Source organism: Mugil cephalus, chromosome 18, assembly GCF_022458985.1.
Source record: "Mugil cephalus isolate CIBA_MC_2020 chromosome 18, CIBA_Mcephalus_1.1, whole genome shotgun sequence".
NCBI classification, from domain to species: domain Eukaryota; kingdom Metazoa; phylum Chordata; class Actinopteri; order Mugiliformes; family Mugilidae; genus Mugil; species Mugil cephalus.
In genome coordinates, this window is record NC_061787.1 from 7775388 (window position 1) to 7919566 (window position 144179).

Here is a 144179-nt window from a genome sequence, read left to right on the forward strand (position 1 = left end):
TCAGTTGATTTTGTGTACAGCCAAATGTCTGTGCCTGATTGATGGACTATCCAATAGCATGCAGAAGTTTTTTTTTTTTTTTATGTGTATTGATTGGAACATGCCCCATAGTGAAATCCTAATGGCGTGTTACCTGACTCAGTTCTCATCACAATTTGTGTCTCTTAACATAGTATGAACGTATTGATTGTTAGGAAACAAATCAATGCCAGGCTGGTTTGTGGGTTTGTTATTGGGACTAGGGAATTCATTGCAACTTGTTTCTTGAGTAGATTCCATTTCGATTCGTAAGGCGCTGATGTGATTTGATTCAACATCGATTCATTTGGACATGTTTCAGTTCTGAAACAATTTGGATGGATGGATGGATGGATGGATGGATGGATGGATGGATGGATGGATGGATGGATGGATGGATGGATGGATGGTCTCCATCTGAACCTCTATTTAAAAACCTTAACATATTGTCAATTTATGTCATTAATACACTTCAGTCCTGCCTATTTATTTCTAAATACGTTTGCTTTCTAAATCTTTCAGTGAATTCTTAACTGTTAACTCTTTAAACACAAGACATTAAGCCGTTAAACTTCATCCTTCTTTTTGCCGTACCTCACAAAATCAATTTTCTTTTACTTTAAGAGGTTCGTTACTTTGGTTCATACTTTCATTTACCAAAAACATCTACTTAATTAGTGAATTTTCAGTCCAGACTGAAGTCCCTTTTTATACACTAAGGCTCACAATAGCCTCCCTTTACACATATTCATTTTACCCACATTTTTACACTGTGTTTGAGTTATATTAAGGCCTTTACCTTTGTTGTTAATGTTGTTGTTTGTTGTTGCTGGTGGAACATGTCCAGCAGCCTCTGGCAGATGTTAAACCACCTCCCTCCTGAGGAAATAGAGTCCTTTTTGTATATTTTATTTTTATTTTTACAAAATAAATTTGTTAAAAATGTTGACCCAAAATTCTACCACACATCAGTTCATTGCATTGGCTCAACACATAATTAAAATAAACAGCGGTAGACTAGCTATGTGTACAATAGAAACAGAGCAGAAGTATGTGGCGTGGTGGTTGCAATTACTCGTTCAGTTATTTTAGCAGCATGCAGAGTACAGTATAACATACATGGACTAAGTTCGGTGTGCCGCAGGTTTCGCAAGACTTGTCTCACAAAACGAGTCTTCTGAGGCTGCAGAGAGATCGTGAGAAAATGTAGTAAATATGATATGGGATCTGTCAAATATATATAGTTTTGAACTGGAAAATCATTGGTTAAATGGACCCAAATAATTCTTCAAAGGCTGTATGTTGCGTTCATTGGCACAAAAGAGAAATAACAGTCTCTGTTCATGGTGTGTTAGTATTTCATCCTTCTCCATTATTCACAGCAGAGTTGTGCGAGTGGTTGCTTACCTCGAATAAATGTTAGTATCACATAGCTAACACGACTAGCCTGCACGGACCTACACAGTAGGGTGGCTGCTGTACAGTGTTTATTCAGCCTTTGCAAACATGCATTTCCATTGTAATTTGATTAGCGAGAGTGGACTGAAAGCGTTAGCGCTAGCCATAAATTGAATCTGTTTAGGAACCGATAAGCAGAATTGGATTGAAAATGTTTGGAAGCAGACTTTTGGTTCTCGATGTCCAAACCTATTCAGGTGTGTTATGATCTTGATCAGAGATGGGGAGAGGGCGGCAGGAGTCTTGCTAATTTGCTTCTTTAATTCCACATATTTAGAGATTTTTTTTTTTAATCCATTTTCCAACATGTAGTCTAATGGTTCTCCCCATGACATGTAAACAGACTTTGATGTGTAAATTCAGTGGATTTTCACTTATTTATTTTCCTTCATGAATTTTACATTGGAATAGCTAATGACCATAGTGAGTGGACGATGCGGAAACAGTTGTTAACCCAAATGTTCCAATATCTGTAAGTTAAAAGAACTGGATAGTAATTTTTATTTTTTTACAGTGTATGTAAGCAAATTTAGTGCCTGTTTCACTTCATCTTGAAGTTTTATTCCATAAACACTTTGAGAACAAAATGGCACGGAAACACTTACTTAATTTAAATTTTTCCAACATATGGAGTTGCTGTTCTTGTAGCGAGGTCATCATCCATCCATATCCAAAACATAATGCATCCATATGTTCATGTGCATGTGTTGCCATGCTATTCCAGTGCATCTCCGTGTCAGTTTGCCCTCATGTTTAATGCACCTAATTGATTTCAGATACGTGCGCTAAGACCTAAACCAAGCTTTCTTATGACATTTAACACAAACACACAAACATGATGCTATCTCTTGCACCCCCCACCACGTGTGTTACTCCTAAGTGTGAGCGGGATTTGTCTAATTAGCCTGTTTGCAGGCTTGGAGCATCACTTTTAATGAGGTATCAGGTCCTCAAGGTCATTTCCGCTTTTCCAGCCTGTGTGTACGTCTCTACGTGCATGTGCGAGTGTGTGTTTTCTCTTCCCCTCTGTTTGTTTGTATTCTCTTTTTTAATTGAAAATGTTGACTCAGGTTGTCTCCATCTGTTAAGTGAGGAGCAGCATGACCGCAAATAATTATGACCTTTGCAGTCTGTCTTCTCCCAGAATGCCGTTCTTTCATGGAGAGCAACGCTTGCAAAGGACAAAAAAACTGTTGTTGCACTTTCCTTATGAATACAAATATATTACCTGAGGATATTTGCTATTGTGCAATCATTTAGAGAATTGAGTCGGAATGTGTAAGGACTCATTTCCTTTCCTTCCATTGTCATACCACTACATGTTTGTCTGTAATTCATATTTGCTCTCTCCCTTCACCCTCTTTTTCCATTTCTAGCTGCAGGGGTCAAAGATAACGCACTCGGTTGACGTTAGTCAACAATAGCTTTTTGGTCATGGCTCACAACGTCCACACTTTGCCTCTAAAGACAAGGGTCGTCAATTTTATTGTTTAAAAGTCATTCTGCCTAACCTCTATGACTCCATTTTCTTTCATTTCTTGACCTAACTACCCGTTCAGTTCTCGTCTCTCTCCTCACTTGATGGCTCCGGTGCGTATGTATTCACCACACAAGAGCTCTCTCATTTCCAGCCTTCCCTTCATTCTCGTCTCATTCTTCATGGACAGTTCTATTTCTGTAATGGTGCATGGTCAACCATTATCTCTCTATCACACAATTGTCTGTCTAGGGCATTTGCCCATATACAGAATGAGCTTTTCACCTTGGTGTCACCTAGGCTTGCCTTGCCGGGAGCATATGTATCTGTCTGGAACCTAAAATCAAGCCAGGGCTTATGGAGTTAGCACAGCTAGCCGAGCTCTACTGCCACCCACATAAATACCTGTGATTCAATGGGAGGAAGCATGCCCACAGTGGAAATGATAACAGTGGAACTGGTCTAGGCCTATATAGCCAGGGGAGTGCTAGTGTCCCTCCTCTGTCAAAGTAAAAACAGTGAGGTGCTAAACACCTTCCATCCCAGCAGTGGCGGGGGGCTCACAATGCCATTAGAAAAAGTGTGGAGAAACACTCGGAGTGTCGATTCCTCAGGCTGGTTATACTGCAAGACTTTGTGTGTCCGGAGATGTTACAGTCACGCCAGTAGGACAGAGTGACAGGGGGTGGGTGCTCTAGGAATTACATATGGAGGATCAAGGGGGAAGGAGGAGGTAGAGGCGGGATGTGAAGGATGCACTGTGTTACTGTATATGTGGCCTGACACCAAAATGCCATTTAACTTCTTACCGGCACATGTGGCGTTCTGAAGAGACTGGTGCTAATGACTGTGTATACATTAACATACATAAAGACGTGTGCAGTGATGGAAACATGCACTGTCACACACACACACACACGCACAGTTGCATGCGATCGCAGAGAAAAGTAGACTGGGCCTTGATGGGTTAAATGGCCATGTCCCCCCTGTGTTGAGGGGGAATGTGCTCCTGTGCTGTGAGCGATCGCTTCCTCTCTCAGGGGCTCCAGCATGGGGCCAGACTGGTGGCTGTTAGCTGGAGATGGATGACTTCTCATCCTGCCTCTTCCGACAAGTAGAGAGCACAGGCAGAAAACAACACACACAACCAAACATGCAGCCAGGAGTAACACTCCCATATAAACAGGAGACAGTGCAGTCTGCAGCAGGAATTTTATTTAAAAAAAAAAAAAATGAAACGTAAAAGCACAAGTACACAAAATAGTGACCAAATGACAGTATTGAGTCGTAATGTAATTTTACTTCAAAGACATATACAATTTTGTGTGTATTCTTAAGGCTGGATTCAAACGTGTGTGTGTGTGTGTGTGTGTGTGTGTGTGTGTGTATACATACACATATACTGTGCACCTCATTACCCTCTCCGTAAACTACACTGTTGTCATTTTCTTTGCCTGAGCAAAATTGAGAAAACTGGCAAGCTGTGCTTAAGGTATAGTCATCACATGAAACCATCTGAGGAATAACACGTCAAAGTATTTTGTATTTGACTCAACGGATGACATTGAACAGTCATTACTGAGTAATCGAATACACTGCGAATGAGCACAGTTTAAGCTTAGCCAGTGTGGAGTTGGTTAAAATGGTTAAAAAAAAAAGCTACATCTCTGGGTGGTCTTGTCATGTAGCTCATGCACAGTCAAAGAGTTGTTGTGATTTGAAAAGAGGGAAAACTTATTCCCATTCTCCTCGGCCCATGTGCGTGACCACATGAGCTACTGCACTTCATATTTACTCTACATGGTCCAGGAATGGAGGTCACCCTCAAAGCCCAGTACAAAGAGTGGACCGATCCTGCCGTGTTGACTTTAACATAATGTCCTGCCTCCCCTCGGCAGTGTTCAGAGAGGCCTGAACAATGTATCTGAAGTGAAGTTCTCTCAGCAGGTGGAGGTTCAAACGGGTCCCAAACCAGAGGCACCTCGGGAGGGATCGGATGGCTGCTGCCTTTAGGCCTGGCCAAAGTTTGACCCGTACTAAAAAACAGGCCTGTTCCAGACCATTGCTGCTCCCCCCCCCACCTCCTGCTAAAACAACACTGGAGAAAGTGTGCGTCAATATAGGTATAGATTTGGGTTTAAATGGTGTGTGTGTGTGTGTGTGTGTGTGTGTGTGTGTGTGTGTGTGTGTATAAGTGGTGAAAGAAGGGCATGTAAAGGTGTATGTGCACCTGAAAACACTGACCCAGACTTGGGTAAACACACAAACGACAACCTCATGGGTTTCCTTCTTTGAACTCCAGTGACGTCCAGCTCAATGTATCAGTGCACGAACATATGACCCATGTGTGCGAAACATTCTTCATGTGAGGTCAAATGTGTGTGTATTTATATGGGCCTACATCAAAGGCTATGCATGCGTTGTCTTTTAAATTTTCCTCATAATGTGTTTTTCGAGAAATTTATCCTAATTTATTATTCACCAATTCTCTTTTATGACCCCAAACATAGGAGCCTCTTACTCGCTACTTAAGGATATTTTTTTACTTATTCATTCCTTATTATTACTTTAAGACATAAAATATGACAAGTATCTGTAAACCACTGAGAATAGGTCAGACATGTGATAGGGCCGGGACGACCGGCCGTCTTAACGGCCGTTGATGGCCACCAGCTGCTAGGCCCCGCCCTTTGGTCAGTGACTGATGGGCCAAACTTGACCTTCTCTCTGAGCAGCAAGAGCTATGGGGCTGAGGGATTGAAAACATCCTCTCGGAGTGATGGCTGTTTCAGGCGTCGGAGACACGGGAAACATGGCCTGCCAGTCACACACTCTCCGTGGTATCAAAAAGAGGCGGCAGTGGCATGCCAGACATGTCACCCATGCGCCAGGCAGACTTCGCAGGGCAAGCTGAGCCAGCAGGATGCCACTGGTCAGTAACTTTACCAGACGGAGAGGTCGTGTTTACAAAGAGGCAGCGGCAACGTGAGCTTTCCATATATGAACATATGCCCGTACGCACTGTAGCCTGGAAGGTTGGAGCAATCGAGGCGCTGGATGTCTCCAGTATTCTATAGATATACACTGACGGAAATATCGCAGCCTGGTGAGCGACAAAATGAAAAATATGCATATTTTATACATATGTGTGGGTGTCCACAAATAAAGGAATGCACCGTCTCTCTTTACCTTTTCTTTTTATGTAACGCTACTATTTTTACAACCGGTGCGGTCCTCAATTGTCCGAGCAGTAATGGAAAACTTCATAAAAAATCTGAATGCAAAATACACAAGCCTCATAATGGCTGCCTCTATCGGTGATTTCAACATTCTTATTTTACTAAGAGATCTGTCTTGATTAAATGCAGACGTTAATCGATTAATGTAGCTAGCACAGTAATTTTAATATAGTAGTACATCGGTTGGAACATATTAGATCTCTCTATACCCTTAGACTAAAGCCATAATAGGGACCCCATACCTACTATATGTGTTCTATGTTAAACTCTGGCTAATCCTATTTATGAATACACATTATTATTATCATTTTGCATTCTATATTGCTATTCAAATAATAATAACAGGTCCAAAAATCAATTTTTGATTTCAAATGTGTGCATCAGTAGGGAAATAAGAAGAAATAGAAATAAAAAGATATATACAAAAAATGTCTCGTCAACCAAAGATTTTACGACCTCCGCTGCAGTACCTCCGCGGATCCCCTAGGGGTCGCGGGCCCCCTGTTGGAGACCTATGATGTCCATGGCAGAACACACAAACTGATCAGTGGGTTTGTCTATATGTGTAGCTACAGGAAGATCAGCGTAATTAGGGCTACATCCTTCCTCGCACAGTAGAGAGGACACAGTTAAGCATCACTGTTTTCACAAAGGAGATTATTGGTTCTGGCCTTTATTAAATCACCATGGAGCTCGTAACATCCCCCTCACATCCAAACACACGCAAATAAAGCTTTTCCCAGCGCAGGGATTTCTGTTGGGAATCCAGTGTACACACCATTCTATGATTTTGGGAACATGGAAAAAAAGAAACGCAGAGAGAAGGGGGAGACAACAGTGAGTGCCTTTGATTGTAATTGACAAAAAGGCCATTTTGGGGATATGGGGGCGGGTTATGTGTGGGCTGGATGTTTGATTTGCCGTTGATTTGTAGAGTCCTGCAATTTAAATCAGCAACATGAACTCTAAAACGAACAGAGGTGATTTTGCCTTTTATTTTTTAAATTTCTTTAGAGGGCCGCGTCTGGGCCAGAAAGAAAGGGAATTAAAAAAATATAAAAATTCTGGACTCATATTTGGGCATAATGATTTAATATATTTGAAGGGCTGCTACGGCACCTGCAACCTTATGAAGTCATTCCGGCTTCTCCCCTTAGGTTTCAGGCATTAATGGGGAGCTAAACTGATCAACCTACGGCTAAGCTTGGTGGTGACCTAGCAGGCAACGCGACACAGAGCTCTGAGGTCCGGCCACAGTGTGGAACAGAGCGAGCGCGTGAGAGTCTGGCTGAACGAAGACAGCTGTACGTGACTTGGGGACCGGGTTGAGGTAGCCTCATGTAACGTTAAAGGGGACATCTACTGATAGTCATGCTTGAGAAAGCGGCATGAGAAAACGATGCGCACCCAGGTGGTCAAATGCTCTTTTTGTCTCTCAGCAGACAACCAGCGCTGCTTTTGTTGCTGTTCATCACTTTGAAGGAGGACCCATGGTGGGTGTTTACGGTTCCTCGCTTCCTCTTGGTTCTGCATGCTTCCATGCTCCCCTCGCCAAACGACCGGGAGCTTTTGTTGTAGGAGGGGAAGTGAAAACTTGTAAGAGCTTATAATATATGGTGTGAATATATGGGGTGTGAGTAATAAACCATGCCATCCATTCAAGTCAAGCTACATGGTGGCGAGACACCTTCATATTCTACGTGCCTCTCGTGAGGGACCCCATATTGGCGCCCATTGAATCTAACAAAAAGAACACTTAATTCATTTTACGCCATATTTTCTATACATACGCATATCGTCGGGCACACAAGCTGGAACATATTGTTGCCCGTCATTAGGCCCAGATTAATACTTGAATACATATACATAAAACGCAACAGAATGATATTTCTCTGAGTTGGCATCCATAAATTGCGGAGATATAGTGTCGCCAGATAGAAGGCATATGGCCGTGGTAGGACACTGCTCCTTTTAATTGAGCGGCAGAGCAAGCAGTCCATAAAGATGCCAAGACATAGTTAAATATTTATGTAGATGAATGGAGTAATAAATAAATGGTTAAATGAATAATGGCTCGACTAACGCGATCGCAATAGATAAGTCATGTTTTATTCAGCACCTCTAACCCGTTTAGAGAGGAAGGAAGACGTTATTCTAATGAGTCGTTTGTTTAATTTCCCTCTGAGTAACCGTAAGGCGGTGGTATTTTGACAAAGCTGGATTCTCAGTGTCCAGTTTAATAATCTTGCGCTCGTAATAAAATCATACGGCGGCTCTTTTATGCAGGGTTAGAGGGCAAAGTTGAGGTAGTTTTTCATCATTTTGAATCGAATAAGCTGCAAAAAAGCTTCTATTGTAAGATCAAAGTTAATCAGCTCTGGAATATTACTCATTCACTGTCTAACAAAATCATTTCGTCCCTTTATGGATGGATAAAAGTCACCCTATGCTTTTCTCCTGTTGGGGATATTGTATGTGTATGGACTCCCCACTGGGCTACACCAGATTCCTGTTTTGGCATGCCCTCTACAGGACAAACCCGGAACTGAGACCACAGTCAAGTGGAAAACTGTCCCCTGTGATTGTCGTTTTTAAAACCACCATGAGGGGACAGGCATTGATAATTATGGGAACGCATTCGTCTACTTTCAAAATGAACACGCTCTATTCCCAAAATGTAAACTCTCCTCTGTTCTGATGCCAATCCACCAATATCAAAATACTGAAATACATTGTTTTGGTTCGTGTCGTTGCTTCACTGCACTCTTTGAGATAGTTTCTTGAGTGGACACAAGGGAACAACTGTCAACAGCATGGACACAGTTTCCCACTGTGAAGTCAGGACCACATCAGACATGAAGCTGTCCACAGCATGCCATCGGGATTTCACTCTTTGTCCTTCAAATCATTTGCTTTTCTCCCCCCAGTTGAAAAACTACGCAATTATGCTGTTTCACAGGCTTGAATACAGTTACAACGTCAGTCCAGAGTAACGGGAAAAGCTTTTCTTAACACCGTTTATTTATATTTAATTATTCTTGCGAAAAGAGGATGTAAAGATGTGAATATAACACATTTAATAAATGCATTGATAGTTCAATAAAAACAAATTTTAATGAGTAATTTAATTAGATGAGTTAATTAGATGAGTTCAAGCTAAAGATGAGTTTTTTAGCTTGTTGCCAGTGACCATCTCAGATGTCCCCGGGGCCCTGGGTTTCACCTAGACATTGAAAGGCACCTCTTTTAAAACTGTCACTGAAACAAGAAAACCAGTGAGCAAACACATTTGCAAAGACGTTTTTGTTACTTTCAAAAACCAGGAAAAGTCCGTTTTTAGAGAAATTAAGCAGAAGAAAAAGGGCAAACGCAGCGTGACTCCACAGTTTGTCTGCAGGAGCTGCGCAATAGTTTGCTGTACAAAATCATTTTCAGAGCACGTCGTTGTTTTTGTTCATGTTCTTGTTTGCCTTTGTGTTCGCGAAGCGTGTGTATTTGTCTGCATATGAGTAAATGTGTGTATTTGTGTAGCCTTTGAAGGCACTGCCTTCCCCTGTGTGTCTTTATTGTGGGGCAGCTGAGGCCCTGCCTGTAGCTCCGTCCAGCACCGAGACTCAGACACCAGCTGCATTCACCGTCACAGACCTCTGCTGGCCTTTGATGTCTCTTATGCTGCCCAGCCCCTGACCACAGAGACACCGTGTATCCACCAACCCACTCGAGTGAAAAAAAAAGAAAAAAAAAATATGAAAAGAAAAAAAAAGAAAGACAGAACCACCTCACTCCTATTTACATGTTTTTACTATCTAACGGGAGAGGAGAAGTTGTTTGATATCCGTGGACAAAAAACAAGCTGTTCGGGTCTGGGCACTCTGGGGTGTCGGACTGATTGACTGCATGGGCAAAGTTCCCAGGGTCTGTCTTTGTGTCCGACTGCTTTTCAAACAGCCCCAGGCTTGAGAGAGTTTTGCCTCAGGCAGAAAAATGATAAATTAGAATTACATTTTACCAAATCAGAGTGTCTAGGTTCGGACTGGAAAGATGCAAGGAGGAAATGAGATAGCCTTTTATCATGTGGAATGAAAGGACAATGGTGTTGACGTGAATGTAGTTGTCCTATGAATATGCAAAATAAAAAGACGGGGCCTCCCGCTGCTGTGTTGATGCAATTGATAGGACACTTTTGATTTGGTCTGTAGTTTACATTTTTGCACATTAGCATTGGAGCGCGCAAACCGAAGACACTGAGCTGATGCGTATTTGATGATGTGTAGTTTGTTTACCGGATTCAATTTCCATGAATAATAGCAATTATGCGTGTGTAGGTATTTTAATTAGAATAGATCTGATTTGACGTCGACTCAGGCTTCACACACACCTTTAGCGGCGAGCGCATGACATGTATGAAAATATTACTCAGATCAGTTTGAATTTGCTCGCCACACACTGCTGTCACTTTTCAAATTCAAGCGCTCACACTGAGACGTCCGTGCCTCCCTGTTTCTCCCTCCTTTCTGTAGTCGACTACGTGGAGTATAGACGGCTGTTCTTTAAGACGGCATCATGAAAGATGTGCCTAAGAGAAGAGAAAAACGAGAGAGCACTATGGCACCTATGTCTTGTTATCCTTTCATAACAGAGGCTTTACAGACAATGTCTGCATCATGACCTCTCAGAAATTCACCAGGTAATGACATTTCCATCAGAGGCTGCGCAGCGTCGCAGACGGATGACACAGGCATCCCTGTAAACCCCCGGATAGCGCCTCGTTGTTAGCCTTAAAGCCCTTGCGCAAGCAACTCACAAATGCCTAATGGTCTTTATCATAAATATCAGTGCTGCAAAGGTTATAGTTAGATAGATATGTCCCTGTGCTCCATTTAGTTGTGCAGCCGACACTTTTGACTGATGCTGCTTTCAAACTTGTAGAAGCACATTGATAGAGGAGGCTTAGAGCTAAATAACAAGCAGGTTACTCCCAGGCTAATCTTAATGCAGGTGAAATATCTGCTCTTGTGTAAAGGTTATCTCAATATAACTTCCGCATTGTTTTCTTAAATCTCAGCAACCTCCTCGGTTAAATTAATGGAAGGCCTTGTCGTTTTACAACAGCCTGACTTAGAGGCAGAACATGAACTTAGAAAAACCTGCGTCAACGAACAGCCCTCACAAAGAGTCTGCAGCCAGACCGTAGACACACTAGAAAAGCTATTTAAGACGTGACTAATGGTTTACTAGACTGAATTATAATCACATGATAATATCTATCGACTGTCATCGATTTGCTATTAGAGGACTAGTTTAACCTTGATTTATAGCGGCAGACCTGTCGAGTTCAAGGCCATAAAGGGATCATTGACAAGCAACAATAGCCCTTCTTAACATGCCCCTAAGGTCCCCTTCAGCTGCAGATCAATAGTTGACCTCTGTGGCCATTATTTACCGGCAATAGCATTTCAGCTTTTACTGGAAATGATACAGTATCTGTCTAAGAGGAAAAGGGACACATTGTTCTTAACCTTGTGCTAATAGGCTTTTGCACACCACAATAAGAAATGGAGACAGTGTAAAAATAATGCAATAAAGTTTTTTTCTTCACATGACGCACAGAGCGGGATAAGAATTGACATTATTGTGGGTTTAATCTACTCTACGGTACAATAACGCTTTATTATTAGTAGAGGGTGATAGCATCAATGTCACCTTTACAGTAAAGCCCAGAACTGTCTCCCATTTATGCAAGAGCAAGAGGTAAAAGTAAAAATCTTCTTTTATTGTCACTATAACATAAACACAACAAGAAGACATGCCACGATATCACAAAAGAGTTAAATGATGGAGAACATATTCTTAGATATTAAGACTTATTGTTCTGCACATAGAAGCTAAAAATAACTATAGTAATTAAGTTTCTGTTATTAGAAATGTCTCCAAATATGACTAAAAGCTTAGGACTTCAACAGTGGGTCCAGAGAGGTACTGCAGAGGGGTCACAAAATCTTTGGTTGATTAGACATTTTATTAATATATTTCTTTTATTATTTTACTTCAACAAATTTAAAGAGAGTCAATTCAGTCCCCAGGTGAAATCCAACGTATGTCAGGTGTGTTGCACGGCCACCATACTGTTGCACATGTTTGATAAATGAATGAATATTTGAACTTAGACATTATTTGAATAGCTTAATACTGAATGCAAAATGATAATAATAATGAATAGGTAGGGGCTCCATCATTCTGGGAGTCCGTGGCCTGAAAAACGTTGAAGACCTCTGGCTTAAAGAGATAAAGTTACATCTGTGGAAAGAAGTTTCTGATACATCATTAGACTTTTATCCTGATCCTGATCTCCCAAATCTACTTTAATGCTTCATGTTAATGCACATATGTGTGGACTATTAAATGTTGTGCACTTGCCTCGACTTAATACTGTGAACATGTGCAAAGCTTTGTTCATATTTTGTACATTCCTCCACAACTTTTTTTGTATTTTTTGTATCTTGGCTTTTTCTTTCTTTTCTCATTATGTTCTGTTATTGTTATGCACCAAAGACAAATGCCTTGTAGTATATGCATGAGCATATATTGGATATAAGGTAAATTGTCTCTCTGGTTTGATTAGAGCTGTTTCTAAATAAATTACACTTGGTAAAAGCTGAAAGGCACGGGCTCATGCATTAAATCCGGTTATGTGTACAGAGGTGATTCCTATTAGCGTGATCAATTTAATGTTGATTTTTTTTTTTTTTTCACTGCATTTATTGTAGAATAAGAAGAATACAGACAATCCGGTTAGTTGTCCTTTAATTGCAGAGACGTCCGCGCAGTTAGTTTAGAGTTATGCCATAATATCTAAGTCAGTAGAGTGCGTATAAAAGCTGCGGTGGCTCCCCATTACGAAGGACCTGGGGGGACAGAGTATCTCTCACCGAGTGACCTTTATTATGAACAGAACCAGTGGGTCATTGGATGTGACACATATGTATTAGGCTGATTAGGGGCGCAGCCCTGACCGGGGTCTGCAGGTGTCCAGCAGCGTGACACCAGCAGCCTCTCACTGTCCGAATTAAGAGTAAATGGCAGAGGCATGTGACCTTTTTAGTTCGGAAAAGAAAGTGACTTTACAAGCTATCCAGCCTGAAGACTGTTTAAGGTTGTTTCTTCCTGACAAAGTGTTTGTTTTTCCAAGAGTAAGTGATAACGCCGCTCGGATTGCACTTTATCGTACGATGACGATTTGATGAATTCGTTTTTCATTTTGTGTGATGCAAACCTCTTCAAAGGTTATGCACGTGCACGGAGCAGCTTGTGAGTGCATGATTACACGTCTGCATGCACGGTGTGCCTGTCGGTCAACAGAATCCACTCAGACAGGTGATGTGGGTGAGTAATCCATTAGAAGGATACAGAATCCCTTCCTCAGCAGCGCACAGTTTGAGTGCACTCAGCAAGACCTTGATGGGCCCCAGAGCCAAGGCCTGTCAAGCCAGGAGGCAGAGTGATGGAGAGCCCCCACCATGGTGCACTGGACCCTGGCTCTCACCCACGCACTGCCACTGAGGCTGCACACTCAGGGGCCTACGGTCACTGCAACACAATCCAGATGTACTCTACTGTGCGTGTTTCGGATGTGTGCAGATATGCGTGTGCTGGGCGTACGTGCACATGTTCTTCTCGCTGCGAGTGTGGGACCGTGCCAGCGAAGGGTCAATGCAGATTAAGATATTTCCTGCCAGTCGCTCGTCTGTCTGTCTCGGGGGTTTGGGATATTTCCATTATTGAGGGAAAATTCACTCAAATCCCTCAACCTTGTCAGGCAAAGACATGCAGTCCCAGAGGACGTCGGGCTTTAACTCTGAGGGACATTAATGAAAAGGCTAGCGGCTCCCCGAAGAAACACCCTGAATATCAGAGGTGTTGCTTGCGAGGAAAGTTTGCAAAAGTTGAAGTCATTGTTACTGACCTGATGCAAAAGCTATGACGTTCACTCAGTTTCTTGACAGACAAAGTGTTCTACGGAACGGGGGTGAAGATTTCGTTACTGTAAGCAGATTCCTGACAGGAAACCAATGCACCTCCCGTAGTCACCGCTGTAGTTGGCAGATCATTAATGATTAAACAGTTCGATTCAGTAAGTCGTGTGTGTGTGTGTGTTCTCCTCGCTTTGTGCACTTACAGCTGCCCTCAAGACTGTCTGTGTACATACCTGTGATGCGAAGGGTGCGTTTCGAGTGTTTGATAATACAGCAAAGGATTTCAAATTAGCAAAAAGCCAACACCACGGTGCACACAATGCAGTTCTTATTATAAATCAAGTCTCCCAGGACTTATTAACACAAAGGAAGAAGCCCCAACGTCACTAATTGGTGCTGTGGTTGTTTTAAATAAGTGCGTGTGATTTCTTCTTCACCAATTGCAGTGAATAAAGACACTCTGGGTTGTTATGAAACTGAATCAATAATGTACAGCACTGCTGTGTCTTTATTGCCTATCTGGGGAGCTGCAGATTCATATAAAAAGAAAACACATTACATTATGGGATTTGCTCGCCCAGGGGTTATTGAAAAAAAACCAAAAAAAAAACAACACATACCATCAAAGTCTTCTGTAAACATGTCTGTTAATTTATTGGTGCATGCATCTACAGTAATGGTTCATTAAAAAGTAAGAATGTGAAATTATTGGGAAGGGATTCTCAGTTTCTGACATGTTGCTAATCAAAGAGTTGTCTTCAGGAGCACTTATATTTGAATGGAGCAGCAAAGTGCTAAAAATTGAATGATTAGCGAAGCTGCGTTGAAGATCCCGTAATAACCAAATGTAATGATTGCTCTGGAAATACGTATTTTACATTAATAAATTGTAATCATAACACTGAGTCACAACGTGCATTTGTGTGTATTTGGGGAGGGGTGGGAGGAGGAGGGGAGGAGGGGTGCATGTGTGCGAAACCTGCCAGCCTGAAAATCAGTTTGGGCTGTGAAATCCCTGTCAGTGCCCAGGGCTTAGGCATTCTGATCTGCTTGGGAAAGCTGCTACTCTAATAAATGGCATTAACCCGGAACGGTCACATTGTCTCACTGTAGATGTTCTTTTCATTTTTCATTCTTCTGTGTGCAGCGGTCGTGCTATCCAAAATATGTTCTCCTCTTGAAATTACCAGCGACTAAATCAGATTAGTGAAATGAGAGTGAATACATTTTTTAAAAAACAGAAAAAAGAAGAAGAGCTTGTATGTTTGCTTCTCAGATGACAGGTCCAGCTAGTTAGCTTAGATAATAAAAATGTAAAGCATGAACTCTGCAATCATATTTACATTTTGTAATATAAATAAAAATAGTGAAATATTCCGTGTCGGATGAAACTGTGACCACGTTACTTTAAAGAGCTGAGAAGTGAAATCTTCAAACAACCAAAATACGGAAAAGAAATCAAAGTCAACCATTAAACTGACAAATATTTGTTGCATTACAGATCTAGTTTTGCTTCTCCTTTGACAGTACAGTACAGTAGGCGTGCTCACATTGTGCATATTTCTGATTTCAGCTTTATCTCCTTGTTTTGTCTTATTGTCTGGGCCTTATTCCTGTTCCATTTGTGATGTTGCTATATTTACAGATAACACAAAGACACCACAGGAATGTGATGTTGTCATAGGAATTACATTACATCAGTGACATGAAAGTAAAGAAGATAAAACTCATTTAAACAGTGCTCTGTTCTTTTTGAAAACCGTGTTTTTATCCAACGAAGAAGCCAAGAAAGAATCTGAATTTTAGATGTTCTAAAATGGCATGATTAAATTATTGATTAATATAGCTGTATTTGAAGCTGACTTGTATCTTCTTATTGTGTCTTAAGAGTGCCCAACCTTATATATTATTGTATATTTCAATGGAGAAAGTACTAGTAGTAGTAGTAGTAGTAGTTAGGCATCACTGAGTGCACCCCGCAGAACAAGGGCAAGAGAAAGAGGAGAATCATCAGAGGACTTAAGGAAGAAAATAATTGCCCAACATGTTCAAGGTAAGAGTAAAAGACCTTCTTCAATCAGTTTGGTGTTGGTGTGACCAAAGCTGCTAAGATTATATACGTAAAAAAAAGATTAAACAGAGGTAAAGGAACAAAGCGAACTGCAAAACTAAAAAAAGTTGACCAGTTGCACCTTACGATGCTTTCAAATAAAAGTGGGATCCATGGATGAAAACCCACCAGTCTGCACTTTTAAAAGTGAAACACATGGAAAAAAGAACCAAAAAAAAAAAAAAAATCAACGTCCAACTGGAGTTTGCTAAAATGCCTGTTGACAAGTCTCAGTGCTTCTGAGAGAATGTCCTTTGTACAGATGAAACTAAATTTCGGTAGGTCACATCAGTTCTGTGTTCTCGGGGGAAAAAAAAAAAGAAAAAAAAGATGACGCTTTCAAAGGAAAGAACATCATCCCCGCTGTGAAACACGGAGGAGGCTCAGTTGTATGACGGAGCCGTGCAGGACACAATGGAATCAAAAGATCATCAAGGCAGCCTGGAATGAAACATACTGCCCAGTGTCAGAGAGTCCGTATCAGGCGCAGGTCAGAGCTCTTCCAGCAGGATAATGACCTGCAACATAACTAAGTTCTGTTCCGAGTCCTGATCTCAATGCAACTGAACATCTACAGAAAGAGCTGAACCATAAAATGCAGCGGTCTGCTCGACGTGAGTCAAAGTACACGTCAAGAACAAAAAGTACCTATGTATTAACTCAAAAAGGCATGCTATGATATATAAGGTTAAGCCTCTCAGTATTTTTGTCCAATCATTTTTCATTTGTAGCAATATTCAGAATCTGTTGCATGAAAAATCAAAACCTATCCATTTATTTAAGATAGAATTGTGCTGTTGTTTTTTTTTTAGGTGGATGACTGCGAATAAATTATGCCACATCTGTAAAACGCCAGTTTTAATAAAATATCTTTTAATATGTACAGAAATCAACATGCAAACATCACATAACGGGGCCACGTACTATACAGAAATGCTGGCTCGTGGGGTTTGTTCATCTCCATCGCCGAGTGGGCGTACCGCAAACCTCACAGCCAAGTAACTGTCGATGTTTGGGCAATTATCTTTCTTTATGTTGTTTAAATGTATATTTGTCTGCACCAAAACAACATTTTCCTTAGGACTGCTGGTGGATCAGCAGCATTTCCAAAAATAATGAACTGTGCAAGCCCACACATGCACACGCTGTAGATTTTTACTATACCGAATATCTCGCACTCAAATATTTGTACAGCTGTATACTGATGGTTGCATAAGTTAACCAGCTTCCATCAAAAGATCATTAACAGTAATTGAAACTCTCCGTGGATCTCTGCCCTCTAGGTGCTAGGGCCGTCGGAGTTGGTTATGTAAAGGAGGACATGATGACAGTAGATCTGTGTGTGTGCTTTTGTGTGTGTGCGCTTTTGTGTGTGTGTGTGTGTGTGCGTACAAGCGTGTGCGAAAGGTGAGTGTTGTCTCGGTAGCTTGGCCAGTTCGCGACCCAGCGGGGACATTGGCGCTCCGGCTGGGTAGGTAATGACATCAGATGCCACGCTCGACAACAACAGGTGCCTTGGCAGTGGCACCTTCTACCTCCACGCTGAGTCAATGACATCAACACCAACCCACCGGTTAATTATAGATCACCATTCCCCTGCTCTTCACTGTCCTGCAATGACATGAGGCTATGGGGGGAGATGTTCTGCTGAGGTGGGTTGACAGGTTTGGTAAAGAACGTGGCGACAACAAGCCGAGTTTTTGCTCAGTCTGAGCTGTTTCTCAGCGACGGCGCAAGGGCTTCAGCTTTGATTCGTGTGAAGCATCGTATGTTGGAGTTTATTTATCGTCCTTCTTTCTTTTTTTATAAAGTGGTGCACATGTGATGACAGAGCATGGTTTTGTAAAGCATCTCATGAATATTTGCATTGCTATTGACTTTATATAAATGAAACTGAATATTATTTAACAGAAAAACAAGATAACATTAGAAATGGGAGTAGTACGCTACTATCTACTAATATCCTCATCCTTTCTTTCGCTTCTGCACTCTTTTTCCCCCGTTTTCTTCAGGGAGGACATATGATTTTTGTTGTCTTGTATCTCATATGCGCAGAAGCTCTTGTGACTAATTCAGTAGAAGTGCCTCAGCTCCGGGGTGGAGATTGGGAGCAGATTTAGGTGCAGCATTTGGATGACCATATGGAACTCTTTGTGGCGCCAAGAGACCATGCAGCTTGGAAACCTGATCACCATCTCCCTGGTGACAGCTGGAGCCTTTACACCATCAGAACATTTGTAGACTTCTAATTTGTCATAACCACCTCCTGTGGCAAAGAAATATGCTGCAAAAATTAGGTAAGCAAAGTTTGGAATTTCTGGGACAGAGCGAGGTTTTCGGGAGCGGGGCCAAATGAGAAACCGAGGCCAGGCGTGAAAACACAAAAGGGAGCCGTTGCATGTGTATGTGGGAATCTTATCTTCAGCTTACATGGCTGCCTTTATATAATTAACGGATGAACTGGTGAGGGTTTGTTTTTTTTGTTTTTTTAACCGCAGACAAGAGCAAAAAGAGCTTTTCCGAAATGTTTATGGTATTCTTAGAATACACACAGCTACTCTCGGTCTCCTCTAGAGGCATGAGAGGGGTCGCCCTCGCTCCTGTCCGGGTCATAATTTCACAAGTCCACATGTATGAGTGTGTTTCTGTGTCTGAGTTCGCAGGTCATGCACATGTACCCCTGCACCTATAGTGGTTGTCAGTCAAACACGAGCTCTCTCTTTCCCTCTCCTTGAAATCCCAGAGGAGAGGCGCCGGTTATAGTAGCTTGTCAGTAAATATATCCCATTAATATTTCATGGGTCTGTTTTCCCCCCCTTTTTTTTTTTTTTTTTTGTTGTTGTTGCAGCGTTCTCTCTGTGTTGTTTCTCTCCATTTGTCTGAATGGACCGTGTACCTTATACTCACCAGCCAGAAAAAGCCCCCTCTCCTCTCATTCCCCGTCTCCAGTGTGTAAAGTGTTTTCTGCCTGAAGGCACAATTCTCTTGTCATTGTTGTACACACAGGGCCTTGTTGCGGTGTGATGTAATTGTTTTGCTCAGAGACCTTTCACATTGCAAGCGTAAAAAAACAAAAACAAAACAAAACAAAGGACAGCGTCGTGATCCGCGCCGCTCTGAACCTCTTAAACTCGCAGTTAGAGCGCTTAAACCGTGATTGTTTGGGCTAACAAATTAATGACTCACACTGGCAGAACAGTAATTGCTCGAATACAACTCCTGTATCAGTGGTCAAATTGGCGTTGTGGGCCTGTAACGCCGGCAGGGAAAAAAAAAAAAGACTCAAACTCTCATTGCACTTACAAGAGCTCTGGGAAAGACTTGCAGGCCAGCATTTTCTAGTGGGAAATAGCTTGAGTGTTTTTTTGGTTGCACAGTGGTAATGCTCTTTAATGCTGATGGTTGACTCTCCGCAGGCAGTCCCACAATTCTCAGGTGGGCCTTCCTAAAGCACTAGCTGAATTAAGTGGATATGGCTGCGAGATTTTAAAAGTGCGTCACAGCGTACAGGCCGCTGGTCTACCGTGACATTAGTCGGTTGTTAAGTGTTCTTTAGCGGATTACAGCCGGCTTTGGCACGTTTCTGACAAAGCAGAATGGGGCTATCAAAATCCAGTTGGCCTGATTGTGGACCGAGAAGTGATAGATTCTGTTCCTGTTAATTTGGTTCAAGCTGGCACCTCTGGGAGGGGAGCAGACAGAAAAAATGTCCAAGTGGACATCGGGGATGGCTTTAAAAACAATAGATGGGAAGCCAGGCATTAGGAAGCGTTTGTGGTTTGAGATAGAAACTGTTGCGTGCGCAAAGCCCTGGGGTCCATTACTGTACATCTGTAAAGTGCATTTTGCCAAGAAGAGACAGCTGTATTTGTGTCTTACCGCAGTATGTAAAAATGTCTTTCTCCTACTAAAGATAATGAGCATCCGAAGCTATGCCCAGCCTCATGTTACATCATAATTCTCACTCTGAGATCTTTTTTTTTTCAGTAGGGTTAGGGTTGAAGTATTGGACTCATATCGGCGAGCAGCCCTGAGTTTTGATTTTGTCCAGCAGATGCTTTCAGCTCTAAGGTCAAACCTTTTTGTGAATATTTCTTGTGCGGTCATTGAAACACCTCCGAGTGTAAGCCAGGCGCTAAGCCGCAGCTGTTATTGTTACTTCTTTTATTTGTTCTCAGGTTTCTGAATAAAAACAAGCAAGTCATTTCCTGACAGGGGGAACAAAAAAAAAAAGAAAGAAAGAAAAAAAGAAAAGAAAAACATCTTGTTCCACGTTAGCAGCAGCCTGCCACAAAAGTCAGGGTGAGAATAAAGGGAAAGGAGGTGACTGGCTTTACAAATTCTCACTTCAGCGGAAAAGCTAACTGGACTGTAACTTAGATATGTAGTTTGGAGAGTGATAGAGAGAGAGAGGGAGAGAGAGAGAGAGAGAGAAAGAGAGAGAGGGGGCTATGGATTTTAATCCGTCAGTCGATAAAGGTCAGTGCTCGAAAGGGCTTTATTCCTCAGCTCCACATCAAAGTGTAAATCCGGTGATTGCAGGCCCTGAATGGGGAGACAACAAGGCTCCATTTGTGGTCTGTTTCTATGGCTCAGTGTGTGTAAGACCCCGCGTGCGCAGACCCATAATACAGGGGGTTTCTATCAGGGGCCCCCTAGATCAATGGGCCGCCTGACCTTTGCATTGTGCTGCCAGCTTGGCCCGTGATGTCATGCCATCTATCCGGTGCTCCACTTAAAGGGGCGAAAGAAAAGCAAGGCAAAGTCCCACACCTTCCTCCCACTGAGCCACAGAAAAGACAGCATGAAAGGCATCATCTGCAAATGTATCCACCTGAAACAGGATTTATTCCTCCCAAAACACACCTTAGCAGATTTGCCCTCGGACGGCGCGTCCGTGTTTGGAATGAGGCCGCCCGCTCTCTAAACGCCGACGACCGCAAGGCGCTCGTTCGGCCGCCGCGCAAATGCGTGTGTTTGCGGACGCTAACAAAAGTCTTGTTGGCTGATTCAGATGAGCCCTATCACTTCTGGAGTGTTGTTCAGCATTGATCTATGGCTGCTGAAATTAAACATGGTGCAGCAGAGACTCCGGGCCGAGAGAAAAGAGAAGCCGTCTCATTGTTCCCGAGTGAAAGGTCCTCTTTATAGTGAGGAGAGACGATGGCAGCTGGTAGGTTCTTCCCTCTATAGAAGATAGAGCACTTTCACAGAGTTGTGGAGTGCATTTGAATGGAAATCTAAAGAGGTAGGCGTGAACCATTTGTTTTGCTATGTTTGTGTTTGCTGTCAACATGTCTGTCTGTGTTGTGGGGCGGCTCCTTTCTATTGCACAAAGTGACTGACCCCCCCACCCCACCCAACACACACACACACACACACACACACACACACACACACACACACACACACACACGACCCCACCAACTCTGCATCGCCCCCTCCCTCCCTAAACCCAGACATAATCACGGGGGAGGAAGAGTTGCCCCAGAAGAGAGTGCAGGAGCCATCTTTGTGGGCAGCTTTGTCACCATGACAGATGTTGTAATTGCCAACTGATGGATCACTTGTCAAGGACGTCATTAGGGCTTCAGTGGCCGGGCCCTTTGGAAGAAGAGAAGGGGTTAAAAGAAGACGACGAAGAAGAAGAAGAAGTGGGGAAAAGACAGAGCCGACTGAGGCGGGAATAGGCGGCGAACCAGGTCACATATATTAGCCTTTTGACTGCAGCCATGGAGATTAATAACGTGATTGGCCACGCGTTAGAGGAGACACCGCCGAGAATAAAAGGGAGTCTCCGCTCCTGCCTTCTTGCGACGGCATGAAAAGTTTAAAAGATGGGGCGTATGAAACAAAACGCACCCTCAGTGGTTTTCTACAAAGCCCCATATTGTTAACCGCCGTTGTGCTCGAAGCTTCGGCCGCTAAATGACGAGCACGCGGACCTGCTCACACAAATGCTAAATAATTCTATAGGATCAAAAACAAATTAAAAGCTTACCTCTTCCTCCCAGTAGATAGGGGAGAGTGTTGCCTCAGCGTAAAAGATAGTGGGGCCCTCCCCGATGAGGCTTCAGAGGGGCCCAGTCCAGAGAGAGGGTCTATTCTCTGGTGGCACATTCAGGGTCATTTAAGCAAGTGTCCCCATGTTCTACAAAGTGTCACTCTACACCAAAGTAAATTGTCAGTTTGTTTATACTTCGCCATTCGATTGTGTAAGCCCCCCCCCCCCCCCCCCCCCTTCCTTTCCCTCCCCACCCCACCAGCCCCCCAGCCCCACCAATGCACACACCCACGCACACATACGCACACAGCAAAAGCTCCCCAGAGGTCAATTAGGACAGACAAGGGGCTTTCAAACAAAGGGTGCTAGTGGCCCAGAGCAGCCGAGGGAACCACATAATTAACAGTTATAAAGTACTTTACTCTGTTAATTTAATTAGTTAATCCTTTTATCTGTGATGCTTTGTTGAAGAGAGTCATTACAGGGTTCCTCTTCCAGTGTCAGGGCTGAACGGCTGGTAATGGAGCTTCACAAGTGATCATATCTGCGGTTGGAATGCGGACCCGTGCACTTGTTCCTTGAGGAAAAGTTCAATTTTCCTCATTGACCTGGAATCCTAACGACATGCTAGGATGCCAAATAAGACGAGTCAAATTTTTAGGTTTTAACGTGTTCGCGTCGACAATAACGGACAGGGATCAAATACGCTTCAGCGTATGAAATCACAGGCTTCTCGTCTGTGATTAAACGGGCATGTTTGAAGTCAAACGGCATTTTTCATGTGCCGCCAAGTCCCGTCTCCTTCCGTCCCCTTTGGAGCATCAACCCCTCTGCCCCCGAATCCCGTATCTCTCTTTGCACTCTGGGAAATTATTCAAATGAGCTGCGCCCGCCATTGCATTCATTTTAAAGCACCACTTGAAGCGTTAACAATAACGTGCATGTAATCCTATGTGATGTAGCTGCACACGGCGCCACCTTCTTTTCAGGTGGAGCACCTTTGAACATCAAATCATTTTTTTTTGAAAATGTTTTAATAATCAGCTCTGCCGGCCCCCCCGTCGGGCGGTGAACCCGGCACGCTGGGTTCAGGTGGAGCCACTAGACGGGCGCCCCCTGGCCCTCGCCTCGCTGTACTTACACAAGCATTTAACTCGCACCTAAGGATGGAAACACTGCAATTTAACTTCAGATCACTTCCTGAAATATGCACGGGGCGGGAAAAGAAAAAAAAAAAATCATCAACTGGCTCTGTGTGTGCTTTCGCCTCCCCCCCATTCTGTGTTAAAGTGGAACACACAGTCCTGCTGATTGCTACAAGCCTTACGGTCACATCATAACACATTACAGATGCATGTGCTGGGCTGAGGAGAGATTTCATAGCTACTGTATGTAAATATTCTGGCACTCAGTTTGAAACACCTTCATATTTTCCACACTACGTTTTTTATTGGTAAAACATAAGCAGGGAGTGTTGTAATTTTTTTTTTTTTTTTTTTTTGCTGTTGAATGGACCATTAAGTAGCAGCTATTTCTTTGAGGTACACGTTTGCAAAAGCTAACTTATTAACGGGACCACATAATTCACCTAATTCCAGCCAGAGATATTGCTTTTTGTTCAGTTTCTGTGTCAAGACTGTCTCTAATTGCTCGGGGATGTTTCAAGTGCAGCAGGCCAACGCCAAGAAAAGTGCTACGGAGTTTACAATCAAACAAAGGTCCTCATCTGACCAGATGGCTGATTGTTTACTTGTGCGGCGGGGAGAAAAAAAAAAAGAAAAGAAAAAAAAAAAGAAGAAGCATATCTCTGATTGCAATCATTCTCAGCCATCGCAGCTTCATTAGGCAGAGTTGGGAAATCATGACGACGCGAAAACACCTGTCAGTTACCGCTTTAATGTTAATCTGGACCGCGCGCATCTTCCCAACGTTTCGAGACTGAGGAGTCTGGAGACACGTCACTCCCCGCACCGGAGAATTAGCCCCTGGTTAATTAACTGCACCTGCTGGGGCATCCTCCTAATGCCCTGCAGCTCATCAGCCCCTTAACAAAATTGATGAACCTAAAATATATATATAAAAATTCAGCTTTCTTTCTGACAGTTTTCTCTTATATCAGCATCGCCGTGTTGTTTAAATAATACATAAACGTGACATAAACAAAAGGGGGCAGTGTTCTGAATTTTTAATGAGGCAGCACACACCTGAATAACGTGAACCCTGAGTGGCCTCATGTTTTATGTTTGCTCTGTGGGAAAAGAAGTTTCATTTGGCACACGCTTAGAAGTGAAAGTGTTGCTGAATAAAAGGAAACGTTAGAGGAGAGGGTTCGTACTTTCACTGTCAACATTCCTACAGTGAGCGAATTTACCCAGTTACTGTACTCAGGGTTAATTTAGTGTTACATTTGTGGTTATACTTCCATATTTTGCCTATATACAGTATCATAGGAAATGACTGCACTTTTTAAGTAGCTTTAGGCGTCACATGTTAAGATGTACATGATACATATTACTATATATTATATAATGCTGATGTGATGCAGATAAATTCATCAATACATAGCCACAAATGCTTTAGCTATTTTTTTTTTTTTTTACTGATATAATTTCTGAATTTAAGACACTGAATAAATAACTTGTCATTTCTTCTCTTGTATTTCAGCTTTTACCTGTAAAAGACCCGACTATTTCTTACACCACTATATCTATAACACCAACATAAAAGCTGTCCATATAGGCTGCATAACTATAGGCTATATATGATCAAGTTTACAAACTCCCCCCAACCATTAAAAGTCGCTCCTCTATAATTTCTGGCAGTCTTTGATGGGGATTTGTGCCCAAATGAAAATGCATTCGAAATGAGCAGCCCTCTGTGGCCCCCACAGTGCGCAAAGATGGCATACAGCAATAATCTTAAAAAAATGTAATTAAACACAGATAAGATTAATACAATCAGGGAGAGATGATTGAAAGATGCTGTTGTTGTGTAGGAGGGTGGTCAGGCCCCCGGGCCCCTGGGCCCCAATACGAGGCGGCTAGCTGTGGGGAAGGGGGCCCTTCGCACTGGGATTAGCTTAGCCAGGTGGGGGAGCTTCGTGGTTGGAGCATTTAAATTAGCGGTGAGATGACAACCCCCATTAGGAGGGATTAAAGGCCTGCTGGCAGGCAGAAATGCACTGGCACTGGCAGGGGCATCCGTCACACAAAACCCAAGGCGACGTGGCACAAGTCAGTCACTCGACAGCCGCCGTCGCTCTGTAACGCGGTTTTACAAATTAAACTTGCATCTTGTCCATGAGTGGTTTTTGTTTTGAAGTCTGCCTACCTGTTCCAAATAGTACAGGTGGTTACTCAGGGGCAGTTTATCACAGAGGTGACATCGAGCCAGAGTTATCTGATTATACAGCAATTTTGCTCTGGGAACTTGCTCATAGTTTAGTCCCGAAATTACTTTTCCTGCATGTTTTTTTTTTTTTTTTTTTTTCCCTCTCTCTCTCTGTTTTAAATGTGGAAACTATAGCAGCCCAACTATGCAGTCCCTCCTAAAGTTAATTCAAAAGGACAGCGCCCAGGTTGAGGGGTGAGACTGCACAGAAGCCCGATCACCACGGAGGTCCCCGCAGAGAATCTGTCTGTCGGTGGAATTGTGCTAACGTCAAAAAGCTGCAAGAGGAATTACTGGCTTACTGCCACCTGACAACGGCACTTTTTGTTCGCCGTGCATTCTCCAGTTCTGAAGGCAGAGGAAAACAAAGCAAAAAAAAAAAAGAAAAAAGAAAAACAGCAATCCGATTAAAACAATTTCCTTGTGCCCTCATTAGCATACATTTGCATGAGAATGGCCCTCCACGATCAAACAGTGGTAGGTGAGCGTGGCACCCTATGTGGTGTTATGGCCCCTCAGAAGGAAGCTCGCAACGCGCGCCACGACTGGGGAATCTTCCCCGCCTGGCTGTACCCGGGCTGTTTGGCCGGCGCTGCTCATCGTAAATGTGTCATCTCTCCCACGGCAGCTTACAAACAAGAACTTTTAAAGCCCACCACCTGCTGAACTAAGAACTGGGATCAGTGCGGGATGAGAGGATCGTATCTCTATGCAAACTGACCGATGACAAGTTCCAGATAGACATAATAACAGCTGAGGCTAGAAGTGTGAACATCAAGCAGAGTGGAACCTCCATTCAAATGTGTGTGTTTTTTTTTTTGTTTTCTTTTTAAAAAAACTGTAACATATGGTTTAGTATTTCACAATTTCTGGTATGTACAAGGAAAATACTAATATTCCCACATTATCAGCGAGGTAAGGACTGCAAAACAAACAATGACAGGCACCGCAAGGGTGTCAGTAACAGCTTGAGATGGCGTAGGGGGGGAAAAAAGGAGATGATAAAAAAGGAACAGTAGACAGACAACGTCAGATGTCACCGTTTGGTATTTCTACAAAGCTCCCGAGAGAAAGGCTAGCCTGGAGCCATCACAGTGTTCGAGACAAATGAAGTGAGGGTGTGCAAGCTCCTGTGCCAACCTGGGCCTTGTCGTTTCCTCTACAGTATGCCGAGCTCTCCAGCGGCAACAGGAAATCAAACAATTAGCAGGAGGGAAATAAAAGGTCCTTTTTCGCCCTCTGGCACTCGCAAGCACGGTAACGGTGTTTGGAAAATGCTGCCGTCATCGCGCAAAGTTCTGCGTCCCGCTGCATCTGGCTACACATCCCGAAAAAAGAAAAAAAGAAATTAACAAAAAAAAAAAAAAAACGCAGTGGTGCAATCAAAACAACATGGGATGTATATTACCCAAAAACAAAATTCACGTATTGTGAAAGAAATGTCACAGTGTACCTGAAATAATGAATTTAACCACAATTTTCACATCAGATTATTTGACAAAACAGAAATTAAAAATGTGAATGGAGAGAGTAGAGAGCATTCACTTCCAATGTTAAACAATTTCCATTATACCGCACACGTCAGTAATAACAGGAAATAAATATGATAATTAATAAACTGGCTTCTAGTGTACAAGAAATGTATTTGTTTGCATGCATTTAATGGATGATGTAATACTAAAATTAAATGATTACAACAATAAACAGGAAAGCAGCTTAACCTAAATTGTTTATTGTGCTTACAGTCGTCCAACTGGGCATTGGGGCTACATTTAGAGCTACACGAAGCAGCTTTAAAGAGTGGAACAAGAACACGAGTCTCCCCATATCGCGGCAGAGTTCAGCGTGCTCTCTAAGTGGAATTCTTAACTGTGGGACCCCTTCACAGCAAGGAGTTTCTGTTTACATAAAAGAGCCAACCAAGGTCTGGGACATTGCACTCGGGACCGGGGCCATCCCAGCCCTCTGTCTAAGTGGAATGGAGAAAACATGGACATTAATGTAAAAGCAGAAAACAAGGAACATGTGTTTTCTTTCCGGGGATGAAAGTTTCCAGACTGGTTTGTTTTAAGCGAACTGAGAGCTACTTGAATGTGGGACAGTGTGCCGGACCTGGTGTTTTTAATTTGTTTATGTGGATCTGTCATAACTTATTTTCATGCAATTTAGTTTATTTGTTCTTAATCCATGTTTTTCCTCTGACAGTGTTCTATCATTTAATTTATTACAGTAAAGCAGTGAGTGACATTTATGAATAATAACATCAACTTAAATGCAAAATAATATTTTTTTTTGTGTGTTAAAATCAATGTTAAAAAGCAGCTATAAAAATGATAGAAATAATTTTCCAGAGATGCCCTGGAAGTTAGTGTCTCTTTTTCTAAACACATGTATGTGTATATATATATATATAAAATATTTCCAGTTACTCTTGTCATTATAAACTACTATCCATCTTGCACATTACACAGAAATCCTCTCAATAAAAGTGCCGATAATAGACTTTCAAATAACTTTTTGCATTTCCAATTCCTCATTAATTTGTTTTAATAGACGCAGACTTTAAATCGGAATAAGAATTAACGTCTCATTTCAAATTAAAGTCACCAGATGCATATGAGGCTTGAATAATAGATGGAATATTGGAATAATGGATATTGGCACCACAACCTCACAGTTATTGAACTGTTATTGAACAACGGATTAGAGGGTGTACGTCCGGGCAAAAAAAGGTTACAAGTACATGTGACTTTTTTTTTTTTCCTTTTTCTGAAAGGCTTTTTTAAATGACAGTGTTGGTGTGCATTGACTGGCCCCGGATGAATAGTGCTGCTGACCTTAGATGTCCTTCCGCAAAATGAGTATTTGTTCTGAGGACGCAGAGTATAACTTTAAGATTAGGAAGGTTAGTGTGCTGTGAAAGTCTAACACATAATCTTTAAATTCAATCATGAGTATTTCATTCAGGATCTGGATCACATGTCTGGAAAAACGCACCATTTGTAGTTTAATAAGAAAAGGACTATACGTAGCGGGGACATTTATTTTAAAATATTAGCGTTGTTAAGAAATAACCTATTCAATTAAAACTGAAGAGGAATTGACCTTAATGTGCATCACTGATATCGGTTGTTTCCTCTCCTTGCTTACTTTTATTTCAGCCTGCCTCTTCATATGAAACAAGAGCACACATACGGCACAGAGTCCGAAGCCACTGGAGTCCAGTGTTGGCCTGACCTGTCCACGTTTTCCCCAGCCTGTCTCTGTGCTCCTAACATCCCTCTAAGTAGTGCTTTACACTCGGGCACCCTCTGGGGCTGCCGGGGCCACTTTGATAGAGATGGATGCGTTGGTGCTCTACTGCCCTCCAATGGCGGCTGCCGCGCACACACTCGGGCGCCGCTCCATTCCGCTCTGCCTGCCAGTGCTGGGCAGTTAGCGGGTCTGCACTGAGAGGACGGACCGGAGACCAGGAAACTGACCAAAGCCGGGGCCAAAAGGAGAAGGGCCTCCACTCAGGAAAACTAGTTCAAGCAGATGATGCCATGCAGGAGAGGCATGTAGTGGAAGGCTGTGAACAGGTGTAAAGAAGCATGCTCGCGTGATGGATGCTAAGACCTGCCACTGCTTCCTCCTGCACTCACAACTGGTGATGGTTATGGTTTGGAGAGCAATGCCGTATGCCTTATTACTTCTACTCTGCGCTTATATTTCTGTGCGAGCGAGTACACAAGACTGTATACAGCCATGCAAATGCACGCCAGCGCCCTCGCGCACATTAGCAGACGTGCACACGGAGCCACGTATAGTTCATAGAGATAAATGTGGACAGTGTGCTGAGGCCCAGATGGCTTAGTCACAATGGCGGTGCAGGGCAGCCTTTGATGGGTGTGAGTGATTGATTTCAGGCTTGACTGGCTCTGATAGAGTCACCTCAGGAGGCGCCTGGCAACCACAGGCCCACGGCAGAGCCTTTCGGCGAGAAACAAGATGGAGCTAAAATTCGCTGGATGCCCAGCAGCTTCATTCCCGTCCCCATAGAAGTCCAATACATTCTGGGTACTTACAACCACTGGAATTGGATAGATTTTGTCACTGGCTTCAGCTTTCAATGGCAAAGCGGTTTACAGTAGAGTAATTGGTCATTCAATATGTCACAGCATGTTACCCTCCACACAAAACGTGTCTATTTTCAAGTATTTCGTCCTCATTTCTGAACTTCTCTCCCTTTCATTCTCCCAAGTGCATAGACGTGTGAAGTCGTGATTAACTGCCAAATCTAGAGATGAAGTACAATTTCTGCCGCACAAGTCCCCGCGGAAAATAATTCTAGTTTATTTTTATATCCATATGGCTTTTCCTTTGTTACTTTATGCTCCGCTGAAACGCTGCAATTTGCCCTGCATGAAGATATTGAGCGATAGCTGTAATGGAATATGACTGTCATCTTGGGGTGACATTTTCAGCGCTGCCACTGTGCTGCGACTGACTCCGCTGAGCTCACTGGGCAGGAGGGCACCGTGTTCACGAGGACATATTTGCCCCGGAGTCATCTCAGTTACCCGCTACAGTATGACATGATTTGACAATCAATTAACCGTCCCCTAGCTAAACAAGACCTCTCGATTAGAGGCAGCACCATGACGTCAACGCTTTTCCTCCGCAGTCGGGCAAGTCAGGGGGGAAAAACGGGGAGTTCCGAAACTGAAAACAACAAAATGCGAGCGTCGTCGCTGTTGTGCTTGCGTGTTAGCTGCTAAACAATAGACACAACTGATCTTCAACGTATGTACTAATTTACATTTGTTCATTTGTGTTAAGTGGAAAAGCATTTCCCCTGCTAAAAATCTAAACAACTGTGATGCCCAAATGGAACTATTCACACAATTTTATAATGTTTCCATTATGTCAAAGGCTGCAAAAACTACAAAATTAAAACGACCCGTAAAACAGAATAATCAGTCTAAATTTCCAATTGTGTTTGTATTTGTAATCACAGCACCTAATTGCTCTAACTAAATAAATCACACTCTGGTTCACCATGGCAATAGCATCACCATGGTAATAATTACTGCTGTGATGACATTGACATCAGGCAGGTACACTTTAGCCTCATTTGAATAATTAACATCTTAAGACACAGTGCTCTTTCTCCTTTCTCCCTTCTCTCTTATTTTTTTTTTCCTCCTCCCGAGCCGTCCGCCATTTCTGCCTCTAATTGTGAGTTTATTAAGGAAGGAATTGATGAGGCCTATGCATAATTTACCAATTGCTTCTACACATTTTATAAAGTCGCGTCCTCAGACAAACACACGTCACGTTTATTTAAGATTAAAGTTTAATCCGTCTCGTTGCTCGTGACTGAGAAATTAATTTGTCGGAGAACGTCCTGCGGCTGCTCTGCGAGAATATAAATCATAGATCGGTTCATGGAGAGGCGAAGAAAGCTAAACAATGCGCAGTCTCCTTCGGGTTCACGGCGTTTTTGAAAATTCTGTTCGATGCATGTAAAGATGTGAATTGAGTTTTAGAACATTTAGCTATCACTGGCAAACCATTGACTTTTGTAGTTAATACTTTCTTGTAATAACATTTATTATGAATAAATAATGCTGTCAATGTAAAATAACACATGGAAGAATCCAAAAGATTAATATTCAAACCTTACTTGAGCTGAGACTGAGAGTTAAAAACCGTATTTGTGAGAAAACTAGAAGAGGTGTAGCATTGCCACTCATGCAGCACTGGCTCCAAACAGACATATATCTAACTGGAGACAGAGGGGCGGGCAGAGAGGTGACAGAGAGGGCAGGGCAGCTCTGCCCGCCTGGGGAGTTTGGCATGTGCCCTCCCCGGGCCTCCCGCGGACCTGGGGTCAAAGTAAATAAAGGGGCGATGTGGACCGCCTCCAGCAACCCCCTTACCAACCCCTTTTCCATCCTTCATCCTACACCCCAGTAACAGGAATCGCTCTCTTTATCCAGTGACCACGCCCTCCTGAAGCCATCCATACCTCCACTGCCACATGCCGCCTTTTCCACATTCTCCAGCTCCATGTCCAGACATGAGGCCAAGGCCCCTTCTCAACAGTTTGTAACAGTCCAACAGTGAAACACAGCCGGGTACCTGCAATATATAGGCTCTGGTGGTGGCGCAAAAATGCAATTTTCCATGTGTGTGCGCGTAACAACAGCCGCAAGTGCATGGGCTCCGTGAGACGTACACTGTTACAGCTATAAACTTACACGTGTACATGAGCGCTGCGCGCTGCCTTATCTTAAATAAAGCTTTAGAGCATGGCGACTGCTCCAACTTGCGCGCACAGATGCAAACATGCATAAACACAAACACATGTTCACGCGATACAGGCGAGTTTAATGAGATCCAGAGCCGCGTTACGCGGGAACATGGGGGGAGAAAGAAAATACAAATTCAGAATCAGGGGAGTGGTTGACAAAGAGTTCACGTTCCCCCTATAGATTCGGAAAGTGGAAAAATGCTTTACACGTAATAAAAAACAATAGGTAGCCATGGAGCTCGCGGAGCGCATAGCAGGGAACACAAGATTTGCAGCGTGAGCAGGGGCTAAGAGAGCTCAGCAGCCTTGAAACGTCATGCTCAATGTCTTTTAGTCTACGGTTGTCCCGGAGGTTAACTCACTAACACACTGTTGCCCAAACAAGTCAAATTAATGCACCACACTTCCATCCTCTGTGTCTCTCCCGTTTACATCTGAAATCACGCCTCAACAAGACACCAGCCACGTCCGATAAGGGGACGACACGCCGACATCCTCTCCAAAGCTAATGTCGGGGTAGAGCAGACACATGGAGACCGACTCTTTTTCCTCCTCCACTTCCATCCCTCCATCTCCCCATCCCTCCTGCTGCAGGAATTCCCAACCCTCTCTGCAGGTAGCCAGCCAGCCAAGACCAGCAGAACATGTGTTTTCCTCCCCTGGCCGGGTCAAAGCGGGGTCATTCATTCATTCCCAGTGATATAGCACGCCCGACCCGCCTGCTTGTATGCTTATCGTGCGCCGCGCCCTCACAACAGATGATGAATTCCACTCAGCCGATAGATAGATAGATAGAGGAAGGGCGCGGGATGAGGAGGAGAAAGATGGAGAGAGACCCCCCTCCGATGCCTCCAGACGCATCTCGTCCCAGCCAGTTTGCAACTCAATCAGTGACATGTGCGATTTTAAGAGGGAAAATGTATGTTATGCCACTTTTTTTCTTTCTTTCTTTCTTTTTTTTTTTTTTCTTTTCAGATGTTCCAGCCGGGGATGGTTTTGAACTTTGACCGCAAAGTTATGAATTTTCTTTTAAGGCTCAAAGGAACGTAAGGAAAACATTTTCGGGACAATGTACACAGGATATTCAGGTTTCAAAGCAAGTTTAGATTTCAATAACACTGGGTAGTCCGGCTTTTAACCATGCTGCTTCCACAAGTTTGCTTTGTTCATTCTTTAGAACATTCATAATATTGGTGCAAGGAGTTTAGGCAAACCAAATACAATATTATTCCACTGCTGATCATGGGGATGTTATTAGCTTATTTACTCAGAGACAGAGAGAAATTACAGTTGAAATCAGGAATTATTTCGACAAGAAAATCTCTAAAAGCAAATAAGAGAAGCAGATGCTTTTAGATTCTACTCACTTATTGTTGATTAGACAAGCTTGTCCGTACATAGTATGCTTACCTCAACCCCTTGGCTTGTGATCATGCCAGAGGCACCGACTCAGGGGGTGTGATAACTGCCAGGAGGAACAACGATGCTGGAAGGCGTTTTGTATGCCGAAGAAGTGCAGAGCATTATTAGCGGGGAAGGTGTTTAGGAAAAAAACAGAAGGCATTTTTAAATTTTCTTTGGGGGAGAAGAAGTAGATCTTCTTTCAGGTAATAGTTCACACTGATGAGGGTGTCCGTGAGTGTCAGAGTCAAGTTCACATTCCTGTAGCAATACAGTGGTGGCCCCCTTCCTGATTTCTTATTTTTTTTTTCATGAAAGGTTTCAGATCATTGAACAAATTTAAATATTAGACAAAAACAAGTAAAAACAAAATGCAGTTTTTAAATCAAGGTTTTTATTATTAAAGGAAAAAAATCCAAACGTACATGGCCCTGTGTGAAAAAGCGATTGTCCGCCCTGTTAAAACATAATTTAACTGTGGTTTATTTAAACTGAGTACGATTTCTCTAGCCACACCCAGGCCTGATTACTACACCAACACCTGTTCTCATTCAAGAAATCACTTAAATAGGACCTGCTTGACAAAGTGAAGTGGACCAAAGGATTCTCAAAAGCCAGACATCAAGGCAAAGAAATTCAAAGAAAGTAATTGAGATTTATCAGTCTGGAAAAGGTTATAAAGCCATTTCTAACTGTGGTTCTCCAGCGAACCACAGTGAGAGATATTATCCACAAATGGTGAAAACATGGAACAGTGGTGAACTTTCACAGCGGTGGCCGGCCGACCAAAATTACCCCAAGAGCACAATGACTCATCCAAGAGGTCACAAAAGACCCCACAACAACATCCAAAGAACTGCAGGCCTCACTTGCCTCAGTTAAGGTCAGTGTTCATGACTCCACCATAAAAAATGGCAAAAATGGCCTCCAAGATGAAAACCACTGCTGAACCACTTGATGACCTCCAAGACTTTGGGGAAAATACTCTGGACTGATGAGGCAAAAGTTGGACTTTTTTCGAAGGTGTGTGTCCTATCAAATCTGATGTAAAAGTAACACCTCATTTCAGAAGAAGAACACCATAGCAACAGTAAAATCTGGTGGTGGTAGTAGTGTGATGGTCTGCGGCTGTTTTGCTGCTTCAGGACTTGGAAGACTTACTTGATAAATGGAGCCATGAATTCTGCTGTCTACCAAAAATTCCTGGAGGAGAATGTCCTGCCATCTGTTGGTGACCTCAAGCTGAAGAGAACTTGGCCAAAACATATCAGCAAGTCAACCTCTGAATGGATGAAGAAAAAGTAAGTCTAAGACTTTGGCATGGCCTATTCATGGCATGACCTTAAAAAGGTGGTTCATACAGAAAAACTCCAATGTGGCTGAACAATTCTGACAAAGATCAGTGGGCCAAAATTCCTCCACAGAGCTGTAAAAGACTCATTACGAAAATGCTGATTGCAGTTTTTGCTGCTAAGAGTGGCCCAACCAGTTATTAGGTTTAGGGAGCAATCACTTTTTCACACATCAGGGCCATGTAGGTTTGGATTTAATTTTCCCTTAATAAGAACAACCTTAACTTTAAAACTGCATTTCGTGTTTACTTGCATTATCTTTGTCTAATATAGAATGTTTCCATGTTGCTAAAAGTCACAGGGCCCTCTCCCCAGGAGACCAGGTTTTGTGTCTTTTGTACCGACCATTATTTTTCCACTGAGTTTTGTTTTATATCTAGAGTTTTCGCTCATTGCCAGGTCAGGTTTAGGCACCACACTTTCTGAAAATTTCTCGTGTCCTGAAAAGTAGAGAAAAGAGTAAAACATTTGTCTACGGTCTCAGGTAAGTTCTTCCCTGCACCTACACTGAAGGACACCTTGTGAAAATTTCTGCAAAGTCAATGCCAATTTTGTCTCTGAATCAGTGCTTCATTACCATTTTAACATTAACGTTGCTAAAATATTTGTGCAAATCCACTTAAAAAGCAGGTTTTGAACAGTTATCCTGGCAATATTACTGACAAACCCCAGAATCCAGTTAAATCTAGAAAAAACAAAAGAAAGTGATTTTTCCCCCCTCTCCTGCTCCAGGGAAAGGTGTAAAGCATGTTATTCCCTTGCTTGTCTTACCGAACAACAGCTGCAGACAAGCCGAGGAGGCAGTAACACTAAGGAGACATAAAATGAATAAACAACGATAATAACACTTAGGTATCACAGCCTGTACTTAATGTTTATCAGGTGTCGTGGCGGCCATGACACCGTGCCGAGTAAGATTCTCTACAGGAGGCATCCTCTTGGCCCCGTCACCAGCATGGGGGCACCGACGGGAGCTGAAAAGGCGAGACAAGAGATTAAGGAGGCAAGAAGCTTTGTCTGTGCACCCTCCCTGCCTCAAACACAACCTACTCTCCATACACCCCTCCAACCCCCCGTAACACACATACTTTCTGCCTCCATTTTTTCTTATTACCGTAAGCACGAAGGGAAAAAAGGACAAAATAGTACTTACTAATGGACCAAAAATGTGCCCAACTCCCTACCTTTTCATTCTCCGAAAGCCAGAAAAACCACTCAACAAATCTGTTCTCAGTCCCACTGTTGAAGACCACATTTAGTCAATCATACAGTGCCCTCTAAGGAATGGATTTCGGGACATCTTGTGAGACTGGGTGAAATGCGAGTTAATGGGAAGAGAGTTGGTGGTTGAGCGAAGAAGCCAGGCAGAGTAGGTAGTTAAAGAGCAGAACAGTGCCTTAGGGGTACTCAGTGTATCCGGACTCACACTGGGAAAAGTGTATTTATCAACTTAATAGCAGGTGTCTGATTGAACACGACTATGATTACAGTAAGTTGTTCCTTCTTATGGCTCCTCTTCCTTCTCATCACGCTCCCCCTCTCCGCACTCTCCTGTTTTCCACCTCGCCATCCTCTGCCTCCTTTTCAAAAATACAGGAAGATGGTATGGCGGGCGTCATTGTCAACACAAAGTGGTTTAATCATTTTAGAGGAGCATAACGTATTAATACAACATTTAAAATTAAAATTGGAGGAGTATCAACAACTTGTATGAGCAGAAAAGTTCTCCATATGTGTTTCTATGCCTTTAATAATATGTTTTGCTATGGTCTTCATTGCAACGGTTAATAACTGAGGAGGTGTAGTTACGTTAACCCAGGCTGAAGGTGTAGAAACAGTGCTCTGAGACTGAAATGTGCAAATAAACAAGAAGTGGAATCCGACTTGTGGAATAGAGGGAGTGGGAGCCATTTAGCTGATAAGGCAGGGAAGGCCCTTCAGGTGTCTCCTGCTCCACTGCTGTGTAAATGAGCTCCAATTAAACAGGCGGCCCCTAGCTCCGGGTCTCCCCGCAGCCCTCCCCAGCCTCCTCAGCCTCCTCCATCCCCTAAGCTTCCCACAGCCCCTTGCTGCTCGCCGTAAGGCCCAACCCACCCCATGGCTCCTGCAGCTGCTCGCTCACTCCCACTCTCTGTTTTTCACTCACACTGCGTGACCCAAAGGCCTGCTCGAGTTGCGTGCGTACGCGCATTTGTCTGTTGATGTGTGCGCTCCTCCTCGTACGTCTGCGTGTTTGTTAGCCCTGCAGCATTTCAGCTTATTGTCAACTCTTGATAAGTGACAGCATGGTGGAAGTGCTGCATCCCAGTGTCGGGTTGATTTGTGTATATTTCAGTAATTGCTCTGAAAACTTATTCTCACAGTAGCAGTGTGAAATGGAAAAAAATTGGCTTTCCTCCACGCCGATACAAACTTCTTCTTGTTTTTTTTTTTTTTTCTTTCACAAACCTTGTACGTTCTCTACTGTTGGAAGTGGCGTGGTTGAACACTGACCAGTCACAACATTAACAGTTTGCAAACATCGTCCAGTTCCTCAGAAGGCTTTTGGAGGCAACGGGGGTTTGAGAACAGCAGGTGATTTGGCCAATTAGATGAGGTGGTGATTTAGGTGGCCAGATTGGGACAGTCACACTTGGCTGCCGGCCAGGACACCGGGGTTGCCACCCCTGATCTTGAAGAAGCGTCACCACAATTTCCTATAGGACAAAGGCAAGAGGACAGCTACCGCACTCCCGCTTGCAAAAGACTGGCTTTTTGGTGAAGCTGAAAGGAAGAAACTACCCGTTCTATTTATATTGGCTAATTATTCTCAAAACAAAGGCAATAAAATGGTTAAAAGGTGACCACTGTAATTTAATTTCGTTCAGCTACTTTACATCATAGGTATCTGTTACCCCTAGGGGTCCGCGGAGGTACTGCAGGGGGGTCGCAAAATCTTTGGTTGATTAGATATTTATATAAATATATATATATATATTTTAATTTTCCCCCACAAATTTAAAATTCTTTAAATTAAATTAACATCAATCCAACATATTCTAGTAAAGGGATAAATGCAAAGCAATATTTGTACCTGTGTATTATTTCAATAACTTAATATTGAATGCAAAATTATAATAATAACGTATATTTATAAATAGCGCTGGGTCGAGTTTAATATAGAGCACATACAGTAGGTAGGGGGTCCCTCTCTCCATCAGTTTGAGGGTCCTAGGCCTGAAAGACCTAAGGACATAAATGACACCTGTCTGTTGGAGGACACAGCAACATTGGCTAATGTTTAAATCCAGTGAATTCAGAATGAACATTCGCGCTGCATGTTAAAATGACTCATCCTTCCTCACATTGTGGTTTTGAGAATTCAGCTTGAATCGGCTTTGTTTACAACGGGCGGGCGAGAGCTACGAGTCAGTCCGTTCCACAGATCACCCCGTACCTACTACTCCGAGAGGAGAGCACAATTACTTGTTCTTGTCGAGGTGTACGGGCCCTGTCAGCAGCACCTCGTGCATAATACATACCTGACATTCTGCTAACGTTACCTGCCACATGTAACCAGTCACACTGTAAAAGGTGTTTGTCTGCTCCCCCACCACTCCAAATGCTAGATATTTAAAATTAATGGCTGTGATTAAGATACTTTTAAACCCGCAAATGGTATATTTAAATATTAAGTCACATGTAATTAAGCAGGGAGAAATATTCATCCCCGTTGTTAGGGCAATTATAACAATTTCCATCAAGGGATTTCTCAGCTTGACTTTTGTTCTGAGCTATAGTGATTAACATTATGGTTAATTGAAGTCATTTTCCAGGTCTTAGGGTATTTCTTATTCCCTGGTCTTAGCGTTAAAAAAAAAAAAAAAAAAAATGGCTGGACAGAGGAGCATAGGGAGCGGGTCTGAGTCTTAACAACATGATTTTCTCCTTTCTGGTTCCTTCCTGTGAGCATATTTAACTGTGCGTAGGGGGGTCGTCCCCAGGTGGCTGAGGAGGTCAGTCTCCCCTGTGGGAGCGGTGAATCAGTGGACAGTCGGAGATGAGGGCTCAGTGGGGAAACGCCGCTCGGGTTAGCAGCCATTTCCTTACATCACTTAGGGAAAAGAAAATGGACTGGATGGTGTGATGTCCACCTTGTCAGGCGATAACAGCTTGTTATAACGCAACATGCAATGTTTTTCTCCTCATCAGGCAATCCCGCCACAGCTCTATCACTAATCAAGCTATTAGCTGAGTGGTAGGTAAAATTACTATGTGAAAGGTTAAATATAACGCGGCGGTTGTAATGAGCGAAAGTCCACACGCAATCAAAATGTGTTTTGCTCGGACTCGGTTGTTTGACCGCGCAGAAGGAGAATGAAGGTTGTGTAGAGTTTGGCACATTGGCGTCTCACCTTTAATTCAACTTTAAGATGTGCATGCAGGAGTCTGCAACAACTAGCTTGGGAGCAAATAAACTTACACAAGAATCACGCGAAGGCTTAAAGCCGCCAGCGCGCCAACAATGCAGATGTGAGTCTTCGATCTTAAAGAACGCTCATAACATGACTTTGACATGATTTTTTATTACACTGCAAATCTATCAGCCCCTTTTCCTCGACTAGGAAAATACCACTTGCCATATCGCAAAAGTTTGCATGTGGTATTAATAACTGCCAGTGCTGAGATTAAGCTTTAATGGTGATGTGGTTCAGTAAATCATATAATGCGAAGCGAGAGCGAGTAAAGCTGACGCCGTCAATCAGACTAACAAATTGTTTGATTGAGTCCCTCATCTGTTCACCTCTGCCGTTTGTCATTTGCCAGAATTTCCATTTCGTCACTCCAAATCTGTTTACGCGACGATTTGACGGTGTGCCTCGGCGGCGGCTAATTGCTCTTCCATGGAAAGCGCGCAGTCAAACAGTGGCCCCTCTGATACGACGCTCAAATCAAGACATAATTGTCACCCGGCGTTCATGCCAGACAGTACAGCTCCATTTCCAAATCTGTCATAGTGTAAGCGATACGCCTGCATACTGTCATGAGTGACACGGGCCTCCACTCCGCAGCACCGTGACCCGTTTTAAAGATCAACGCCAACCCATGAGCACGCACCCAGCAGTTGTCCTCCCTCTGAATGTTATTACAGAGGGAGGCAAGGTCAGATTGCAGAGATGATGATACATGGGAAGCACTTTTGAAATAAGAAAGTCTTCTCTTTTCTTTTTTTTTTTTTCGCCGCTGTGTCGCATATTGACCTTGGCATTTCTGACAATAGCATCCATCACACACATGAAACCTTTCCAACAGGCAACACTGGTCTGCCTGAGCAGCCAAGTGAATCAGATTAAGGAATAACGCCAGTAGATGGATGCCTGACGTCAAAGCGGCGGAGGGATCAGCCTCCCGGTTCCTCGTGCACTCTGCTTCACTCACACAGTGCCTGGCCGGGTTAAGTTTCTCTGACTTTGACACGAATGATTAACGGCCGGAGGATTGCTGGGTTTTTTGATCGATACTGCAGCAGTATGGCGGTAATTAATTTAGTGCATTGAGAGTTTGTCGATTGAATCATCTGCTGACCGGAGTCCATCCGTTTATAAAAGTTGGAAGCTTGTGAGAGTAAAGTCTATTACTTGCGTATAACTCAATCATCCCCTCTGAACTTCTTGTTTGTTTTTTTGTTAAACATTGTTTTCATTGAAAGTTATTACAATTTACTATAATGTGAAAAGCCTGCCTTGTAATAAAGTGAACTTGAGTACCTTCATGGGCTCTCCAACTCATCACTGCAGGACATCCCTTGCAGAACTAATGAAATACCCATTCACCGCGCAAACCTTGTTTTCGAATATCTAGCATGTCTGGTTTCAATTTCCCTTGGACTTTAATGGTGGCATTATTGTAAAATAAAAATAAAAAAGGATCTCGCAGAGAAATTACTTATTTTACGATGATCCGAGAGTAAAATTCCAGGCTGGAGGCTGCTTTGCTCTGAGCAGTCAGAATTTGATCTCAGTAGCATGCTAGTTTAAACACGGAATAACCTCCGGCATCTGGTCCACACCAAGCTCTCCCAGAATGACATGATGACTTTATTTATTTATTTTTTTCCGAGATAAATAAAGGAATTTGGGTAATTTCTAGGAAGGGATGTTATTAATTATTTTACCATCAAGGTTGTTCATCTTAGCACAGACAGTCAGGTTCCATCTACTGTAAAAAAAAAAAAAAAAGCTTTTGCGAAACAGTTTCTGCTGATTATAGAATGAATGAGAAAAACATTCAGTTCGCGCTGGAGTTTTCGGAGAGAAACGCAGGCTACAACGGCGCTGCAGCTTTGCACGGGGTGCCAGCATGGAAAAAGACATTAACACAGTGCACAGTGCGTGGATGTGTGCGTGTGTGTGTGTGTTTCGGTGAAGGGCTGCACTGAAGTACTCAGCTGGGAGCATCCAGTCAGTGACCCCTGTCTCTCCAACTGTGTGGAGAGAACTCTTCGGCGTGCTCGCACGAGTGTGTGTGTGTTAGAGGGAGAGAGGGGAAGAGGAGTGTGTGCTTGCCGGACGGACAGAGAGGGGAGAGACGGAGGAGGCAGGGAGATAGAAGTGCAGCACAAAGAACAGAGGAGCATTGTGCAGCGCCGAGGCTCCTCCGGTCCACTCCGAGCACGTCGTCCACATGCTGCAGCTCACTGTGCACAGCCTGAAAAGTCCTGAACCGCGCCGGCCTTTGCACTTTGCACTGACAGTGACTCGCACGAGGTAGCCTCGCAGTGTCTGTCTGGCCCCGGCCAGGTTCAACACACTCCCCCCAAGCCGCGCAGAAACAGCACACTCACTTTACGCATGGACCTGATACCGTTGTTGTATGCTGCTTCATTCACTACGAACATCATCTTTAGAGCATTAATATACGTGAAAGAAAATGAAGAATCTGACCCGTGTGTTTTCAAAAATTTTGAAATTCAGACGTGGTCAAATGCATAAAGTAGCTGTTTGAAAAATAATAAATTCAAAATATCAGTTTTTACTTACTAAAAATAAAATTGGATTTGTAGACGCAAACTGGAGGGTAGACATGTTGCGTCGTTTTTTAGCTTCTGTGGTTACAAATATGGAATATTTTTCTTTTTTTTAAAAAAATCACTGTTTTAAGACACAATTTTTAGGCATTTCAATCACGATTGACAATAAAAGTCTAAACTACAATATACAGAAAAACGCAAAGTTTTCAAAAGAAAGAAAGTTATATTTATAAAAATGTATTGCTAAAAATATGGCCTTAGCCAATACTATAATAAAACTGGTAAAAATGATATGAAGCTCCTGCATTCTGTCTTGAATCGACGAGGGTTTAAAAAAACATAAGAAAAAAAAAATGTATTTGCAAAACAATTTCTTCTTTCTCCCTCTGCTGCTACAACCAAAATTTGAAAATAAAAACATCTCCTATATTTCCTTTTATCAGTCTCAGCGTGATGGTGTTTTCCACAATCAAGTTTTACGGTGTGCCAGCAGGACGGTGTGTCCGCAGGGACTCTCTGGAGAAAGAGGTGAGTACCAGGTGCTGCGAACCCTCTCATACTATTACCACCACACTGTCGCGGCTCTCTGTCCCATTTTACCTTGCGGACACCCTCCCCCAACCCATAAGACAACAGGATGGCACCACAACAGCTGCATGTTCTGCAGCTTTATCCATTTGCTGCATATTTCATAGTCTTCACGGACATTTTTTTTTTCCCCCCTTCCTTAGTTTTGTGAAATGGAGAATGCCGTGTAGCGCGGAACACAGAGGACTCATTTTGTGTAGGCAACTTGCGAGCATAAAGGCACAAAACTAAAATGGAGAGGGTGGTTTCATTTTTTTTTTTTTTTTTGGGGGGGGGGGGGGAGAGAGAAGGCGGTAGTATAGGTTTGCAGCGCGCCGAGCAAACCGCGAAACGTGGACTTGGAGCACCCTCTACCCATCGCAAGTCGAAATGCAGGCCCGCGCGGCCCCCGAGTCCTCCCAGTGCTACGTCTGTAATTGTCTGGGAGCCAGGCCTCGGCCCTGCTCTCCAGAATTTTAACAGAAACCATGAGAGGGGAGACTGCTTTAAAGGCTTCATCAACTGTGACCAACCGCCGTCAGCAGTAACCCATGTTATACAGGCCGCAGTTATGACACCCTCAAAGGGCTGCCCCTGAGGAGGCAGGCGACAGGGAGGGAGGGAGGGAGGGGGTGGGGTGGGGGTGGGGGGTACAAGGGGAACTGGGCCTCAGAAGTTTCCCACCTTCCCTTGAACCGCAGCCGTACACCCCCGGCAGGAGGTGGACAGGGCCGGCTTTGAAAAATAACACCTTTGTGATCCCCTGTGTTTGGGGATGGATCGTGGTCTGCAGATGGCTCCGGATACTCTCTGAGCGGATGGACGGGACAGATAGCAAGAAACAGAAAGAAAGAGACCAGGCTAAAGCCTCTGCTTCCATTCTGTTCCAGAGAAAAAGATGTTTTCAGAAGGTCTGCAGTTTCCATTTAAAATTAAAAATGCTTCCTCAATTAGTGACTAAGTTAGCGCTTAGCTATTCTACTTTGATTTTGAACCTTACATCCGGATACTAAAAAAAATCACTGAATAAAATACCAACTAAAATACACATCAAGCAAGGACATACCCACTGGATGCAGGTTTTCCTTCCCCAACACTGTCATCGCAATGAATACGGACCGCAATTAAGTTATACGAAAAAGCTGCCATCGCTCTGGAGGTTCACACGTGTCCTGCATGTGGCTAGCTAATGGCCGTGAGTGGAAAACTAAGAAGCAGACATAGGAACCGGGGAGCCAGCAGAGTTTTGTACAGGGGGGTATAAATTATTATAGCCCAAGCAATGGTGACAGCGTTTTCCCTTCAGTCTGGGGGAAGAAAACAGTGCGCTGAACTTCTAACCCCGGATTCTGAAATCATTTTTAGCTGCAGCTGACAGTCAGTAACCGGCACTTGACAGCGAGCTCACGAAAGGCTGGTGACACTTTCCTGTGGCTCAGCGGGGCCCTCCGATGGTCCAGCCCTCTTTAAAGGTGATCGGCTGTTGTGTTGTTTTTCTTTCCCTCGTCTTGGCTTTCTCCGTGGAATAGCCGGATCCCTTTCCAACTTGGTCTTCCATCTTTTTTTTTCTTATTTTTAGTCAGTTGCTGTCAGCGCCTGAGGATCAGGAAAACGAAGGTCCACTTTTTAGTGATCAGTTGAGGACGGATAATCAAAATATATTTTGGTAGCATTACTTGTTTTAAACTTTAAAAATCCACACGGGCCTCGCCTTGGAAGGGCTCCTACCCACAAATTTAATGTGATGATTGTGTTACAGTATTCATATAACAACTCGGCTTACAGAGTCAGCGTGAGCGCCAATCTGGGAGCTCAGCGCTGAAGACAGTGCCTCGTGAAGGCTTGTGTTGCTCCCAAACAGCTGTGGTGCCTCTTTTGTGTTATTTGGAGGGCCTGTTGCCCCTGCTCTATTCAGGGCTTTCACACCAGTCTCACTCACTTCTCACTCCCTGGGTTCCTCCTCACAGGTCATAAATTAAGCGGAGGGAAGGGAGGCTTGAGATCAGAGAAAAAAGATCAGTCAGGGCCTTATTTCAGGTCGTTTTTACCGCATATTCCGCGATATAAGAAAAGAATCAAACTTTCATGAGAAGCGGGGAAGCGAACCGGCCGCCTCGGCGGACAATCCTGAGACGCAAAGACGGGTGCGCTGATTTGCGAGTTAAGACGGAGAATTTTGGGCTCGTCCACACAGGGCCACGCCGCTGTTGACACTATATGTTATTTTAATGAGCGTTGCAAGCGTAGTGGTTAGTGTGGTGCTGCGTGGTGCTGCGAGGGCTGCGCCTGTGCATGAGACTGAAAGCTGGTAGGGGATAGGAGGGAGGAGGGGTGGGGGGGTCACAATATGGTTACGGTGACAAGCGCTGAGATAATTCATACTGCCTCTCCTGTCAAAACAAAGGCTACTCGAAGTGGATATTCTTCCTTTGTGTTTTCACCGTTCGTTTTCGCCATTCAATTTTTTAAAAAATATCATGATGGACACATTGCATTCACTAAGGTCAACATACTCCACGAAGCAGCGCATACTGTGACAATGACTTAATGACGGGAATAAGGGAAATATTGCACAGTTCATTGACTTGTATTGCACGCCATTATCCCTTTGTGATAGGGAAAGATCAAAATTATGAAATATCATGCGACACATGTGGGATCCATTCAGCGGTATCACAAAACTCCCATTGAAAAACGGTTAAATGGCTTCGCGTGAGGCTGTGTACGGAACCATATGGACGCCTCCACATCTCCTCATTTCATACATGTTTCTTTTGACATCAATAATGCCTCGGTATCCAGTCGCGTTTGGAACACATCCAAAACAATTATAAAGTTGCCGTGGAAACTGAGGTCCTGTGCCAGGGTGAGGCATACTGTCTCCGCTCAGATAACCACATGGAAAGTCACAGCAAACAAAGCACTTGACAGGGGTGCAGAAATGGGAGAAATGAAGAGAGGGAGGGAGGTGAGGGATGGGCAGAGGTGAAGAGACAGAGACGGAATAACAAAAGCTGTGTTCTTGGACATGAAAATGTACACAATAAATCTTTTTTTTTTTGTTTGTGTGTGTGAGACAGAGAGAGAGAGCATGAATTAAAGACACATCGTGCCAGAGAACCCTTGTGATGTGAACATTTCTAAGAGCAGTTCTCAGAGCGTCTCAAAAGTCCGATTTTGAGGAGCCCCGTTTCTGCCGGGGTTCAGTCAAAGGTTTAGCTGTGCGCCGCTGTTGTTATGTGCCTGAATGAACATTAGAACGGCAAACTAAACACACAGCCTCTTCGGTGACACGTGCAATTTTGTGTGCGGAACCCTGGGATCGGGAGTAATGTATTGTAACCTTATGCTAACCTAATGAACAAGAGGATGAAAGCGGTGTAATGGAGGCATTTTTACATTCATCTTTGGGCTCCTCATTATGCGGGGAATCTGACAAGCTCGTTAGGAGTGCACGAAAGATTACCCGTTCGGATAAAGAGCACCACCTCCGCGCGAAAAAAAAAAAAATACAAACACACAGAAGAATTGTAGAACAGGTAGGAATGTCAAGAGCAAGGGGTGCTCAATTGGTGCACACACAAGCATGCACAACATCCCCTGGTGGGAGTAACTGGGTTGCGGGAGTCGGAACAATCTAACTGGTTTTCAGAGAAACCTTGATTGTCCGGGATGTGTATTCAGATGAGAGCAAAGAACAGCATCTGACCCTTCATGCTACCGATAGTGGTGATTTATTTCACATGTCATGTAAAATGTTAATCCAGTACACACCTAAAAATGTTTTAAATAAAAAAAAAAGGAAATCAAATATTTATGCTTTATTAACAGATTTTGTCTGTACAGCAGGAAACCGAGCTTTCTAGGCTACACCGGGTCACTATAAGCAATTGCTGTAACATGAATCAATTAAAACCTGTTTGTCGATGTTTGTGCCTGAAGTGTCAGCAGATCTGCGCTCCAGTCATCATTTGTTCTCATTAGCGTTTCTCGGAGAAATCAGTAGCGCTTGAGGAAATCAGGTAATTTGTATTCGCAAATAAGGATACTCGACCCACCAACGTCACGCCATTTGTAACAGAGTAGCAAGTGTGTGTGTGTGTACTGTGTGTGTACTGTGTGCACTTCTGTATTGTGTTTTACAATGAAAAGGCAATTTCTGCATTAGTCTGAGTAATGGCTATGAGGCCGAGCATCATTAGCTCAACACTGCTCTCCAGTGGATGTAAAGTATCATGATGCACGTGGAAAGTTCAAGTGCACATTAGTTGTATGTGGAGGTTTTTCTGTTATAAGTGGAGTTGTGCAGCTTGGGATTTGTAACAGCATGAATAATTTAAACTCCATCTATCAATACAGTGCAGCATAGGATTGTATAAGTGAACTTAAAGTACTCTGGCTTTAGGTACTTCCTTTAGATCACTGCATTTCTCCGCACAGAAGGATATATTGAGTGTTATAGACTTTGAAACTAGCTGTTTGACCAAGCAAGTAGTATAAAAGATATTCCTGATCTCATGTGCAACTTAGTGGGAAGTGGATGTTAGAACAAACTTTTCAATGAGACACCAACATAGCTTTGGGAATGAAAACCATTTGCAAAGGTTCCATCACAGTCTTTTTATGATTGAGAACACTTATCATTTGAATAATTTATAACCAGTATATTTAACTTATGTGTGTTTTATAACATGGTTGGGGGTAAGTTGCATGGCTTCTTGCTGTACAGTATAGCTAGTGGTTCTCAAACTTGGGTGTGGGTGATTTATATAAGAGAAACCCAAACTAGAGTATAGAACTGACCTATTTCACTCATGTTCAACGTTGTGTGTGTGTGTCTGTGTGATCTTGTACTGCTGTTTTTATACCATCAGTATGAGGACATTTGTGCAAAGTGATCCTCATTTCTTTACAAGGCTGTTTGATTGTTAATACTCAGATTTAGGGTAAAGGTTACAATTTGGTCATGGTTGGGATTGGGGTAATGGTTAGGGTTATGGTTAAGCATTTAGTTAAGATGGTTAGTGTTGGAGAAAGGGGCTAGGGCATTATGCCAATGCATGTCCTCACAAAGATAACATTACCAAAGTGTGTTTGCGTGTGTGTGTTCTTGTACAGCAATCTTTCTGAGGACCTTCTTATAGTATTTTACTATTGGAGTGGGGACATTTGTGCAAAATGAGGACATTTTGGTCGGTCCCCATTAATTTAGGAGGCCTTTTGAAGAATGAGACTTGGTTTTATTGTGAAGCTTACAATTGGGTGGGGATTAGGGAAAGGGTTAGGCACCTAGTTGAGATGGTTAGGGTTAGAGTTGGGGGCTAGGGAATTCAGTGTGTCAATGAATGTCCTTACAGAGGTATCCATACAAACATGTGTGAGTTGAGGGCGTGATAAGAAGATAAGCGCAGTTAGACTAAATTTAATAGGTTGTGGTACTAAAGTTAAACATGAAGTTCATTTGACCTGTATGAAAATATATACATTAAATTGAGACTAAAGTGAGACTCCATTTACGATATTTGCAATACGGAAGGGTATCCTTATACACAAAATCAAAGGATCTAGCTAGATCTAGATCTAGTGATAAACTAATGAATTTCCAACTAAAACATAATACAGAGGCATTATCTTCAAAGAAATCAAGTTTGCTTTGTAATCCAGTCTTGGAGGTCTCTAATGTGGCTGCCATATCTTGACTAAAGGTCACTGTACCATTGGTGGAAATACTTGTCTCCTTTTTTAGACCCTATCTTATGAGGACTCTCAGCATCATAAAAGGTCCTCAAGAGCACTCCTTGCACTCTTGAGGTCCTTTTTTATGATTCTGTGGTGACACAGGCCATCTACTATGGAGTGGTGTGCTGGAGCAGCAGCAGCTGACAGAAGGAGACTGAGCAAACTAGCCAGAAAGGCCAGCGCTGTCCTCATTGCCCCCCTTGATTCACATGGAAGTGGTGGGAGAGGATAGTTATAATCCCTCGTGGAGAACATGTCCCACCACATGCACGGCACTTCTAACTTCACTGGGCAGTTCCTTCAGTGGCAGTCTGCTATACCTGTGGTGTGAAGGAGATGGACCACACACACCTGAACTGAAAGTTGTAGTTAAAGCCTATTTCTAACAATAGTCCCTCAATGGGTATCAACAAAACACAAACCAAATACAAACCATACAACTATTTCAGCCCACTTATTTCTGAAATTGAATTGAATGAAGTCAGGATAACTTTATTCAGAGAAGCTTATGCATTGGCACTAAATCATTCTTGGCCGTATGGCTTCTGGGACCTCCCAGCCATCCACGAGTTTACATGGGAAGCTCAAGACAAGGAGATCAGCAGCAGCAAAGAACAGTGCATTCCTCACAATGACAGACAGCCACAGCATAAGAAGTAACTGAGGTGGTGTTGGGTTGTAAAGTAAGCAGCTTGCTGAGAAACGGCAAAGCAGGTTAAAGCTACTTAAATAGGCACCTTGAATGAGATTTGCCAATGATGCTTTCAGCTGAGTGGTCAGCTGATATGGGCTGGTTTTTAGATTAACTATCAGCTTATGAACTGGTGGACTGAGCTTGACTCCTTGGCCTGCCTAACCTAATATTTCAGGTATTTCTGTATGTAGTATGTAGTATGTGTTACATACTACTGCTATTTAAACTTATTTACTACCTTTGAAGTTACAGGTATTATATTTTTTAACTGACTATGTGCTACTGCCCTATTGCTGCAGTCCTGATGATATAACACTGTAAATATCTCCACTGTGGGATCTTTTCTTTTCTTCATAACACCTCAATTTAGGAAGATGTACGAATACATTTTTGTATATTTCTTTATTGATCAGTTTTCCAGATTTACATTCATGTTTATGTACTAACTAATGTTGTTAGTGCCCTCACTAACAACATTAACAACCTATGGGTCCTATGGTTTGAGGGGAGGGGCCTCTGTGGAAGAAATCTTGTTCCAGTGCATCCCACCTCTCTAAAAACTGCTGGATTAAAAAATAACCCAACCATAAACCAAAGGTTGCTCATTTGACTCAACCCAATGAGTAAAAGTAACCCTATTCAGGGATTAAAAATAATAATAAAAGTTATCTCATTACATTGCTACTTTTATTATATTTATATTCATGCTTATATTTAAAAATCATAATGACATTACTTGTTTTAGTAATAATAAATGATGTGTATTTTATTGTGATTTGTAAAATCTCACTAAAATAAAGGCCACTGCTAACTTTCATTTAATGGCACTTTTAGTGAGAGTTTGGAAACAAACATGGTGTAAAATGACATTCAGAATCAAAGAAATAAAAAAATGCTAATAAAATATAAAATAAATAAACATAAATAAACAAAACACAAATATATTTGAGTTTAGATCAAAACAACATTTATCCACTGCATTCTCTTCTTTCTCCTACTCCACTCCAGCGTTTTACTTGTCATTGCTTATCATAGTGAAATGATATGACAAATGTAATATGATAGCCAGCGCTAGCTAACATGGACTGTAACATCAGTTCATCACTGCTGTTTAGGCTACATTAAAGTTATGAAGACACGTATGCGATTATGTGCAATGGAACAGTAAAGCAAAGTGATGACTACACCCTGAACCACCACACATTAATTGTAAAAATTCAAATAGTTATAAAAGAGTTTTATAGTTAAGTACAGAACCTTAGCTTAATTTAGTGAGTAATACAGTCGCTAACTTAAATAAATGTCAAAAAAATAAATAAATAAATAAGTTAGAAGCTATTGAAAAAGTAGTTTAACTATTCAATTTAACCTACCAAAAAAAAAAAAACTTCTGTCTGACACCCTCTTCACTCTCCTTCTGTCCAGTTACTCGGATCCAGATAAAACCAGATTCTGAATTAAATGAGCAGAGAAATGAATGAACCATGAGTTGGGTCAAATTAACCCAACCAGGTGTTCAACAGCTTTGACCCAATGCAAAACAACCCAGCAATGGGTTTATAGTACCTCAAATAACCCAGGAATATGACCCAGCATGAACAACCCAGAAATGTGTTTACAAATGTGTTTACAGAAACAAGCCAGCAATTTTTAGAGTAAACTGATCTGAAACTGACTGAAGTGTACTTGATCAGGTTGTGATCTAGGGAATTTGGAACGCTGCCATCAAGGAGTGTCATTGCTATGGGGTGGAGGTGTCTGGTCTGGTCTGGTCTAGGTGGCTGCTACATGTTTAAGTAACATCCACATGAATTAATGCCAGGTCAAAAAGTTTCCCAGCTGTGGTCATAATGGTACGCCTGTATGTGGCAGTGAAGAGAATTCTGATTCTGAAAGCTAATTCACAACAACACAAATATCTGAAGTGCAGCAGCTGCTGAGGTTTGGTATAAACTCGTTTCATTCAATCTCATTAAATACCATAGATCATACCAGTCTCACTGTGCTGTTTAATAGTCACATCTACAAGATTAAAAATAAGATCATCTAAAAAAAAAAGAAAGAAAAAAACGCTTAATGTTCCTGTGCCTTAATGTTCCTTAATGGCCATTGACGCTTGTAATGTTGTGGTTGTTGGCTAGAAATATATGACTGATTGAATAACTGAGTGTGCTTTATATGCTACAAGGAGTTAAATTATTCAGACTGTTGCGTGTTTTCTAACAGACTCTATTTTATTTCGTTCTAGCCAATTCTATTTGCATCTGTTACGCCGTGTTCTATACTTCCGTGTTTTGATTGGCGCGTGGGCACGGGAAGTACAGTGACGTCGACCAATGAGATTAGAAGTTTATTCCAACGGTTTGGTTCCGGAGTGGCCTGACATTATTTTAAGTAGCGGGTCAAACATCGGTGAGTATTTTTTGATTCCGTGTTAATATCTGTGTGTCTTGTTGTTAAAATTCGACTGTGTGGGATGTTTGCGGACGGCGTAATTTTCTCGCTGACTGGAGACTCTCTCTTTCTGTTTGAATGAAAAAGTAGGTAAGATCAAACCTCGGCGCGCGCTCCTCTGTGCCAGCCGGAGAAACATTCATATGCAGTAAACACATTTAAATCGAGATCCCCACTGGTGTGACCTACATACTGGATGCGGTCTGTGCAGCTACTCTGCGATTTAGGCCTGCGGGTTATGTGTGAACAAATAGAGTAAGAGGATTTCTTCTTGTGGTGTCTTCCCGTCAGAAGCTCGTCACTTCCAGATACAACCGAGATTATCTGTGTCGCCCACCATGTAGGTCTGCAGCCGCCCCTCCAGGCTGTGGGCCATTAGGGTACTATTTATATGCCCTACCAAAAATAATACCCGGTGTAGGACTGCGCGCATTTTCAACTGGGCGTGAATTACACTGAAGCACATCCAGAAACGTACAGATTTTATGACCATCTGCCGTGATGCATTTCCATTTGTTTATGACTGTGATCTGAATGGGCAGAAGATGGCGCCATTTCTCACTTTTTAAACAAGCTACTCATCAACAGGTCTCCCATCCAGTCTGAGAAAATGAATATGTATGCTGTGCCCAGTCCGGGAATACCAGGCTGTCCACCAGGATTAGAGTACCTGACTACGGTAAACCTTTTTTGTTTGTTTGTTTGTTTAATTCATGTTAGAGTCACATTGTTTTTATGAAGTCTGAAATTGCGGCTCATATGTAGAGGAAATCATCAAGTTGTCTATTGGCTAATTATTTAACCTTAAAGGGATGTTTCTGTTTCTTTTAGGAGGGTTTGTTTGGGATATTTATCAGTAGTCTGTGTATCATTTACAATAAAAGGTGGTCACTGAAACCCTGGTTTGAAGGAGTTTGCCCCTAGAGGCTGAGCAATGTACTGCTGTGGATGGCGTCAGCAAAAAGCAAAACATTTTGACCACTCAACGTAAAATGCAGATTATTCTCATTGTGTACAATCCATTTAAAATATTTTCACTGCTTTACTTTACAATCAGCCTTTTTTGAGGGGAATCAGCCCAATTTAATGTCAAGTGGCCAGACCAGTAACTTAAAAGCACAATACCCTATAAAATAATAACAACTCTAGATTTTCTTTATTTTTAGTGCAAAGGAGTACAAGTACATTGTGAAAGTGTTTACATTTTGTGGACAACCTGAAATGATCTAAGAAATGCGCAATTTGGAGCATTCTGCTGTTTTGTTCTGGCTTTCAGTGTCGTGTCCCCAACACTCACTAAAACAGTTATATAATGATTATTTTACTGCAAAATTGCAGTTAATGTCTTTTATGTATTTTTTGCCCTTTGTAAATTCATCCAGATTGGACCTTCTGATGGTCCGGTTGTTCCCTGCGTGCCGTACGTTTGACACCACTGATTTTTGTAGTCTTCAAAACCACCACGGAGTCCACGGACAAAACAGTAATTTTACTTGCAGAGCACAGTTCACCAGCGACTCTTGCAATCACCAAAGTAAAATAGCACTAGACAGTAGACTTTGGTCATTTTGAAGATTTCAATTTCCCATTATCTATACGGATAAGAGACTCATACAACCCCGTTTAAAGGAAAACCCAACTATCCCTGTAACACAATTCATTATCAGCGAACTACAGTTGACCTTCACTTTTAGAGTGTATTGATTTTATCTCTTTTTAATTAAAACGGCATATTTCATCAAACTAATATACTTCACAAACGTTTATGGGGCGGCTGGCAGTGCATCAAACGTACAGAAGATTTTCACCAAGGCTATTCTGACATGTTACAGTAGGAGAAAAAACTAAAGGAACGGTGACTGAATTCCATTTGCTTCAGTTTCATGGTCCTTGTACTGTGCAAGTTGTCACACTGTTGAGATTCACTATGGTTTATGTTGTTAGTAACACCTGTGCATTTGCTGCTATGACAAGTCAATGTGTCTGTTGTGGTTAAGAGTTATTAGATGGAGATCATGGACCTGCAGTGCGTATGTCATCTCCCTGCTGGTGCATTCATACAATTCTCTAGTGTTTAATATGCAATTGTCAGAGATGAACAATATATCTGTCCAATAATAAAAATAAGAGACTGCATATGTCTATGCCCTGCACTATATCTATATCTAAGATATCTGTATCCCACACTAGAATGAGGTTTTATCAGCTAGATGAAAAGGGTGCATGTATGGTCACTGTATTTTCTTTCACAAAAGGATATTAAAAATCTAAATGAAAAAATGAGCTTGAGTTATTTGATTTTCATTTTAAAATTCAAAAATTAAAATTGAAATGTGAAATTAAAGGCATTTTTCTTCATGGCAAATAATGGACATCTCTATTTTCATTTTATGTTTCTAAAAAAAAAAAAAAAATGGTTGGAAGACAGAAACAAAAAAGTGCCTGTTTTCAAAATAAGAGCATGTATAAGGCCCCTACTGTGTTTCTGCCGATATACATGACTTTTACTGTGGTTTCCGTAGCCCAGGCTAAAATGTCTTTTTAACCTGACGTGATTTTTGACATAACAAAACAAGGCGTGTCATCTGCAGAAATATTTGCACGCATATCAGAGTAATGTTAGCAAGTAGCTCACTATTCCCTGATTTTATGTAGTTATTTTTAGCTTTTACCTGAGATGTGCGGCTTAGTTTTTCTGCATCATGTCGTCTTCTCTGCGACGCTCTTATTGTTTCGAGGAACAACGACTGATCCATGTCCATCACCTTCTGTCACACAGCGCCATCATCATACATTCTCTTACTTTGAAAGCGACAACTTCCGGTCACACAGTATGAATAAACGGTCGCTCTATTGTTTCTGTCTAATAACAGAAAGTTAAAAGCGAGCAGTATTTAAAGTTTTGTTTTATCCATTTTTGACCCCGGTGAATAAAAATGCCTGGAGTTCAATTTTAATTTTTGAATTTAAATTCAATGACCAAAACATACACAGACCTTAAAGCTACACCCACTGCTGCTTGCATGCGTAAATCTGTTTCTGTGGTTTCTCAGGTGGATCAGCTCCTCATCAAACAGAAAGTCGAGCTCGTTGAAGGTACAGTACGTAAACATGCCTTATGCTGCTGGTTTTGCTCAGTGTGTAGCTTTTAATTATGTTTTTTTTCTACCCATGCAGCCCTCGTTGGCTTCGAAAGCAACAACAAGTATGAAGTGCGTAACTCCATGGGCCAGAACGTGTTCTACGCCGTCGAGGAGAACGACTGTCTGAGTCGACAGTGCTGTGGCCCCCTGCGCTCCTTCAACATCCACGTCCTCGACAATTTCGGCCAGGAGGTCATCAGCGTCTCCAGACCGCTCAAGTGCATGTCTTGCTTCTTCCCGTGTTGTTTACAAGAGGTGAGTGTAACCTCTTTCGGCTTTTCTCACCGTGCTTTTTGCTCACCATTTCCTTTTTTGAGTACGTTGTGTCTTTTTTTTTTTTAGTTTGTGATGAATGTGTGAAATCACACTCTGTCCTTGATAATGTTTCACTCAGCTAGAGGTGCAGGCTCCCCCCGGTAACACAGTGGGCTACGTGATACAACAGTGGCACCCGTTCTCCCCCAAATTTATTGTCACGAACGAACACAGCGAGCCTGTGCTGAAGATCCATGGGCCCTTCTGCGGATGGAGCTGCCTTCCAGATGTTGACTTTGAGGTGGGATTGTCTAAACACAGAAATCCGTTAAATGTTTGTGAAAACATAACAGGACACGGTAAATTCTTTCCTTCTGGACATGTTTTTCTGTGAGGGATCCTCTGAATCGAGAAATCTGTTTCCAATCAGAGGGAGCTGCAGCTCGGGTGAAGCCAGTGCACAGGGCATGCTCTTGTGTCTCACAGTGTGGCCATTGTTCCACGGCTCGGATAGTTTTATTAGATTGAGCTGTGAACGGGACTGGGGTCAGTGATAAAGGACTTTTACCAGACCCAGTGGAGGGGTCACTGGAGCATGATATTACTGCCTCGGTGTCTTTGAAGTCATTACTTGGGACTCGAGACTTAAAGTGCTGCGAAAAAATGTTGCAAACTGTTCCACGATGTCCTGCCAGTAAAACCAAACAAATTGAGGGATTGGTCTTCATCCCGATGCTACACGCGTCAGCAGTTTGTCTCCTCTGTTACTCTTTCCTCAGATTTTGACGATGGATGAAGTGAGTAAGATTGGGAAAATCAGTAAGCAGTGGACGGGACTACTTCGGGAAGCGTTCACAGATTCAGACAACTTTGGCATCCAGTTTCCCATGGACCTTGATGTGAGAATGAAGGCTGTGATGATCGGTGCATGCTTTCTTATCGTAAGTGCAACTAAACACATTTTTTTTATATCTTACAGCAGGGACGTTTTTCAGGCCAAGGACTCTCAAACTAATGGAGAGATTAATTAGGGAAGCCCTACCTATTATATGTGTTCTATATTGCATTGCATTGCATTCAGTATTAAGCTATCCCTTCACTAAAATATGTTGGATTCACGTTAATGTGTATTTAAAGAAGTTTAAATTTGTGGGGTAAACTAAAAAAAATATATGAAAAATGTCTGATCAACCAATGATTTCACGACCCCCCTCTGCTGTACCTCTGCGTAAGACATATGTCTTACGGCCGTAGACAGCCTAACTGCACCTCTCCTGATCGACAGGCTTAGTCTTTTCTTGTGATCACAGCCTCATCTTCATGCCATTATGGAGGGTTTCAAAGTAAACTGTAAACTTACTAATCAGTCTCTCTTGATTGGAAATGGCAACTTTTCAAATGCATCACACATGTTCAACCCTGAATCCAACCAGGAATACATTTACCGAGAAGGCCGTAGTTTTCCTATATGAATATTTGGTATTGTAACATTTCATTTATTTATACTTGTGCTCTTACCAGTCTGGCTCCCTCTATAAAAATGTCACTTAACTAGTCGGCCACTGGTCGGCGCTGTGTCTTTTTTTGCCAGTTGGGTTCATTTTTGTCTCTACTTCCTGCTTCACTTTCAATAATGGCTTAGCCTTTTCCCGATGCATCTTTATTGATCCAAAACAATCAATTGCTGGAGATGGATAAGCAGCCAGAAAATATTGAAGCAGAAACACAACACTACCATGTGGACCAATCACTGCTCTTGCGGTTTCTGGGGAGGTGCTTATAACCTACGGCGTAGGAGTCTACGTAAGGTCAGGGCTGTGGTTGTGGCTGTGGCAGGGGTGCGGATCCCAAATTTAAACCTAATCAGTTCACAGGTGAAACCCCATATATGTAAGTATATATGTTTATGTTTACAGAAGTTGCACGGCCACTCTACTGTTGCACATGTTTGAAATTAAAAACTTAATATTTGAACCTGTGCATTATTTGAATAGCTTAATATTGAATGCAAAATAATGATAATAATGTATATTTATAAATAGCACTAGTTTAATATAGAACACATATAGTAGGTAGGGGGTCCCTACTTAATTTCTACATCAGTTTGGGGATCCTTGGCCTGAAAAGGGTTGAAGACGCCCAGTGAAAAGAATGTAGTTTAAACGGGACTCGTATGCTTTTCTTCATTGTCTCTCATAAATGAAATGTTAAATATTGTATTGTACAATGTAATGTATCCCTGATTGGATTCATGGTTGAACATGTGTGATGCATTCGAAAATTTGCCATTTCCAATCAAGACGGGGTGATTAGCAGGTTTGGAGTTTACTTTGAAACCCTCCGTGATGGCATGAAGATGAGGCAGTGGTCACAAGAGACGACTAAGCCCATCAGTCAGAACACATTTGGCTTGTAGGGAAGTTTGAACACATCAAACCGACATCAAGGAGGCAACGAAGGCTGACTGCCATGATATCTACGTTTGTGCCAAAAAGCTGAGGTCAATTTGCGTGAAAGGGGATAACTCTCCACGCCAGCAGGCAGGAATTAGTACATAATCAGAAGCTAAAACTACCAGAATGACGATAATTTAGGAGGCTAGAAAGAGCTAGAAGCTTCTGGTCTACAGTTGACTGATTTTAGACGTCCTAGTCCTTGTGAGAATATCCATGTATTGTAATGTTGAGATGACATTTGTGATTTTTGTGTCTCTTCTTGAGCACCAGTTCTCACTCTAGGTGAACAGTTATTCAAAATAATCTCTCTTTCCAACTGTCTAGCCACTCATTTAGCAAAGTGTCATTTTGACGTATCATGGCCCTAAAAAACAAGACCTAATTCTGTCCACAGAGCCTGAACTGCGTGGCTGGATAACAGACAGTATGAGACAGAACTGTGAATCATGCAAGGAATGCTAAGTTAGCACAGTAGGTCCCCTTTTAGGACTGTCACATTTCATTTTGGGGCCATAAATAATGCAGCCTCATATGACCCTGCTTTCTTGGGCAGTATTTTTTTTTTTTTATTGTGACTGGAAGTTTCCTGTATGTATCGGGTAGCCTACATTTAGTGGGAACACCACAAATGCAGCTTGTACGTCCTACTTTCTAAAACACCACGAGTCACATTTGCTGAAATGTGTAAAAGCTAATCCAATATGTTTTGATTATTAATGAGGTGGTGACACGGCAAGGAAAAATTGTTTTAATTGAAAATTCTGCGTTCGATCTGGGTCATTTTATGCCTTTCTTTTAACACTTTCGTCTTGTTCTTGTTATTTTCCACAGGACTTCATGTTCTTTGAGTCAACTAACTAGGAGCCAACTGGATTTCCATGAGACATTTACTGGAAGAACAAGGCCACAAAGCCATGATGATCAAATGCCCTAACAAAGAACAACCTTCAAATACATAGTTTAAAGAAAGTACTTAGTACATAAATGTTATAACTTTGCATGATCATTGAACTAGAAGGTTTGTTTTAGTCTTAGCTGCTCAGGTTGGTTTTAAGGTTACGTTACTAGGCCGTGAGTGCACGATGCAGTTTTGATTTTTGTTTTTCTTAGACAGTATTTGTGAGGACGTCTGTGTGCGCGCGCGTATGTGTGTGTGTGTGTGTTTATATTATGGTCAACGAGTCCATCTGGACCCCAAGCCTTTGTGCGTTACTAGATCTCTTGTAGGTCAGACATTCCATGCCCTTATTTATTAAGTTATGTTTATGTTTGTTCACAGTATAAATTAGAACAATGTGTGTGTGCGCTGCTTTGTGCGTGTGTTGCTATGCGTGCAGCTGTGTGTGTTTTAAGTGAAAGATAAATTATAATGCAGGATATAAAGTATTTATATTTTCGATGCCACAAATAATTGCAAAATTGTTGACTCTGTAGGGGTTGTTTTTGGGGGATAGAATGGTTTATAGCTGCTGTTCCAGTCTTGTTCAGCAGAGGGAGCTAGATATCCATTAACCCAATAACCCACCACACAGTCCCAATGAACAATGTCAGTATCTGCTTATCATGTCATTGTCATAAGACTCAAATATTAGTGTCAGACGACATTGTATATTTTTGGGCAATCTCAGGTTGAAATGCATGCTTCTGTATTATAGTGTTGGCTACTGCAGGTTCTGGGAAAAATGAAATCGTCTTAAAATCCGCTTCACTTTGCGTAAATCTCCTATTATATCAACTTCAGTCGTCATCTTTAAATCCCCTTTAACATTACAGATGGGGAGGCTTTGTATGAGATCTCAAAAGTTTTCAAAAAATGATGTAAAAGTTTCCATCAAATGGTCACTGAGACTTCTCCTCAATGCTACGCCAGTAAGCATTTGTGTGGAGTCACGATGACTGACTACTGATTTCACTCTACAAACCTGAAAAAAAGTGTCGACGTTAAGCCATTTTTTTTTTACAAATTAAGTCTTAAAAGCTTGACGGCTTTTATTTTTGTAAAACCTACTATATACTGCCAGTTGGAAGAGCTAATGTTGCTAGTGTCGAGTGCAAACTTCTTGCGTAGACTGTGTTGTTTTCTGCCTTCGGTGTGTTGAAAGTTGTTTGTATATTCGTCATAAGTGGGTTTATCTCACTCTTTATAAACAGTGTTCTTTTCAAATCTTGATTTTAAGACTGACAACGCAGCAAATTGCTTAAGATGGATGTTTTTTGGAGTTTTGGTTTGGTTATACAATTTGTTGAGAGTAGTTAAAGTAAATTTAACTGGCATTCTTAGCAGTAGGATTAGCCCATCTTGTTTCATAGAACTTAGTAATAGTATAAGATGCTGGTGCTACATCCTCTGAAGGTTATTTTTTTATTAGTATTATTATTTTTAAGTTGAAATCGGAATGTGACACAAAGGGAATGTTGCTACTCCCGGACGGTTATTAACACAAACAGCTCATGTCCTTATTCTTCTACTTTTGCACTAATACTGTGAACTAACAAGCCGTTTAGTCATGCAATGGGTCAGTGCTGAGCTAAGCTTAACTTGTGCAAACAGTCCATGGAAACACTACAATAAAAAACATTTAAATAAAAATGAATTATGATGTGTGTGGTTCTCTTTTTTGGCGCTTTGCATGAGAAACTGTAAACTCAGATCCTTAAACAATAAAATATTAGCGTTCACAATGAGGGGCCTTAAGCACAATTTAATAAACTTTTGGTGCGTCAACAATCAATCCATCCTTTTTAATCATTGCAGCAACGGCCACCTGTGAATTCCAGTGTTGTTGTTTTTTTTGGCTGCAGAATTCAAACAGATGTGAAGGAACCTTCGGTGAAGCCTAAAGAATTGACTTTTTTTAAACACTGAACTCTCCAAATCTCCAAATCCGCACCAACGAACAAAGCACTGCACTTGGGTTTTGCAACAAGGCTAGAGCAGAAGGTCGTGCTGAAATACTTGAGTTTTAGAACAGCTCTTACATATTTGAGCGCAAATTGTTAATGTCGGGGTGGAGCATCGCCAGCTTTTTACTTACTTGACAGAGGTCTCAGTGCTGTGGAAACACTTTCCAAAGAAGCAGTGATCTAATCAATACTCCCCTGAGTGGTCGTGGTTATATTACAAACACTTGAGTCCACAAGTGTCTCATTTGAAGTTTCACGAGACTTAACAATGCTGTCTTAGATTAATGCATTTCTGTGAGTCATGGCAAATGCCAAATTATAGCCGTCGTTTGTGATAGTGATAGATTTGACTCATTATCCAGCAAGTGTTACTGGGGTGACTGCACGAAGCGGCGGTTCTCTGACTGATTGGGCCGTGGTTGGGAGGCATGGAGGCGACAGGACAAGCGTAAAGACCATATTCGATTCCATATTGTAATTATTATAGCATTTTTACACATGACAATGCCTTAGCTCTGTGGCACTGTTGACGCTCGCAGTGTGGAAATTGATGAAGTTGAACTTTAGGATTTGGTACATACGTTTTGTAAAATTTCGTTTCTCCGGCAGCTGCTAAACTGATGGCATTCACATCAGCCTCAGCTGTACCGGGTTTGGTTCCAGTTAGCGGATATTAGCAAGCTAACGCTGCATTCCATTTACCTCAGAGGCCTCACTGTGACTTATCTTTCTTCCAAGTTGGCCGCCCGCCAGTACACCAAGTCCGGATACTGCGGCACAACAGAGCAGGTGTTATTCCACAGCACAGTTTGTCCACCGTCAATAATGCTCGTTTGTGATAACAATGAAAACGGCTGTCTTCGATTTTGAGGTCAAGGTTGAAGAAGTTAATTTGACTTTGTGACGCGAAAGAACAACATGTGGGGGCCAGTCTACTGGGGAATAGGAAATTTCCCTTGAGTTCCAGTTAAAATGTACCACTTTGTGAGAGTGCTAGCTTGCTCATAGTAGCATTTAGCTTGCTGGTTAGCTTAGCTGGTTGTTCTTGTCTCTTTTTACAAATTATGTGTTAATAGCTTGACGGCTTTTACTTTTGTAAAACCTACTATATGCTGCCAGTTGGAAGAGCTAATGTTGCTAGTGTCGAGTGCAAACTTCTTGCATAGACTGTGTTTTATTCTGCCTTCAGAGTGTGGAAACTTGTTTATACGTGAATGGATTTATCTCACCTTTATAAGCAGCATTCTTTTCAACCCTCTCACAAATGTACCACTTTGTGTGAGTGCTAGCTTGCTAATAGTAGCATTTAGCTCGCTGGTTAGCTTAGCTGGTTGTTCTTATAGGTGATCGCCAGAAAACGCTTTACGTTTATTCTCAAAGAAAATAGTGAATTTCAATTAGGAGATAAGAGAAGCTGGTTTGAAAACCTAAGAAAATGCTCAGTGTTTATCGTGGGACATAACAAAACAGAAACTTAAAAAATTGTATGATAAATTCTTTGGAAATTCCAAGACCCACACCGCAAACTAATCATGTGTTTAGACAGTTTCCAAGAAACTATCTAAAAAATCTCTTACAATTATATATATATATATATTTATTTCATCATATCTGGTGCTGTATTCTCACAAATTGCTGTTGCCACTTTTTATTGCTTGGTTTTTTACCTCCTTATCACTCCATATTTCAATTAATTTCACAGTAAACTGTGTCCAACTTACAGTCAACATAGAAACAGCTGTGGGTAGCGGCTGCCTTCATAGAGACTTCCCTAGAATTTGGAAGGAATAAAACACAGACCACATGTCAGAGTTGTCAATGTAACAGTGATTTGTTGGTCCAGCTCTCCCAGACGCACATTTATTTCTAACTACACATTGTAGATATATGTGTAGTGCCACACCCGATGATATTTTTCATATTTATGGGGGTGTTGAGCTCCATAAACCGTTGGATAATTTTATTACATATATTTAAAAATCAAACTGCTCATTTGAATTCAAAGTGGAAGCGAATGTCAAAAGATGGTACAATTCTATTTAAATGATAGTGGGAAGATTGAACAGGACAGTTTTCCCATATGTAAACCATATCATTTTAGGACTGAGATAAGAAATCTTGGGAAGACCAGACACTTTGCGGAAATGTTCAATCTCAATTAACATGGAGCAGAAAATATACTGTTCATATTACTTTTTCAGCTCAATTTATACGGAGACTAAAGTGGAATGCAGTTTGCTCCATGTTAACAGTTGGCTCCCAACAGTATAGAGTGAGTACATTTTCTGCTTTGGTTTCAACCCAGTGTGACAAACAAATGGCTAGAGTAACATCTGTGCAAACGCAGCCAAAGAAAATACCGTATACACACAATGGGTGAAGGAGAGCAGATGTTAAATATAAAATGGGGGATGGTCATCTATTTTTACACTGACAACAAACCATATTGTCTCTGGAGATGTGTCAGACTCTGCAACACTGTCCCCTAAAAGTGTTGCTCATTAATTTCATTAGCGAATATGTTTTGTAGGCTGCCTACTTGTTTTTGAATCGCAATGAAAAGGAAAAGCATTTCTTTTGGACCTCGTCTGCAGAGCGTCACTGTGTTTGTTTCTGCTGCAGCCGTGCTCCTTGCCAAGTAAAGCATCCATAATATTTCATGGATTTGTTTGGACAAGTGTGGAAAACTGTGCCTCTTTTCACCACAATCAGATTGTTTAACTAATGAGAAAGGCCATGACACAGGAATCTATTTTAGGACCAGTGCTTTTAATACTAATCTTAGTTTCCGGTTATATGCACTATATAATGTTCCCTTCAGTAAAAAAAAAAAAAAGATATGCAGAAGTTTTGTAGTATCCCTTGATACTCTATAGGAATCAACATTGGCATGAAAACCACTGGCCTAATGTACTTTAGGTACTCCTAATGACCCACCCATGCAGTCTGGTATCAGGACAGCTTAAGCTTTGGGTCCTGTAGGCTGCAGGATGAGGCTACCATGGGCTTGTTTTCAGCACACTCGAATCATATTGGGATCTGGGGAGTTTGGAGACCAATCAAAGCCCTGGGCTCTTTGATGTGTATCTTGAGCTGTTCCTCAGCAGTTTTCACTGTGGGTCGGGGAGCGTTATCCTGCTGGGGTTTTAAAAAGCGCCACCAGAAATATACCAAACCCGCTGAGATGAGTTTTATATCCTTTCTTGGTCTCAAGACTCCTTTATCACAAACGCATTCGCTCTGTCTGAAGATCCCATCCCTTTGAGGAAGGAATGGTGCGCTGCAAGGAGTCCAGAGCTCAAAGCATTTGATTAAGTGTAGGAAAATGTGAGGATTTTGGTGGTACATGTTGAAAAGGTCAACACATTTTTGACATCGATGTGATGGCAACCTTTCCCAAGTCTTAATAAGATGTAGCACACAAGACCAAAGATCAGATCTGCTCCCTAAAGAGCTGAGATCAATAAATATATAAAATATCAGATTGACTGAGACAATGTGAATAGAATAACAAGGTAACAATCAGGTTTTCTTTTGAGTGGGTTCAGAAAAGCAAATCAGTAGTGCATGAATATGTTTTCTTAAAGCAATGAGGTGGCACTGCGGAGGTCAGGTTTAACGCAAGATTGAATCCTCTCCCTAAGTCTACGTTTGGTATGTTTTTTTTGAAACCTTGTGTTTTAAACATGGCCGCCTAATGATGACATTTAAATGAAAGGCCGGCAAAGGAGCTCATTATGTGTAATTGTCAGGGAACACTGCCCAAAACCCCAGTCTACCCAGTAGAAATGCAGTGAGACCATGCATAATCAAAGTGAATCAATCCACATCTAACTTCTTCTCCCCTGTGTGGTCTAGGTTCCGTAAGGGAATTAAAAACTTTAACTTGCGCTTGTTAAAGTTCTTCAGTCTTAGGTTAAATGCTGTGTTAGCGAAACCCCTTCAGGCCTCTCTCCAAGAAACCTCCCCACATCCCCCACAGCACACTCTGGGTCAATGGATGCCCTGACTCCTCGTGAACGTGACCACGGTAGCCACAACTAAACGAGGGATGACGTAGTGAAAGATGAGATGAGTGAATAAAACGAGAGCTACTCCTTCCATTGATCTGGACTAGTGATTAAATCCTCTGTGAAGTGATCAAAGCATCTGGGATAAAAATACAACCCATTCTTTTACAATCATGGTGCAATTGTGGCTTCTTGGGGAAAGTCTAGGGGGACAGAGTTTCTAGGACATGTGACTCAGTGGTGCAATTGCAAAACCATCCAGTTGTGGCACCAAAAGAGGGTCACATCAAAAACAGAGTAGAGAGTAGAGTGAAAACCAAGGTGTGTCCAAAATAGGTCTGTGATTTTACCATAGATATACCCCGAGGTAATGCATAGGGCAGGTTTTTTTTTTTTACTTTATTTTTGAAATCACTGAATGAATGGAAGAAGGATTTCATGTTTACTTTCCCACGCTGCTTTAATTTAGTTTTCCTTTTTTACTCAAATGATTTATTTACTTCGAGGGGCATCTCTGTTTGTCTCCCCCATAAATCATTTATTTCCTCTCGGAGCTTGATTTGCATTTAACCAGCGCTTGCAAAGCCGCTGTCTCCAAAACAAAAACGAAAAACAGAGGATGGTCAGCTGTCGTCAGGAAGCTCAAATTCTATTTAGTCTTTTACTCATGCAATGGTGGTGGAGGTTGGAGACTTGTGTGCTTTATCTGGCACGGGATTCAGCTAAAATTAAAAAGCAGGCTTAAGACCGCCACACCTGTGCTCTAGGAAGGAAGGATGGTTTTGCTCCCTCTTCACATTTGATAAACAGCTGTATTTAGCTGTACGTCCATGCGCGCCACAGTCTAAAGTCTGCAAGCAGCCACTAATGCCCAGGCATGGGGATAATTGTGTGCAGGTGTGCCTTGTTGTCCTGATGAGCTCCTGGCTTCCGTCCTCACCCCACTCACTGCGGCCATTTCCAGGCGTCTGAGCGTGGCATCTGCCAATTTCTGGGTAATTAAACGTAATTTTCTCACCCACACCACAGTTTAAATTCGTCATCAGCGCCGCTGGCACCACCACGGCCACTTAAAACATGTCACACTTGCGCAGACAGTGACTTAGGTAAAAGTCCGTCGACGGCCTCGCCTTTCTTACAGGCTTCACTGGTTCACTGCTGTCTCTGTGTACATGGCTCTGATGAGATATTAAACCGCTCAGTTAACTCCTGGACATTCTGTGAGGGTGTAATCAAATGCAGGGAACATTTTATTGCTTTTGCGGGTGTTTAGATTTGAACCAATGAACTGAAGCAAAACACGACGTACTCCGTATCACTTGCTGCCAAGGCACAACATTAGACCCTGTACCACAAACACTTTTATTTTCCAGCTGCGGCGAGTTCCTTCGCAAAACCCACAGGGGAGAAATCCCTGCTAGATATCTGTCAACTGTGGCGTTAAACTACGCATTCTTTAAAGCTCCTGTTGATTGGCAATAATGGGATTGATAAGGTTGCACAGCTGTTGAAGAGAAGGGTTAATGTGTCCTTCTATCTTGTCTGGGGTTCACAGTGGGAGGAATTACCTGCTTTGGGTGGAACTGTTTCTATTTCAGAGACAGACAGTATGATACAGGGTGGTAATTTTCTCATGACATACTAATTTCCATTAACGTGCCGTACTGTGTTAGCTTCAGGCAGTATTACAGTTAAAAAAAAAAAGGCTGAAGTCCAAACTATCTATACATGTTGACTTTTCTGGCATGGCTGTAAATTTTCTCCATTTATGAGGGTCTCACCGGAGAGAAGAAATTTGTCTTGTAAAAATAAAAATCTTTAACTCCGACAAATTCTGCATTGAAAAAAACAAACCGGGTGATGTCATTAAGCTAAACAATGTGCTGGAAGTCATCACAACTGGCATAGTGAGTGTTTACCAGGGAGGAATGGGGTCTGAGTCTGTTGGGGAGGGGATGCTGCTGGCTTTAATAAGGACTGAGAGACAAAAATGAGACGAAACACTGGTTATTACCGTCAGCGGAGACACGAGATATAGTCTGGATTTAATGTCTGGTTTCTGTTCTTCTCGTCATTTCTCCCCACTGTGCGTGTACAGCAGGAACATCTGCAGCACCGTTTCATTTACTGTACGTTGATGATGTCACAGTGTAGTCTAGCATTTTGTCAGGAGAGATGGTGGAAAATGAATCGGGATCAGTGATTCATCATGTCATTTCTGCTCAGAAGGGATTGAATGGTTTAGTTGGTGGTAAACTAACACTTGTGGGTTGGTTTGATTAGACTAAACAACCAACAGCAGAACATAAATTTGGGCTCTTTTTAATTAATTTCTGAAATGTTAGAGAAGAACTGAATTAAGGAAGGATTAAAATTATCATCTTGGGTATTTCTAGTGTATAATAACTGATCATTCACGTGGTCACTTTATAACATGAATATATTCAAAAATGTTTTTAAAAAGGTTTATTTTTTAACAATTTACAAAATGCAAAGTGAGCAAACAAAAGAAAAATCCAAGTCACATCAATATTGGTGTTCTCGCCCTTTGCCTTGAAACCAGCATCAATCCTTACAGGTACACTTGCACAAAGTCAGGGATTTTGTAGGATTGTAGACGCAGTTGTCGGCCAAGGAAACTTAGCAGCAGATAAAAACATCAAGCTTATTTCCCTTCAAAATCTGAAGATGTCCAACAGTCAGCTCATGTACACCCATCTACCGTCTGGAGAAAAATCCCAGGCATGGGGAAAATCCATCCCTCTGACACTGAAACAAGGCCAAGAGACTCTAAAACATAGGAACTAGTGTGTAGAAAAATGACAGCAGGTGCTCTGGACTGATGAGTTGAAATTTGGCTGTAGCAGAAGTCAGTTTGTTCACTGAAGGGCTGGAGAGCACTACAATAGTGAGTGTCTGCAGGCAACAGTGAAGCATGGTGGAGGCTCCTTGCAAGTTTGGGGCTGCATTTGGTGTCCTCAATGCTGAGAAATACAAGCAGATACTTATCCACCATCAATACCATCAGGGAGGAGGAGTATGATTAGCCCCAATTTTATTCTGCGGCAGGACAAAAACCTCAAACTTACAGTCAAGGTCATTCAGAACTATCTTCAGCGTAAATAAGAACAGAAAGTCCAGGAAGTGATGGCATTGCCCCCGCAGAGCCCTGATCTCAACATCATGGAATCTGTCTGGGATTATATGAAGACACAGAAGGATCTGAGGATGATCTATGGTTGGTTCTGTACCGTACTGTACATATTCTCCCTTAACAGTTTAAAAAGCCCTTCTTACGAACAACATGCTCTCTGGAAAGATGTATTCAGCTCATGCTGAAGCTAAAGACTTTAAATGTATGGCTGTTACAGTGTTCACCGTGAATATTTCTTCCACTGCTGGACTTACATTTTTATGCAATAACCCCCATTTGGCATAATAAAAAGTGTTGGATAGTCGGGGTCTCATCTCAGAAGGGGAATAAAAAAAATCACTGTAGAAAAAAAAAAATACTTGTGTTTTACAATTTCTCTTTTTTTCTCCAAAGTGTAATTCCACAGTTGACACTAATAAGCAGTACTGTACTGCCGAAGGGGAGTAGCGTTGGTCGTCCAAAACGCAGGGCGCGCAGGGGGAGGGGACCGGGGGAGGGCTATTTAACAGTCAGAGGGGTTGTGGGTTCAAATACAGCTGTGCTTAGTAACACTTTCGCGCAGGACGTTCCTGTGCCAGGGGTGAACTCCGTTATCTCTCCTCCTACACACAGGGTGTATCTCCTTATAGGCTTCAACGGGAACTCAAGTAGCTGTAGCTGCAATTAAGGAGCCACGCCTGTTGCGCTTTAATTTCACTGAATTATTTTAACAACCGCTCCCTGGAGCTAAAAGAGCAGCCTTAAGAGGGGCACAGATCTCTCCCTTCTCTCTGTATATATTTTATTATTTTTTTTTATTTCAATTATTTTATTATCGCGAGAGCCAACAGTACCACCCCCCTTGACCACGGCTCTCTGTCTGGGAGTTAATAGCTCCATTCGGTCACCCAGCACTCTGTCCGGGAACACGCACTTGAACAGCAATGGAGTACCTCAAGTTTTGTTTAGTGTTTTCATGCTGGATCAAGTTTGTAAATTCTGTGTTCTCTACTGATGCACCTCAACCTCACGCGCCCATTCCTAACGGTAAGCAAACTTTTATTTCCTCTTTATCTTTTTTTTAATTGGAATTTATTTTTAAATTATTATTATTTTTGAGAGGGGGTGGGGGATACATCACGGCTCGTAGTCGCGCATCCTCGGGGTGCGCTCCAGACCTGTAGCGCCAATGGCTGAAAAGAGAGGAATCGCGCATTTTCGAGGTGTAATTTTATGACGACATGGTGCTGCTGTACATGCGAGGCGCAGGTTGCGCGCCTGTGGCTCCCTTGTGTGGGGATCTGTGTATGTTTAGCGCGACATATGTTGGTGCGTAAAATTACATGATGCTGCTCGACACAAAAGAACCGTCTGCGGTTTCTCGCAATCCTGTGTTTTTTTACTTTATGCCGTTTGGCTGCGCGCTGCTCCGGCTTTTATACGCACATGTCAGGCTATAAACTTTCAGTGCGAGAAACAACTAACCAATTATGAGACGAGTCTTTGATGACTGTTTCACTTTTTTCCTCCCGTCGTTGCGATTTCAGAAGAATCAAAGCGCTATTATCTCAGACTTGTAGATCAGAGCATGCGAGGAATCAGTTAGCAGCCTATTTGGTTTTAATTGCAAGCCTGCAATTATGTGATTGAGATACAGAGCAGCGCTTGTAAAGCGGTTTTAATTGAAGGGTCATGGAGCGGAGCCAAGCACGACCGGCTCTTACAACACATACATGTATAGGTTTACGCTCTCTAAGGCAACACCGCTTCACAGTTTTATTGACTTTTTTAAAAACTCCTCCTCTGTTCACATGTTGCTGTCGCTAAATTGCTCCAAATTACCCTTAAATCTTTTCATTTGAACGCATCAGGCCGCACATGGCATCCAGTGATGTGTACTTTCAGGGGGACAGCTGCCTTCAGTTTCTGCAGTCTTGATCTGGACCGAACTGGGCGTCCTCCAGGACAGTAGTCACATCAAGTTTACAAGCATTATATTGTTGGCTTGTGAAGGCTTTCCAACACATTGAAAAGATCGTATCACTGGGGAACAGTGATACAACATGTTGGACAATTGTGGTTTAAATTCGTGGAAGAAAGCAACGTTTACAAACAGGAATGAATGATGGAGCGAGTTAGAAGCAGTGAGTGAAAACTTTCACCAGACCCTGTAAAACTGAATTCGATGAATAATTTATTGAACTGGTATGTCTTTTTTTTCGATTTTAATATCCGGTGGTTATAGAAAAAGTTTATGACGTCTACTATACATTTTAAATGTAACACAGAGTCAAATTTCCGTTGAATTTGTGTGAAATTTCTGTGTAAAATCATCCATTAGTAGAATCTTTGATCTTTTAAACAAAGAATGATATGTAGATTATCCAGGTCCGCTCCGCGAGGAGTGTATGAGCCACATCTACACAAGACTTCTCTACGCAGGTGGCTTATACCTTTTTAAAAAGTTGATCAAATCACATCAAATCAAATCAAACCAAGTTGAGCTTTACTGTTGCTGTGCCTGTTTTTAAAATGGCCATTTTTTATGTTTTTGTACAGCATTTTGTAACATTTATTTGAAAAGTCCTGTACAAATAAAAATGATTATTATTATTACTACATATAATTGTTTTGCAGATCGATTGAAATGAAGTTTATGTCTTAAATCAGGGCAGTCTTTGCTTAATAAGAAGAAGCAAAAGAGAATAAATATGCATGTGTAGTAAAAAGTGTAAAGTAAAGTGAACTGTGCCCATCTTGAATCAGGTCAGCAGTTCAGCAGCCTGTGGAAGGAAGGTGTTGAGCAGTTGGTTCTGGTTTTAATGCTTCGGTCTTCAGGGCAGGGAGACTACAATCAATGCGCTAGTGTGTCAGCATCATTCTGAAGGCTGGTCAGCTGTGTTGAGGTGCTTCAGTGTTCTCCAACCTGCTGCAGTTAGAACTGAGTGGCTTTTGTTGGAGTTCGAGCAAACCGACGCCGAGCAACAGTGACTTGAACCGAAGTCGCTGCAACGTAGAAAAGAAGGCGAAGGCTCCTGAGCGGGTGACGTGTCGGATGTTAGGGTGGATGTTTTGCGCTTGAGAAACGTGGATGAGGAAATGCATTTCGAGCTAATCACAGCTGCTGTGGTCTGCACCGCCGTGATGTATAGTTAAATTTCTGGCGACGGCCATGTCAACGTGCAGTAGCTATGTTGATCTCAGGCGTAAGCATAAATCTAGCTTTAAAGTAGGTTATACATATATTTTTTTTTTTTTTGGCATGTGGCAGCTCGACAAACCCCCAAAATCTTTCTCTAATTACATGAGGCTGGAACATTTAGTTTTTCGTAATTTCCCAGTATGTACAGTACATGCATCATTGTTTCTGGACTGGGAAACCGTAATAAAGCAGGCCTGTGTGGGAGTTAATGACAAAGCTCAAGAAACATTCATGCACGTCACTTTTTATAAGATGTGTTCACAGTGGGTCTTTATTTTTTCCTATGCACTCTCCGTCGAACAGTTTTGATTTATTTTCCAGAGAATGCAGCGGGGATACAAATTCTTGTGAAAAAGGGGAGTGAACGCATCACTTTGGGTCTCGGCCAAGTTCGCGGAGGCTTCTTTCAAAAAATAATGGGTCACATACTCAAGCCAAAAAAAATAAAGAGTGCGCATGCTGCTTTAGGATGACTTTTCTTTATGGTGGGAAAATGAAAGCAGAAATTGAGGTCAGTAAAAGGGTGTTAAGCCTGAATGTTGTTCAGACTCTGACATCTGTCCTCCAGCTCTTCTCCGAGGGCGCAGTTTTTCTGGTTGTGGCACAGATGCAAAGAGGCTGTGAAAAGAGGCAGTAGAGGAACGCATTTCTCGCCAACGCGCACCTGGGCAGTCGCCGTGGACAGCGGACGTGGCTGTCGGTTTGTCAGTTTTGGAAAGTTCCAAAAAATTGGGCTCCGTAGACCCCCACTGGCCCGCCCTCTGAAAGGAGCCTTTCACTTAACGTCTGAGGTGACTGCTGTGTGAACAGCACTTTTGACACAAGTGTTGGAGTTAACATGGTGTGAGTCCCGGCCACTGCGTATTTTTTTGTGACACTTCCATTCAGAATAGTTTGCCGCAACACGTAAATGTAGCTTGAGTTATAATTTCGACTACACAATCAAAATGCTTTCAGAGTCATTTTAGAGTTGTGGTGTTTTTGTAAGGGAGATGGACCGGTTTCAGTAAACCGGGCCATTATTGACCTATGTCAGGGATTCTGTCGTAAATCCTCAGCCCAACTCTTGCAAACACATGCCACTCAAACGACGGCTGCTTTCTATCACAGAAATGCGGACAGTATTTACTTAGGAGCAGCTTTTGTGTTCCTGGCAGTAAATCTCTCATATGTTTACGAAAGGCTAGGGAGGTCATTACTCATGATCTGGTGGACTGTTCCACTGTCCCATGCACAAGGCTTCTCTAGATTAGACCTTTCCCAGACATCACTGACGTGTCAGCGTGCAGCACTTTATAGAGAAAGAAAGGAAACTCCACCTAAGGTTGCCCAGGCCATACATACTGGATTATAGCACACACTACTGCCTGTAATTCCACTCTAACAAACTAACAAACCCTGTTGGCAGGGTAAGGCTGCAATCATGCCTTCCAAACATTGTCACTATATCACCACAAGGCTGGTTCCGTGCCTCCCCTTCTCCTTTTTATTTCAGCCAAATATGTGTTGTGTTGTCTGCCTTAGCTGTGTCTGAGGTGGAATTTTCTCCCAGCTATCGGGTAGTTGTTTATCTCGCACGTCAAGCTCCAGTGACATAAAGGCTTTCCCAAGCGGGACTGAAAACAGGTGAAAAACTAGTAATGCTGTCTGTTACTAATCGTTATTATACTGTTATTCCATTACGTTACCAAGCCTGTCATGTGGAGAATCATAATGGAATAGGAGACTAATCCTCTGGCTGGTTTGTATTTGTTTATGGTAATCTTGTGTGGCAATAAACTCTGAGAGCACCTTTCCAAAATTGAGGGTTACGTTGTCATGCACACACGTTTGCACCCAAAACATTGTCAGATTTTTTCAGCTTCGGCTTTAGAAGATTGCTAACTCGGAGTGAAGGGGAAGGGGTAACGGGCTACATTGGGTTAGTCGGACTTTTTCAGTGATGACTGTCTGAACGGACTGTAGGAACGGATCTTTGGGAAGAGCTTCGCGGTCTGAATCTTGTATTGATGCATCTGGACAGACCATTTGGTGCAAAATGACTGATGTTTATCAAAGTCTGCAGTCAGTTCTAGTTTTAATTCCAGTAATGCAATGCAATTGCAAAATTCCAAAGTATTTTGTTTACTTTTAGTAACTATTTAAGCTTTTTGCAATAAAATCTGTTTGCTGTGGAGAAAGTGCCGACGGCAAACCACATACGGAACAGCTTATCTATAAAGAGCATTTTGAGTTCATTGGCCAAGGTAATAGCGCGTGGCTGGTTAGAATGCTGGGCCTATCTGTAGCTCAGAATGCAGTAGCTCATAGCACAGAGTTGTGTTCTGCCTTCCACGTTTAGTAGTTCAGCACGAAACGTGGCACGTTAATTAGGGCACCATGATTAAACTTAATGCTCTTAGAGGTTACCCATTTATGTTCAAACTAGGTGTGTGTTCCTTTCAGCACTTAAAGCTCCATAGTAAAACTGTTTTGTGGGAAACTGAGGAAATGACTGTCTTAAGTGTAAAAGTGCTACATGACAAAAGCTTGATGAGACATTAGTAATGTTTTTTTTTTTTTTTTTCTCACATAGCTGTCGCTCTCAAAGGGCAAAATAAAAAAAGCTATTCCTGATAGAAAATGACGTGTGACGAGTCTACAAAATAGTTTCCCGGCCCGACACTGGTGACATCATGCCACATCCTGGGGCTGGAGTGCTTGTGGTTTGACATGTGTAATTGAAAACGCAGACTTTTTCTGCGAATACGCTATACTTCCCTTGCATTGTGGAAATGGTGTGTTTTGTCCATTATGGAGAGTTTGAAACGTCACTTTGACTAACCTAGTCTGGGAGCAATCTGGTGAAGTGTGTAATTGCTAACATGTGGAGTAATCACCTAGGTAGCAACAAAGGCGTTTGTTGCTATAGCTGAGAGGAATGTCTGCATGTCTAGATGCTCCTGGCTCCTTCAGATATCAAAAGATCTGCGCCAAAGCTGCTTGTGGTCACATTAAAAGTCTAATGCTTTTCAAAGCTGCAACTGTAGGTTGGGTGGGGTGATTCTATGTTTAGCTGAAAGCTGAGAAATGAGAAGATGCCGCAGTAAAATATATGTGAGGGCTTCCTGTTAAAACTTTATTTTCGTGTAAATTTGTCTTATCCTACCACTCAGCCCCACGCACAGACAGATGTCTGTTGTAATGCTGACAGTAAAGCATGTTCATCAGAACTGCTTCTCGAAATGGCCATGTAGCTTCAGAAACCTTTTCCTCAGTCTTTTCCTTAGGCAGGGCTGCTAGGCTAGTAGCCGGGTTTGAACTGCTAGTTTAGCCCTGCTTTCACATCTACACGAATAAGAAAGCTTTCCAGGAGGGACTGATGATGAACAGTCTGTCACATTACTGGAAATTCTCAACAACATGGGTGCATTACAAGGCCGAATGTTTGCCTAGATTAACGCCTTTCCGAGTCCAGCTGTGACCCAAATTCCCAATAACCAGAGTTACAATAACCTTTACAGCACACACAAGCCTAAGAGTAACTCATTTATCATTTGGGTAATCTATTCGAAATTTACTAAGGAATGTTATTCAGGTCATTGTACTCTATTGACGTGTAGCAGCAACACAGTGGTTTATTCAAAATGTCATCCTTTGTTCAGAACAAAATTAGGCCACTGGCTGCTTTTCTTTTCTTTTCTTTTCTTTTCTATTGGCTTGTCTTTTATGAGATACTTGGGCGACAAGTCTGTCTCCAAAAATATGGCTAAACAAGCCTTTTTTTTATATCTTGTTTAAACTATGGGAACTCAGCAAAAGTTGTTTTGGCAAACCCTGAACTGCAACTCAATAATCTTCCATTGTACAAAAATGACACTACCCTTTAAAGAAAGAATTTGCTAGGTCTGTCACTCACAAGGGCTTCAGCTACACAACCTCAGCGTTAAGGTCCTTGGCACGGATCAGGCCCATCTATAAGAAGTTAAAGGCCTTTCGACTTTTCTCATAACCTTTCGTTCATTTCATTATTTCACAGGCAGGAAAAAAGGAACAACCAGACCTGAGTTACATTAACATTTAATATCATTCGGGCTGTCTTTTCAGGGTACACATCCTCAAGTGAATCAATGGCACGCCAAGTTGCAAAACGGTTAAATTACAAATTCCAGTGCATAATCCTAGCATAAAAGTCTGAATGTGGCAACTAATGGGGTTATATAAATGTCCTGTTCCATCCCTCAGCTCATTGGCGTTAAACGCAGACTGAGTCAAATGCAGAGAAAGGCAAGTAATACTTTATCCACTTTCCTCGACCTGACAGTTTGGCTGTTTGGTAAGGTAGGAACAGTTTATTTACCCGGATGACCAAAATAGAACGGTGGTTTGTGTTCACTGGCCAGCACTGTCTAGTCAAAGAGAATCCTGTTATCCTTATGTTCAAGACCAGGGCACATCCCCATGATGGCTCTTTCCTTTCTGCAAGAAATGCTTACTTAAGCTTAGCCCCAGCCAGTGAGTCAGAACTCTTGGTCACTGAAGTGTAAAAGTTTACCTAGACGGCTGAGCCCCATGTGGCACAGGGAAAGAGTGCAAAGGAAAGACCACTTGGCGTCTATTCCTTTTTCAGCAGCACTGTATGAGCTTACATTCCTCTCCTCCTGTGGGCTGTTCATACAGTACCGACAACAGAACATACTGTGTTTACTCTGCACACTCATCCTCTAAATTCACAGCTAAAAGCCTCCCCTTTTTGAGTGTTGCCATCTGTCTCTCAGCTACTTTTCATTATTTGTGTGATTGTGGCACTCACTCAAAGACGCATCAAGGAACTGGAGAGACGTCCCATGACGAACAATACAAGGGTCGATTTGGATTTATGGTTTATTGACCTCAAGAAAGCAGGCACACTGAGACAATATTTGGTTGGACTGGATCGCATAAATGACTGAATTGTTATTTTTACACATCAGATCAGTTTTAAAATAACCCATTTGTAGTTGTAGTCGTATTGTAGTTACCTCCTGGGCAGACTTGAGTGGTTTAAATTTAAAAGATGTTTGTTGTCAGGCATAAAATGAATAATGCACAGGGTTAAGATCCTGCAAAATGTAAGGTCATAATACTGACAATACTGTAAATGTAAGTTGGTTCGTCTGTGCTGAAAGGGAGACCTCTTTATTTTTTAACAGACACAACTAATTACAGTTGCGTGATGAGAAACTATGGAATATCGGCTTTAGAAGTTGTGCTTTTAAGTTGAGCTTAACAATTTTAAAAAAGATAAACGGCTGTGGCTTGGCCTTGAATTGACCCATACCATTTCTTCCCTTGGCTCTTTGTTTTGTATTTGGAGGATTAACATGAGGCCTTTGCAAATCTTTGCAATTTTGCATCACCTGGGATGTTGTATGGAAAAGCCATGACACGCTCAAGTGTTAGTGAATGGGACTTGCAATGTCGGGAAATATGAGTGCAAGTCTCATCTCATTTACATCAAAGGTGGTTTGCATGCCCAGACTGTACTTAGCTGGGAGCTTGCTTGTTGGGATGCTCTCTTGTGGCCTGAGTGTTTATGATAGGAGTAAAGTGTGTGGTTTTGTAAGGTCAGGGCAAAGTCACACAGAGGTAATTGGTGTCAGTGAATTTATTCCCGATGGGAAATGGCTCCTTGACAAGGAAAGCCTGTGTTTTAGGTTTTAGTTTTGTGTTGCCTTTCATAGTTCAGTGCTGTAGAAATTAGAATAGATACAAGCAGACATTCACTTTCTCTTTCACTGTACAACTATGCACATGTTAGGAGAAAAAAGCTGCAAAGAGAAATACTCATATTTCTCAACTGATATTATCTGTTTATGTATTGCAAGAGGATTTCAACATTTTGTCTAGGCATTTGAGCAGGAAATACTTAACCCTTTATGCAAACCTGTATTTAGACTATTAGAACAGTGCTGTGCTGATTCATTCATATACATGTCAAAATACACATTATCACATTCGACAACAACATTAGGCCAGTTTTTCTTGGTACCTAATAAAGCAGCTCTGTCAGCTGTTCATGACGTGGTGGACCTTGCAGAACACATCTGAGCCCCGTTTGACCTGATAATGTCGCCTTGATCTTTGCTGATTGGCTCAATGGAAACCACATGCTTCCCAACCTCACTGAGAGGCACAGGGACGCAATTTAAAATGCGTGTGGAAGTTACAAAATACACATTTCCAGTGCTCAATTGTGGCGGGCTATTCGTGATGTGTTTTTGAATCACTAGCTTGTCCGTTTTATAGTTATGGACACACTAAATGGACATTTAAGAACTACCAGCAATGAAGGTCAATGGTAGTCTCGCCCTATGTCACTTGTATCTGGACCAGAAAGTTGCACTTGCCACAAAGCCTGCAGTGTATTGGCAACTGGTACATACCCTCTGTGCTTGCAGTCATGTGGTGGCAGGAGTCTATATCAGGTTGGTCTGCAATTAACTCTTTCGAATCACACGAAAGCTCACAGTTTTTAAATTACAGTAACTCACAACGGTTTGCGCTATTGACAAAATTCTAAGTTTGGCTGAACACCGGGAAGATGTGCTTTTGCCCAGAAGACCTTCGTGACATCCGAAGGGTATAACTAACTAAATTTTTACCGACAAATTCCTCCAAAGATTTTTCATGCAGATTTTTTTCCCCCAGAAAGTGTAACTTCCCAGTGTTCAGACAAACTTTGAATTTTGTCCATTGGTGAATTACGGTAAGCTTTTTTTTTTTATCCATGGGTGGACATTTAAGTCTTTAATGAGTTAATTAATTATATATGATCCTCTAGCTGATAAAATGTTAAGAATTTGACACGGATCATGATGTAAAATTAGAAAATATGAAAAAAAACAAGGAACAACTAGGACCTCAGATGCTGGCAGCTTGGCCTGTCACATCCTTAACACAGCACAGAAATATCAAGGAAATATCATACTATTTTACCAGAAGCACTGACCTTCAAGCATGAAAATGCTGTGTATATCTATTGTATCTGCGCGACCTGGACTTCAACTTTACCAATGTGAAAGTCCGATGTCTGGAAACAGGAAGCAATCACATGTTTTACAGAAGTGCATGGGAAATGTGTTTCACAGATGAGGGAAACATCATCCCCTGGCTGTACTATCCCCCAACATCTTTTACCCTGAAGCCAAGAATAGGAACAGAAAACACCTGTGGCTCAGAATAGATGTTTCTTCCCTCTGTGCCGCGCTGAATATTAAAGTCACGTTCTATTGAAACTTCCCAGCTCCTTTTAAGGTGTCATGCGATACTGTCAGATCCAGACAGGGAGCTGTTTCCAATCTTTGTGTCAGACAAGTACTAAAAGGGTTATTAAAGGGATGACAGAGACAAGGCTAGACTGAGATGAGAGAATGGCTAAGTCACTTTGACTGGAAAGGGATGGAAAAGAGTTTCAGGGAGGATGCTTTATCAGGTGACATATACTGCTTTAGGTAAGATCTGGGGTTTTGAGAGGGAGTGGATTTTCTAGTATGTTAAATGAGTCATGTTTTATTCCGATTTATTTGGGCAATTAGCGTGAGGTAGGTCCTACCATATGGAAATGTGGCTTATCCTCCTCTTTGAACTGCTTTTATTAATTAATCAACTTCAGGCAACTTTTCATTGACATTATTAATCAGTGCTTTCCAGAGGTGTAATGCTAACTTCTTATCTGTGTTCTAGAGCAGACTTCACTTTTGAACAAGTCTTCTTAAAGCTTTTATAGGACCCTGATATGTCTTTCAGGCGTTCAGTCCTGCCTGCCAGTGTTCAATAAATAATTTACAAGGCTTTCGTGGACAGCAGTGCTGTATATTAAATAGAGGCCAGATTGGCTCTTGAATCATGAAAAGCTGGATTAGTGTTCAAGTACTTCTATAAAACCATCGTAAAGTACCATTAACTTTTTTTTTTTTCGGCTGTTTGAGGCCTAGCACAGAACAATATTTTGCACATTTTGAAATGGCAGGGAATGAATTAGTGCTCCCCCTCCCAGCGTTCGATGAATGAGGTCTGAACGAGAGCTGGGCTACTTCCTTCCTTTACACGCAATGGCCATTGTGATTAAATCTGCCCCAAGTTGGTGGAAATCAGCTTGGTGAGAGTAGTCTTCCTCTTTCTAGCCTTGCAAGGTGCAAATTAGTATTTGGTTAACCCTTTTCAGACCTCAGATTTCATCACTTAAAGTCACTGGATGTCCCAGAGGTTTGTGGGAGTTCTCCTATCCCGCTGAGGAAGACATTATTGAGCCTGTCTCTGAAATAAGCTTCTGTTTTTGATTCACATTAAAAGTACAGAAGCCAGTACTAATTTGAGACGCAGCTTTAGACGGCCGACCCAAAAAGTTACCAGGATGTTGACATAGGTTTGAGGTTTAGAGAGAGAACATGGTTCACTGAAGTGGGAATCTCAATACTTATATTTAAGCTTAAAACAATATACACATTTCTGTGGATATGCTTCAACGGGCGCCAACATTTTTGTCTCTTAAAATGTCAGTGATGTTTTTATTTGCAATGGTATATCCCCACATTCCTATAATTTGGTCGCCAAAGAAGTATGTGATGACTTTCAATGATAAATTTAAGTTGCGGAATATCTGCCTCCTTTCCCTTTTCAGAGAAATTGCTCGTCTTAACTGTCGCGACAGAAGAAACAGATGGCTTTCTTCGCTTCATGCAGTCTGCTAACTACTTCAGCTACACTGTGAAGGTAAGACTGTCTTCTAAAATTATGTCCACGTAATCTGCGGTTCATCCTGGCTAACGAGACGGTGCTCACACGCACACGTCACCACAAAATGCTTTTAACACATCTCCTGAGGCTGATTGGGTCTGTTATAGGAGAAAGTGATGCGTAGCACGCTGCATAAGCCCCAGTTTTTAAGGGATACTCCTCATTGTGGGTCTAGAATTCCCCTCTGTGGTTGAACCAAGTTGTAAAAAATATTTTTTTAGACCAGTTCTTGCCCTGCAACAGTTGGCACTTTGTGATCTAAACTCAGGCAAGCTGCGGTGCTTGCTTCTTTTGGGCTTTTAATCAAGAAGATCTTTGCAGTAAACTTTTTTTTTTTTTTTAAATTAGAGTTAATGCTCACGTTCTTATTCTGCGTTTGCACTTATGTCTGTACAGAAAGTCCCAAAACACCATTAGTAAACACAGAATAACAAGACCTGACAATTTCACAGCGGCTCAGGTGTTACCTCAGTAGCACAGGTAACTCGGCCATGTGGTTGATCAGTTTGAACCTACCTTCAACTCCAAAGCTCACACTCTTATTAACATTTCCCCCTACAGCTGTGCGCTCTATCCATTCGCAGCTGTGTTACAAAATAGCAAGATGGTGTGACATCCCAGACGTTTATCCTGGCAGCATTTGCACAAAAGAGTCTATAAAATGTTCCTACCACTGGTTGGAAAACAATTGGGTGTTTCCCATAATAAGCCGATTTCCAAAGCGGCGTCATAAACCCGTGATGAAAGAATGTGCGATTTTCTTTATAATGACTGTGAAAGTGGGACATCTGACCCTGCCAATTTTTTTTTAATTTTTTTTTATGCAGACTAGCAGACATAAACCAATCACCCACCTCATTAAAACTACTGACATCTTGTGATGATGCAAAGTTCTGCTGGGAAACTTTTGGGCCAGGCATTCATTTGCGTGGATGTTACATGTAGCACCCACCTAGATAGACCAGGCACCCCCAGCCCATGGCAATGACACTCCATGATGGCAACAGCCATGAAGGAGGTGTTGACCTGGCCTCCAAATTCACTAGATCCCAAACTGATCCACAGAGGTCTCTCCCCTCACCCCCTAGGAACCAAAGGCCCCCACTAGCAAAATTCTGTTGCTACTACAGGACTCCTTCAGGAGGCCCATGTTCATCCTCTAATGAGTCAGAACTCTTTTGGAGGCTCAAGGGAGACCTATACAATATTAGGGAGATGGTTATAATGATATGCCTGATGTGTCCTGCATGGTGGCCTTTTGGTACATCTTGGTGTTAAAGCAGTTCAAATGCTTTACAGTTTGCCCCCGTTGTGTTTGTTCTCAGGTGTTGGGAATGGGAGAAGCATGGAAAGGTGGTGACGTGGGTCGATCTATTGGCGGTGGGCAAAAAGTCAAACTACTGAAGGAGGCCATGGAGGCTCTGGCTGACCAGGAGGATCTTGTTGTCCTGTCTGTGGATAGGTAAAGTCATGGCCTAAGATGTCTTTCAGCTATTTCCAATTTATTGAGCTTTACATAGTTCAGATTTTGTATTTTATTTAGTGGAATTAATTCCATCTATGAGGGAGCCCTGGCAATTGGATATTTATACTCGATACTGTGAAATTTCCCAGTTTGGGATAATTAAAGCATCTACTGATCTGTCTATCTCGATTTATTAGACTTTGATCACATCCTTTGACTTTGATTACATAATTACAAAAGGGAGACAAAAGAAAACACCTTCCAAAGCTTTCTGGAGCCACGAATCAGAAATTAAAACTAATTTTCACAATCACAGACTGTAATGACTGCATTGAATGCTCCCGAGGAATAGGCGCCTGTTTATGTATTGTTACCCTAACCCCCTCCATTCACTCAAGCTAAGGCATTATTACAGAGCATCGGTAAACATATGAGAAGAGCAATTCTCACATCCAGGTAGCTGAATTATGAGTTTTCAAGGCCAATGGAAAGTTTCACAGGGGTAATGAGAGTGGTTTTGAATAATAAGAGCTTTGCAGCTATACTTCCTTAAATAGAGCAGGAGATGATGATAGTTTCTGTACTATGTCACATGAATAATGTTACCCATAATTGCCGTGCAAAGTTGTCACACCCTTGCAACAGGTAATTGGAATGTTTTCTTTTTCTTTTCTTTTTTTCTTTTTTTTTTTAGAGGAAGTGATTGTAGTATAATGAACCGTCTCTTCACTTCAGAAGATTACCATTCAGATGCATTTTAACATGTATAATTGTGCCGGACCACCTTGAGTGTTTGATACAGTCACAGCCTTGAAACACAAAGAAAACATGTGCATGCAGCTCGAAAGCAGCATACCTGGAACAGAGACCACAACTTTTTGATGCTAGGACGACATAAAAGAGAAGGTGGTTTCCACTTTTGATTTCATGAGGCAGTTGAGTGACTTTTGGATAATTTGGCTCCTGTTTGGTGGGTGGGACTCTGCATCATTGGTGAAAAGCTTCCTGCAACTTGGTTATTGATTAGTGTGCTAATTAAAGAGTTTCTTATTACAAAGAGTTAATACCCATTAGTGATTTTACACAGTAGGCAGTCTCAGCGTAACTTTACGTTTAGTTATTATAAAAGATCTCAGCTGTTAATTTCCAAAATTAAACAAATAAAGCAAAACAGAACAATCAGTTTGTTTCATTTATATAGTAAAACCCTTTAAACATTGCCAATAATGTTTTGTGGAGGAGTACAGATTTTTATATAAACAGGGAAACATTCAGTTTAAAGTTTAAATTGTCTCTAAATGCTTTACAAAATATCCCCGAGCCCATTATCCCTGGAGAAATACAAAAGGCAATGGCGGCAAAGCAACAGAATGAAACCTTGAGCAGAACACAACTCATATGGAGGAACCTCTCACGTGAAAGCAGTTGGGAAAAAAGGTTGTGATGGAGTGGGGAGCAGGAATTGAAGGGAGGAGAAGCGAGGAAGAGGATAGCCGAAGCCAGAGGTATATTCGTATATGCAAACATGCTTACATGCTGCATATACAATAAACACGATTCAAGCAAAAGTAAATAATACTTACAAGGATAGATCTAGGCTTCCCTGCCTGTAATAGCGGGTCTTTCACTTTTTGGGGATCTGCCAGTTTTGTGTCTACAGTACACTCCCACATAAACAGAATCAAGCCCTTATTTAGGTAGCTTTACAGCCTCTGACTCTTCAGAAATAGTATCAACAAAACAAATCCGCTCTTTTATAGTTATGACCTCACACCTCTAAGGTCATAAATTCACCACAGACATTGAAAGTTTCCACATACTAAAATATCTGCCCTCTGAATAATACTCACGCTTTCAAACACGTCACCACGAGGCCTCTATAAAGATGTCAAGGTTTTATTTTGCTCTGTCTGTCAGAGGCAGACATGTAAGACAGACAGGTATGCGTCGGAACACTCAGCGCTGCTTTGATGTGTTAATGTCTGGCAAAGAAGCAGAAGACGTTAATTCAGAGGTACTTTTCAATCACAGAATGCTACACAAACGGTCCCTTGTGAAGAATGTCCACTGTTTGTGTTAAGATTTCTATCTGTGTCAGGCAAGTATGAACTGTGGGTGTGTATCAGATAGAAGACAAAATGCTCAAGAAAATGTCTTCTCCTAAAGGATAAATAAAAGGATAACAATCTGTTGCATTTTATCTCCGCTCTCTCCTTTTAGCTATGATCTTATCTTCGCTGGGGGACCAGAAGAGATTCTGAAGAAGTTCCAACAGGCCAATCACAAAGTACTTTTTGCTGCAGAGGGACTGATATGGCCTGACAAGCGACTAGCTGACAAGTACCCCTTAGTCCGCAGTGGCAAGCGCTACCTCAACTCTGGAGGTGGGTTCCAAAAATCCAGAGTATGATTGTAATGCTGAACTGATGACAGATTGGATGCTTGATCTATGTTATAATGCTATATTAGCACTTTTGACAGTCAGCCAAGGTGACAGACTGACCCTCGTGCATAGGTGTGTCCACCCAGGAATTCATTATTACACAGGATGAGATGTTACAATCTTGTGCCAAGATCCAAGTCAAAACACATGTAGAAGCCCAGTCCAACTGGGAAACTGACCAGCAGGTGGCTAGCAGTCAGCTACCAGCTAGCAACCAACAAGAAGACAGCAGCTAACTAGCCTAGCCAACAGCAGTAGGCCCACGAAATCCCATCCCCCAGTAGAGTGTGGGTGGGAAATGCCAGCATTTCAACCACTCTGGCAGTAGGTGGGGGGTTTCGGTAAGAAGTGACGGGATATGCGACTACATGTTAACCAATACTTCTCCCTTGTGCCAAGATTTGGGGCCAGACACATTTAGATGCCCAGTCCAACTGAAAAACAAACATACAAAAAAAAAAGCAGGCTGGCCGTTGGCTACCAAATTGCAACCAATAAGAAGACACCAGTTAACTAGCCTAACCAACAGCAGTAGGCAGTATGTGGCACATCATTGGTGTTTTCAAGTGGGCACCTCCATTCACCGATGTTTCGTTAAGTTAGGCCCACGATACCTTATGAAGGTTTAGCAGTCAGTGCGGTTACATGCACATGAAAAAAATGAATTATTGCCTTAATCGGACTATAACAGGAGAACTTAAGTGCATGTAAACACGTTACTCCGATTTAAATCCGAGCTCTCATTATCCGATTGAGACTCCCAGATAATGTAAACGCACTGAGTGAGTCCTAGCGCCCTGGAGTCACCCCCCTCCATGCAGCCACCACACACCTGTGTGACTTTCAACCACTGAGAGATTAGTTTAGCCCTACTATTAACTACTAAAACCACTCAGCTAGCCTTACCTTTAGCATGCTCCCCAGCTAGCATGTTTCCTCCTTAGCCACAGCCGCTCACTTGCTCGCTCTGCTGCCAGGGACGTGTTGTTTACATGTCTACTGTTTACTATTACATAGGTGAATCCACACAAGAATGAATTCAACAAATTACTGTGAAAAACAGCTTGCGCTTTAAGCTACGTTGCACTGCAAATAAATAGTTAAATTCCCCAAACATTCATAAGATCAGTGGGACAACTATTGATATAAATTTGTTCAAATGGTACCCCTTGAATTCCTGCTATGTGACGAGATATTCAATGTCGGGAAAATGTATAAGTCATCTGACTGTAACCTCATCTAACCCATTCATCTCCCAAGGGCACACAGGGGTTTATACACCTCACCATCTGTCAAACTTAGAAGACTTGCAGGCCTAGTTGGAATTCAGGGGGCTAAGCAGCAGCGTGCTGTCAGTGTTATCAAAGAGTGGTGAGGCAGCTTCAAGGAATGGCAACAGATGGTGTTAGTTTAAAGGGAAAAAAAAAGCGATTGGGTATTTATTAGTGCCTGTAGTTTAGAATGAAGGTATATTTTCCCTGTAAACACACACATAACAAATGTGCCAAAAATAAAACATTCATACGAACACCAACAGCACACATACATTTCTTTATTTTATTTATTTTTTTAGAAATCACCCTCCTCATGGTTCCTCTGTGTTACACTCGGAGATGTAATATGAATGTGACATCACACAAAGATGCTTAGCCGTGGTTAAGACGTTCAGAATATGCACAGAGATTTTTACCCAAGATACACCATGCGCTCATGCATAATTCAAGCAGCAAAGCCAGCTGCATCCCTTCAGCTTTTCAGGACATTGAATTACTGCTTTCCTTGTGGTCATCAGCCTGGTCTGACCTCCCATATTGGAGACAGGCTGTCTCTGACTGATCAGAGACTGTTTTTAGCATTCATTGTCATTGACATGACATGCGGATTTGTCTGGGGCCCCTGAATGTGCCACAGTTTGTGTAAAATTGCAGGTTTTGTTTATGCTCCAAGGGCCACAGTCCAAGTGACCAGTGTTTTATAGCATCTGGACAGGCACCACTGTGGCACAGAGTCGAACTGCAGTGTCTTGTGGATGTGATCAACATATAGTTGATTGTTTGTGGTGGTCCTGAATTTATTTGAACAAATTTATCAAAAGTTGCTCACTAACCAAACTAATAATGACAAAACATTGAGATGGGATTAGCACTAAAAGTTGAAAGACCCGCAAGTTTAATGGCTTCTTTAAATTAACAATAGAAAGTCCACACACACAATAATAATAATAACAACTACAACTGTGAGTATATTTGATACTGTTTTAGGTAATTTTTTCCATAAGATTGTATCAAAATGGCATACACTTCCCAGCATTCTCCCAGACTTTGTGTAGCCTGCACGGGAATATGCAGAAAATGTCATAATATCCTCTTTTTTTCTCATTCCTGCTTTTTGCATTATGTCATGTCTATCCGTTGACTTGTTTACAGTGTCTGAGGCCTTTTCTTTAAATGAGGGGATGCAATGCGCCGCTCACCAGCAACATAGCCAAACCCTGCAATCTGTTGCTGCGGTTAGAGTCCTTGAACAACGAAGAAGAAAGAGGAGACTTGGCGGAAACTCGAGTAGACTTTGCCATGAGAATATGCTTTTAGAGTGTGTGAGATACTACCGCACGCAGATCCAGAGGCTCCGCTAGCAGTAGGTTGTGAAATGGTCATAACGTATAGATTACAGTTTTTTTTTTTTACCAGCCAACATGCCAGCCTATCTGCAGAACGTGGGAAGGTGGAAGTCCCTGCCCGTTTCTTGTGTGCTTGCCAAAATCTCCCTTTATGTATGGGGTCCACTTTTCCAAGTGCAAAGTCTTTAGACCACAGGGCCGGCAGATATAGTTTAATTATCACCACAGCCTGCCAGTTATGTATGGCCTTGTAAACGTCTCTAACCCTATACTTTACAGCTGGATATGCATTTCACACTCTTTACTACTTGCAGGTATAATTGGCTATGCCCCGTACATAAACAGGATAGTTTCACAATGGAACCTCCACGACAATGATGACGACCAGCTCTTCTACACGAAGATATTCTTGGACCCGCTACAACGAGTGAGTAGCTTCTGTCAAAGCCAGCATTTGATCTGAGGACATGTGGCTTAGCAAATTCTGTCCGTCTTCATGTCTTACAGGAAACTCTCAATATGACTTTGGACCACAAGTGCCAGATTTTCCAGAATCTGAATGGGGCTGTTGGTAAGAAATCAAAAGAACTGAAGTCTAATTAAATTTCCTGCTTTATCTGTTTATTCAAACTCAGTGAAATATTAGCACTTTGTTCTAAATGGTTTTTGCACTCCAACTTAAACCAACATTGTGTGTGTTTTTTTTCTGCCCCTGCTACTTTCGGAGAATTTATAGGCTTGGCAATTTATGTGTTACAACCCTTCACAGGCCCTCCTTATTCAAGTCAATTTTCATCACCTTGCCTGAAATGTCTTGTATTCCCCATTTGGACAGATGAGGTGCTTCTCAAGTTTGGAACGGACCGAGTACGAGTTAGAAACACAGTGTACGACTCTCTGCCCGTGGTCGTTCATGGCAATGGAAACACTAAAGTGAGTAAGAAATTATGAGCACAATTATACTTTTGACTTACGGCACAGAATAGATCACTTCTGACACAAGCCTTGGGTTGAATTATTGAACAATCTCATTTGCAGATGGGTTTCTGTTGGCCTTTCAGATTTGTTTCCAACTAAAATCCATCATAAAGATTATATTTCAATGTTTAAATTCCAACGTATATACACTGTTCATGTGATACTTGACAGTTACACGACACTTTTAAGCGAGCTCATTATTCCGTGGAGGAGAAAGGTCTGGCCAAAACCAGCCTATAATGTTTTCTGTCCATGTTACCCATGTGCCATCGCTCTCGACGCATTAGTGTGAGAGGCTAAGTAAAGCTGGAAATCAGGAATTCAGTGTGAAGCTCTCAGTCTGTGGCGCTTTCTTCTGATGTTTTCCTTCCCCCCCAACTCATCACATGTCCCGTTCCACCGCCAGCCGCCTGTGTCTGGTCTTCCTTGGTAGTGAACCAAACCCACCAAACTATTGAGTCATTCTTCCCTGAGGGCTGAACAGCTGGAAGAGAAAATGGTAGCTCACAGAACCAAATATCCTAGGAGTGGTTTCTAATGTTGGTGTTGCCTAGCTGGATGCCTGACCATTGGTTTATTAATATTTTCCAGTTTTAGAGCCAAGATCAGTCTACTGACAAGTACATGATCACAGTGTTAATGTCTGCAATAAGAGATCGGTAACAGAGTGGCATGAGGAAATGATGTCTTCCAGTAAAATATGCACTAAACACAGAGCAGCTACAAGATGTCAAAATTTATGAAGATTTGTGAGAGGATAGAGAGATTGCACTAGTCCCAGAAAGATTAGAAGAGCCATTTGTAGCCCAGAGGCCTTTGAACTAGAAATGATTCCTCCCAGTCATCCTTACATTCCTACATTAAATCTGGTTTTCCGCAGCTGTATTTCAGTGTAGGATTTTCAAAAGATGTTAAATTTTAATGGAAACATGTGAAAATGTGATTGCTCTAAAATTTTAGTATGTGTCCCCACCGTATCTAGGGACCCACAAAATATGAGGGGAAAAAACATCCCCAACTATCTTCTGTCTCTCATTTGACCAAAATGTGTCTGAGGGATTCGTTTAGGCTTGCAGCCCATTAGGACCTCATAAGGGTAGGGGTGAGACCAAACCCATGGATGGTTGAAGAGTGTATGATTGAACTCTGGTTTTGTTATAAGCTACACTGGTTCTAACAATATAGCTTGGGTTGCCTCTATCAACTTGTTTGCTTTCAAAGCTACACACACTGAAATGAGCTGTGTGGAAACAAAGCTAAAGCCCCAGACATACAATCACTATCAAATGAATGCCTTACTGTGGGATGAAAGTTGAAAGACTGGGGACCAGTGAACTTCTTAAAAATGTGTATAATAATTCACCTACTCTTAATGTTTTTCTTTACAGATGTACTTGAACTACCTGGGGAACTATGTCCCCAATGCATGGAACTATGAACATGGCTGTAGCCACTGTGATGACGATCTTGTGGACTTGTCTCAGTTGCAAGTAAGTGATTCAAATTAAGCCATTCTCTGTGTATTTGTCAGCCTTTTAATCTGTCTTGAAACTGCTTCTGTGCCTGCAATGTCTGTGTACACAGGGAATAATGAAACATATCCTGGTCTATCAGGATCCCTCCATTGGGATCCATTTATCAGTGTCCGTCTAGACACTCTCGTCCTATTTCAACAGATAAGCAAGACTGTCGGTGTTGCAGTCTGTTTCCAACAATAATAGATTATATGCCCATTCGTCCTTGTGGACCCTTTTAAAAGTGCGAGGGGAACTACTTGGGTAAAAGGAAGCCCTGCACTGCTGTGGTGCAGGATATGGCTTCTGAGGTTTTCAGAAGGGCTCATTTAAAGGGGTGTCACTGTCAACCAGGCTAGCTTTTAGTGGGCTCCTCAGTATGGGTTTTATCCACAATAGTAAGTTATAGCGGTTACACTGAAAATTTGTCACGGAGTTCAGCCACGGCTGGCAATGTATAGACGGCAAGAATGGCAGGCACTAGGAAATTTCTGGCTGTGTGGCTGCGTCTGTCAAGAATTTAACCATAGTGCATTTCTCTCTCTGTGGGCCGGGCATTATAGTACATACAAGATCTCAGGCAATCTTTGTTTTTATTTACACAAAGAAAGTTTGGCACAAACCTGTGCAATGAAAGTTGTCTCTATACTTCAATAACATCAAGCTCTCCAGACTACACATCAGCGTCTGCGACAAAATGTAATAGGCAGAAATCCCTTCAGATTAACTGTAATCCCACAGGCTCCATAAATAAATGAGTCTCAATGGTTGAACTGGAGCACAGCTACATGAAAGGCATGCCTATGGAAGTTGCCCTGGGTGACCTTTCACGATGAATGCAGAAAACACTGCTTCTCAATAATGGGTACGGTCACTTCACTATGCTGCCCCGCGTGTTTGGGACCGAGGCTTCTGGAAGATCAGGTCACAGGGAAACACTACTCCTACTATGTCCACGCCTTTCTTGTGGTGTAAACCCTGTCCTTTGTGTTACTTTGGTTTTGGGATTGAACTGAAGGCCATGCAAAGACACTGTAAGTGTTACACCGCAAGCCAGACCACTTCACTGCCTACTGCCTAACAAATGTCTAGGTGTTGCTTCTCGCGGCCACAATAAATGCTTTTATTTGGCTCTTCACTGCCCTTTTTGCCACTCCTTTTACTCTTTTCTGTCTGTCCAGTGTCCTACTGAAACAATTTAAGCTCACTGTGGCTTGATGTACGAGCTCTCCTTCTTGTGCCTCAAACACAGTCTTTGCGGAACTTGCAAATTAGATGGTTCTGTTCGGATCCCTTTTCATCCCTGGCCCAGACCTTTGCAGTGAACTGGTCAGGAGGATCAGGAGTCCAGACGGAGCTGCGTGGGCTGGATGAGTGTCATGGGAAAATCTTTCCTTCTCTCTCTTCATGTCTTGCTTTTCCACTTGTTATATCTTCTTTGCCCTAACTGTCTGAGCAGTCCTTTTGGGCATGAGTTTAAACTCCTTACTGAGTGGTTCCGGTGGTACTGTCTGTAGAGGCAAGAAGTGCCCTACAACTTCATGAACAGATCATGTTACCTACAAATGTAAATAGAATTTTACAGGTTGCACTAATTTATTAATGAAGTGACGTTAAAAGAAAGACATCTATAGCAACTTTACTGTTCACGTGAGACACAAAATGCCAAACCTATCCGTGATTTATTTTAAACAGTCATGCATTACACAGAGCAGCTGTTTAAAGTAGCTCTCCGTCCTCTAATCTAAACAGGAATATCCAAATGTATTGGTTGGAGTATTCATTGAGCAGCCAACGCCATTCCTTCCTGAATTCTTCCACCGATTGCTGACCCTGGATTATCCCAAGGATAAACTCAAAGTTTTTGTCCACAACAACGTGAGTCTACGCAGCTGTGTCTTTCTCACACATGGCACTTTATATGTTGCTTTTAATCCATTAATATTGGCTCCCGTCTCAGGAGGTTTACCACGAGAAGCACATCCAGAAGTTCTGGGAAGAGAACAGGAATGTGTTCAACAGTTTCAAGGTTGTGGGACCAGAAGAAAACTTGAGCCAAGGAGAAGCCAGAAACATGGGCATGTATGTGTTCCTCTTATGAGCCTATCATCTATTGGAATCTGTGGTTTGCAGAATAACTTTTGGAGACCAGATGCTGGCCCGAACTAACTGTAAATTACTTTCTTATGCTGTTTTTTCTATTTAAGAAAACTGTAATCTTTGACTTATTGTCAGTCTGTCACTCTAGGTAACGTATTATTCCCAACGATGGGACTTCTTGACATCCAGCTGCTCGTTTTAAGCGAAATCTTTTTTAATATGGTTGGAATATTTTCAGTTTAATATTATACTGTCATTGGTTATGCGAAGTGTCCTCCCTTGGCTGGACCTCAGATAAGTGTTGACGTGATTTACTAGATAGGAGCCCACAGGTGTAATCTCTCCCTAATGGTGAAACAGTCTGCTGTCATGGTGATAGCTAAACCTGTGAGGCCTCATCTCAGAAATCCCAAGGAAAGCACAGCACGCCAACAGCACTGGCCAGGACAGGCCTATAATGAAGTCTGGGGTTTATTAGCAGTCTCTAATTTTCCTCAAATCACATTATCCACTGGAGGTTCAAAGATGCTAAACGAAAGTCTGCAATTGAAAGTGACGCCTTATACTTAAAAGCTGATAAATTTGTGATGGTGATAACTTTCAAGTGTTTCATTGACTGTCATCTGCTCTAAATTGACTATTTTATCTGCCATGTCTGTTTTGTTTTTTGTTTTTCTTTAGGGATCTTTGCCGCACAGATGCCACATGCGACTACTACTTCAGCATAGATTCAGACGTCATGCTCACCAACAGACAGACGGTGAAGCTTCTCATTGAGCAGAACAGGTAATCACACAGGGACCCCAACGAGCCTGTTCAGAAAACCTCCAAGGTAGTTGTTGTGATCATTGAACCCCTGGATTTAACCGTTTTGTGGCATAACCACAGGAACATTACAGCTGAGCGAAATAAAGTTAAAAATAAGCTGCACTGGCTTCCTGTTTTTGCCACATGGAAACACTGAAAGAGCCTATTGCTCTAACCCTGAAATGCCACTTTGCATTATACAAAAAACAAACATGCAATCCCCTTTTTTTTCTCTTCTGCAGCTCTTGACTGTAAAGAAACCTTCCCATAAACTAGATGTCACTGAGGCTGTGGCGTAGCGTTGTGACCTGCTGGAAGCATGCAAAGCCTATCCAGTGTATTTAAAGGCAGCATGAGAATTCTCTGCTGGCACATGGGTTGTGGGAGGAAAAGTCCAATCTATGTTTACCAGGAAAAATTACCATTAGCGTAATGTAGCAGATCCATTTGACTCCATACCAACCAGCCCTGTGAATTATGGTTTTATTATTTTTAAGTCTGCACTGTGTATTTAATAGGAAAAAAATCTGTTTCATTATGGGTTTAAGACTAAAAGAACAGCTTTGGAAAAATCCTGGATTGCTGTATGTCATGCAAATCCAAAGAAACAGACGAAATTCTGTTTTGTTTTTTTTTTTGTTTCCTTTTAAAGCCTGCAGCAGCAAGCCCGGCGTAATGTCTGGCTTCCATTTCCCCAATCTGTTACTAACTTGACCATGATTAAATTTTTCTGGCCCAATGTTGATGTTTCACATGCATCATTGCACCTAAAACCACTTTTTTTTAACCCACTTTAGGAGACCGAGTACATTAGGTGGTTGGCTATCTGTGAGATTTGACTGAGTTTTATCTACTCTGACAGAATTACAATCTTTCCACTCTGTCTCCTGCTTCCCTGCAGAAAAATAATTGGTCCCCTTGTCACTCGCCACGGCAAGCTGTGGTCCAACTTCTGGGGAGCCTTGAGTCTGGATGGTTATTACGCTCGCTCGGAAGATTATGTTGACATTGTGCAGAGAAAACGCGTGTAAGTCCGAAAGACAGCGCACGAAATATTTTGCATGACATCTTTATCATTCCCAAATCTGCATGTGAGTGTTGGATTTCTCGAACAAGATGCATAATGTTCTCAGTATGAGCTACATCTGACAGCCTACCTGTGCGGTGATTTATTACAGACCAACGAAGCCTGAGGCGCAAAAACATTAAGTTCACCCCTTCTGTCTGACTGTATTTAAAAATAAGTTAAAATAGCATCCAGATGGCACAGACGACACAACACTTACCGCCACAATAGAAACCAACTTACCCACAGACTACTGTGTAATTTTCACTAAAGGGACAAATGATTGTGAACTAGTACACTATTGTGACTTATTTTCCCACATACGGTAGTAGTTTTCTAACATCTCACACACTTGTGACCAGGGCGGTTAGAGCGATAAATAATAAAAAAAAAAAAACTAACAAAATTTCAAGAATGCAAAATGAGCACTTTTTTTCTCTCTCGCCTTGTTGTTTTTAGGGGTGTGTGGAACATTCCTTACATGGCACATGTATATCTTGTCAAGGGAAGTGTCTTGAGGAATGAGCTGAAAGAAAGGAACTACTTTGTTCTGGAGAAACTGGACCCAGACATGGCTTTGTGTAGAAATTCCAGAGAAATGGTAAGAAGGCACAACCTTTCTTGAGCAGTGTAACGTGTTTTAGCATTAGGGTATTTAACATATATATGTCTCTTTTAAAAGCATGTATGCATAAGGACGCTATAGTTTTAAATAACTCAAAAGCACATTCGGCTCAGCTAGTTCATAAATGCAATGAGTCTAACTCCTGACAAAAGTCAACAGCTCAACGGAAACCAAACACTGGCAAGTATGAATGGTTTGAAATGTCTTTGTCTGTCATCGAGGCATGACTCTCGTCTGTTTATAGTTTCTTCTTCTGGTGCACTGAGGTTCTCCGCTCCACTGGTATCCCATCATCTTTCACTTTCTTTTGCCTTCATTGTCATGACCAGAGTCAGCGCAATGCCCGGCTGGCAACGTGTCGAAAGATGGCTCGTCTGTTCCTTGTTCCACCTTTCACTCGGAAACTCTTCTCCCAGCTTGTGTCACTGACATATCACCCACGCTCAGCACTAAACAACTGCCATGCTTGATCCGAACTCGCCACACCTGTGGATTGCTTGACCTTTTCCCCAGCATGTCTTTTTTCCCATTTTAACCCACAAAAGACATCAGCTTCAGAGGGAATCTTGCTCCTTTGTCGTGCAGGCACATTTCCAGTCCTGCTATGTGTGTGACATATATTTCAACTGCCACTGTGTCTCTTATTCTGAAATTATAACTTCTGTTATCATATTTACATGATGCTTCTCCTTTATTTTAGACCAGTCACAGAGAAAAAGACTCCCCTTCTCCGGAATCATTCCATATGCTCAGGCCCCCAAAGGTTTCCTTTTGTTTTGATTATTCTGCTTTGTGAAACATCCATTTCCAATGGGTTAGCACTCAGAAGCCGATCTGTGCAGTGGTCCACTTCATACGCAGACTTGTCTTTGATCTGATTTCTTGGCACCAATAATGTAAAATAAATTTGTAGGCTTTCCGTACACTGCATTTCCCATAAGAAATTATTTAAATATGATCATTTATTATTCCAGATTGGGCCGTTTCATATTTATAATACATATTTTAATATTGAGTGTACATTGCTGCCCATGTCCTTGCTTAAGAATTTAGGATGACTGGCAGCTCTTTGGAAATTGATGTTGATTTTTTTTGCTTGTGATGAGTTTAGGCCTTAGGGCAGATTTGCCTCAGCTAGGAAGAAAAAGATTTTTATCCTGTTCACATAGCTGTTTGAGAGGGGAGACCAGGGAAGAGAATGAAGATTGGAGAGTCAGTGCACACGCAAGTCCCCTGTCCTGATGCTTTACCCTGAACGGCCAACACACGCAACCAGCTGCTCCCTCTAAACATACTGACTGATCTCAGACTAGGCTCTGACAATTCCGCAAAGCATCTGGTCTAAATTGCAGCTTTCCATAAGATGATTTTATACATTGACTGTCTGGAAACCAACACCAGGAGATTGCAAAACCACCCCTAATCCATCATGTTTTGTCTTTACAAAGCCTAGTCTGATAGCGAGTCCAAATCCACTCCCACACAGCGCCGTCCCTGTGCTTCACAATAGAGGGAATATCATTCTTGGATTTGCTTTGTCCCAAGCTGCCCAGCACCCTTCTGTTCCTGTTCTCCAACTCCTCTCCTCTCACTTCCCCACCCTGTCCTATTCCCAGTACACCAATCCCCACTGCAGCCGTCCACCCACAACCCATAAATAATCTTAGATTATTTATATGGTATCTTTGTCTAATTGAACGTAATTGATTTTAGTGTGTTTAAACACACTGAAATCAGACTTTATTCTATTTTTTTTTTGTGCAAATGAAGCTTTTTAGTAGTTTGCCAGTTTTTTTATGCCATGGTCAACCACTGATGAGTGTTCATGTATAGTTTAACTGCATGTATGATGGACCCGTTAAAGATCCCCCCTGTGAGACATTGTGAGATATCACACAAACCTTTATGAAACTGACTCAACTTTTTATTTTCCTGATTACTTCAGGGAGTGTTCATGTACATAACCAACCGTCACGACTTTGGGAGACTCATTTCCACGGCCAATTATAACATTTCTCATTACAACAACGACTTGTGGCAGATATTTGAAAACCCTGCGGTAAGTCATCGCTAACTCAAATTCACACAAACAAAACTTTTATTTTGTTTCCGGGAAGCTGAGACAAACAGCAGCTATAATGTTATAATGGCAGGATGAGATATGTGAGATGATTTTTTAAAATAAATATGGGATAAGGCTCCTGACTGATAAGGCTTTGTATTTTACTTTGGTATTTGGCACGCTGCCCTGTGAGAGAGGAGATTAGCACTGCGAGGAATGCAGGTCAGCAAACAGTCCAAAAAATTGCCTCTAATCTGAAATTCTTTCTGCTTGCAGGACTGGAGGGAGAAGTACATTCACCAAAACTACACTCGAATTTTCACTGAGAACTTCTTGGAAGAGGTCTGTATTCATACTGTATGCCCCCATGTCTCGGAGATACAGATACTCAGTGGGACTCGCAGGGAAAAAAAAAAAAGATGACATAATGTTGCCCAGAAATGCCTCCACATCTGGTTTTAATATATATGGGTTTTGCATTACAGTTACTACATTTCCACGAGAAATGTGAATCAAGTCTTTTTTCAGTAGTCTCTTGATTTATATGTGTGTGTGTGTGTGTGTGTGTGTGTGTTGCAGCCTTGTCCAGATGTGTTCTGGTTCCCAGTCTTTTCGGAGAAGGCTTGTGATGAGATAGTAGAGGAGATGGAGCACTATGGGGTATGGTCCGGAGGCAAACATGAGGTCAGTGCTATAACCTCTGCACAGAGCTGCATGTAGGCGCTGTGCTGTACTTAATATATATCTATATATTATTATTATTTATTTATTTTTTTCAGTAGTTGGGTTCACACTTGTAAGAGCCAACAGTTTTTTTGATTTATCAGTTCATTGTTTGATCTGTAGAATAACAGCTGACATGTGGACATGTTGCAAATATCGGTATGCTAATATTCTCGACAATGCAAACACGCAGATGTCTGTTAACGCTACAAGTATGGATATCGGGCAGAGATTGCGATCAAACACTCAAAAACAGCTCCAATATAACCCCAGCTGATAACACTTCACAGCAACATAGCGTACTTTGCTCATACTCACAGATCATGGGTTACAATATGTAACCAATGTTAGCAATGCAGGTAGGCAGTCGCAGAAGTTGGCGGTTATGCGCCACCAAGCTAATTCGCCAAATGCGAAACCTCAAAGAGGAGGAGGTGTGCAGCGTTAGGAAGGTTAATAGATGAGTTATGGATAGCTTTACTATTAGCATACCTACAAAATGTAAAGGGATTCAGAGATTTGGATAATAATGATGGATGAAAAACAGAAACATTAAAACTTTCTTCAAATTGTTGTTTTTTTAAATACTCTCATCCATAGCAATGTATTCACAAAGAGTAAGATAGATATCGCAGTACAGATGGACAGTAACTCAAAAAAGGGAAAGGATGGAAATAATGTGCCACACCGGCTTTAGCTGCCACGTATTTGTTGCCTTGGGTCAACCTTTCATACCCAATTGCGACTTTAAATATGACGGATGTAGTAACAAGATTACTCTCCTTTTGCTAATTTTAAATCTTATATTTTTGTAGAGTACAGAAATAATTTTATTACCATCATCATCTCCACATACACCATTTAAATCAAGGGTCACAGTGTTGTGTTTTATTTTTGTAGTTTCTAGTTCATGTGGCCTGGTTTATGTAGTTTGAAATTGGTCGGTTTGTGTGTTTAAAGGTTTGCCTGGGACAGTCATGTGGACAGATACTGTTTTTGGGAAAAGACTGAGCTGGATGGGTCATTAAGTCTCATAGAGTCAGACAAAGTGTGCAGCCTGTGGTTCTAAAGACACACACAGAGGAACACCGTCATTACCATCATTGCTTTAAAACTGTGGTCTCACACTCCGTGGATGGTGTGTCATTTTTTCCATTGCTAATCACGCTGCTTTATTTTCTTTCCTTTTCCTCAGGACAAGCGGATTACTGGAGGTTACGAAACCGTGCCGACAGACGACATTCACATGAAACAGATTGGGTTCGATAAGGAGTGGTTGCACTTCATCCGGGAGTTCATATCGCCCGTCACATTAAAAGTTTTCTCTGGCTACTACACGAAGGTTAGTGTGACCATGTTGAGGAGTAAAGGAGAGATAGACAGTGTACCCCACCTCTATTTGCCTTAAAGCTACAGGGACCTGTTTTTACTTGTATGTGACATGTGCCTTGAGCCCTGACAGGAGATTCTTCTACTGATGGTAGCATACTGGCTGTCAAGTAACACCATACATGTCTGTCCATCATGGCAGGGCTACGCCATAATGAACTTTGTTGTAAAGTACACACCTGGGAGGCAGGCTTACTTGAGGCCCCACCATGACTCCTCCACCTTCACCATCAACATCGCCCTCAATAACAAAGACCTTGACTTCCAGGTAAGGAGTTGCTTCATGGGGGAGGATTCACTGTGACGTTAGAGTGGAATGTCATCTGGATGTCATCAGGAGTTACCTTTTAAGTCATATCATCTTCCTCCTCTCCGGTATTCTTAACTCAATGGCTTCATGTCATGCAGAAAAATAACTTTTTGGTACTTTAGGTACACAACTTGCTCAGTTGTTTATGCCATATACACCAATCAGCCACAACATTAAAACCACTTACAGGAAGAAGTTAATAATGTTGACCAACTTGTGGCAAAGTTCTGCTGGGAAACTCGCATTTGTGTGGACATCACTTAGACATGCACCCCCACCCGATAGCAATGACACTAATTGATGGCAGCAGCCATCCCCAGCAGGATGCAGACAGACACACACACAAATGGTTTAGGAACATCTCAACAAAACATGAAAAACAGAATTAGGTGTTGACCTGGCCTCCAAATTCACTAGATCCCAAACTGATCAAGTATCTGTGAGATGCTCCACAGAGGCCCCTCCCCTCAACCTATAGGACCCAAAGACCCCCACTAACAACATTCAGTAGCGAGATACCACAGGACACCCTCAGAAGACCCATGTCCATTCTCTGCTTTGGAGGCACAAGGGCGACTGTGTGTAGATACAGTTGACATGGTGGACGAAACCAGCTCTAAAGTTGGGCCCAGACTACTGATAATGTCAGATGTTTACAGATGTGGTGTACGCCCAAGAACGCCTCCTGAACAACGCTCATTAATGAGATGTTTATGATTTACAATCTTAATGTTTTTTAAGCGAGACGGTGCAATGATCCCTGATCTGGTACATTAATCACTTAAATAGCTTAAACTTGGCAAACTGCCATGCATTTGAACAAATGCAGAGGTTCTTATGATTGGGGATATGGTGGAAAATGATCGTACGCCATGACTCAGCTGATCCATTTCCTTTCCCCTTCGTCGTCATAGAAATACTGGAAACAGCTACTGACGTGTTGTTTAAACTCTTAGAACTAAAAGCTTCTGTGATGTTTCCAAAGTCAGACTTAAAGCTCACGACCAAATCTAATTTGGAAAAACAACTCTCCAACCGCAGAGATCATAACTATTCAACAGGTTTTTTAACTATTTTTAAAATTTTCATCCATACCCATTCATTTTTGTCTACTTTTTAGGGTGGAGGTTGTCGTTTCCATAGGTACAATTGCTCCATAGAGTCCCCAAGGAAAGGATGGAGCTTCATGCACCCAGGACGACTGACTCATCTCCACGAAGGCCTCCCCACCACCAATGGCACCCGCTACATCGCAGTGTCCTTCATCGATCCTTGAACTATCTGACTATAATGTAAAATTGTCTTTTGACTGTGCTTCGCTTTTTTTTCTCCTGCAAATTGTTTATTTGATTTTGTCATTTGAAGTTTTGTGCACCAGATTTATTTTGCTGATGCAATTCTTTTTTTGTTTGTTTGTTTTTTAAAGCAAATGCTTTAAAAAGATTGCATATAAAAGAATCTCTGTCAAACAGAGTGTATAGCGGAAAGGGAAGTGACAAGAGTAATCCACTTAGATAGATACACAGATTTGAAAGACAAATGTTGGCAGAGTAGTGCAAAACTCTTAAATTTGTTTTTGAGAAATATCTGTACTGTAGGTTGTCATGATCTTCATTGTTCTGATTCAGTGCTGTCATGGTAACCGTTTCACATACGCACTGGTAGCCTTGCTAGCAATTAGCTGGGTCTGTCCAGATGTTTTGACGGCTTTCGTGTATCTATTTGTGTTTCAGGTAAAATGTCACTGAATGCATTTATGCAATGTTTAAAAAAAAAGAAGAAAGAAATGACTACTGGTGCTTTTCAACCTTCCATATTTCTGAAAGATTCCCTTCATATATGCTCTGTAAGTTAAGGTGTTTGTCCACCCTGAACCAGGCATTTTTATTAAGGTTTGTTTTTGTGCCCAGTTAGAAAGAAAACTATTTTTGTAACTGCACAAGAGAAAGACAAGGCAGCAGAATTCAGCTTGAATTCTGTTTGATTGAAGTTCGCGTATTACCTTTTACTTGAAAGCTTTTCCTCATTTTCTTTCTTTTTTTTCATCAGAAACCTTCAGCTTTCATTTGCTCTGCAGTATTTTTCTATCCGACTGATGCGTGTGACTGGATTTTGAATCTCACCAAATAAAGTTGTTTAACTTATTGACAAAATTTATAAAAGTCTCTATTAAAAGCTACGTGTTTTCTGATTTATTCTCCCCACTGTTATCTGTGTTCAAACAGATGACGTTCAAACGATTGGTAATATCACGACACTTCAACACAGTCCTTTTTTTTTTTTTTTAATTCTCCTGGTGGAGGCGAAAAGACTTTCAGGATGTGATCACGGCCGCCGACAGAGAAGCTCTGCTATGAGTTCATTTTACAAGTCTGAACATGTATAATCAATCAGGCCTGCTCAAGTTCTGCTCTGCTGCTGGGAGCAGCTCTCAGGAGTGTTTGGGGTGTGGTGTGATGAGGGACATTAGTGCAGATGGAGTTCAGTTTACTTTAGGGGCTGAATGTAAACATGTAACCTTATGAATGAGGGTCGTAAGGCTGATGACAGATAGAAAACGTATGGACGGTGAAACTAACAAAAATCCTCAGCGCTAGCGGTCCTTTATTTGTTTATCACTTGGCTACAATTTTAAACTGAATGCAGATATGTATGAACATTGATTTTCCTGCTTTAATATCTGTATCCTCAAGAGACTAAACATGATGTCAGCCTCAGATAAGGACATTGCTTACGAAAGACTATCCAAGATCTCACCTCCCTATCAAACTGTATTACTTTTTTAGCGCCCACAGCCTCTGGAGACGTGCCTCCTCCCACTGGGGGCCGTGTTTTTATGCCTCAGGAGGGTTGACTCCCTGATCAGGCGCACGTTCCTGCTCCCGGTGAAGCCAGCATGAAGGCTGAATGTCTGAGTAGCTGCTATGAAGCAGAGGCGGGGATTTAGGTCAGACTGGGGGAAGGCTCCGCGCTGCTGAAAGAGGCCTTTGTGGACGTCGTTTCCCCTGAACTGCCCTGTGTCCAGGCCCTCTGAAAGGTGACATTGATTCGAACCAGGCTTGCAGGAAAACCTGAATACCAGCTAAACTATCGAATTCTCACAGGGACGGCTTTATCAAAAGGAAGAAAAAATGTAGGCTTATTTCCTAACACAGAAAGAGGACGGGGCAGCGGGGGTATATGACACGCAAAAAGCAGGTTATTTTAGGTAATTTCCTCCTTTGCTTATTAAGAAGTCAAAGTTACACACACCAGGTTTAACCCAATGACTACCCATGCTTGGGGTATTTGGGATGGGAAATGAGATCTTATACCAAAGTAAATTTGAGGGCGCCACTAACTGCAGGGCACCCAGTGGCAGCCAGTGATTTAGCCATCACCGCAGCACACACTGGCCTTGACAAAATAAAAGGCTTAAATTAAGTGTTTACAATCATGTAAGAATTTGAGTGCCCGAGGTCTGTCTGTGTGGTCGTATCTGGTACGGTTCTGTTTAGATGTTATGTACTTTACAGCTTATTTAGTGTGCCACTGATGCAATATTTGTCCGGTCACCCATTTATCACTTGGAGTAATGAAACCAACCCTTGTGACCTGGGTTGGGCCAAGAGACATTTAGAAAAAACAGTGTGCACCATTTTCTTTTTGTCCTCTAATTAACCCGCTTACTTCAACTGGATTTAGTTTTTTTTTTTTTTTTTTTTTTTAAAGTACTATCATACTTTTGTTATTACACTGTCACTTAGACATGCACCACCCACCCAGACACCAGACCAGGCTAAATTAAAATAAACACAAAATCGTTTCTTGTGTGAGGGTTTTTAATTAAACGACACACAAACAGCTAATGAATTAACCTTTAAGAACTTGTGGATTATTTTAATTGTTGGTTTTGGCCTTTTTTAAAACAGATTTTTTTTTTCTACAGTAAAATATTAAAAAGTGCTAGCTTCATCCCTTAAATTATTTATCAAGCTTCATGCAGAATACTGAAAATGATACCATGTGTTAAACAAATGTGTGATTTGTGCAAATACCACGGGGATAATATGAACTGGGCTATAACTATGTATGCGTATGTTCACGGTTTACTTACTGTAAGTTTCTCAAACGATGTTTGGAGAAGGGAGCGGAGCGGAGGGGCAGTGGATGTGGGTGGGTGGGTGGGGGTATCCGGGTTCAGGCGCAGTGCAATTGTGAGTTTTGATTTGTGGAAAAGTACTGGGAATGTAGAGTGATGCAGCGAGGGATCATCCAGTGCAGCTGTGCACAGATGCATCCGAGCCCGCGTGCATGGTGCGTCCGTGGGCGGGGAGGGTCAGGGGCCTGTGTCCGTTCATTACTTGTTCAAAGGACGTTCAAATTTATTCATCAGACAAATGGATTTTAGGGAACAGAGAGTTCCAGGAAGACGCACTGAATTCGGGAATGTCTGAAGCAAGACTTCCTCTGTATAATTTCCTGACCAGCGTCTGATACGGAGCTCCTGTTTCAGCATTGTTCGAAATGGGTTTGTTTATGTATGAGGCCTGTTCTTGGTAAGATATTTGTTCATTAAGGGTGCCCGCAGCAACTGTTAGTTTATCATTTTTATTTTATTTTTTTTTCTAACCCTTTTCCTGGGATTTCTTTTTAGTATATAACTGTGTATTGGAATAAAACCGTACAGCTCCATCATTGTCTTGCCAGTCTAAGTGCCAACTAAAGAGAGTAGTGTAATGGAAATGTCTGATGGGAAATAAGAAATCAGGAGAATCTGGTGTGTTTAATCAATCAACGAAATCTGCAGATGGACTCGCAGCCCAGGCAAAGCATAAAACTCTGAGAGAGGCAAATGAACAATGGGTTCACAAAATAGGTGTACTTTACAGACCCGTTCAGTTTTTTTTTTTTTTTTTTTTTTTCATTTTAACCTCTTAAAACCAGGGATTCTGGCAACAGCAGCAGCTCTGACACATTGTAAAAAATTTACTAGGCTCTGAAAAGTATATGAGGCTCTAAGTCGAGTGTTGGTCTAAAATCCCACAGATCAGCCACAACATTAAAACCACTTACAGGACAAGTAAATAAAATTGACCATCTTGTGACAGTACAATGTTCTGCTGGGAAACTTTTGGACCTAGCATTTGTGTGGATGTTACTTAGACATGTAACACCCTCCTAGATCAGACCAGACCAGGCCTTGATGTCATCAGCCATTCCCAGCAGGATGCTGCAGTCTTCCAACGCTTTAAGAACAACGCAAAAAAAACGTGAAGAACAGCACAAGATGTTGACCTGGCCTCCAAATTCACTAGATCTGATCGAGCATCTGTGGGATGCACAGGCACAAGCCTGATCCACAGAGGCCCCACGGAGTTGTAACTCTATGATGAGTCACAACTGTTTTGGAGGCACAAGGGACACCAGTAGTCATAATGTTATGCCTGATCGGTGTATATAATTATGGGACACAAAAATGGACTTTTGAGGTGCGACAACATATGGTATACATAATCCATACTGTATATGTCAACCAAAACAGTCGTTATCATTACGAGCCTATCATCACGCCTATCTCCTAGGTAAGTAATCAGATACATTCAGAGTCCACAATACCAATTATATCTGATTGTACGCTTTCGAGGCGATCAACACACTCCCTTTTCACCAGCCAGACTGTTTACCATCTCAAAGTAAACTGGTTGCAAGTGCCATTTAGTCAAATTACACAGCAACGCTCTGTAAAAACAATCAACAGCCCCGCACTCCCAGGCAGATATTGATTTATGGAAAAGACAAAAGCGGCATAGAAGATGGGCGGAGGATGGGAGGGAGTTGTCACAAGCCACAGGAGCTCCCTTTACGGTCGGCAAAGAGGGATCACAATGCGTCTTTTATGGGTTATTTCTGAATGATCTTTCAGTGTGTTTAGTCTGGGTTTTGCTACTGCAGTCGGTAGTTTACAAGCTGAACTGCAGATGAAAGGATGGCGGCGTTGGGTATTTTGGGTGACGGGGTGTGTGCGCACAAGTGCATACGTGTCTAAGGTCGATGGGGCTTTGAAAAAGGTTTGGTGCTGGTGGTTAGACCCCCAGGAGCCCCCCTGTGGGGACAGAATGTCTGTGCCATTTCTGGAGTGGCCATCGAACACATGTGAAAAGGCACAGATAAATGGCTGCAGATGATATAATTCGGGCCAGCTTTCACATTTTAAAAGTGTTGAAACGCTGACTGTTGGCAAACAGAGAAAACCAATAAAAAGCCTAATAAAAAGCTCCTGATGCTTCTTTCAGACAGACGATAGAATAGCTCAGATGTCAAATCGTGCTACTTCCTGGATTGTTTGTTGACATCTGTGAATAAACTTTGTCTCTGTTATGGTGACACCATGTCAACTTCCTTGCTTCTCAGAGTTAGTTTGTGATTCTTGCTGGTGATGACCACCCACAGTCGCCGCGTCACAGAGGATTCAGGAGACGGGGACGGGGACAGTGGGCTGGAATGAAACTAAGGCCGTAATTCGTCACAGTTTGATAGCTTGACTTCAGTTTCTGCAGCAGTGGAACGGATTATGAATCATGAATAAAAATCTACTGGAGGCGCACCAAAATATAACAATAAGTCACATAAGTAACAGGGAAAGTGTTTTCTCAAGTGTGGGTTCTCAAGTGGTGTTTAATATTTTTACAAAACTCAACAGCTCGGTGACCACTTGAGTGTGAATACAGTGGGGTAAAAAAGGATTTTTGGTCACTACCAACTGTTCAAGTTCTCCCACTTAAAAAGATGGGAGGCCTGTAATTTTTATCATAGGTATACCCAGGCCAGCTGAGAGTCTTGCCTGCCCATACAAGGCTGGTAAATGTTGGCTGCGCTGATCTTACCTTGCTCTACGCTGACTTAACTCGTTCCAGCTTCACTGTCACCTTTTATTATCATTATTATTATTTTTTTAAATATTTAGTCAGAAAATCTCTATGCCCTTTATTTTCTTCTTTTTCTGAGCATCGGACTTGTGCTGACCGGACATTTTGAGTGTACTGAACTTCAAATCAAATGACATCAAATATTGATTAGTGGCCAAACCATTTGTGTGTTGCGGGTGGGAGGGTTCTTGACCACTAGTTCAAGGACAATTACAAAGAAAACAAATAAAAAGCTTTTATGTAACTCAAATATTACATAACTTCTCCACAAATAAGCCTATTTTAATTATTATTTTTAAAATGATTCCATAACTTAATGAGGCCCCCACCAACCCTGGGCCCAGGACAGCAGACCCGTTTGTCCCTCCCACCATCGGCGGACATGGGTATACCTCAACTATGAGAGACAGAATGGGGGAGAGAATCCAGGAAATCACATTGTAGAATTTTTAAAGAATTTATTTGCAAATTGTGGTGGAAAATAGGTATTTGGTCAATAACAAAAGTTCACCTCAATACCCATTCATTCTTTCCTTCACACAGATCAGTCGTACTGGTCCCTTTGCAGAAAAAAAACAGCCCCAAAGCATGATGTTTCCACCCCCATGCTTCACAGTGGGTATGATGTTCCTTGGATGCAACTCAGCATTCTTTCTCCTCCAAACACAACAAGTTCAGTTTTTACCAAAAATTTCTATTTTGGTTTCATCTGACATTCTCCCAATCCTCTTCTGGATCATCCAAATGCTCTCTAGTAAACGTCAGACAGGCCTAGTCATGTACTGGCTTAAGCAGGGGGACACATCTGGCACAGTAGGATTTCAGTCCCTAGCGGCGTAGTGTGTTACTGATGGTAGCCTTTGTTACTTTGGTCCCAGCTCTCTGCAGGTCATTCACTGGGTGCCCCCATGTGGTTCTGGAATTTTTGCTCACTGTTCATGTGATCATTTTGACCCCACGGGGTGAGATCTTGCGTGGAGCCCCAGGTCGAGGGAGATTATCAGTGGTCTTGTATGTCTTCCATTTTCTAATAATTGCCCCCACAGTTGATTTCTTCACACCAAGCTGCTAACCTATTGGAGATTTAGTCTTCCCAGCCTGGTGCAATTCTACAATTTTGTTCCTGGGGTCCTTTGACAGCTCTTTGGTCTTGGCCATAGTGGAGTTTGAAGTGCAACTGTTTGAGGTTGTGGACAGGCGTCTTTTATGCTGATAACGAGTTCAAACAGGTGCCATTAATACAGGTAACAAGTGGAGGACAGAGGAGCCTCTTAAAAAAGAAGTTACAGGTCTGTGAGAGCCAGAAATCTTGCTTGTTTGGAGGGGACCAACTATTTATTTTACAGAGGTATTTACCAAATAATTCATAAAAAATCCTACAATGTGAATTCCTGGATTCTTTCCCTCCATTCTGTCTCACATAGTTGAAGTGTACCTATGATGACAATTACAGGCCTCCCTCATCTTTTTAAGTGGGAGAACTTGCAGAATTGGTGGCTGAATAAATACTTTTTTGCCCCACTGTATGTGTGTGAATGAAAAGCCTTGCTTGGAGTACAACTCAGTGACCATCAGTAGTAATTTAAAAACACAAACTTACAGTATTTATATAGGCGGAATATGTGTATGTGGAATTTGATCCAGGTTATGTAAACCTCAGATTCCTCTTGTATAGTCTAAACACAACATTTTCCGTATTAAGACATGTGGGTTATGTTGATATTAGTCAGGTTTTAGAAGCATTCTTTGGACACGGCCAGTTGAGAGAAGCGTGCCCAAAAGATTTCAGCTCAGAAGGAAAAACCACAGTAACAGGATCTTGGACGTGTTCAAACATTACAACGCTGATGTTTTCTGGGAACTGGTTGAAGAGGAAGTATGTGTTAGTCAAACAAATTACCTGTGGATAACAGGAAAAAAAACTGCTGCACCAAAATTTGAATATTATAATATTAAATGCAATAATTAGCCATGCGCATGGATCAGTAGGAATACTATCTATCTATCAGAGACCTGCATGGTAAATTAGGCCGTGTCATATCATACCAGCAAAGAAAATCAGTGCTCTTCATTAAGAAGATCAATTATAAATACTATTGGGGATTTTGCGGTCGTGCCTTCAATTGGTTTAGGTCCTACCTAACTCAGAGAAGTTTTTGTGTCTGTATCTCAGATCAGGAGTGACCCAAGGCTCTATACTTGACCATCTTCTGTTCTCTCTCTACTTACATCCTCTTGGATCAATTCTCTGGAAACCTGGGAATTGCATTTCATTTTTACACTGATGACTGTCAAATATATTAGTCACTTAAACAAGCTGATTACTCTGCAAGACTGTTTGATTGTTTTCTAATTTAAATATTGTTTTATCCATAATTATGTCTGTTCGCACCACTTTGGCTTCTTACCATTTCTATTGTTTGCTTGTTTTATGATTCTAGTCTTGGTCTTTTCTTATCTCTCTTAATATATGTGTACAGGACTTTGGCCAACTGTGTTGTTTGTGCTTTATAAATAAATACTGATTGACTGAAATATCTCACTGAACCTAATGCACCCAAAGGTGTACCATTTTATTATGATCACTGAAAATCACATTAATTTTCCAATATTTTCCCTCCATAAACTCAGACGTGTGTTAATAGTTGCAGCAGGCTATGTTCATTCATCCAGAAAGAGGAAAGAATCAGGGCTAGAGCAGCGTTTGTTACATGAGAGCATTCCCATAGATGCTCTACTCCGTAGAAAGCTCCCTCCAAGTGCCTGTCTATCCGTTGGTATGGCATAATTGCATGTTCCCGGCCGTGTGGCTCTTGTTAGATTTGTAGTTAGCACTTCTTATTCAAGTCCTATCAGATACAGCAGACGAAGGATCCCTCAGCACGGGTGTGTTTGTTTTGAGCCATCCATGTGAACCTATTGCCCTGCGAGGAGCGAGAACCAACACAGCAGCAACAGCAGCAGACTGGCAATCTGGTGACCACAGCACATCAAGACAAAACCAGTGGTGATCCACCCTAATCCTTCTAATTGGCTCTTTGGCTCCAACTTTAAAGACCAACCACAAGTGAGGGATGTTTTTTTCCCTTGGATACCTCTGCTGTGTGTACAAAGGAAAGCTTCCACACTGGACGCTGTGGTCGGTAGTTCTGTGCTGTGGCATTTTGCCTCCATCTGGGCACCCTGCCATAGCTGTAATTTTTTTTTGTGACTTTCACAAGTTTAAACAAAAGGAGGAGTTATGATCTGGGTCAAGTGTAACTAACTGTAGCTATACTTTATATTGAATAAATATATATATATATATTTTACAAGTACAGACAACAATGAACATCAAGTGGCTAACCAAAAGATCCATCGCCTGAGCAACAATTTTCACTCTAGCTGAGATATTTCCATTTGGACTGCAGCAGTGGCTCAGACCGACTTCCCTGCGCTAACAAGGATCCTAACAATATGTTGCAGGTAACTATATCAGGGGTGCCAACAACAAAATATTATACAGAAAGCAAACATTCAATTTTTTCTGTGTTGGTAAGAGAAACTGAAACTGGTCCAGCTGATCAAAAAAATAACCTCAATGACCTCAGTGGCAGCGGGGAATGAAAGTACATTGCCGCTATATCTGCCAGGTGCGGCTCATGGTAATATTAGGGTTGGTTTGATGGAATTACGGAGTAAACCTGAACTTAGTAGTGGGTCCACTGCGTGAGACGGCAGAGTAAATTTAGCCTCTGAATGTCAGGGTTTGATTGAGAGACAACAATGTCAAAGTCAAGTGGTGGTCATTATGGAGAACCTATGACAGCCCCCCCTCTCCTTATCCCCAACCTTCACCCCAACCTTCACCACACCTTCTTCACTCAACACATAAACACAGAGGTCAGAAACCACAGGGAGTTGAGAAAGCTAGAAATCACATGGATTCCTCGAGCAACACAACCTCCCAGGAATGTAAAGCCTGAGACCAGCTCGGAAGGTCAAAAGTCCCCACCCCTCCCCACCTTCTTTCCTCTTTACCATTTTCTGCTCTAAGAGCAAGAGATATCCCTGAAAGAAAACATTATAAAATAGAATGTCTGGATGGCTTTGGGCAGAAAGTGACCTTTTTCTACGTGGTGAAAATCCTCATTATGTATTATTTATTCTTTCTTTTTTTTGGCCACTTTAAGATATAGAAAAATTTCCTTTCCTATGTCAACCTTCATATATAAACAGTTTTCCCTGCACAAAGCTTCCATACAGGGCTCACAACTGTTGCTCACATATACTGTAGCTCTCAAAGAGCTCTGTAACTGTGGCTTTTCAGCAATTGCCCAAATGTTCTTCCGGAACTTGGCAGCATTTGGCTGCACCTCTTTGTTCTGAGCCTCTTACAGACTGCAAGCAGGCAGAAGGTCTATGAGGCATGAAAAATGAACCCTTGTAAAGTCTGCAGATAAAGCATCTTGCACATACTCGTGACAAGCTTCTGACAAAGCTCCTCGCTGAAGTAAAACTACACCGGTGACAGTGTCCGCGAAGGACAGTAAAAAAGGAGGAAGACTCTTCGAACCATTACAGATTTATGTCTGGTGTATGCCTCTGACACTAACGTTTCATGTACAGCATTAAACATGCAGAGTCTGTTAAGACACTCATGATTCACTGCTCGTCTTTAATGCGGGCACGTCTGTGGATGGCCATGAAGCAGCGGAAACAGTGTCTACTGTAGATGAGAAACTCTTCTCTTCTGGTAAGGCCCTTTTTTTTCCTGACAGCGCTGCAGGTGATCTTGAACATCCATTATCTCATTTAAACTCTCTTTACATAAATCTATTCTGAGACAATCCTGACCTCATTCGTAGGTCTTGCAGAAACAACTGACAAGGTTTTATGTGCATTGCAAATCACTGGGGAGTGCCATTACTCTATACTGCAAGAGCTTTATAATTAACTAGATTCTCTCAGAAGCTGTTGAAGATAAATGTATAAGCCACGAGAAAGACAGATTCTACATTGCAAAACACTACAGTGCACTTTTAATTATTTATTTATTGTGGACATTTCAAACCAATTTGTGCCAATTTGTCCCTGGCAAAGAAAAGAAGAAGTCTCCAGTGCACATAATGCAGCTTTTCTGAGCTGATCATTAGTACGTATATAGAAGCAGAGCCTCATGATCATCTGCTAGAATGCTGCACACAGGCACCGCTACACAACACCCACTCACAGACGCTTTCCACACTCTCATTTGATTTAGTCAGTAGGCCGAAATAACTGAGGTCAATCAGTGGTTGCCGTATGTTTGCCTACGTGCACATTCTCACACAATCTTCTATAATTTTCACTTGTACAGGAAGCCGCTTAAATGTATACATACGGCCACCCAGCTATGTATAGCTGTGTACTCAGAGCCGGGTGAGTTGATTGCCTTCCGTCACACCCACAAATTGCTGATTCTGCGACTGAAATCTCACATTTGACCGAAGGAATCCTTGCTACGAGTACAGCGTGTTGTTGTGATTCAGCAGCTTTCTGCTGGATCTGATCTCATCACAGTGAAGTAAGAGAGAAAATGCAAACAGACGACAAGGAGTGAAATGTAAAACAGACTTGTCACACCACTGCACGTATGCAGTGTGGTGTTGGTTGCATGTTTGTCACGGTTAATTGTTGAAGATGAAACTAAACGTAATTTTTATTTAAATTTGTCAAAGATAACACAAGTAAAGGCAAAATGCAGTTTTTAAATGACGATTGGTTTTGTATTATTAAGAGAAAAGAAAATCCAAACCTACATGGCCCTGTGTGAAAAAGTGTTTGCCCCCTAAACTTAATAACTGGTTGGGCCACCCTTAGCAGCCAGAACTTAAATCAAGTGTTTGTGATAACTCCCAGTGAATCATTTCTAGTACGGTGGAGGAATTTTGGCCCACTCATCTTTGCAGAATTGTTGTAATTCAGCCACACTGGAGGGTTTTCCAGCATGAACCATCTTTTTAAGTTCATGCCACAGCATCTCAGTAGGATTCAGGTCAGGACTTTGACTAGGCCACTCCAGAGTCTTCATTCTGTTTTTCTTCAGCCATTCAGAGGTGGACCTGCTGGTGTGTTTTGGATTATTGTCCTGCTGCACAACCCAAGTTCTCTTCAGCTTGAGGTCACAAACAGATGGCAGGACATTCTCCTCCAGGATTTTTTGGTAGACAGCAGAATTCATGGCTCCATTTATCACAGTAAGTCTTCCAGGTCCTGAAGCAGCAAAACAGCCCCAGACCACCACCACATTTTACTGGTGGTATGATGGGTCTTTTTAGTGGGACACACACCTTCCAAAAAGTTCAACTTTTGTCTCATCAGTCCACACAGTACTTTCTCAAAAGCCTTATGTTTTTTATATTCATTTTGTCTTGGAATTCTGCCATGAAGGCCATTTTTGCCCAGTCTCTTTCTTATGGTGGAGTCATGAGCATTGACCTTAACTGAGGCAAGTGAGGCTTGCAGTTATTTGGATATTGTTGTGAGGTCTTTTGTGATCTCTTGGATGAGTCATTGTCTGCTCTTGGGGTGATTTTTGCAATTTCTGGGTAAAGGTCCCAAAGCTTTAGAAATGGCTGAAGAAATACTTTGGTCTACTTCACTTAGTCAGACAGGCACTATTTAAGGGATTTCTTGACTGAGAACAGGTGTGGTCGTAATCAGGCCTGGGTTGGCTAGAGAAATTGAACTCAGTTGAGATAAACCACAGTTAAGTTATGTTTTAACACGGAGGACACTTTTTCACACAGGGCCATGGAGGTTTGGCTCACCCTTAATAATAAAAACCTTCATGTAAAAACTGCATTTTGTGTTTGTGGGCCAACACTTTTTCACACCACTATATATTCGTGCTGATGATTTGACTCTGAAATGAGCCGTGGTGGAAAACTATATAGCTTCAATTCTGTGCCATGCAGGATTGTCGCAGATTTGCGCAGATCCCAAAAAGAAGTAACTTTTTACAGCGTGTTAATGAGAGAAAGGGCTCAGTCTTTAGTCTGAGCCCAGAACAGAACAGGCGTCAGAAACTTGGCTTGTTTTTAATGTAGAAAACAATAATGGAAATAGGTGTTAAGAGAGAGAAATGTAATGGTCCAGGTGTTTTTCCTCTTTGTGTTACTATGGCACTGCCAAGACCGTTGTAACTGCCAGGGGTCCAAATGTAAGACAACATTAAGGCTCGGCCTGAGACTAATGAGTCATGGTAGTCTGGGCAGGGCTGACATCATTTCCCTTTTAGCCTCAGTGCGTCTGGAATGCGGACCCCCTCCTCCCCTCCGCCCCTCCCCCTCACCCCTCCTCATCCAAGCCCTTATAGGGCAAAACGGTGAAATTCATCTCCAGCAGAGGCAGTCTGGGTTCACCGGCTGAAACCTGGGAGTCAAATTCGACGCAAGCAGCAGCCGTGCTGCTCACAGGGATCCACAGATGGACGAGCAGGCCCCATGATAGAGTAATTTCACTTTAAGCAGCATAAAGAAAATAAAAGAGCCTAAAATGACAGCATGATTTCGGTATTTTCCCGAATGCTATTTAAGGAGATGCGCCTTAATCCAGCCTTCAAATTGCAGGGTGCGCCACAAAATGAAAAAAAAAGAAAAAAAAGCATTAAGTGAGTTTGTCTTCCATTGTGTCCCAGCCGAAGATGGGACATTAAGCTAAATGCCAAATTGAATGGTGTTATTACAGTGATCTGATGAAATACCGTAGAATTTAGATCGGGGCCGTGTGGCAGAGGCAGAGCTAAATACCAAGAGTGGTGGAATACAGAGAAAGCGGTGGGGAGATGTATAATCACAGAGGCCCAGAACGCTTCCTGAGAATGACATCCTCTCCTCAGAGTTACTTCCCCAGCACTGATACTGTGACTCAGTCCTGATAAAAGCTGATAAATTCTCTGGTGGTTTAATGTGTGAAGGAGAGAGCTCTGTGAACAGTCAAGCATTATGGCTGAAACCCTCCGTAGCCTCTGTGCTGCGTGGGACAGACATCTGGTCAGCGAAGTATGGCGATGGAACGCAGCCAATCATGCATCACTGTAAGACTAAACCTTCGCTCCCGGGAGGTTTGGTGTTTTAGAAAATCTAGGGTAGACACACATAATCATGGTAATTACAATTTCATTGAAACCGATGTCTCGAGGGCATTTTCTTGTTATTCTGACCTTGGTAAACTTCACAGATGGAGATACCAGCCTCTTTTGGAGTCACAGAAAAGGATCTGTTTATGATCAATAAAAATGTTTCTTTTTTGACACAGGGGGGACGTGCGCAGAGAGGCTCCGGTTGCACAAAGGTGCTCATCTCGCTTTGAGTCTGTCCAGATTTTGTCTGCGCTATGTTGGAAAGTTTAATCTAATTTAATCTTTCAATCAATTGGATTTAAATCTTTAAATAGAAACCCTTAAAATTCCTCCACATGCAGCTAAAAGCGGTCACTACTGTAGCCTTGTTGTGTCCTGCTTTTAGTCTCTTTGCACATTATAAAGGTTAAAACTGTCCGTCAACACAGAGGGGTGTTTACATTCCTTTCCATTGGCGCTTTCCTCCGAATGGACAAAAAGACTCCCAAATGTCCTTTGTTTGAGGCCCCCCTCACATCCAATCAGCCCCCCTAAATCATTCTAATGTAAACACAGCTGCCCAAGCTAAGTGAGGGAAAGTGTAAGGTGAACTGTGGTAGCGTGTGTCCTTCAAACGTCGTAAAAGTGAACATCTGGAAGTAGTACCACATGTCTGCAGAAGTTTGGGGTCAATTTAACTGTAAATGTTGGTTAAAATTACATGCAAAAAATAAGTTTGACTTTGAATTTATATCAGCATGAAATCTCCAGTAAAAATATTGTTCAATCAGATAATCTAACAAGTATGAAAGCAATTTGAAGCAAATAGCCTAAAGATTGAAATGCAGACTTAATAGTGGAAAGTACATTTTTACCATGGCAATGCTTCTAAAATTAAATGTCTGAAACTAAAGTAAATATCACTCTGACTGCTTATTAAAATAGCAGTTTATAATATGTTACCCGTGTGCTCCACAAGGTGTCACTGTGAGCATGACCCTTGCTCTAAGATTGAAACAGATTAAAAAAAAGAAAGAAATAAAGAAATAAAACAGGCTTCTGAAAACCACTTGGATTAAAAAAATAAAGGAAAAAAGAAATAAAAAAGAAAATTACCCTTACCCTCATTTGCATTTGTCCAACCCTCGCCCATCAGAGTTATCAGAATCTGACTGAAGTTGTTGTCAACATCATTAACAACAAAGCAGAAATTCAAATGAAAAGGAAATATTTGATCACGGAGATGAGAGGCTCTGCACTTGCATCTTTTCCGCTCTTCTTCCCTCTTGTGGCTAAAGACGTGACACAAAACAAGTCCTAATGAAGGAGCCACTATTAGATTTGCCAGCGCGTATCTGACTTACTCCTCATCTTTAGCCAAACACAACACTCACATGAAAGCTGACGTCTGTAAAAATAAAATAAAGTGCTATTTTTGACATGAAATATTTCGTTTTACACATGATTCAACTTCTATATGAAAGAGCAATTTAGTGTGATAGTAATAACATCATAAGTTGATGCATTGCTTGCTACCAAGGTGGAAAAGGGAGTGATGTTCATCTTCCCACCACAAGAAAGCGCCAGTGAGCTGCAGATGGAATCCCCTGAACTCCAAGCTGCATCCAAAAACCACTTAAAACTCCACAACTATCTGTGATTTCCTAATTGATGCCGTGAATCTCGGGTTCCTGCACCATTCACTGGGAGCAAACTGGGTCATAATTTACAAACATCATTTAATAATAATGCCAATTCATTAGTGCAAGACCCAAGCAATCTCTTTCATCAGTAGAATAGAAGAATGCCACTGGGGCTTGAAAGCAGGTCGGGGTAGAGCGAGGCAGGGAGCCGGGGTAAACAGCAGCACCAGCAGCACCAGCAGCACCAGCAGCAGCAGCGGCGGCGGCGGCGGCGCACATTTCTACGGCTTAATGTGGCTGCCTGCCGGATATCTGCGCCTTCACTGAATCTGTGATCACAAATGAGCTTCATCTGCAAAGAATAAGTCCGTTTTTATGAGGCAAGGCAATTTGGGATGCCGCAGAATCAACCTGCTTTCACGAGGAAGCTGCACAGCTTACATCTTTTGTACCTAACCTAAATGTGACACATTTCCCCTTGAAGATTCAAACACATTGGTGTCAGTATTTCCACGAGGAAGCGGAGCGAGGGAATAAGTTTAAAAGGGCTGTCTCAAAGAATTATCATTCAGTCCGCCCCGCTTCATAAGCAATGGGAGACAACAGAAAGCAGAAGAAGAGGACTGTGAAACACGAGGGATGTCTCTAGTAACCGTGACACTAGGTGTTATCTGGATAGCCAAGGCATAATAGAATGTGAGGGATTTTTCTCAACGTGCCGTCCGTATCTACCGAGGATAAGGACACTTATCTGCCGAAATTGTGGCCCAGAGAGACATCAGGTGGCGGAGGAACAGGATCGACCCTCATCCCGCTCTTTGTGTGCGACAAATGACGCCGCCACAAGCACTCCGCTCCCCACATGATTGAAGCAGCATGCAAATCCCAGGGACCGGCTCATTTCATGGACACAGAGAATGGGGAAAAGCAATCAGGAGCTTCGGGCATGCGCTGCGCCAGAAACAATAATAAATGTATTATCAGGGCTAAAATGATTTGTCCATTAGGTAGATTAGATTAGTCGGCCTCCAGAAACTCCATTACCGGTTTTTATAATTGTTATGTCTCGGGCAAAATGTTCAGTTTTACTGCATTTTAAATGTGAATATGTTCTGCTTTTATGCGTTTGATATCGTTCTTGAATGTATACTTTCTCTATTTTTTGGTCCAATGACCTGGATGACTGAGAACCTTCAAGCCATTAACCCTTTCAGACCTAAACATCCGCCTGCACACGTATTTGAATTACTGTAACTCACCGATGGACAAAATTTAAAGTGTAAGTTGAAAAAAAAAAAAAAAACTGGGAACACTGGGGGAAAAAGCTGCCATTACGATAATTATGCAGTCGAGGGAGGCGGGGCCACAGGAAGAGGGAGTGGTTTGGAGGAATTTGTAGGTTAAAAACAAAGTTAGTTACAACCTTGAGACGTCACGAAGATCTTCCAGACGAAAGCACAGCATCGCAGTTTCAGCCACGCTTTGAATATTGTCAATAGCACAAAACATTGTGAGTTACGGTAATTGAAATACTACGTTCTTTAACGGCCCGCCGGCAAATCCGTTCGCTTTTTAATGGGTCACAGAGCACTATTCACTGGGGGAGAATCAGAATCAAAACAAAAATCCTCCAGTTGTGAGAGAGTATCTGTGTGTTCATGTGTGTTCTAAGTGGGAACCATCCACAGATGTTACAGATAAAATCCTCCGGTACTTAAGTAGCGGCAAAAGATGTTCAAGAAAATCCAGTTTCCGCTTTATTTTTTGGATATACCATGACGTGGACGACTGGGAACCTTCTTTTCCTACATATGCGGAAAAACAAACTGGTAGCAGCAAGTGGTAGAAATGACCGATGCAGTCCACTTGAAAGTTTGTCAATGAGTGATAATCAGTGAAGGGTCAATTGAGTTCAGGCCTTGTCTATTAAGTCATCCGGTTACACACTGTTCAACAGCGAGTGGAGACATTGTGCCAGTACCTCAATGTCGAGGCGCATTCATTTCTGAGCACATTTTAGAAGCTCATCCCCCTGAGGCCCTCCGGAGAGCCATACAACAGAACAATGCAAAGGAGAATTAATTCAGCCGAGAATAAAATCTATTCAGGCCCAAACACACCTTTCACTGTCTCGGATAAAGTCCCACATATGGGGAAGATTTTTATTAACAGTCGGCCCGACATTGTGGCAAATCTGATTGTACTGCCCCGGTAGGAGATGAGGTCAAGACCTTCGAGTTCTAATTTGAATTTTTTAGTTTGGTGAACATCACGGGCCGCTGAGAGAGTTTTGCTAAAGTCGTAACGCGCGCACCGAACTATGCAATTACAGCATCTCGCCGGTTCTCCGGCGTATTACACTCAGCGCAGTTGCGTGGGTGACAGAAGCATTAGTGGTGGCGGAGGGGCAGCAGGTGGTATCTGGGTGATGAATTCACGAAAAATGTGGGAGGTGGATCATAAATTGAGACATCACCTTTCCTCTGGCCCTGCAGGCGGCTGGTGGCTACCATATTCCTATTACACGCTCCCCCTGCGTTTTTCTTCTGGTGAATCAAAGAAAAGTGGTAAATAAAAGGGACAGAGAATAGTTATAAAAAAAAAAAAACGCAGGAAGAGGCCCTGAAATACGGGCGTCCCATATACCTCCCCCCATAAACGCTGTTGTCAGTGTTGTGCAGAAGAGCTATTAATCTCAGCCAGAGGAGGCAAAAAGGAAAGATGCACAAGTACAAAAGCTATCAAGATGACAAGACTAGTAGTGCAATTTACTAGGTTTCTATTGCTGTCAGGAATATAAATGGCAGCGTTAAACCTGTTATTGTTTGTTGGGAGCATATTGCCGGTGTTAGGTCCGTCTTGTAATTGAGATTTTCATCTGTTTTGCGCCTAATGAAGAGAGGACGGCGTGCTGTCTGAGAGCGCGAGCGCACACGTGATGGGACGCATTTGGAAGATTAGTGGTTGTTATTAAAAAAAAAAAAAAAAAAACAGGCAGGATATACAGTTAGGCTGCCTCAGAGAGTCTTAAACATAAAAATCAGTCTTCGCCAGTGAATCACCGGACTCCTGTGTGTAGTCTTTTCGGCAGTAATGAATTACTGAGACATCAATTCTCGCAAGGGCAACTGGAGTGACGCCACAAAGATAAGTGAAATGAGTCTTCAAGTGGTTGGGCCCTCACGAATAGAATACCATTATAATGACCGGAGGAGGAAGAGCTTTGATGTAGTGCACCATCTTCATTTTACAACCCCGGTGCTGCATGTAATGATGTAAACTAACGGGACGCTAATGAATACATCCGCAAGCAAACTTTTACATACTCCAGTGCAAAGTGTTGTGTTTATGATGCACGTTTTATGACGTAAATGCTTACACAGTGCAAGACATAGGTCTTCAACAGGGGATCTACGGAGGGACTGTATGGGGGGAGGGGGTCGCAAAATTTTTGGTTGATTAGACATTTTTTGTATGTTTTTTTTCTTTTTTTTAAATTTTCACCACAAATTTAAATTTCTTTCAATACACATTAACATGAACCCAACATATTTTAGTAAAGGGATAAGGGATAGTTAAATATTAAATGCAAAATGATAATAATAATGTATATTTATAAATAGCACTAGGCTGAGTTTAATATAATAGGTAGCTACTTAATCTCTCCATCTGTTTCGGGGCTCAAATGTTCAAGACCCCTGGTGTAAAACATACAGTACATACTGTACATGATGTTACAGATGTAAATTCTAATTCTCTTTTCTTTAAATTCCCCCTTTTCTTTCCAACCCTTTAGAGAAATAGCTGAACTTAAAACCGCGCTGATGTGGTTTACTCGCTCAAAGAACCCAAGATGGTTCCTGTCAGATTTTCTAACAGGTCTTGGTGGGATTTTAGGATCTAAACAAGTCAGCATTCGATATGTACAGTAGCTGCGTAACAGATGGTGCGAGTCCTGTCAGCGCTTTTTCAAAGCAAATACACATCATGAACAGAAAATCCGTCCTCGGCGCGGCGGCGCTTCTCGTATCACTGTGACAGCTGGGTGTGTTTTCTTTAAAATCTGAGCGAGTCGGTGATGGCCGTGACATTTGAGCGACTAATTTCAAGCCGGCTTTGAGATTGTTAAGTGCAAGAAGTAAAGACGTGTGAGCGAGTGACACAGAGCATAGGCAGACAGGTCACGGACAAAATTCCTCTATAAAGATCCACAATGTGTTTTTTAAGTATGATACAAATGGGAGTAGTTATGTCAAATAAAATGAGTGGAAGATGTCAGTATTCTTTTACTTCCAATGCTAATAGTAAAATCACAAAAAAACGAAGTGCTGTTGAAGACAAAGGAACAACCTTCTGCTCTGATATAAGTTTAGAAGCATTAGATTAAGAAAATTCTGAATTCTTTTTTTCTTAGAGTTGCACACAGGATGGATATTAAATCACACATTTAGACTTAAAAACACACAACACGTACACTCACGTGCCAGTTCACTGAGTTCACCGGTGAGAATGAATGCGTTCAAATATAACAGTCCTGCACTTCATCCCCCTTCACCGGTGTTATCATGTTAATTTTCGGTTTAAGAACGGCTGCCCATTCAAGAGTATTGTCAATCTGGAGGACATTTGGGTTGCTGCATTTAGCTCTCTGACTAAAATAGGGGCATCAAAACAAAAGGAGCATGGGCCGGTGCAACAGAATACAATTCAATAGTACTACAACGTGAAAACACGGTTGAGCCGACGCCTCTCTTGGTTATTTTAAACAGACGATACCATGATAGGACAGCTGGGATAGGCTCCAGCAACTCCAGCAACCCTAGCAAGAATAAGCGGTGGTAGAAAATGAGATGAGATGAGATGAGATACCATAATAGTCTAGGGCTGGGTGGTATGACCAAAAATGTATATTATGGTATTTTTCAAAACTCTGACGCTATTACGGTATGTGACATATTTTTTTCCCCCATGCATAATAACGTGATCACAACCAGTTGAGAGCAGAATTAAAATGCAGTAGATTGACTAAGGATGGGCTATTTTACTGTGATGATGAGTAAATATACTAGAATAATCCCACACGTATAGGTTCCATGGCCCCGTGTTAGCATGTGGATGTGGAAATCTGGGGACAGATCAGAAATGGAAATAAATAAATAAATAAATAAATAAATAAATGTTATCATGATGAAATGAAACAAAAAGCCAGGACAATTACAGTTTCATTTATTTTGACATATTCATATTTAAACTGCTATGTCTGTAATGTCAATATCAGCACGGCCGGCTACCGTAATAACTGTAGTCTGCGAGCAACATTTTTTTTTCACATTCGTAAAAAGCTAAAATTGGGGACATTTTCGGGTACAGCTTTAGCTGGGGGACAGGTCATCCAGAAATCGGCGATGTCTGGTCACCCTAAAAAAATCTAAAATCTGATGAATATAACTGTGTAGCCTAATAAGTGTATTTTTCTTTAAAAAAAAAAAAAACAGAAAATAAGACTTGTCAAGGCTACGCGTTGAAAAATACATTAAAATACCAGTTGCCATAAAATATGTTCTTGCTTTTCAAAAATATTTCAAAACTGTGGCATTTCTGAAAATAGCACACTTCAGTCCATCATTACATCTCGTATTGCACTTTTTTTTTTTTTTTTATTCTCACGTGGCCAGGTCTGTCAGTCACACGGCTCGGAGCGCGGTTCACTCCTCCCACGTGCCACTTGCAATAATTATTGGGCTTGTTCAGAGGTTATTAAGTTCTCCAATACACTGTGGAGTTATTGACCAGCGGTGGGAACGCGGTCCTTCGTTTTGACGAGCAGGTCCACGTGCTGTCTGGATGCTTCGGAAACATTAATGCACGCCTCAAGCTTGACAAGACATTTCACGGCTCAGGCACATAAAGATTAAGAAGAGAAGGCAGTGAGGAAATAAAATGTGGATGAGAAGGTGGCTTAAATGAACTTTATATCAAAGCTAGAGATATAGAGCTATATATATATACGTTTTAGGTCATGGTTACTTTATATATTTTGCTATTTTGAGGTAATTAACAGGTATAAACCGCAATTATCAGACACTATTTTCTGATCATACTTGTAAAGATTCTAGTAGATTTGACGCCAACAAACTGTTCATCTTTAAATTTTACATTGTATACTGTCCATGTATATGTACATATCCAACATGATGTATTGATGATATATGTTAGTGAAATAATTAAAGTGACAGTGTAGAACTAGACTATGATTACACACAGCCAACAAGGTAGACATGTGCTTTCACATTTATAAAGAACTATAAAACATATTTTCCCCCATTGGGAATTAGATGAATAGGTTATTTAACAAGGCCGAGATCAGCTGATGGAAGTTTTCCCTTAATTGGGTTTACTAAAGACGCTGTTAACTTTTAATGCCGCTGAGAAACTGGTTATCCCAAGGATGCGAGCAACGCTGGAAATGATGTTTACAGAAGCAACGCTGTGCCCTTCTCTCAGAGGTGCCTAACCACTTTACATTACAAAAGAGGGAAACGGCGACTGGGAAGGCTCATTATACACCTGATATTTACCATTCAGCCAGACAATCTAACATGGCGGGTTGTTTTTGTAATTTTTGCCTCTGTATTTGATAAGATACGAAAACACAGAGCAGACTTTTAATAAGGCGCTAGCGCCACGCTGCCTCTCTGCTCCCCAAGAATCAACATTGCACCAGAGAGAGGAGAGAGAACAAAAAATAAAAAAAAATGCATACCAAATAAGAAATCATTATTTCTGCCTTCACAATGCGGAAAATGAGGGGCAAGGTTTTTCTTAGGGAGCACAGTAAATGGAAAACATTTAATTTATTTCTTTTTTTTTTTCTTTAACTTGGAGCGCTCATATCAAGTTCTCTTCATGCAGCAAACCAAGCTTTATACTTTTGCTGTGCATTTCGTTACCCACTACAGCTCCCTGCTTTTCATGCCACGGGACCAGTAACCTCAAGTATAACCTCAAGCGTGAACTTACTTTCTTCTAAACAGTAAACAGCGACTTCTGCCTCCATAATGATTTTACTGAAAAGGAGAAATGAGTGCTAATTAATGGCCCGAATCAGAAAGTTCTTTGAGTCAATTCTCTATTCCTCTTGGTGATAACCTCCAAGGAATACCATGTGCTTTAAATCATCCACTTTGACTTTAGAGCACAACGCGCAAACTGCACTCCCATCTCCTCATTTTTTATTTTCTTTTTCGTTAGGCAGCTATACAGTCACACGTGGTTAAGCCCTCACTTCAACCTGGTTGGCACTTTGCTTGAGTCCTGAAGACACGGACAATCAGCAGCTGTAATGGAATAGCTAATTAGCCTGATTGTGTTCAGCTGTGCAGCCTGTAATCAATATCTATGCAGCCGAATTGACTTGGATCTACGGCGTAATTACTGCTCGTGTTCCGACTTTTCAATATTCTATCTAACTGCTGTACTCTAAGTCTTCATATGCTGCCTTCGGATACTTGGGGCCGCGAAAACGGGAAGTCGTGCGCTCGAAGTGCTCGGCGTTCAAGTGTCAGCAGCAACCGTGAGTTATGAGTCACCGATGGACAATTATTGGGGTCCAGAAACCACCAAAGCTAAAGGATTAGCGAGCTAAAGACTGGGTGTGCTACCTTTGAATGAAAAAGAAAGCAAAAGTTTGTATCTTGGAACTGGAAATATGTAATAATATCCAAAACTGCAAGTTGTGATATTGTTGCTTAGGTTAGAAATGGAAAGGTCGAATGGTAAATTACTACACCAAGCCATTAGCCCGCTACTTCAAGACGCTAATATCAGCCCATCAGATGAAGTGATCACAACTTTGAGCCAAAGTTATTGCTTAATTATTACCGTTGAGCATTTTGTGTGCAGGACTTTCTACAGTATGTCATAATCGCACAAGCTCACAAGTGTCATTTAAGGGCAGGATTAAAGTAGGAAATGCTAAGATGTAATGAACTCTAACTTCACAGAAACCCATTTGAAAGAACCAATGAATGTCTACTAGGGCTGCTACCAGATTCAAGTATTTAGCTCAAGGATAGCTTTTTCAAGTTGTATTACTTTGTATAACAAAATGGGAGTAGACATATATGCTTGTTTTATGCAAATCTGTTTTATTATTGCTACAACAATCTAAACCATAGGTGTTCAACGGGGGGTTGATTGATTAGACATTTTTCATATATATATTTTTTTTAATTCCCCCCGCCCCAAATTTAAATTTATTTAAACGCACATTAACATGAATCCAATGTATCTTAGTAAAGGGATAAATCAAGTTTATCTTTCAGTCAGCGGTACAGGAGCTAAACAGAGCATCGTTTCAAACAGAGCACCACACTAGACCTGTCAATCTAAGCCTCCTGTACACAGTCGGCCCCGCCCCTATCGCTGCTGATCCAGGCCGCATATTACACGCCGACTCTGTCAGGTTCCCCGCAATTGGCCGACAGCCTATTCAGTCCCAAAGTGAAATCCAGACGCACGCTGCAGAACAGAAGCTAACAGTGCAGCTCGCTCCCATCACACAACTACTGAGGCCAAAAGTTTTGCAGAGTCACTGACCCTACTGCATTTCGCTAAGTTTAAAGGTTTGAACCTGTTTTATTTGAATAGCTTAATATTGAATGCAAAATGATGATAATAATGTATATTTATAAATAGCACTAGGCCGAGTTTAATATAGAAGACATATAGTAGGGGGTAGGGGGTCCCTACTTGTATCTGGTGGTTCAAGAGAACCATCTGGTAGGGCTCCGTACTAGCTTTCTTCTTCTTCAGTTTATTTTGGAAGTCTACTACTGGGGCTGTAGGCCATACATATGCTGTTGATCAGCTGTTAAAACACCGGGTCGCGTTGAAATGGATTTGCAAAAACGCTTTATTAACCAGTTAGTTCTGACAGCCCTAGCGTCTGCATTTGCTCAAATTCTCCAACATACATTTACACTGCGTTGCAAAAAACCATCCACACCTTTGCTTCTCCTCGAGCTAAATTATTTTACAAGCAGAATTATGAATGAAGCTGCAGCTCCAAGTTAGGGCCAAGGCTTTTATACATGTTCCAGCTCAGAGTGTTTAGATTCTGCTCTTCTCACAGCCACAACAGGTGTACGTGCATTTCAGATTGTAATGCCACAGCGCAGTTGTTCATTATATATAGAGTTCAAGGCCAGATTTTGTTAGCGAGCCAGTTTCTTTTCAAGTGTCTTAATAAGATATTCTCCATAAGTGATGGTGGCAGTAATGATAATAATGAATAATTAATTGTTGTTGTTAGCAGACATTGTTCCCTGGCACTGTGTAGATGGGTGGAATGCAAAGTATGCGCTTCTTCAGTGAGACAAAACACAGTAATGGCGTAAACAACGCGGTAATAATGTAAACAACACGTATAAGAACGTGCTAATGTGTCCTGAATGCAACTTACTTAAAAATTCATCACCCAGTGCAACTCAGATTCTGCAGAGGGTCATAAGCTGCACTGTGGTACATATATACGTATACATATAAATGTCCAATGAGGACATCTGACCCCCAAATCAATACTTGTTTATTAGTTAACATATATATGCATTAATATGGAACAACAGTCACATGTGCAGAAAACAAACAACAAATAAGCTGCAGTTTGCAGGTCCCATTTGCATTTTTGTTGCAGCATTAATAGAACAGCAAACATGGAAGGTGGGTTATTTTTAGAGAGCTGAAGGCAGAGGGATTACTGTTGGAGGTCTCGTCCACCAGCCACTCTGTGGCTTGCTAACAGATGGCCGCTCTGTCAGACGTGGACCACGGGTCAACATTATTTGCATATCAAATCACTCTCTGGGCAGGAGTCGCCCAGCTTCCTTTCACCTGTTTCCCTCGTTCTCAATGGCCGACTGGAATGGCTGTACATTTAGTCTTAATGTATAAATTCATGTATAAATAATGATTTTAACAGAGGACAGGATGCACTCAATGTATATTACTGCTTATTCTAGAGAGCTGGGGTCTTCAGTGTTCAGGCCAAGGACTACTATGCGTATTAAACTGGGTCTTGTGCCATGTATAATCATACCTTGTGCATTCAGTGCTAAGCTATTATACCCAGGCCACTGCCGTTTCTAAACACACCTGGTCAGCTCATACCAGTGCTAATAGAGGCACTTTCTACTGCACAATATTCATGCACACAAGCTGTTCAAATTAACGCTTTTATTTTACACATAAATGTGGAAATGAAAATGGCCTATAAGTGCTACTTCCATGCATAAACATACCTGTCACCTTGCATCCTTTGTACTTGTGGTGGTTTTTGGTAGAGTTACAAACCCATCCATTTTGGCTCATAACAAGGTGTCCACACACTTGGCAAAATAATATACTGGCCTCGGTAGTTAGCTGGCTGTTGTGGGAAGGAGCTGCAGCGTTTTAGCCAGGAATATCACGCAACAATGATTTTACAGGGATTTGTAGGGTGATTTTTATGTTTTACCAAGGTATCTTCTTTTCAAAATATATCTCAAGGTTATCTCAGTGTTATCTCTCAGAGGGGTGAATGAAATGTTCCTGGTTGATCGTTTAGAACCTGACAGAGCCGTGCATGCAGCCTTGTGATTGTATATGAGGTCGGGTCCTCCTTTTTGTGTGCATCTTCTGCACATTCGTAACAATATGTTCAATACAGATTCATGTCCGATGTATATTTATGGACATTTTAGTTTGGAGGGGAAAAAAATATGAAAAATCTCCAGTGAAAAATGTCACGTCCCTCTGCAGCACCTTTGCAGACTTCCTGTTTAATACTTCTTTTAGATGACTGCAGGGGGATTGGAGCCTATTTCCGTCAACCAAAACCCATCCAGAGACGAGAAGAAAAACAATACATATCATTTAAATAGTCGCTACACCTCAGAGTAAGAAGCATATTGTTGCAATTTGACTCGTATCATCAGCGGTAAGTTGTGAGAACACCACTGCAAGGCAATTGCTGGCATCTCGAAGCCGGCGAGACTAAAGCTCCGTCCACATATAAAATCATTTACTCCTCGCTAATGACTTTATAGCTGACAGCTGGACGCTACTGGATGCTCCAGGGTCTGGAAGAGGAGAGCAGCAGGAGGAACGAGATAAACATACGTCTGTCCATACATCAAGTAGAATCTAATCAGGATACAAGCACGAGATATAGCTGGAGATGTTACATGAAAGACTGAAGACAGACAGACAGACAGACCTGTGTGTACGCTCCTTCAAAGTGAATTGCTGGCTTTTGTTTCCAGTGGCATCAGTACACACAAAGCAGATTATCTTGTTCTTCACCGAAAGCTGATCATTGTCACATTCTGTATTGTTTCCCTCCGCTGTGAAGTGAGAAATCAAACTCATGTGATGCATTCGCTCAAGCTGAAACGTTTAAAAAAAAATTAGGCATTTGTTCTGACAAATTTGTTAAAGCCATAAATGTTTCCTCAGGAACTAGAGCAGTTCTCAAAGTGATGTTGTCCGCATTTCTGCAAAGCGATTTCACTTTAACGGGAAAAAAAAGGGGGCCTTCAGCTTCTCCAGACTGGTGATAATGATGAAAGACGAGCACTTTCTTGGAGTTGAGGAGCAATATATTCCTCACTTCTGGACTAACTTTTCTTCTCAGTCATGGTTACGGACAATGAGGTCTGTAATGAATTCACTCACTTTCCCCGCTTGCAGGTTATTGAGAAAGATGCCGTGCCCGACTCGGACTTCCCTTTCTGGTTTTCCTCCGTCGCTCTCCACCAGTGGCGCTTTCTGGGATGGAATCGGTTCATATAACACTGGCTCACTTCCATAAATTAAAGCAGGAAAACGTGATTTATCTTCCTCCTCTTGTGGTTCCTTTCAGCCGACTCTCCGAAATAACAGCAAACATAAATAGGGGGTATAAAAGGGGGCTCTGAACGCTTGAGAGAGTGGATTACGCCATGAATCAGTTTATTAACGGCGAGCCGCGGAGCAGTGTCGACGCGGGGGGAATTTATTCATTCATAAAGCAGTGTTTACAGCATTTATCTTCACCCGGGAGCAGGCCCCTAAAATGTAACAAAGCACCCTAAGACAAAGATATGGCATGATGGATCTGAGGGTTCTTGTGTCAAGGCCGCCAGCAGACTCTGAGGTATTCCTCGGCTGCTGTAGGTTTTGGTCGAGGAACAATATAATCTTCAGCACAATGAAATGTGGCAGACAGTGTTTCTATTGTTCCCGCCTCTTGATTGGATCTGGTTAAAACAACATAATCTGCAGTTAGAAGAACAAAGATGTGAATGAATGAGAGACTAAGCAGCACTTCCTTGAGCATAGGAATGTACACATTAACACGCATACGTAGACCATCAAATGAATTTTTCTTTAGCTACTGTAGCGTGTGATATATTTATTTATTTTTTTACATCTTAATGAGCTGGACCCCTGGAGTGTACAATATGGACAGGAGAAAACGGCTGCCTTTGATTGTGGATCCAAACCCCGTGCTTTTTGTTTTCTCTAGGTGAACGCCGTTGCTGGAGGCAGCCTTTGAAGATTGTTCAGGCTTGATAACTGACTCTAGTTAGGGGTCTTAGTGATTGGACATTCAAAAGACAGTGCACATGTTTGAAATTTCAAAAGATGAAGGATGCTAAATAATACCAGGCCACGACCAAATCGCTCAGGCTAGCAGCTCGAGAGTATTTCTGAGAAGGTGTATATAATTAACATGCATCCAGACTGACATCCATTTTAGTTCTTATTTGCGCCGCTTAATGGTTTTTCTGATATAGAATTATTATTATGTCCACGAACAACAACTAATACTGGTTGAGTTATTACGCTATACAAAATAAGGCACGATATGGATGTTACAGTTTAGTGTATACTTAGAGAAAATGCAGAAAAGCTATAGTTTTTTATAGTTTTACTTGGAAACCACCAAGACATTAACAAGATGCTGCGCAAGGCTTAGATCAAACTGACTGGGATCAACAAAACACAGAATCTGCTCACTAACAAATTCCTTGATTACCATAAACAAGCTACTGTAAATTAGTGTAAGTTGATCCCAATCACATTTAGTGTGCCCCCCTGGGACCCCCTACCTACTATATGTGTTCTATATTAAACTCTGCCTATTTATAAATATACATTATTATTATCATTTTGCATTCAGTATTAAACTATCCCTTATCCCTTCACTAAAATGTGTTGGATTCATATTAATGTGTATTTAAATGAATTTAAATTTGAGGGGGGAAGTTAAAAAAAAATAAAATAAAAAGTCTAATCAACCAAATATTTTGCAATTTTTTGTTGAAGACCCATGATTTTGAAGATTTTTATTGAATTTGCCACCAACCAGCGTATTTGCAGTTTACATTCATGTGTGTCCAGACTTACACCGCCAGTCAAATTACTGTACACTATTGTCGAAGTGGAAGTTATCCACCACACATTCTTGTAAAGACACTTGCCAAGAAATTTGTGTGGGGTAACTCTACTTCACAGGAGAAAACAAATGTCAAAAACAGCCTTCTGTCACTGAGAGTTAAATCTGAATTAATTTAGCAGAGGACTGATTGAGAGTTTTATCACCAGAAGCTCAATATCGGCCAAACAAATGAGTCGGTAGTGGACCACCAGATGCACAGTTCTGGTTGTGATCCAGGAAAACACAATAGACATTTGAGTGAAACTTTTAATTTTTGACTTTTCACAAAATTCCAATCAGTTCATCATTAAATTAAAGTGAACGTCTATGCCAGATTTCAAGCAATTCCACTTAACACAACTGTTAATGACATTCAATTATATAAACCTGAAATGAGTCTTCTTAATTCAGTAAAACTTGACATCTGCTATTGCGAAAGTATCAAATATTACCAAACACAGAACGTCAAGAGTCTAAGTGCGGCCTCGAGTCTTCAGAAAGTCCACTAAGTGTACACAGAGCAAGCAGATATTTGATAAAGGAACTGAAACGTAGCGCAGATGGCACCCAGTGGGTAGTACCGGCCATCTCCGATATGGGCAGTCACGCTGTGTGAGACAGAGTCTGTGGCTGATTGCTGTCTATCTGACCCACTGGTTGGTTGATTACTAGCATCACACACTGCAGGACACAGTCCCAGTGTTTGTGTGGCGACAGCACGGTGAAAGAATCATTACTATAAATTGACTTCAGTGGTCATCAGCAGACATCACTCCGCAGAAGAGAATGACAAAGCTGCAACGTGCGTCACAGGATTGACACTTACAAGAAAAAGACTTTAAATTATGTATACTCTGCCGTCTGTTACGTAAACACATTTTCAGTATTTTCACATCGTTGTATCATTAGATGCAATTTAGTAAAGCGCGTGACCTGGCGACATTTTTCCGTAATCCGGATAATAGAAAGCAAACATAATATGCCAAACAACATGTCAAAAGTACATTAAAATGTGGCCAATTTATCGGTGCTTACCTGTGTAAGCACTGAAGTCAGCCTCTGTGCTGGCCAAATTGTTGTCTGCAAAAGGACTGCGCTACACAAAATTGCCCCCTCTTTTGAGCTCTGCTATTCGACTGCAAAAAAAAAAAAAAGAAAGTCCCAACCTTTGCTTGCTGTGAGTAAAATATTAAGGCTGCATATAAGTCAATTAGTCAGTTCACTGCCACTTTTTAATGATTAATTCGCAAAAAGTTTCAGGCACAACAGCCCTTTGTTTCTTTACAGCTTGAACAAGGCCAGGATAATGAAAGAGGGATGAGGTAATATCAGCGTCGGGACAGACATTAATCATAGGGGTAGGGCCGACAATGCAACACAGTGCAGCATTTTAATGATCCAAAGATTCCTGTGGATTTTATATATAGTCATAGCCTTATATTAATAAATACCCCTTAAATCGATTACCCAAAACAAAACAGCATTATTTGTGAACCAGTCAAGATCTTAATCAAAGACTGTATACACTGTAAATAAGGACAAAATTTCCCCACTTCTTTGCATTGGACACTACTTTTCCAGGGATATGGGCGGCGCCATCTTGTGAGTTTGGAACCATTTGTAGTCTGTGAAGTACAATCGTGGAGCCACGCGGAGTCGCGTCGTTGATGACCTGCTCCACACTTCCTCTAGACTCACTAACGTTTAATTACACAGCACTGTGGTCTACCCCAACCAGTTACAAAGAAATGTTGGATTATACACTGTATGTATTATTTATTCATTTCTTTCCAACTATCACGGTCCTGCAGGACTGCTTCACAGAGTGGTTGGCATGGGAACTGGTCAACATCATCTCACATCCTGTTTCTTTAGTGTCAGATAAGTAACTGAAAAACAAAACTTTTCAGAAAAATAGAAGCTTCAGTATTATACAGAGAGTGTTAGGGCCACCGTTGGTTTAAAAAAAAATTAGGACTTTCTACCTCTTCTCATAGTATTATATTAACTACCTAAAATGATAGAAACCATCCTTTAAAACAAATTATCTGAACTGACATGCACTTAAGTGTTTTAATTTGGCCCAAGTCCCATCCGCTGACATGGAGGAGGTGGAGCTTATGACCTATACTGCAGCCAGTCACCAGGGGGAGCTCTACTTGCTCTATTTTTGAGGGCTCGTCCATCTTTGAACAGTTTATGATCTCAATAAAATGAGACTCATTGCAATAGATAATGAAAATGAGATATTCAAGACTGACGCTTTAAGCAGATGCTCTCAATATATGGACCCAAATGCATGTATCATACGTGCTATTCGTATGTGCTGCCTAGATACACGCCATCATCATATAACTTTTTAACCTAAGATATGCTGTGGTGTGAACTGTCTTCCTCTCCCATAATGGGATCTATATTGGGTTAAATCTTCACACTTGGAATGAAATTGTAATAATATAAATTAGCCTGATTTTAAATTAATGAAATGGATGCATACAACACGTCTGAGTATGGTCCTCCAGCATCCTGATGGACCCCTCTTGCCGTCTAGTCCTCTGGTTGCAATACATTGTTATTAATGATTTATTTGTTGGTTACAAAAGGAATTACGTAACACAGTTTGCCGCAATTATTAATGCGAGTGTTATCCAACTGGCAATGATCGACAACAGACTGAATTACTGTTATAAATAAGCAGTGCACCAGCTAGGCCCAGTGTGGCTCAGCGCTCATTAAATTCAACTCCACACTTCCAAGTTGCACATGTCTTTCAAATTGCTCGGTCACATTATGGCAGGTATCGAAGCCAAGTGTGCCTTTGGTATTGACTCATCCTACACCAGTAATCAGCCAAATGAGGTTTTCAGTAATTGCAGCAAAAAATTATTTTTTTTGTAGACTTGAGCAAATATCAGACTAGTCAGATTACTGAGGTTGCCACTGGGGAATAATTATTTGGCTACTGTTTATTTAATAAAATTATCCGGGGGCTGTTTGTTTGGGATGGAAATAGAAGCCCGGCCACATTACTTACCCCGATCAACTGCAATATTAGCTGCTGTATTAAATTGCAATGACATGCATGAGTAAAGACACACTATCTGATTTTACACCATTATATTTTAAAACAGATGATCCGCGCATTGGAAGACTCCAGAATGCAGCAGGCTGTTGTTTTTTGTGCTCTGGTTGTTCGTGCTGTTTCTGTCCCACTAAACATCGAGACACCCGTTGGCTCCCAGCAGCTCGTTTTCCCTCCTTCACCACTCAGGCGAAGAATATTGATGCATGTCAGAATCTACTGCATTCTGTCCATATGAAACACCAGAATAATAATAAAAAATTACTAAAAATACAATCAGATCTGAGCACCTGAGAAATATATCCCGATACACGGGAGTAGCTGCTGCGGCGACAAATCTGTCAATTATCAACCCTATGAATAGCATGCCTTGCACCCCCAACCCACCCGCATCAATATGTGTGCAGCCTTTGTGTGGGCTTCGAGTAAATAAAGGGTTGGGCGTGTATAGGTTTAATCACGATGGGGACATTTCAATCACAGCAGGGGGAGTGTGAGGTTTCCTGGGTGTGTTGCTCGCATCCACCTGGCGCATATGTGATTGCAGAGCCGCGATATTATTAACTGTGATGAGATTGCTTTTTCTGCATGCTGTCTAATAACTTCAAAGCTTTTATTGGTATAAAGAACATTCGTCGGTGACCCGGGCAGATGCTTTCATTTCCACGTGTGTACGGCAGCGTCAGCGGACAGACTGGATTTCATGCGTTCGCCACAGTGCACGTGCGGCTGTAAATACTGTGTTAAACTGAAGAGTGTAGATCAGTAATCCTACATGTTTAAGAGTGTGCGTATCTGTGTGTGTCTGTCTCTTTTCCTTTTTTTTTTTTTTTTATAAAGCAGCTGGGGCCAATGCTAGCTGTTGCTAGGAGCTGTGAGAGACAGCTGCATATGGCAGGAAAAGGCACAAGCCAGCGGGCGTCGGGCAGCAAACAAGCAGGGCAGGAGTGACATGGGGCCAATCTGAGCCAGGGGCAGACCATGTCATGAAACAGACTCCATGCTCAGTGGACAATATTGGAGAACTGGACATAAACAAGAGGAGCCTGTCAGGTTATTATCCTTCTACATATTGCAAAAAAAATAGTAAAGAAATACACCGGATGCAGCTGCAGAACAATAATATAATATTTGTGACTAGGTTTCTCATTTCTGAGATCAATTATTCCCTGTGTACTTGTAAAGCGAGGCTTGGCAGCACTTGGGTGCCATGCTTTATCTGATATGCCTATGCTTCTAAAATTTCCCTCCTCCGGTGCCTTGTCTTGTCATATGATGTGATACTGGAAAGGGAGAATGCTCGTGTTGACTGTGGTTTCGGAATCACAACAGGCATCTTAAACGCAAAGAGAACAATTCCTCCCATTCCACTCCATTTTTTTTGTGCTTTTTACTGCAAAGAACAACTTCTCGTAGCCGGTGCTTTTAGAGAGACGGCAAAGAATATATTATATTTGACACAGCGCAGGAACAAATATTCAAATTAACAGATTAAATTCGCTATGCCGTCCAACAATGACAAGAGCGTGGAGGCTAAAATCGCTTTGAACAACCAACTTTGTGTTCAGGGTTTTCCTGTTCAAGGCATCAGAGGAAATTTTGTAAGACAAAAATGTTTGTATGTTCTCCCTGTGTCTGGGTACATCAACCTCTTCCAGTACTCCAAAGACATGCATATTCGGTTAAATTGATGATGCAAAATTGGCCTTAGTGAGCAAACTTGTCTCTCTGTGTTGCACATGTGATAAACTAGCAGACTATTCAGGCTGTACCCTGCCTCTTAGCTAATGTAAGCTATGGTAAGTCCCAGGAAAAGCAGTTACATATGGTAAACAGTGCTTGGATGGACTTTTGTTGGTGATCACACCTTAAAATATATGTCCAATCAGTCCAATCCAACTTTATTTATAAATAACCACCAAACATGCTGAACCATTTCCAAGCTCTTTTATATTTTGCCTATGGTTAATCAAATTAAAATTCCTCAGCTTTTAGCTGGGTTTTGGATATTTATTTGTGATATTTTATGAATGAAGGCAATCTGTTCCAAGTAGCAAATGGCTATTGGTGAAAAGATGTTGGCCATTAACATTGATCAAAGTTGGTGTTTAATCAAATGATTTTATGTCATATAATTTTATAGAAATATTACCTGCTGTCCACGCGTTCAGAAAACAAATGTAAGACGTCCTATCCCAGCCGTCATCGGGCGAGAGGTGATGGTCACCGGTGCATCGCAGGGCTAACACAGACTGACAGACAACCATTCACACTCACACCTATGGCCTGAGGACAAACTGATTTAAGATTTATTTTTTTCAGGCCAGCGGAGAAATGTTTCAGTGATTGGTATTCTGAAGACTGTTAAGGCCAGAGTGGGTGGACAAAGAAGCGCAGTACTTAGGTATTACCTCCTGGAGTGATGCTCTTGATATGTCCGTGGCCCTTTTGACAGATGCAGCGTAATGTGCTGTCCATGGTGCTGAATTCTATCATCCCTGTGTGGACAACCTTGACGACCATTAGTTACAATAGCATCTGAGGCCTTGAGGAATCTAAAGCATGTTCTTGCCTTAGATTCTCTAAGTGAGCCCTGTAATTTAGCGTGATATACTCTGATTTAGCTTCGGAAAGGGCACAGAGAACAAAAAGGTATGTTATTTGGAGGTATTGGCGCTGCCACAGCTTCAAAGCGTTGCTTTTATATAATTTGGAGGCCTTTCAGGGGGACGGATGACGAAACAGCATTACTAGAATATTTGCACCAAGCACTGAAGAAAGCCCATTATTACTGTACATCTATCTACGTAACCTTGTGCTAAAGAAAGGTTAAAAGGAAGAAATTTTATGTAGACATCTATTAATTTAGAGTGCCCGGCTAAAATTGCTTTAAACGTGTTTTGTCAGCTACAAGATTCTTGGGACAAATCTCTTTGGGTTAATGCCTTACAGTCACTCTTTTTATGGTGATTATATTTACACTTCTGCCAGAAACATAAAATTCATCACTTCTTGTGCACCACAGGATTTAAGACATCAAAGTCTCTTCTGGCGGTCTTGGCATGCTACGTGCACAATGTTCAACTCTATGTCATTTCTGTTGCTGAACCGGCTTCTCAGAGACGATACACACAGGTGCACAGGGTTCAAAGGAGATGCTTTGAAAGTTGCAATATCTTCTTTCTATGTTTCACAGCCACGTGCACGTCTTTATACATAAACTATGTAATTTATACAAACCACAGACTATCTGCACATGAAGGTATTTGTTGGTCTTTCTTATCGTGGCACTGTCAGAGTAGATGATTCGAGGCACCATTCCCTGCTGTGATAGTAGAATAAGGTGGCTGCAGATTTAAGTGCACATTTCTAATATCATGCTTAAAATAAAACAGGTGGCTAAGGTTGAGGTTCCACTTGCTTAGCATTAATACATAAATCCATAAACCTTTCTGAAAGACATGCCATGTTCGTCACCTTTCTCCCGATAATTACAGTGTTGGCATGCCGTAGCACTCGGACCTGATCTCAACCGAGGACCTTATTAGCTACTTGAGAACCGTCTTATATCGGGGGGTCTTGCCTCTAGAGTCCCGATTAGGCTAATAAAGCATATCCACAGGTATGTACTGCACACTGATTTGGCCAATTAGGAAGGTGACAAACCCTGGACATACTCTCTATTCCAGGGCTCCGTATCTCATGTTACGATAATGACGCGAGGGAGGGGGAAAAAAAAAAAAAAACTTCCCTGACATGGTAATACATTACTACATCATCCTTTTGTAATGTTTTACTGGGGAGAATACTAACACAATGGTTCCTTTACATCAGAAAGTCAAAGGAATCTGAATCACAAATCGTGTCAGAGGTTCAATTTAAATGTTGAAAAGTTTGACTTTTACCCAATGACGCTGTGAAGTGTTGCACGATGGACCAAAGCGAGGACTTTAAACTCAGAAATAAGAAGTTAAAATGTGAAAATTGTGATTGTCATGGTGCATATAAATTCAGATTTTCGAGACAGGCTAGATTTCCTGCATGGTTATCACCCTAAATTCTTCCCAGCTGTCCAGACAATAAAAATCCGGTCCACGTATAAAGCAATCACCTCACTTTGTAGCTGAGGTCACACTCTGGTAGCCTCGGAAGCCCACTCGTACATTTGTTTTTTAAAAATGTTTCCAAGTGAAACAAGCAGAATTGCTGAAAAATATGTATGGAGTTATCCCTTCTTTACCGTTTCTATTTGAATCGAAAATAAAACAAGCCACTGCTCCAAGCCTGCTACCAGCCCGGTGAGTTTGGGGAACCCCTGCGGTAAATATATGGGTTCACACTTAGTCCGAAATGAGTCAAACTTGGTATCGAAGGGGTTTTTTTTCCACCTATAATTGCTACAGACCCAAGGTTCCACGTTCACGCTTGTGGCCCTTAAGAGCGAATACAAACAAGAGGATTGATCATAAAACCACCAGGGTTGATATGTGCCAGCGGGTAGGGACATGAAATGATCACAAAGCCATAGAGGAAAACACAAAACTCACACAACCCCGGCTCTTAGAGACAATCTCATGCTAATACTAATATTTGAAAAATATGCGGCGTCACGAGTTCTCGAGTCACTTTGATTTGAGAATGATTATGCAATATCACAACTGTAATTTCCAGTGTGACAGCCCAGCGAGTCCAGGAGGTGTGTATGTGCATATATGTGTGTGGGGGAGATATTTATTTATTTTTTTATTTTTTTATTCAGGGAGCTAGGTTTTTTTTTTTCTTTTTTCCTTTTTCTTTAACCTCGGCTGAAGGTGACATAAATCACTTTCTTAGTGAGAGCTCACATTCCACCTTGAGAGCACCTAGTCCCATTTTTATCAGTATTAATGGTTGTCCCCTTACTTAGCCAAAGCTATTTCACACTTGGTTAAGTACGGTATGAGAACGTCTCCTTGGCTGTATATTTAGTTGGGCCTTCCTAAATATTTTAGAGATCCCTAATCACTAAGCTAAAGCTACCGTGTGCGCTAACAGTCTCTGAAAGCTCACAAAACTAATTCATTTTCACTTCCCGTATTGAGCGTTTCTCAGCTAAAGCGCAGCGAGGCCTGCGGTGAGGTTGCCTGGGAATCCGGATTGGTGAGCGTTCAATAGTGTCGAGCGGCTGCCTCCGCTTTATGTCACGGTCGCACATTTTTACACCCGCAAAAATCCACAGCCTTCCTGTGATGCTCCAAATGATGAAGCAACTTTTACAAAAGGCCACTGGACCTGTGGATTGGACTTTTTTAATAAAACACTTCTAAGAGAGCCAGAGAAAAGTTGAACCAGATTTCAGAGCAAAGCCTTAAAATTATACTTTCTGGGGCTGAAGCTTTGCTGGCTAGCTATTGTTAAACTTCCACAAAGCTAGTCTTCATCCCTCACCCCATGTGGCCTTAACAGAAGAACCGTTTCTGCCCCCCCCCCTGTACTCGCACATACTGTGGGTCATTATCCGCATTGCTGTCTTTTTAACCTACAAAACTCTTATCCTCTTTCACCCACCTGGCTCGCTCACGCTCAGATATATCTAGAAAAAAAAGCAATGTGGGTCTACAGTTAACGCGCACACACACACACACACACACACACACACACACACACACACACACACACACACACACACACACACACACACACACACACACACACACACACACACACACACACACGCGTATGCACACATAAATGCCAGCTCTGTGCCAGGCGGAAAGCATTCGCTATTCAATTCCCATTACTAAACCGAACAGTCAGTTTGGCAGCTGGGTCATAGTCTTGGTTTGGAGTAAAGGGTATCGGGGGCAGAGTGTGCATATAATGCAAAATCCAGCCAGGAATCGGCCTTGTTGAGAAATCAAGAAAGGCGAAAGGGGGCAGGGCGCTTTTATATTTAATACAACAAATACATGAAACATGCATGAGACTTTCTGGGGGCGGCGATGTTAATATAAACTCGTAAAAATGCAGATTTCTGTTCAGAAAACTTCTTATCGGACGCGCAACAGCGTAAGCGTTGGTGGAGCCGGTGTGTAATCACGGGCTGATTCAGCCCGTTTCCCACTATTATAACACCCTCCAGCATGTTTTGCGTAACGCATCCAAACATAATACCCTTAAGATATATCTTCCTGGATGGCTTATAATGCTCTTTAAATCTAACAATGCATGAAATAGAGTTTGTTGGTCTATTTATCGCTGTGCGATTTGCCCAAAAAAATTCCATTCGACTTTGACAAATTCAGGCGGCGGCGGCGTTCGAGCAGCATGCGGCGTCGCTCCGGAGAAAGGGGAGGCCAAGAACAAGTGGCTGCAGATAATTACAAAAGCAAATACACTTGGTGGCCATTTAGGCCTAAAGTATTTCTAATTTCACAGATGTGATCAACCTTGCCGGGAGTCTTTTCTCTCTCTCCTCCCCGCCCGCGTATGGTGAATTGCCTCTCTCCGTCTGGACGTCCGTGACAGCGAAGATGAAGTGTTAAGCAGGTTTCTGCTCCGCACTTTGTCACTCGTCTGTCTTGATGTTCCTGAGAGTCTCGTATGCAGTGCTACGGAGCTCACCGCGCGCCACTGGACCGTGAAACTGCCAAGTTTGACCTTAACGCTGCGGGCGCACCCTCGAGAAAACGCCCCATCCCGCGCAACTTCGGAATATAAAAATCTGACTTCGATAAGAGCAGAGGTGGAGTTAACATAAACGGCGAACATTACTTTGACCAAAATTGTGAGTAATCGCTTTGCAAGAGGATATAGTGAATGTTGTGGCTTCCGCAAGTGCGAAGACGCTTTTGTTGACGATGCCGAGCCTTATTGTTCGTTCGCCATGAAGGTCAATTGAGAACATTTAATGGAACGGTTAGGCTCTCCTCCTCCTTCGCCAAGAGCCTGCTAACATTACCTTTAAGTGTGACTGCAGGTGTAATCTGTCAAATGGGCCCCTCACCGTGAGTCATTGGCTGAGCACACCGATTCAGGCCAGACTCCTGAAAAAGCCTGTGATTAAATGGGAAGTGTGACATAACTCTTGTTTAATGGTAGAAAAACAGCGGCCAGTAGTTTGGCATGGAGCCTGGTCCACGGAACATAAATTCCGTTTCCCCACAGATGCTGCTTGTAAAAGGTCAGCGTGACTTTGAGTCATTTTACTGTTCGAAATTAAGAGGCAGAGGAGGCTAATCCATTGTTTTCACTCCGTTCCCGAAGACCCCTCGTGTAGCATTTGTCAAAGGCAGGCCTGAGGTTGTCATCGGAGCCCGGCGGAGAAAACGGACCAGAAATCAATACGGCTGATCTTCGGGGAAGTGTCATTCTTTATCCGCGTGGAGCGTTGCACATCTCTGCATATCAGCTCTTCACATGCAAATCGGCCGCATGAAATGTTCAACAGAATGCATTAGGGTTCTCATAAAACTGACCCAGGGGTAAAAATGAAAGTTGTTTTATTTATTTTTTGCTCTGAATTCTGAAAAAGCACCACCAAGGAATCCCACTGAAGAGGCATACATATACAAAATCGGAATACGTGACCATTGATAAAATCCCACGTGAGTGGAGAGCGGCTGAAGATAAAAAAATTAGAATAAAAAATAGGATTTTAAGGGGAGGCTGCACTGGAAGCAACGCAACGCCGGCATCTTTAAAAATGACGGCCTCGCTGCACCTTGATGAATTTCACTAAGTGTCACTTGTGTGCACATAATATCACGAAGCCAAAGTCACTTCGCCTTCGTCCTGACAGCTGCGCCCTGAAGGAAAAAGCCAAGCAAAGCACATGACGCGAAAATCGACATTGCCTAGGGTCCTACTCAGCACAACCAAAAAGGGACAACAACTCAGTGACTTATTGGGAGTGATCGACTTTTCCCTTGGAGGATGCAATGAATAATTCTCTTTTACCAGGAGAGGGGGAAAAACTCCCCAAGGGTATTGAACCAAATCGTCTTTTCTCTCTTCATTAAAAAAAAAAAAAAAAAAAAGTCTACAAAGTCTTATCAGCATTCTGCATTCTCTGCCATTGGAGCTCAGATAATTGATTATGTTTAGGAGGTTCACTATTGGATATGCTGCGCCTTAGAAGCGGAAAGAGATATAGCAGTAAATTAAGTTTACCTTCCCAGGGCATAGTCAGACAGAATTTCACTGACCTCAAAGGACATGGTGAAATTGAAATTACATTATAGGGGGGAAAAAAAGTTTCATTCAGAAGTATTATCCCAGCTGGCTACACTGCCTCCATGTATTTGCTTCTTTAAATGACAAAATTCATGAAGCGAGTTTCCATGTCATCTACACGAGCTACATTTTATTGGCTCTATTAATGCTGCTTTAGCGGAGCTCCTATTTCACTGTTCAAATAAAAACTGTGCACTCGCTCCCTTTTGTACACAGTTTGCGCAATTAAACAGCTCGTCCTTCTGTCCGACGCGCGTTTACAGCAAGAAGCAATTAAACCAGACGGATGAGAAATTGCTCTCGGAGTTGCCGCCACGTCAGATTGAGCCGCGCGAATTAGCAGGTGGGCTCCGTTCGGCTCAAATTGCTTCTCGAAATGCGCCGCTAGATTCATTTTCATTTGTTTCGAACTGAACCGCTTGCCTCTCGCCTTGTTTTCCCTCACATCAAAACTCGAGTAAACAGCCCCTTAAGTGCTGCTCTTGCCCGGCCCGGCGTCCTTCAAAAGATGTGTTCCTAAGGTTACGGCTCAAAAAGGGAACATTAACCGGCCACCCCTTTGCCTCCTTGTGCCAGAGTGCTTTGTCGGTGTCGGAAGAGTGTCGCGCTCTGTGCACTGTATGGCAAAGGTTTAGAATGAGAAATCTTCCACAAAAAATAAACAAAAAAACATACGTGTTCCAACTAAAACTCCAGCTGGCAGGATGTCATTTGACTTCAGGCCAAAACAAACCCACATCTGGTTCAGCGGTAACTTTATTTTTGGGGCCATTGTTACTCTGCTGTAAGTATGACATGGTTTCCTGTGGCTCTATCTGGATGGATCAGTCTGTATTCATGTCAGATTTGTGGAACTGAAATAAACAGTAAAGTAATTTCATTTTTCTGTAGGACTTTAAACCCTTAATTGTGTTAATTAAAAAAAAATAAATCAATGCATTCTTCTTCCCAGGGCCATTGAATGTAACTAATAAAGTCACCTGCAACCTGACTTAGTTACTTTTAAAATCAAGTAATCAGTACAGATCGGGTTCTGTCCAATCAGAAACAAGTGTTTGTCCCTACCCTTTTCCTAGTCTGAAATGTCGCTGTGATTTGACCTTCAGGGCCACTGTATTTTCTCCTTAAACCCACTTGCATCTCAAAGAGTTGTACCAGACGCTCTTTGACGCTGCTGTAGCGGTGCGCCAGTTTTGCAACTGATTCTGACGTTAACGCAACCCGCACGAAAAACTGGCCAAAAGCACCCGCTTCAAAGTACTTTAAAAGGAGGCTGGAGGTGCTTTGGAGGTAAAAGGCGCAGGACTTTCCCCTTTGAAATGTGCAGACCGTCATTTTTTACACCATTTCAGTTTATTTTTAGCATAAGGTTTGGTCTCTTTAATTAGTTAGGCTCATAAAACAATTACATGTTCCGCTTGCTGCAGAAAGTTTAGTGAGCCAGACCATGAACCAAATAAACTTAGAGTGAATCTAAACTTTGCAATATGCAAACATGACATGCACTGAACTGTAGAGCAACTGATCAGCACGACTCCAGAGAGGTCAGCCCCGTACGATAGTTTGTAGCACTTCCTAGCTTCCTGTTTTTCCAGCTGGCCTTAACCTATGATTTACCTTTTCAGTGAGTTGGTAAGAAGAGTTATTTCCTCTCATTCAGGCACAGACAGTATGCGAGAGCAGTCGGCTGCAGTATATCCAGTACGTTGCTGCTGGATATACTGCTACAAACCTCAGAGTTTACTTTTGCCTCTGGTTACTCTGTGCGTCACAGCCAGTTCGTATCTCTGCAACGGCAGTGACCTTGCTCAAAACAAGAAAAAAAAAAAACATTAACTTTTTTTGTTCTGCAGGGGATTTTAAAGTTATTTTTTTCAATAGAGTTGAGCACAAAAGAGAAGTCACAGCGAGCTGCGTTGTGTTTGACGCCTCTAAGCGAAGTAGCCGGCTCCAATTACCTGTTTTACGCAAAAAGGCAAAAACAATTTGCAATCGCAGTCATTACCGACTTCTTGAAAGCGCTGCTTTCCATTTCTGCTGGATAGTCAATAAATACACATGTAAAAACAAAATAAAAGAGAGCGGCTCCTTATGGCTTTTCATACAGACTTTTGATTGACCCCAATGGAAATCATAATGACTTGGTAAAAAGACAGCTTAGCGGCCCTGAGAGAATCAAGTGCACTTAGAGTACGCTGTGCAATTTTGCAGTGAAGGATGCGTCTACGAGCTGCGATGCTCTCTAGATGGATTAACAATCATACTTCACCTTGTGCCGTCTTACATTCTCTTTTCCCATGCAGGTTATATTATTGTGGTTAATAAAGTATTTAATGATGCTACTACAGGCAGGAAATACTGCACAATGTTGAGACAAAGCAAACTGAGTCGGTGTCTAAAAACACTCCACTTTGACCCTTTATTGACTAAGGACTTTTCATAAAGCACGTTCCGTCCAAGTCCTTGAAACGTCATAAGCAGCGCTAACTGTAACTTACACGATGATCTGGAACCTTGTTCGATCTGTTGATTGCTCTGAATGCTGCAGCCGCTGCTGCTGCGATGGATTGCATTATCTCCTCTCCTTCGTGAAATGGATGTCCCTGTCTGCCTTATCCTAAAGCTGATAAAAAAAAAAAAAAAAAAGAAAGCACTGAAGCACCTTTCCTTGCCATTCAGCGAATTCAATAGTTTTTTTTCTTAGAGCGCCCACTTAGATACTTTAGGGTCACTTCATTCAGTTAGGAGGCTTCTCAAGCCAAAACGCCTATTCTGCTATCCAACTAAATGAATCACGAGTGAGTGAAATCTGCTGCTGCCGCTCCAGCCTGGTACACATTAAAACAACCAGAAACAAACAGGGGCTGGGGACGAAAATGCGCATTCACACAAAACAATATAAATTGCCCACTCTCTTTGATTACTGCTGAACATGGGCAAACGTCTCAAGGCGCAACAGAACTACCGTCTTCCCGTACTGGCAGAGAAATTGAGGGCTCTCTCTGCGGCCCCCTCGAGTAGATTGAAACTTCTCCGAGTTTGTTTGGAACGAAAAAAAACCTCCAGAGCGGCTTCCTTTCTTTACAGTCAGATACATCCTGTGTTCGCGAGTGTTTCTTTTATCACGGTCCGCAGAGGGACCTTGGGAGATGAAGGGGCTATTAAGGAAATAAATAAGAGCCTGTACAGACACTTAGCTTGATCAAGACCAAGCATTAAATAATTACTGTAATTCACTTAGGTTTCTCTTAAGCTGCGTAACGATTTTCCCCGTTTCCCTCCTGCATAAAATTGATCTGATGAGGAGGACTAAACAAACGACCTCTAAATTAATTGGGATTCAAAGTAGCGGATCTATCCGTAAAAGAATCGTGGAAAAGCTTTTAAAGAAGATAAGACAGTGCAAATAAAAATAGATAAATAAATAAATAAAAAAATAACCTGAAAGCTGCGACAGGCTTTGCATCAGCAGGCACCGAGGCAGAAATGTTGCAAGGGAATCGAAGGTGACTTGTACATTGAGAGAGTCGCCAAGTGAATTGGAATATCACCTTGTCCTTCTCTTCTAAGAGAGACAGGAAGAGAGTAAGAGGGAGAGAATGTCTGTGTGCACACATTTTTCACCCAGGCTCTATGTGCGACTGCATCAGCGTTGAGACCAGCGAGCTGTAAAATAGCCCACATGTGGGGAAGAGACGGTGGGAGGGAGGGAGGGGGGGCATAAAGTAAAAAAAAAATATATACTACAAGAAGCAAAAACCTAAGGTGGACATCACAGGACAAGACACGAAGTTAATCTCGACAGCTTTGGCCAAGCAAGTTTAGGGAGCGAATCCTCCCGGAATCAAATCACATTATCTTTCTAACGCGGCTGACGATCCCCCATCCGTCTTCCACGAGAGAGTGTCCGGAGGCGCGGGCGAAGCCACGAAGTGCACCGCAATCACGGTGGTACTGTGTACAGTTCTACCCTTCTCCCACCCCTGCTCGCGGATCAAAGAACCCGCGCTCCCTTTGAAGTGGAAGGGCCGTCCGCCGAGGGAGGAAGGTACGCTTCTTTCCATAGGCTAATGAATCAAATTCTTCTCCTAATTATCTCTCTGTACGACGGGAAAAAAAAATCACAAAACATCATTGGTCCCCTGGCTTCCTTTCATGATCGGGCGACGGCGAACGCGAGCGCGGAGACATTCTGCAGGTGTTTGACTTCAGTCCACAGAAGCCACAATGCAGACGGCTCCATTGATGTGCAGAGGAGGAAGAAAACCCACAGGCGGCATTAACCCCGGAACCAGGAGTGATGTTCGTGACTAACGGTGAGGCAACGATGACATGTAATCACCGCCAAACCAGACATGATCCATTTAACTTCTGATAATAAAATAATTAAAATGGGGCACGTTCCCGTGCAGCGAGAGGCTTTTCACTTTACACGACAACTTCCTGTAATGATGCTTTTGCGGGGGCCGGTGCCACACACGCTAATAGACCAATTACAGACATATTTTCTAGATAAGCTTGACTAATACGTAAATATACTGTTATGAAGTGTAATTACAGCTTTTTAAGAAAGTGAGATTGATCTTTTTCCCCGCAGGTTGAGACCGGCCACCCTATGAGGTGACTTGCCGTCTATTCAGAGCGTTACACCGTGAAATGACAGCTAATTCCTCGCACCAAGTTTGAAAAGGATGAGGATCTGCCCACACACACTTCCGTGTTATTAAAATAGTTCGTGAATGACTCAACAAATGTCTCTGATTAGTGATTACAGAGCGCTTGCATCTGGTTTCACACGCTATTTCATCCCTGTATTTTCTTCTCTCCTTTTTTTTTAATGGATTTTCTACAATTCACTACTTAAACCGCACAAACTCACAATCTAATAATACTTGTGTTTTAGGTGCATGCCACATACAGTAGTATGTGTACTTTATGTACATTAGGGAATTTAGATTCCTTTGTGTATATAAAATATGAAATCAGAATCAGCAATTGCATACGTCTAAACAGAAACATTCCTTGTTATCTTTATAGACACATAAAATCTATATTTGTAGCTGTTGTTTCTTTATATACTGTTATTACATGAAATACAAAATGCTAAGCCCCAAAACATTTCTAACCTGCCTTTGTCTCTCAACTCTACAGAGCATTTCTGGCAAACTGTTTGGGTTTTAAGGTTACAAAAGATCTATCAAAATAAAAATACAACCATTGTAGTATATTTCATAAATTGCACTGGGGGAAAAAAAAAATCAAACAGCAGGTAGGAAAAGTTAGCGACTGCCTGGTGAATTGCAAATCTAGTTGCTAATAGACCTGATTATTTCCTGAGGAGCCGCACGCACTGAAAGGAAAGTGAACATCAGATTAAATCCACCAGGTGTTCACATGCAAATGGCTCCAAAGCGAATGCTAATGTTGTCCCGTGCTCGCTGGCTTTCGAAAATACTCAACTGTTTGTTAACATCTCAGCGACGTCAACTCGAGGCGGTGAAAACACGTCAGCGGTGCTTGTTTTTTCCTTTCCTCCCGTGCCGAGGAGCAGGATTCACGGACACGAAACGTAGAATACCTGCTTCAGGGCAGGTACCACAAACCTGCAAACGCAAAACCTGTGGCTTCCCCCAATGAGACCACCT

The 144179-nt window shown here is 41.9% G+C and overlaps 2 protein-coding genes across 4 annotated transcripts; both read left to right on the forward strand.

Moving 5' to 3' along the window:
* Positions 1-51072: 51072 nt before the first annotated feature.
* si:ch73-206p6.1 (phospholipid scramblase 1) lies at positions 51073-59631 on the forward strand. 2 transcript variants are annotated; one of them, XM_047568822.1, is made up of 7 exons: positions 51073-51141; positions 51772-51862; positions 54237-54279; positions 54361-54581; positions 54721-54882; positions 55361-55522; positions 57869-59631. In XM_047568822.1, the coding sequence occupies exons 2-7, from the start codon at positions 51794-51796 to the stop codon at positions 57896-57898; spliced, it is 687 nt and encodes a 228-aa protein (XP_047424778.1). In that variant the 5' UTR covers positions 51073-51141; positions 51772-51793; the 3' UTR covers positions 57899-59631. The 2 variants fall into 2 exon arrangements, with proteins under 2 accessions (XP_047424778.1, XP_047424777.1); XM_047568821.1 differs by lacking the exon at positions 51073-51141 and adding an exon at positions 51198-51269.
* Positions 59632-67644: 8013 nt separating this feature from the next.
* On the forward strand, positions 67645-99324 carry plod2 (procollagen-lysine, 2-oxoglutarate 5-dioxygenase 2). 2 transcript variants are annotated; one of them, XM_047568345.1, is made up of 20 exons: positions 67645-68131; positions 78928-79019; positions 80369-80505; positions 82729-82892; positions 85886-85998; positions 86079-86142; positions 86407-86504; positions 87938-88039; positions 89816-89941; positions 90024-90145; positions 90845-90949; positions 91872-91997; positions 92496-92637; positions 93362-93424; positions 94607-94720; positions 95000-95065; positions 95303-95407; positions 96642-96788; positions 96978-97103; positions 98266-99324. In XM_047568345.1, exons 1-20 carry the CDS (start codon positions 68029-68031, stop codon positions 98419-98421), a joined length of 2271 nt encoding a protein of 756 aa, XP_047424301.1. In that variant the 5' UTR covers positions 67645-68028; the 3' UTR covers positions 98422-99324. The 2 variants fall into 2 exon arrangements, with proteins under 2 accessions (XP_047424301.1, XP_047424302.1); XM_047568346.1 differs by lacking the exon at positions 93362-93424.
* Positions 99325-144179: the final 44855 nt, after the last annotated feature.

Bases quoted from the DNA above. Each gene is read 5' to 3' on its own strand.
- si:ch73-206p6.1 (XM_047568821.1), top strand. The intron at 54,582-54,720 runs GTGAGTGTAACC...TGTTTCACTCAG, and splicing joins TCCCGTGTTGTTTACAAGAG to CTAGAGGTGCAGGCTCCCCC. The intron at 54,883-55,360 runs GTGGGATTGTCT...CTCTTTCCTCAG, and splicing joins TTCCAGATGTTGACTTTGAG to ATTTTGACGATGGATGAAGT.
- plod2 (XM_047568345.1), top strand. From the start codon at position 68,029: ATGGAGTACCTCAAGTTTTGTTTAGTGTTTTCATGCTGGATCAAGTTT. The intron at 91,998-92,495 runs GTAAGTCCGAAA...TGTTGTTTTTAG, and splicing joins ATTGTGCAGAGAAAACGCGT to GGGTGTGTGGAACATTCCTT. The intron at 96,789-96,977 runs GTTAGTGTGACC...CCATCATGGCAG, and splicing joins TCTCTGGCTACTACACGAAG to GGCTACGCCATAATGAACTT.